At 42.5% G+C, this 128,945-nt stretch overlaps 3 long non-coding RNA genes and 1 pseudogene across 4 annotated transcripts; 2 read left to right on the plus strand and 2 right to left on the minus strand.

Moving 5' to 3' along the window:
- Positions 1 to 254: 254 nt before the first annotated feature.
- On the minus strand, positions 255 to 11,713 carry LOC309377858. The gene is made up of 4 exons (XR_014171736.1): positions 11,680 to 11,713; positions 9,821 to 9,961; positions 7,799 to 7,935; positions 255 to 771 (listed from the first exon to the last, which is right to left on the minus strand). It is a non-coding gene; the product is annotated as an uncharacterized lncRNA (long non-coding RNA).
- Positions 11,714 to 31,433: 19,720 nt separating this feature from the next.
- On the plus strand, positions 31,434 to 61,644 carry LOC309377875. The gene is made up of 3 exons (XR_014171753.1): positions 31,434 to 31,552; positions 44,147 to 44,215; positions 61,490 to 61,644. It is a non-coding gene; the product is annotated as an uncharacterized lncRNA (long non-coding RNA).
- On the minus strand, positions 57,313 to 77,809 carry LOC309377870. The gene is made up of 3 exons (XR_014171748.1): positions 77,645 to 77,809; positions 59,336 to 59,438; positions 57,313 to 57,385 (listed from the first exon to the last, which is right to left on the minus strand). It is a non-coding gene; the product is annotated as an uncharacterized lncRNA (long non-coding RNA).
- On the plus strand, positions 62,142 to 62,720 carry LOC309378077 (large ribosomal subunit protein eL20 pseudogene; annotated as a pseudogene). Its single transcript has one exon. The product of its transcript is annotated as a large ribosomal subunit protein eL20 pseudogene (transcript).
- Positions 77,810 to 128,945: the final 51,136 nt, after the last annotated feature.

Consider the following 128,945-nt stretch of genomic DNA (forward strand, 5'->3'; position numbering starts at 1 on the left):
TGGCTCTTTCCTAGTGAAACTCCCCCCTCAAGGTGACCAAGGTAGCTTTAGTCCCTAAACAGGGTTGTGCACCAGACCAAAATCACTCTAGATAATCCATTTCATTCAGGAATGTCTGGAGTTGAACAGCCAATATGACTAAGGAAAGCGAGTACGTTCTGAAGAATTCATTGCCGGATGAAGAATTAACTAATTAATCATGGTGCCATGTTCTGTCTTCAGTTAAAAATTGGGCTGCCGGCAAAAGGAATGGATTTGATCTGAAGGATCTTTATTACTCATACATGAGTGGGAAAGAATTCAGCAAGTCCTTTTGATTCCAAAAGATACAAAATGCATGCAAATCCAAGTTCTTCTGAGACACAGAAGCTTACAGTGAACATAACACAAGTGTCCTTTTTGATGAACAGATAGTACTTAACAAAGATAAAGTGTCAATTGGCATCAGTCTGTTGATTCCAGGGTGCTGTCAATCAGTTTTGTTCAAAGAGTGAGTGACACGCTGAGAGCATAAAGTGATCAATCTGAAGTCTTAGACATGATGTCATAGATCAATTTCTACGGTTGCAGCATAAATGGTTTATAATCTGCCTCTAGTGAAATATTAAGATATCGTCTGTTACCTCTCAACAGAGCTTACAACTTTTATTTCCGCCCTTTGGGCTCCAACGTTCAGAAAGTCAGCACTTCAGACTTCCATCCAGTGGTTCCAGCCAAGTATCTATTGTTGAAAGCACTTGTGAGTGAGAAGAGGCAAAAGATCAAGGACTGCTGCCAAAGGAACAATAAATAAGTGAGATAACATCCACACAAATTGTGTCTCGGAAACCAAACAAAAGAAAATACTGGGCCTTAAAAACAGGTTAAGAGAGAATGGTGCAGCACTCAGATACAAGGAAATGCCAAAGGCAGGATGACCAGCTTGGGTCCAATAATATGTGAATTATAATATAATATTATCTGGTCATGTTTACCACAATAATCCATACGGGATCATAAGGATTGGGGTGGGGGGAGGCATGAGTGTGTGGTTTGCTCATCATACAATATTCTGCATACTTGTTAGAATGCATGCACTGAATTCAACTCCTGAGTAAACACCTTTACACACACACACACACACACACACACACCATATACGACTTAATCATAAGAAAAACAAAATGAAGTGGTGAATAACATCATGATTTGATACAAGCCAGAGGCTATGTTACATGCAGAGTAGACCTACTGAAATTAATGCACCCAAGTTGCAGTGTGATCCTAACTACAGTTCCAGCACCCGTTTCTTCTAACATAAGCATTTTGTACATGGTTTTGCCTAATGCACACATTTTGGCAAATTATCTCCTTTAACATAATACACGGTGTTTGATTTTGAAGTGCATTTGTTTGCTTTGTTGTAAGCTGCTTTGAACATGTGGTTTTTTGGGGGTGGGTGTGTGGCAAAGCAGCATACAAATCACCAGTGTATTAATTTTTGTTTGCATTCTCCCCTGCTGTATCCATTTTTTTGTGCAAAGTTTTGGATTGGATAAGTTCCTCACAAAATTGGGAGAAGTGTGAATTCCAAAGTATAGCTAGTTGCATTCTGGTTTACATATTAATTCAGGAAATGTGAGGTTTGCTGGCATCAAAATGCAACTTGAATTAGTTACTCTCCCATCCATACATGTCCTTAACTCTGGAGCCAATCCAGTAGCATTTTCTAGCATGGCAACATTGACCCACAGCAAATTGTTGGTGGGACAATGTTGTAGACCAGCTTCCGGCATGATGGTGCTGGTCATGACTGTGCATTAGCAGTGTTTACATCCCATCTAACACACTTTCTTTTTTATTTATTTGCCAGCAGAGTCTCTCGTAGGATTAGGCAATTATTTCTGATTTTCGACAGCTCTGCAAGCAGAAATTGTGCCAGCATTCTGCCCTTGCACCCCCCACAACCCCATCATTTTTCATTAAGACAATTTAATCACACACACATTTAGCATAGCTATTCTTAGCTGCCCTTTCACAGTCTTGGTGAAAAATCCATGGATGTTACGCATGAGCCAAGTATAAGTCAGCTGAACACTTTTAAATTGAAACCCATTTCCCCTGGAACACAAAGGCATTCCCCAACCCCATCCCACGTTGAAGATTATTTCCACTTTTTAACCACAGTCATTTTGGCTTAAAGGTTCTTTGGAAAAGATCCCCAGCCTTTTTATAGGGGTATCTGGGTGCTTAAAATGCCTGAAAATCAGGCCACTCATTGCCGTGGTTAAATGTGGGATGGGAAGCCAACTTTATTTTAACACTATGGTTTTAAGCAAACCTATATGGCTTTCTTTTTTGCAAGCAACCTTCCCAAAACGATTCAGCGGCTCAGATTTTGACAGAACATAACTTTGTATAAACTCTGTACGGTGTGTTTATAGGAATAATGTTGCTTGTATAAATACAATTGGCAAGGAGGATGGGAAACAGAGAATGGCCTCTTTGGTGGCCCAAGAGACCCAGAACTGACCCGAACATTAGGTTGGTCTCAAGTGGCATTGAATAGGGTGGCCCCCAAGATCCCTTGCGCTGTCATAGAGGATGCTGGGAATGGGATGAAACTTTCTGGCCATCTGTGCCAGGGGTGGGCGACCTTTCTCGGTCTGAGAGCTGCTTTCTCTGCTAGCCAGACTTCTGAGGGCCACATGCCATTTGTGGGTGCGACCAGAGGAAAAAGTGGGCAGCAGAACAAATGTGAATTTTACTTCTGTACAAGTAGGCTAGTTTCTGTGCCCTCTCACACCCTGATCTCTTCTCCAGCCAGGCAAGAAAACAGCACTATCAGAGTTCAAGGACAGATTCCAGGGAGGCATTGCAGGGGGTTAGACAAGACGACTGTTTGACCCATCTTCCAACTCAACGATACTGTTATTGTATTGACAAAACCCCAAACAGAACAAAGCTCAAGGAGGGTACAAAGCAGGTCTGGTGAAGGGTATGGGTTGGGAGAAGCCCAAGGGCCAGGTAGAAAGAGATGGAGGGCCATTTGGCCCCCTGTGCCTCAGTTTTCCCATCCTCGATGTACACATAGGAGTTCTGGAAGAGGAGGTGCATTTCGCCCTCTGTGCAATTCCAAAGTAAAAACAACTTAAAGGGCATCCATGAAAATGAGAGACATCTGGTATCCCTGTAACCGCCATGCAGCCACTATCAACAAACATGCAGCTTCCCCACACAGCAGAGGCTTTAGTTAAAATGTGGCAAGGAATATAAACAAACAGAGGATAATGGGATGGTAAAACTGTAAAAAAAAATCCACATAACTTCAGGATCAATTACTAGTGTCATCTTACTTGTTTCTGGGAGGTTGTGTGCCTCTCGGAAATGGTCCCCTCCTCCCACCTCCCCATTGTTCTTGGCACCTAGACACATCTAAATTAAAAGTAGCTGGTTGTTGTTTATCATATTGAAGATTGGGTATCCAAGTGCATTGACCATAAATCCTAATGAAACATTTTTAATGCTCAAGCCTGCATTTTCTGTATGGTTTGAATTACCCCATATTCCATTTACTAGCTTTGGAGTGTTGTGGAGGCAACAAATGCTCCATTAATGGGCCATTCAGCACAGGCTATTTATCTCCAGAATAACGTTGAGCACTTGCCTGTATGTGAACTGATGGAGTTTTCCAATGTAATATTATTAGTGAGATGGCTTATTGGTCAACACACACAGAGAGAGCTTTTCATAGCATTCATTTAATATTTAAAACATGACCAGGTAATGTTTAGCTTTTGACCATCCTGTCATGGCCCCATGAGGTCTCTCAAGAGCATCCGGGAGCTGATGGGCTAAAATGGGCTTCACCCTCCAAGCAAGGTGGAGTGCTTAAAAGCCTTTTTCATGCTGGTTAATCCCAAGTGGACCCAGTGCTAAAAGAACTTTCAAGCTCTATGCCTTGCTTGGAGTTAACCTGTGCAATTTCAACTGGTCTGCCTTCAGCCATGTAAGGATGAAAGTGTGCAAGCTAAATGCATGGGCAGGGTCTAAATACTACTATTATTATTATTGCCTTCTCTGTCAAAATGACCTCCAAATGGTTTACAAGAAAGGAAACGTATCAATAAGAGTAGGGATGCTGAAGAATTCTAACAAAAAAAGAAATGGGAGTGCAAATTGCTGATACACACCTATTCATCCCATATCCAGAACATAAATTAATTCAGCAAATGTGATTTCATTGTTGTTGATGCATTCAGTCAGCAAAAGATAATTGATTATTTCTCTCACCATCCCTTTGCAATAATGAATGGAATAATGTAATGACAATTTAATTTATGTGATTAATTATGTAAATTACTTAAGTTATGTCATTTGCCACAGTGAGACCTTCATTTTTGGTGGAAGACCAACTGCAGCAGCACTGGAACAATGCTGCATGAAATGAAAACAGGGCAATCCATTCAGATAGGCGGGGTACAAATAATAATATTATTATTAATTATAAAATGGAAAACAAGGCCTTCTTAGACATATAATGTTACAAAAAAATAGTGAAATCACAATGAAAAGCCAACAATAAAGCAATAACAATGCAGAAATATTAGAGGGTGAAAAAAAAAATGAAATCAAATGAAATATGGCCTTTGAAAGCATGGGAAAACAAAGTCTTTAGTGTGTGCTGAAAGCCCAACAATGTTGCCGCCGTCTGTGTCACTTAGCCTAGGTGATGCATTTTGTCCATGGCTGGATCTTAGCTCTGTGCTTCACATTTTTTCTAGGTTCTACGGCTTAAGAAAATTTCCTCTGGACGTCACTTCCACCTAATGTCTAATTCCCAGTAATGTCCAGGAAAATCCAAACGTATGGCAGCCCTATCACTGTTAACCATGTTTTGAAAGTGAGTTCTTAAACTCAATGCCCAGAGTGGCTGGGGCAACCCAGTCAGATGTGCAGGGTACAAATAAAATTACTACTGCTGCTGCTACTACTACTATTGGTAAGTAAAGGTAAAGGGACCCCTGACCATTAGGTCCAGTCGTGACCGACTCTGGGGTTGCGGCGCTCATCTTGCTTTATTGGCCGAGGGAGCTGGTGTACAGCTTCCGGGTCATGTGGCCAGCATGACTAAGCTGAACCAGAGCAGCGCATGGAAACGCTGTTTACCTTCCTGCCGGAGCGGTACCTATTTATCTACTTGTACTTTGACGTGCTTTCGAATTGCTAGGTGGGCAGGAGCAGGGACCGAGCAACGGGAGCTCACCCCGTCGTGGGGATTCAAACCGCCGACTTTCTGATCGGCAAGTCCTAGGCTCTGTGGTTTAACCCACAGCGCCACCCACATCCCTATACTACAATTGGTAGTTTTGTTCAAAAGGATAACAGTAGTAACATTCCGGCCTGTAGCACACTTAAATTCTAAAAGCCAAACTGGTCATTTTTCTTTTCAAATGGACTTGTAAAGTCTGAGAAACATGCAAAAATGCTCCATTTTGTATGTGTGTTTTTTTGAGGACAGCTCTAGGCTGTTTTAAAGTTTTTAAAGGAACCAAATGAAAATGGATCCATTTCTTTACAAGTGGTGGTTTAATCCTGCTGGTAATGTGGTTGTATTCCAGACGACTCTCCCAAGGGACAGGGAGGAGCCCAGCCAAATGTGTCTTGTGTTGAAAGGTTTACAAAGGAGAAACAGATCACATTCAGCAGGCTGATAAATGGCTTCATTTCCACAGCCAGAAGGAAGAACGCTAATATAAGGCTATTTGTTTGGTTTGTTTGCTTTTGAGAAGCAGAAAGACCCGTGTCCTCCCCATTACCTCTCAATTGGGGCTCCCAAGGGAAAACTATTTCCCCATCAGTTCCGAAAGGTAACACACAGACACAAAAAACATTCATCGTGAACCTCTGGATTCCATTATGGAGTTTTAAAAAAGATTTCTTTCAGTAATTATTTGATCCAAATGAAGTTAGCAGTTTGAACATGATGAAGGCCCTGATGATTTTGATGAAATGCAGGCCTATAAGAACATTAAGGCTGTGAGATTATTGCCATAATCTTAATAATGTCTTAATGACATTAAGACATCAGAGAGGCTGTGGCACCTTAAAGTCTGACAAATTTATTGCAGCATGATCTTCAATAAGCCCAAGAAAGCTCATGTGGGAACAGATTTTTCTAGGCTGCAAGATATTCCAGGACTATTGAAGTGCACTGGAAATCCCTGATTTAAATCTCAGGCCAGTGGGTAGTCTTAAACAACTGAGGATGCCCAGGGCCAGCATCTTGTTCTGGGTGGAAGACAATTGCGTTTCCTCCTAAATAGTTTCTCCAAATGATGCCTCTTTTCTATATAACCAATGGGAAGGGTTACTATGACTACATTTAGAGCTCACCTTTTCTCCAAGGAGGTTGAAATGATGCGTATGGTTCTCCCCCTCTCCCTTTTATCTTTACAACAATACAGAGAATTAGATTAGGCTGGACCATAAAGAAGGCTGATCGCCGAAGAATTGATGCTTTTGAATTATGGTGCTGGAGGAGACTCTTGAGAGTCCCATGGACTGCAAGAAGATCAAACCGATCCATTCTTAAGGAAATCAGCCCTGAGTGTTCACTGGAAGGACAGATCCTGAAGCTGAGGCTCCAATACTTTGGCCACCTCATGAGAAGAGAAGACTCCCTGGAAAAGACCCTGATGTTGGGAAAGATAGAGGGCACAAGGAGAAGGGGATGACAGAGGACAAGATGGTTGGACAGTGTTCTCGAAGCTACCGGCATGAGTTTGACTAAACTGCGGGAGGCAGTGGAAGACAGGAGTGCCTGGCGTGCTCTGGTCCATGGAGTCACGAAGAGTTGGACACGACTAAACGACTAAACAACAACAAGAAGATTAGGCTGAGAGACAGTGGTCACCCAGGTCACCCACTGAACTTCACGGCGAAATGGAGATTGAACCTGGTCTGCCAGATCTTAGTACTACACTCTAACCACAAAACTACATGGAATAGGTCAGGGGAAAGGCTGCAAATAAGGGGAGAAATTGCCCCCATTATTTAGCCCACACATAGTCCCTAAATAGCCACTAGTAATGCCTTTTGAGCCTGTTGGGTTTGACCAGTCTCAACTGTTAATTAGAAGATTTCTATCCCACTTTTCAGTTGAGTGATTCTCAAGAATAGCTTACACACACACACACACACACACAGACAGGCAGACACACACAAACCGCAAACCCACACAACCTGGCACTCCTCATCCTGTTGGCTGTTGAATAGGGCCGGAGTGTGATTTCCTTCATATCCACAGTCTCATAGTATCTAGCAATTGGAACAGAATGTTCTTTCTAGGGGTGGAGAAGCAAGATCCCTGCAGCAGATGGATGGGACCAGAGTCAGCTCCATGAAGCAAAGGGTGAGATGTACCATGTACAGAAACCAGCTGGAACAGGGCACTTAAATCTTACTTCAACACTTTGTTGATGGATGGAGCCAGAGTGTGCAAGGCAAAAGGCACAGCCCAGTGGTAGACCATTTGCTTTGCAGGTTCAATCGCAGGCACCTCCAGGTAGGTTTGGAACCCTAGAGAACCACTGGCAGTGAATGTGGGCAATATTGAGCCAGGTGAACCAATGCTCTGACTTGGCATAAGGCAATATCCTATATATTCTTACGTTCACTGTGGACAGACCAGCAGCTTCTGCTGTACTTGAGGGCAATGTGCTAACTTGGGGGGTGAAGGGCAGCTCATGTGGCACATACTGCCCTACCTACTCTGTGCTCCACAACATCTGCCTCAGGGGGCAGCATCTCACTTTACCTGATGGTAGGGCCATTCTTCGATGGGGCCATCTTTCTTTCTTTCTTTCTTTCTTTCTTTCTTTCTTTCTTTCTTTCTTTCTTTCTTTCTTTCTTTCTTTCTTTCTTGAATTGATATGCTGCCCTATACCCGCAGGTCTCAAGGTGGTTCACAGAATAAAATCAGAATATAAAACCAGACAATACATAATCAAAATAAAATCAACAACAACCCAATAACAGCCTTCCCCCAACACATCTTAAAAGGGCATAGGATGTCAGTCAAATCAACCAAAGGCCTGGTTTAAAAGGAATGTTTTTCCTGGCACCTAAAGGTGTATAATGAAGGCACCAGGAGAACTTCCCTGGGGAGAGCATTCCACAGATGGGAAGCCACTGCAGAGGAGGCCCGTTCTCATGTTACCACCCTCTGGACCTGTGGAGGAGGAGGCACATGAAGAAGTGCCTCAGAAGATGATCTCAGGGTCTGGGTAGGTTCATATGGAAAGAGGCGGTCCTTGAGGTATTGCAGTCCTGAGCCATTTCCCCTGGTCATTGTGTTCTTTCTGGGAAGCAGGGGGTTCTTATGGAAAATAGGACCAGAGTATGCTTCCCTTCAGTTTTGCAGTCCCAGAGAAATTGGCTGTCCTTTCTGGAAGGGATGGAGAGGGACGCAAATGCAACCATGATGGCTGATCTATTCCTTGATCCAAGCTAGAAATTGAAAATGCTCTGAGCTAAGCACAAATTAGTGCATCCTAGAACTTGCTGTAAGTGGAAAGGAGAGCGGTAATTCTGGAAGAAGTAACAATAGTCTGTGTATACAGTGGTACCTCTGCTTAAGAAATTAATTCATTCTGGGGAGTCCATTCTTAACCTGAAACTGTTCTTAACCTGAGGTACCACTTTAGCTAATGGAGCCTCCCACTGCTCCCGCACTGCTATCGCAGGATTTCTGTTCTCATCCTGAGGTAAAGTTCTTAACCAGAGGTACTACTTCTGGGTTAGTGGAGTATGTAACCTGAAGCGTCTGTAACCTGAAGCGTTTGTAACCCAAGGTACCACTGTAGCTGTATGCGAGGAAGAAACTCTAAAATAAAACTATGCATCTGCAAAACCTAGGCTGAATCTAGGTTCTTATTTCTAAGAGTTTTGTTGTTGTTGTTGTTGGTAACTACTTCTTCAACTGAATTGCCCCTTCTCCATGATATTCTTCCTGAGAGACATCTCCATGGATGGAGTAAGGGGTTCTTAACCTTATGTAGTTAATATTCTGCAGTGTGAGTATGCTGTATTATATTGTCCAAAGAAAATATCCCAGCCAATGAGATTTGCACTCAAATTGTAGCTTTCAACCAATGAAAAAAGTGACAATCTTTTAATTTATTAAGGATGTGTGTTTAGAAAAATAAACTCACGGGTACAATGAACTTATTAAATATTCGCTGATATTTCTCCCCTTCCCCCAAAAAATTGTTGCAAGAGGGTTGAGGTTAGAGATGAGGAATCTTCAATATTTTCCCAAACCTTGTTTATATAAAAAGCAAAAAACAAAAGCATTACAAGATGAGAGCTAATTGCAAGTACAGTTGCAATCTCATGATATGCCTGGATAGATATCATAATACTTTGAAGAGGGAGAGAAAAATTTGGATGGGAGGGAAAGTGAGAGACATGATTTGTATTATGTTGTCTTCTTTTTTCTGTTTTGTATTAGACAAGGCTCTCAATATAAATTCTTCACAGTGGAAAAATGTGTCTCATGGGGATCTATTATATTATTGCATTTCTCTCTTTTGATGAAAAAAATGGTAATGATACGAAGAGGGAAATGTCAAGAAAAATTAGTCTAAATGCTTGATGCTCTAAAGCAAAATAGGAAACACATTTAGTGACATGTCACTGCTCTTTGCCAGAGGCTTATCATACAGGTGAGCCAAAATATTGAAATATGATGGATAGCTTTTCTTTTGCACCTAAGTGTTCTGTCCTTTAGGATCTTTATCCCCCCTTCAGGTCTTGATTCAGAAAAGTCATCACAAACCTGCTTAAATCCAGATTGTTCTGAATCTATTTTGTCCCGCACTTGGGGCAGGGAATTCCTTGATGCTGGATGGCTGACCTTGGTGTGACCTTGACTTTCCCCAATGGTCCAAGAAGCAATGCTATCAGAAGGGTCACAGAACTGGTAGGGAATGAAGAAGAAAGCACAAGAATACTGAAGGTCTAAAGGGGTTGTATACCAGGGGATGGGGGTGGGCACATGCTAGAGGTGGACAAGGCTAGCAGCAAAAGTGGTTGAACCAATGACTGTAAATGGTTATTTTTGCTTCTTGTTTTGTACGATAGGCACATTGCTACACTCCCTCTCTATCTTCTATTCAGGCAAGCAAGAGGCACTAGCAGAATTCAAGGCACAATCACTCAAGGAAGATGAAAATCAGGGGTGTTTACAAGTCCCTCTGAGGTGTCATGGAGGTGGTGGGCAGACCATGAGGAGGAATCCCAGTGGGTTTGGATAGTGGTTTCTGAACTCCAATAGATGTCTGATCCTGGGGAGGGTCTCAGTAGGATAGACGGTGGTTACCTGCCCCCCAGAGAAGGCTCAGGCAAGCTTTTAGAAGTGCCTCCTGTTACCTCCCTTAGACATGCCTCCTTAGTTTCTCCAGCTATACAGTTACAAAGTAGTGCATTTCCCCCTGTATAAGACGATGCCTTTTGCTAAAAAATAAATAAAAATAAGGCAAAAATTGGGTGTCGTCTTATACATAGAGAATGAATGCAGAGGGGGAACGTGTGATTAATGACAGCAGCAAGCAGGAGATTGGCAGCGGCGATTGGGCGGGTGATTGGTGGCAAGGCCTGCTGGCGATTGGATGTGGCTGCGGCAATTGGACAGGCGACTGGCAGCTGTGGCAAGGCGAGCAGGCGATTGGCGGTTGTGGCAAGTGGGTAGGTGGGCTGCTGGTGGCGGCGGGCGGGCAGACGGCGACTGTGGCAAGGTGTGTGATCGGCAGTGGCTGTGGCAAGCGATCGGCAGTGGCAGGCAGGCGGGTGAGCGATTGGTGGAAGTGACCTCCCCCACCCCAAAAGCTAAACAACTTAATTTATTAATTTTGGGTTAAAAAAATAGGGGTCATCTTATACACGGAAAAATACAGTAATTTCTCCATTTAGGCAGCAGGGAGTATATCTGGTGGAGGGATGGCACCCATCGCACTTCTGGCAGCTAGGACAAGGAGACACCAACACGAGTACACACAAATCTCACCTAGCGAGCCCACTAGAAGGTGTGCCCATTTGCTTACCAGTCTGGGGACTCCAGCTAAATGCTGGTCCTGACCTGTCCTCCCAGTAGTATTGCTTGTTGGCTCAGTGTCATAGCTCACACTTAGCTATGCCTCTGATGCCTCATGAAACTGCTAATCCTTGCAACTTGTGTTTTCCCTGATGATGTTGATGATGATGATGGTGGTGATTTTACCCCACCCATCTGACTGGGTTTCCCCAGCAACTCTGAGTGGCTTCTATAATGAGGAGGCCCCCGGCTGAGGTAGAGAATTCATTATTATTATTATTATTATTATTATTATTATTATTATTATTAACCCACCCTTCACCCCAAGGTTCTAGGGTGGGTTACAACATTAAAACACAATTATGATTTTTCAAATTTAAAAAATGGATAAAATCATAGTGCAACACAACCTAAGAAATGGTGAGTGCAGGACACTTAAGTCTAGGAACTGAGCAATGTACAGCAAGGTTTTGAGAAGCTGTTTATTGTTCAAGCTCAGATGGAAGACTTAGTGCAATCTCACTACCAGATCTCAGTTTTGCAGAAATAAAAATCAAAAAGGTTACCATCCACCCATAGAGAGTGTGCAGACTTCCCAAACTGACCTGCAAAGCACTAGATGTCTTGAGCCAATTGTAGCTGGAACAACGGAGAATATAGATGTAGATATATATATATGATGCAGGGATTGTGAAGTCATAGGTCAGAGCAAGTGAAACTGCCAGAGCACAGAGTGACGGCTGCGCTGGCCCTACCAACCTTCTAAAACCATCTTCCCCACCAATGAATTCCTTGTTGCTCTCCCTTTTTAAATACTGCTGCTACTGCTGCTTGACAGTGAGAATGCATAAAATGCATGTGAGTGGGGAGACAATATATTCCTCTGTGAAGGTGCTTACTGTGTGTGTCAATACAAGCCCATATTTTACACTCATTTTAAATACTGTTGCTGTCCAATTGAAGTTGCCAGTTTGGTCCTGGACAAAATTGGTTCCCCCATCTCTGGCTGAACAAGAGCAACACATTGATTCATCTTTCCTTTGGGTGGCCTCATTTCACTTCACATGCAGAATATATTTTATGATTTCAGTTCACTGGTGCTTGCATGTAGTAATTGCAGGAATATTTCAGGCTAGCAAATGGAAGGAAATTGGCTGTTGTCTCTAATTTAAAGTGAAATTGACAGGAAATACCTTATTTTAGGCTTAGAGGGTGCATACACATTTTCAGAAGGGAACTCTTAAGACCTTAATGTGAGCCACATTAAATAATAACTTATGAAATTAATCAGCTGCTTCCCATATGGTCTTCAAAATATTTTCCAATAAGGTAAATATGAGCAAACGTGATTTTTTGATTGAATAGATTATTTAATGTTTTCGTACTCTCTATCTTTCCAGAAAGTAAGATGGTTATCAGAACATAAAAAGGATTTTAATTCAAAGTGACTTTGCCAGGTTCAAATAACATCACTGGGGTTTGATATTCTGTTCAGAGATGTAAGATTTAGACCTATTTCCTTGCTTCGGCTGCAGTGAACGTGGTGGTGGTCGTGACTTCAAGAGGAGTTTGCCGTTAATAAAAACGAAGGGCTGGAGGGTTTGGGTTTTATTAAAAGCATAAGCCATAATGATCAATTTGGATAAATTAAGCTTCTGTAATTACTTGCAACTGATGCACTGCGAGGACCTTGAGGGCTCTGTTTTATCAGGAGCACAAAACTCAGTTCTGAGCGCATTATGGAGCAATCTCTGCGCTTTCTCTGAGCTCTCCAGAGGGGCTACAGCTCAGTGACAAAGCAGATACTGAATCTCCAGCAACCTGCAGACAAAGAGCCCATAGAAAGCGCTGCCAGTCTGAGTAAGCCAGACTGATTAGATGGACTATGGTCTGACCCACCATAAGCCAGTTTCATATGTTCATGAGGGTTGCTAAGGCTGAACTCATCACCTTACTTTCCCGAAAGGAAGCTCCGCTGAATTCAACAAGAGTTATTTCTGAGTAGACGTGTGCTGTAATGCTGCTATTCTAACTCATGTACCTGAGAATCAGGACCATTGAATACAATGCAATTTACTCCTTAGAAACTGGTTGGATTGTTGCCTAAATCTAGTTTGCTGCCACCAAATTAGCTCCCAGTTCTCTCAGTTGTCTTCCCTTTTTATGTATGGGCTACGTCCTCTTCAGATATAACTTGCAGCCCAAGCCCATATCGCTAATATTTGGGACAACCCTGGGCTTACATTTCCTTGGACTGTACCCTTCAAAAATGTCACATGGACTCTTTGCGAGCTCATCTTTATTTGCTTCAACATTTGGGACTACAGTATATCTCCAATGAGTCACAAAACCTGTTGCATCTATGTCCGTGTCTATAATTAACTAGACCCGATTTGCTAGAACTGAGGATCTAGTTAGGGTAAAGGAAGTGACTGTCTACCAAAATATGGAGAGAGTTGTCTGCTACCTTAGGTTCAATCTAATTTGAATACCCATATTTTTCTGTATATAAGACGTCCCCTACTTTTGGGTACCCCAAATTTAGAAAATGGGCATATGCACTATCCGTGTATAAGACACCCCCTGATTTTTAACCTTCTTTTAAAGTAAAAAAAACCCTAGTCTTATACACGGAAAAGTATGGTGTGTGTGTACACACACACACACACACCGCTAAATCACAAAACATATACAACATTTAAAAGATAAAAGCTATACAACAAAACATAAAAAGTCAAAAACAAATTAAAAGCAGAAAAGCATTGAAAAGTTAAAAGCATGCATCAATAAACCATTGTTGGAAATGGACTCTTAATTGCCTGCATAGACTTGGTGGCATAAAAAAGTTTTTAGCAGGCACTTAAAAGATGAGCAGGGTATAAATAAAGTATTATTATTGTTGTTGTTGTTGTTATTAGTCCCCTAATGAATGGAGAATTCCATGTGAATAAAAGACCCCTGTAGATGAGAAAGTGGGAGGGTCAAGGCTGATGCACACAAGGGCAAATGCATACGGGGACATTGAGAGTAGGATGTGCATGTGAGTCTCTGCTATCATCCCCCATTTTAACCATGGCACATTTTGGGCATATGTCTCAATTCTCTCAATAAGTTTCCCCATGATTTTTCAAGTGGCGGGGAAACGAAGAGCAAAAACAACCAGATGAAAAATGTTGCTTGAAAATAAATATTTTGCAAAGTTCTCTCTCTTTTTTTGACAATTGAGCTTTTATGCTTGTTCCGAACATATTTATGGAGCAGAGCCACTTGGGTGCAATCCCATCAAGACACAATGAATAGCAAGGAGGAAAAGAGACGTGTTGGCAAACAAATGGTTTTATGTCTAAAAGATGGGAGAGGGGGAGTTTGAGGAATAATTCATTCAGGTGACCTTTCACTGAGTTTTAGCAGAAAAATTATATGGTTAATACCAGTGTCTGTCCATTTCTTCAATTTGTGGAAGCCAGAAGTGGTTTTGTTTAAGAAAGACAGAGCAAAAGAACAAAAGCAGAGTTTGTGCTATAAAACGACAACTTTAATATGTTCCAGGACTGACTTTCACCAGAAACACTTAAGCTGGAGACAGATTGTCCTTTTGGAGAATGGGATTTCTTAATTTATTTAAAACTATGCATTTCTGCCTGATAACGGGCCTCTAGGGCAGCTGGCAATAAGTGAAAATGAATTTGTAACAACTCTTCATAGTATTCCTTGAAATGGCTGTGGTGACTTATGAAGGCTCTAGGGGATCAACAATGGGAAATTTATTTATTTAATGATAGCAATTGTGCCCCACTTGTCAACTGAAGGGAGAAAAAGCTGTCAAACTGTCTTATAAAGAGCAATAATAAGACAGTCTATGTGAGATTCGGCATCACACCAGATGATGTTTCCTTTCCCTCCATATGAGAGAAAGGGGAATTCCCATTTTCCCAATGACTCTGGCATTGGCATCTGGCTCCAGTAACTACTTGAAATGAAAGCAACACCAGCCATTTTTTTAGGCATCATGACCACTCACCATTAAATCACAGCCAGATCCTAGTTTATAATCTGCAAGTAAACCACAGTTTCCAAGTTCAGATGTCACAGGAAACTGTGGTTTGATAAGTGAGGATCAAAACACTTGAGCCAGGTAGTGAGGGAAGAAGAAGTCCAACAACTTTGACTCATGTTATTCTCAGGCTCATAAAACCACGATTTTATCAGCCCAAGATTGTTATATATGAACTGGGCCTATTTGAAAACAAAAAGACCCTGGAGGACCACAGATGTTAAAGTATCAGTGGCACACTGAGCAATGGACAACCTTCTAGGATGGGTATAACTTTCCACTACTCATGATTATTTATTTTTATTTTATTTATTCATCAAATTTATTTACATTCTGTAAAAGCAGTCTCCCCTCCCCCGAAAAAAATCATGATACTTTAGTATCCAGCCCTGAAAACATCATTGTAAAACTGAAGCATGCATCATATCTCAAGAGAACAAAATGCAAATGTGACTCAAGTTTACCCAGGACGAGTTACTTGATATGGCAACTGTTACATGGACTGTGAGATAAGCTACTTCCATAACAAAAAAGCACCATTTTTCATATTGGCTCCAAAAGCCCCAGGAACAACGCTAAAGATTTGCAGGAAATGCAGAGTCATGAACACCAGGTGCTGTTGCTCTTCCCCAAGTGATTCTCTCAGAACAATTTGCTCTATGCAAGCAATACTACATATTCCCACTCCATCTCCAAACGACCAGGGAGAACCAAAAGAAGAGGAACCACATACTGTAATCGGATTGCTGACTCTTCTGCGACTGGCCTCCTTAATTTGACATGTAAATTTAGCTCACCAAAACTGTAAAAGTGTATGTCTTTATTGATGAGTCAAGTTCATAAATTGAGAGCAATGGGCTCTGAGAGAAATTAATCGTTTGTTGATACATTACACGTTACCTCCTGTTGCCATCACCACCAGCTTAGGAGTATAGGAAGATGCCCTACATTGAGTGTGTGTGTGTGGGGGGGGGGAACCACTGGTCCATCAAACTAAGTATTGCCAACATTGTTGGCTCTGCAGGGTTTCAGTCTTACCTGGAGATGCTGGAAATTGGACCTGGGAGCTTTTATATGCCAGGTAGATGCTCCACCACTGAGCTGTGGCCCTTCCCCACAGGCTGGAGGGATAAATGTTGCAGTTGCGGAGACTTTTCTGTTCCTGTAGTTTCCCTGTGCAAGTTGGAAGCAGGTTGTCCAGGGTTTTCAACTGAGCAAGGAGCCTAAATGTGTAGAGGAGGCTCTCTGCGCTGATGTTTGCCTCCAATTTATGAAGGAAAATGAGGATGCTGGAACTACTCTGCCCAATTCCATTCTCTATAGGAGGAGGAGGAGGAGGAGGAGGAGGAGGAGGAGGAGGAGGAGAAGAAGAAGAAGAAGAAGAAGAAGAAGAAGAAGAGGAGGAGGAGGAGGAGGAAGAAGAGGAAGAGGAAGAGGAAGAGGAAGAAGAAGAAGAAGAAGAAGAAGAAGAAGAAGAAGAAGAAGAAGAATCATCTATATGCTGCCCATCTGACTGGGTTGTTGTAGCCACCCTGGGCTAATTCCAGCAAATTAAAACATCAAGCATGCTTTTAATTGCATGGGTGTGATTAGGATGCCTCAAAAGCAGTGCAATTTAGTTTATTTGATGTTCTGACCATAAGCATCAGATACTGTATAGGGTTATCCAGACAACAGTACAGAGAGCGAAAACACAATATAAATGCACACAGTTTGTGTCTTTTAAAATAAAGATCAAAAATATATAAATAATAGACAATTTTGTCTGTTATTAACAATTGTGCCCTAGTTTTCATGTCTATGGCAAAGAACTTGCTATGTATTCTGTGATTTTAGAGTTGAAATAAAACTTTATCTGAGTTCCCTAAGTTTAAAGAGAGTACTGAACACATAAATTGGGATCTTATATCCTTATAAAAAACACAATGGAGAAGAATATGGACCAATGCTTCAACTGAGCATTTGAGATTCTGTCCACAAGGGCAGAATCTAAAATGTCAATTTAGCTGGGTTTTGGGAAGAATCTAAAATGTCAATTTAGCTGGGTTTTGGGTAAATCAAACTTCCATAATTGCCAGTGGCAAAGTATTAAACCTAACCATTGGAAATGTTTTCCTGTATTTTGGAATCTTTAATGCTGCTAAATACCTAGTGGGCTGATTAGATTTTTTTCCTCATTGGCCACTTTTTTCTAGTAGCTACAAACCTTACCTGTACATACCCTGGGCTAGCCACCTGACCAATTTGTGTTTTGATTTTGATTTTTTTGCTTATTAGGTTGATTTTTCTCCCGTTGTGCTGAATGTGCTTCCTGACATGTGTCTTCAAGGAAATTCAACTAATACAATGGACTTTTTTTTGTTTTGTTTTTTACAAAATAAAATAAAAGGAAGAACCAAACATCTAGCTCAAATTGTTGCCACCCCATGCTTCTCTTACTAATAAAGCTCCTGGCATAGCTGTATGTTCAGATCCTTTTTGTTTCTTGCCCACAGAACCCATCCACCTGGGACGAACAGGAAAGATTGGAAACATGCACAGCAGCCAGCCAGCCAGATTAAGGATCCAAGACAATTGGCAGTCGAAGTGCAGACCAGAATTTAATTTACACCATAAGTATTGGTTTGAATTATATCCCCAAAGAGTTGATTCATTACGGACAATCTCCACCAGCAGGGCCTCAAGCGGAGTGTTGTCCCCCCCCCCCCCCGCTTTTCTGTTTGGCAACTGTTTTTGACACAACAGCCCATTCAAATTTTGAAGCGAGCACATTCTAATTCTAATTTTGTTGTCACCAAAAATCAGCTCTCTCAGCCAGGCTCAGTGTAGTCACAGATGATACCTAACGTTCTTGAGGTGAGATTGACAATTCCGACAAACAGCATTTTAGATGAAAAAGGTGGTATGGGAACATATGGGATCTGCTTCCAACCCTATCCCTCTCCTTTATTTGACTCAAAGCACCAGGAAATTGTCTACAAATTACAGCTCAGTCGTTCTTCAAAGAAGCGTACAGTCAGGGCTAATTGGACCGTATCGGTGCCTGAAGAATAGAAGGAGGATATTCCACTACCAGCCTCCCTCTCTGCTTAAGAACAATGTAATACTTGACGTCTTGCTAATCTGCAGGCATGTTATTCTTGATTTCACATTCTTGTTATAAATGTAAGAAAGAGTTGGACCTCAATGGTTTAAATGACTCATGGGACTCCGTCACATCTCAGTGGCTGCAGTCTTACAAATTCTCTCGCGTTCTTCCTCTGCATTACAACAGGACATGACACAAGTCCATTTGAGCTTCCCATCATAATTGGTGCATTTCTTACCTCATTCCTATTAAGGATCCCTCGGTCTCTAGGAGGGATTATGTTATGTAGAATGGCCGCAGCTTTATTCAGCACATGTAAAGGATCATCTGATCTTCTGTGCTCTGCCTCAGTCACCGAGATCCTCTGATGGGGAACTTCAGCCAGTGTGGTGTAGTAGTTAAGAGCGACAGACTCGTAATCTGGGGAACCGGGTTCGCATCTCCGCTCCTCCACATGCAGCTGCTGGGTGACCTTGGGCTAGTCACACTTCTCTGAAGTCTCTCAGCCCCACTAACCTCACAGAGTGTTTGTTGTGGGGTAGGAAAGGAAAGGAGATTGTTAGCTGCTTTGAGACTCCTTAGGGTAGTGATAAAGTGAGATATCAAATCCAAACTCTTCTACTCTTCTTCTTCTTCTATTGGTCCTCCTTGTCCCTGAGGTTCAGTTGACCTTTAGTGTGGCAGAACTTGCCCATTGTAGCTCCCTACCAGTAGCAGTTCAGCAAGAATTGCATCTGCCTTCTTTTAGATGACTTCTGAAAAATACTGTTCAGACAGGCCTTTGCAATATGATTTCCCCCCCATTTTTAAAGATCCAGCATTTGCTGACATTTTTACTGATGCTTTTACAGAGCTTGTTATAATCTTATATGTGTATACTGCCTTGTTATACTTTTATGAAAGTGCAAGTGATAAATTCTTAAATTAGTAAATAATTTAAATTTAAATGTTGATCTTTGCAAGATAATAAAACAGTGGTACCTCGGGTTACAAAAACCTCAGGTTACAAACACTTCGGGTTACAGACTCCACTAACCTGGAAATAGTACCTCGCATTGATAAGTTTACCTCAGGATGAGAACAGAAATCAGGCGCCCAGCGGCACAGCAGCAACAGGAGGCCCCATTAGCTAAAGTGGTACCTCATCTTAAGAACGGTTTCGGGTTAAGAACAGACCTCCGGAACGAATTAAGTTCATAACCAGAGGTACCACTGTAATAATAATAATAATAATAATAATAATAATAATAATAATAATAATAATTAATAATAATAGTATTCTGTTGTCCCTGTTACTCTTCATACTCAATCATTCATGCGAGGGTTTTCCAACTGCCCCACCCTTTGGAAGCCTTATAAGGAGCTACTGAAGGAGAGAGACTGTGAGCAACATCTCAGGAGGGTGTTTCTTGGACTAAAGTGAAACAGTGACACTCCTTTGTTATTTTTGCTATTGGATGCTGTATGGGGTTTGTGTAATCTTGTTATATTTATAGTATTGAAATGTGGTTTTTTGTATGTCATTATATTTGCTATAGTTTTGCTTTGCCTATTATGCAATTGTTTTTGTACTCTTTGTTTGAAATGCATTCCTCTTTTTTCTGTAAGCTGTTTTGAGCATGATTGTGTGTGTGTGTGTGTGTGTGTGTGTGTGTGTGTGTAAAAGCGGCATACAAATGAAAGGAATGAATGAATGAAATGAATTTTGTGGTGGTGATTATTTTAATAAATGCAACCTTTTAAAAATTCTGTAGGGGTCCCCAATCACACAATGAGCCGGCCCTCTCTGCAGCTCACCCAGATGGCGGTCACTGTTGTTCCTTTTAACAGATAGGAAGTGAGAGATATGAACTTGTCCAAGGCGATGTAGTGATTCCACGAGACTGACATTTCTACTCACTGGAACAAATTTCTATAAATGGTTTGCTCAAACTACGAGGTTTCCATTGCTCCCGTTGGGAGAATATGGATCTCATTCATATGTGTGTGTGTGTGTGTGTGTGTGTGTGTAGGGTTGTATATATTTCATGGCAGTCAGCCTAAATTCTTTGCTCAGTTCCATCCCTATCTGTTCTAATTACATCCTTTGGACCACCAGAAACTATTCTTCTTCCTCTTTGTTTCTTAAAACAGTTCAAATACTCCCCCCAAATTTGTCATTATTTAGCCTTGCTATGCACATTTCCTCCCTTTCATCTTTCTGCATAAGTCAGGGGAGCCCATGGAGCCACCATAGAGATGCAAGCATTGATGAATAAATCCCATAGTGAGTGTGATTGATATGGCAAGATTGTGGTGGCTCAGAAGAAGCTGCCAAAAGGAGACGAGAAATATTAAAGGGGTATTTGCTTACATTTTGCTCCCCTCTCTACCATCCAATTACGCTTCCCAGTTGTAGTTGTTTACGTTTTGGAAATGTTGACTGGAGCTGTGCACAGAATGAAAGGGAAAGCCAGCTCCAATATTGCAAGCATTTAGATGCTTTTGCAACACATGTGAGACAAATAATAAAAAAGCAAGTTAAAATACAGCTATTCCACAGGAAATGCTTTCTGCTAGTGAATGTGCTGGCCATGGTTTTCTTAGGGATAAGCAACTTTCTCCCATTCCATTGCATGATTGTTCCATTTTTCTGCCCTGCAGCCTGCTAGAGGTGGTGCCTCTGCTGGAAGAATCATGTCCAGGTTATTGACATACATTTCATTGTGCACATATATAAGACATTAGTGATAATAGAGGAGTTTAATTACAGAAAGGAATAATGATGGTTAATTGTGAGTTGATTCAACAAATCTCTGATGCTGGCAGACATCTCTGTCCATCTGATTAGGGTGAGGGACATTTGTGCCTCATCTAGAGTGTCCTACTTCTATCCCCTGAAAGCCAAATACCCAAAAGCGATTACTAAGAGCACAATGACAACATCCAGCATACACATCTCTGTGCTTAAACCTTCCTTTGTTTGGTGTTATGGAAAAAATTGCAGCAACACTGAGAGAGGGAGGGAAGATGAACAAATTGCGATCGGCATTCTCAGTGTTTCCAGAAAATTCAAAACATCAGCTCCTTAGCCTAGAGGCTGAAAATAAACGTTCCCTGTCAGCACAATCTTCCAGTTGGCATAATCTCCATTGACTTTAATGGGTCTTGTGCTAGCTAATGGAACCGCATGATGAACCATTGCCAGCTTATTTAATTGATCTGATCCTCTTTAATCTGGGTGAGCATTAAATTTACATTTTTCACAGAGCCGTTTGAAGTGTATGTGGGCATGCTTGCATTTGATCCTTCACAGGAGAGAAGAAGCCCGTTGCTTTTTTTAAAATTGCAGCTCATCAGAGCTGCCTCTCTTCTTTCTCCTTTTTGCTGGAAAAACAAAGGGCTCTGCACTTGTACAATGTGCACATTGTAGAAGGAGTCAGGATGCACATGGAAGACGTTTGTGTGAATGGCTGTACAAGTGGTGACTATAAAAGTCAACAATGGACTGAGCTAAAATAAAATATGGGGTCCAAACTGTGAGTACTGCTGGCATGGGCTGAATGTTCCTATGTGTGATCCTGTGTGGTGTTCTCAAGACATGGACATCTGTTTAACATCTTACTGTCAACATCAAGCTACATGTTATGTGGAAGCTCTGTGATTGGAACTGTCCATATTTTCTTTCTTTCTTAAAAACAATTGGAGGGGGTTTGGTGCTGTGATTAAGTGGTTCTAATCCTTTCCTCTCATACCAGTTTCCCCATGCAACTCATGCCCACCCCCTTGTTATTATGTGTAGAGAGGAAAACACCTGGTTCACAGGCAGGTCTGGGATTGGCTGGGGACCAGGAAGCTGATATAGTAGTCCTATGCTGCACAGCAGGTGTTGCATACCTGGCCAATTTTCCATTGCTTTCTTTCCTTTTAGCTTGACAGAAAGCTACAACCCCCTCTGTTAATTGGAAGAATTTTGTCCCTTGCTTAGTTCCATGGTCAACAAAAAATGATTTGCCTAAAACCTTAGTTTGCCTGCACAAATGTTAGGTAAAGGTAAAGGGACCCCTGGCCATTAGGTCCAGTCGTAGAAGACTCTGGGGTTGCAGTGCTCATCTCGCTTTATTGGCCAAGGGAACCGGCATACAGCTTCTGGGTCATATGGCCAACTTGACTAAGCCGCTTTTGGCAAACCAGAGCAGCACATGGAAATGCCGTTTACCTTCCCGCCAGAACGGTACCTATTTAACTATTTGCACTTTGACGTGCTTTCGAACTGCTAAGTTGACAGGAGCTGGGACAGAGCAACAGGAGCTCACCCCATCATGGGGATTCGAACCGCCGACCTTCTGATCGGCAAGTTCAGTAGCCTGTCCTCTTCCACAAATTGTAATTTGTGGCACATCAGCAGCTTGAAGGGCCAGGCTGGGACTACCTGATATTTCAGCATTGTTGAAACTCAATTTTGGGTAACAGGTGTCTACTTTACAGAAGATAGTCCTCTATCCAAAGGACTCTTGTCTTTGAAGGGCTGGCTGGTCCACATCCAGCTAAAGGGGCTGAAGAAGGGAGAGCAGGAGCCAGGTGTCACTAACAGGTTGCCCTCCAGATTTTATTGGATTCCAACTCCTATCAACCTCAGCTAGCATGGCCAATGATAGAGGATTATGGGATCTGTAGTCCTATGACATCTGGAGGTCACCATAATGATTAGCTCAGTATTAAGCAGGTTGGTTAGGATTGTGACGTCCTGAAGTACAAGGCATAACTGCAGTGGTTTTGGGGAGGAACACACAAAATGGCCTGTGGTAGCCTTTTAAAAACTTTTACAGTTACCACTTCCCCCATAGCTTATCCTTATTTTCATTCTTTTGTCATTTTCTTCCTCATATACTTTCCATGTCTGTCCCTCAGCCTTTCCTTCTTAACCACCCTTTATTTTGTCTTTTATGTCTCAGTTAAAAGAAAAGAACACTCTGTTAACTCACCCTTTCTTCAAATGATAGACCGACAATAGGTGTGTGGAAGTGGTTGATTTCTATGTTTCAACAGCAACACTGTCTGCCTTTTGCTTCGACAGCCTTGTGGAGCCTTGTCTCATTTCTAGGCTGCAATCCTATGTGCTAGCGAGTAAACATGCTTAGATGCACATCTGCTGAAACTCTCTGATCCCCTTCGGTGATCCTGCTGCACAATTTGTTGCCATCATTATACATGTGTGTACTCAGATTTTCCATTTGACTTAACAAAACGTTAATCCTGTTTGTTGATACTGGTGAATTAAATTTCATGGTGTTGTCTTAAGCCCAGTTTCTTCATCTTTTTTGAATTGTTCTCTTAGTTTATGACATCTTTGCAGCCATAACCTGACTGTTTTTGATTTTGGTCTTCTTATTCCCAATGCCTGATTTCAATTGCGTAGTATAGGGAAAAGGTGTATGAGTAATAAAGTGGTTCTGTTAAAAGTTTTAGGGGTGCTGGAATGCGTTTCCTTTAGAAAGCATGTGACAACTTTGTTGTATCCAGGCACAGTGAATTAGCTATACACTGCCCCCTTAGACATTCAGTTCCAGCTTCTAAGTGCCCTTCTTAGGAGCCAGTGTGGTGTAGTGGTTAAGAGCAGTAGTCTCGTAATCTGGGGAACTGGGTTCGCATCCCCACTCCTCCACATGCAGCTGCTGGGTGACCTTGGGCCAGTCACACTTCTCTGAAGTCTCTCAGCCCCACTCACCTCACAGAGTGTTTGTTGTGGGGGAGGAAGGGAAAGGAGAATGTTAGCCACTTTGAGACTCCTTCGGGTAGTGATAAAGCGGGATATCAAATCCAAACTCTTCTTCTTCTTCTTTTTCTTACCCCTTGAACTAACCCTTCCAAAGCATACAGTTGAGTCCTATAGATTCCCAGCTGTATAGGGAGGTGACCCAAGACAAATTAGATTAGAACTCAGCTGTTGTGATACCACCAATATCAACTGAAGAGTTACATCTCCATCACAGAAACTGATTCCAACAAATTCAGGACAAGAGGTGTGCATTGCGCCGACATCTTAGTCATCAAGAAATAGGGGCATCTGTCAATTTTGGGTTCACTCAGTTTTTCATGTTTCCAGTCTTAAATTTGGTTCTCCACATTTCCACATGAGTTTGCATATATTTTTTTAAAACAAAAACATGTCCTCATGAAAGCCACCAGCATTTTAGTTCAAATTTCTGCTCGTATATCAATTTTTGATGCAACTTCCCAATATTTGGATCAATAATGCATTTTTGTATGTTCTTTCCACCTAAACAGAAGTTTTTGTGCATATTTTACCCAGTGCGCGCGCGCTCTCTCTCTCTCTCTCTCTCTCTCTCTCTCTCTCTCTCTCTCTCTCTCTCTCTCTGGTAAACATTGCTTTGCTGGGAAACTGCATTGCAAAATTTGGAAAAGTGTGAATTTTGAAAGACACCTGCATTTCAGTTCCCATATTGTTTCAGGAGTGTAAATTAAGCATGTGTGCCTTTAAATGTGAACTAAACCAAATCCCCCCCATCCCCATTGTGAATAAAATTAAAAGGGTTTTGTAGCATTAATTCATAACAAGGATAATTTTTCTACAATTACCTGTTTATATCCTTTTGCTGACTTGGCAAGAATGACATATTGGGGAAAAGTTATTGAAATTATAAATTACACATTAGCATATAAAAACCTTTTCATTAGGGAATTTGATGTGGGTCACAATGCATGATCAGAAATAAATTCCAGTCATTTCTCGCTTGTAATGCAGAACTCATTATTTGTCTTTGGCTATGATAGGGTTTCCACATCTGCAGTGCTCAAATACACAGTGCCAAAACTTGCTGCAATGCCTCATTTGAGTAGCCTTACTGACTTTAGTGAAATGATTCTTATGTGCACAGTGGATATGTTTTGGCTTAAAGGCAGTGTGAAAACCAATATCTAGGCCCATATCTGGGCTTTGGACCATTCGTATGTTGCTGGTTAAAGGTGTTCAGTTTTCGTTTCCAAACAGAGTTGTCCATCTAACTTGGAATAATGTTAGCTGAAATAATTTTACCTTGAGTATGGAAAGATAACAAGTAGATCTAAAAAATTAAAACAAGCTTTCTTATACTATGATTGCTTTAGAATTTTAAAGAACACATTATAGCACAGCGATGGAGGACTTCCAAACATGCCATGTCCCTTATCAAATTGGATTCCGGGTAGCTAAAACAAATTATTAACCCACTAAATCTCAAGAAGTAGGGCTGCCATATTTTCTCAGACATTACCGGGATTTCAAAGGTGGAATTGATGTCCGGGGGGCGGGAATTTCCAAAAGGTGGCACTTTGTCCTGGATCTTAGGCAAGTCAAAAAATTGCCTTCCTAAGGAAAGCTCAATAATTTTGGCGGTTTCCTAAAAAAAGCTCAACAACCACTTTGGGGGCATCCTGGTTTTTACTTTTTGAAATACAAGAAACCCATTAAAGTTCAAGATGGAACATGGCAACCTCAGCATACTCTCCAATATATTGGAAGGTACAATTGAGATACACACTCCACACTATCTCCCCCCACTACCTGCCACCTTACATTCGCTGGCTGTCTCTCTGCCTCCTCCTCTGCTGCTGCTGCTGCCACCACTGTGAAACCTCACAGTGCAGCAAGGCCTCAGGGTCCTCCTCCATCGCCGCAGTGGGCTAAAGCCTGCTCTGCTGCAAGAGGTCTGCAGGGTCAGAAAAAGGTGCTACTTTCAAGAAGCATTGAATCCCAGCTGGAAAAGAAGAATTGGAGAACACTGAGAGTGCACTCAGGATTCTTCCTCTGCAAGTTACGGGTTCAAAGTTGAGTCACCTGGTGTCACCTGACACCAGGTGATTGAGAGGTGGATGGTTCCACCCACCTGTGAAAGTGGTCCACAGAGTAGTGGGGTGATTTCTGGAGCTTGCTGACAGATCCAGCCTCCACTTCTGCAGTAAGGTCTCGCTAGACAGTGTGAAAACTAAAAGTGAAAGAGGTCTTTCCATCACCCGCCCCCAAAGGGACTGACAGACATAGTGAAATTCAATTTAGGATGTTGGCTTTGATTTTCAAACCCCAATTAAACATAATCCTCCAAAAACCCAAATAAATAATGCCATTTGATTGTACCACTGGCATTCTCTGGACTGGCTGGGTTGTACAATTGCTTTCTTCTTACTGAAGAGAAAATTGACCAAAGATGTAAATGTGGTTGCTTGTGCTTAACTAGCTATTTCCAGTCCTATACATGGCTTTTTTCTTCCAGAAACCAAACTAACATATGAATGAAGCCGCTTGGATAGTTGCCTAGCTTTCGTCTGAAGTACCAATTAAGAATTGGCTCGGGCAGGAAGTGTAGGGCCTAGCCATGTCCATATTAAGTTGGTCTGCCATCCTAGAGCAACTTACAAGTCTTTCCGCACAGTCAAAGGACGTCTGGAGGGAAGAAATGAATTTAGGGCTGTGGTTTTGGTTATTGGAGGAGCGCAATTATAAACAATCTTAAGCAATTGATTGAGGTCTGCATCTGATGTAACATTTTCCACACTTAAAAAACGCAGCGGAGTCTTAGCTTTGTACATCCAGTTCGCATCCCCATTGCCACAAGTACACAGAAACAAATGGCAGGCGATCAAAAGTGTTAGAGGGAAAATCACACACAAACAAGACATCTAAAGAGGGACAGCTTGTTGTACGCTCGTGCAAAAACAAAAGTGTCTGACAGATTGTTGAGCAAGTTGACGGAGGACATATTAGAGAGAAGGCGGGTTGCAATCATAGCTGGAAGCAAGAGCTACAGCAGGGGTGGCTAAGCCGTGGACCTCCAGATGTTGTTGGAACACTGCTCCCATCATTCCTGGCTATTGTCCAGGCAGGCAGGGAGTTAAGAGTCCAAAAATATCTGGGGGGCACTGCTGACATGGACTAGTTGGGCACAGAGGAATGGTGGGAGGAACCAGCTGGGGAACCACCAAGGAAGAAGGCTCAAAGTGGAGTGGGAGTGGCAGTGAAGAAGAAGAAGAGTTTGGATTTGATATCCCTAAGGCGTCGCAAAGCGGCTAACAATCTCCTTTCCCTTCCTCCCCCACAACAAACACTCTGTGAGGTGAGTGAGGCTGAGAGACTTCAGAGAAGTGTGACTAGCCCAAAGTCACACAGCAGCTGCATGTGGAGGAGCGGGGACGCGAACCTGGTTCACCAGATTACGAGTCTACTGCTCTTAACCACTATACCACACTGGCTCTGTGGGACAATGATGAATGTTCACAGGGAGAAGAGGGAGAAGACTGGAAAGAGGAGGTATCGGGAGATAAAGGGCAACAGGGCTTCGTGAGCTGGGAGAATTTGTGACAGAGAGAAGTTCTGAATCAGAGGCAGGAGCAAAAGCAGAGGTGGAAGGAGGTCAAGAGTCAGAGATGAGAAGAGTCTGGTAATGTGTCTCCCTCTCCTTGATGTGACAAGCTCCACGCCCTGCTTGTCTACCAGAACCAGATGAGGCATGAAGTGGGAGGTGCAAATGCAGACACATAGGCACATTCTCCAATTTCTTGGAGGGGGGAACCCTGGAGAGGAGGGGACTTAGGCAGCTGTGTGAAGGCGGGGACCTTCAGTCTCAGCAACTGATCCATAGAAGCAAGACCTACAAGGAAAGAGTTCCTGTGCTCATCAGGCCTGACGCTCCATCGATCTGTGCAGATCCTGTTCTAGCTAATAAAAACTCCAATGTGCATGGTGTTACTGCTGGCTTGCTCCTGTCAACACCTTAGCTACCCCTGATTTACAGGACATATCACACTGAAGATGGAGGTACCATTTGTTTCAAAAAGAGCCAATAAACTAAAATCTTAAAAGAAGCCAGTTTACCTGCGGACTCACTGTGGCTAGGAATTCAATGCCCCAAAACTTCTTCGTACTAAAGATTAATGATTGTACTCCTAAACCAAACACTGATGATGTTTTTGAGTTGCAGAACAATATCACAGAAATAATTGAGGTGGCTGGAGTTGCAAAGGACATTTCATTTCATCTTAAATGATGCCCAGCATAAATGTAAGCGTTGTTGAACTGTTTAGAAATAGTAACTGTCTGCTCACAACATCCAGGATAGCCATATTTTATTTGAAGAAGGGTGACATTGTGTAAAATAATAATAATTAGAATGTTAGTTTAAGGTAAGGCTGAGTGAAAATGGCATTCTAAAACTGGTCTCAACATTACATAACACTGGGTTAAAACTTTCTTGCTTTAAAATCCTGGGGATTTTAAAGATCTTACATTTCTATTTAGTCTGCTTTTTGGGCTTTGAAGCTGTTGTCTCTTGTTTTAATGTTTTTATGATGGATTCTGTTTTACATCTATCATATGTTGTTGATATTGTTGTTATTTGTTGTTGAATGTCATCCTATCCATTTGGATGAAAAGCAATTTTGGATTTTTAAAGAAAATAAATAGAATGTCTTTGGCAAAAACTATTATAATTATTTGCCATTAAAAAACAACAACACACATTCTTTGAAGAAGGACAAAATTCTCGAAAATGAATCAGTTGAAAGGAAGTGGAAAGGCATAGTTGGTGGAACTCTTAGTTTCTGGAGATTAAAACCAACACCACAAATAAAAATAAAATATCCATTACACCTATGCAGGTTATTGCTGGGGCTGGGTGATGATTACTTGAAAACTCATAGTGTTGAAAAGACATCTAGGGTTGAACACACCTGTTGAAATTAATAGCCATAAATATTAGCTCCATTGTTTTTAATGGGTCTACTCTGCATTGGACTAACTTTGGACAGAAGCCCTACTAAAATTCAAATGACTACGCTTCCCCTACACCCCAGAGGCCAGAGAATATGCTTTAATGTAATAATAATAAGGGCTGGACTACTTAAGGTTATTTCATAGGATAGAAAACAGACAGAAGAAAAGCATTAAGAGCTCACCCTGCTCCCTTTTTGATATGGTTCCCCTCAGCAATGAGGCTACTGCTCTCTTGCCGTCATGTTCATAAAAGCTCTCCCCTTTCTTTGCTAGCACGTCCTTGGCTACGAAACACAGAAAATGTTTGGCTCCCCTGCTTCTTAATGGAGAACAAGGAACTAGAACAGGCTTTCTGTGTTTGCTTGGAATACATTTCCAGCGCTCTGCCCTGTGGCTGACCTTTAAGCCTGCAGTCTTCATATGCATCACTCTCCTTCTGGCAAATGTCTTGGTAAGAAAGGATGGTCAGGTGGCTTGCTGGCTGAAGCCGACATTATTAATTGAACACATAGAGAGAAGTGAAATGAGTTTTCATGGTGATGTCATTACACCTTTGCCCTGTAATCAATCTGTGCAGCTTCTTCCCCTCCCCTGGGCATGCTGAGCTCCACACAGTGTTCTTCTTCCATGAGCAAAAGATCTGACTAGACTACCGAAAGGTTATCAGCAGCTAGTGGAGATGCAATCCTTAACTGATTTGGAAGCAGTTGTGATGACCGGCTCTGAGGATGGGATTACGTTGCATCCCTAAGAAATGCAGTGCACTCTTCCTCAAGCAAGGGAGCCCCACGTCTAACATGTAGAGTTTATTTCCAGCTATCAAAGGAAATAGTCCTTATTCCTTCTGGTTAACTTTCAGGATTCTCAGTCATTCAAACTTGAACCATTTTGAATGCTCTCATTCATTTTACAATTTGGCCACTGTTCTGTGTCTCTAAACTATTAGAGGTGGTGAGTTGCTGTGAAAGATGACAAGGTCTCTTGGCTAGATTAGATTGGTGATTACACTTTATGACTTCACTTAGCTGAGTCGAGGCCTCACAGCAGCTCAGCCACACACAAAATCTAATAAAAATATTTGTGTATATATAACTGCTACCCAGCAATATTATATGCCCCTTTCAGGCATAGCAGTTGTAGTGCTATAACAGCTATTTCTTTACAGCCCCCCCCCCCGCATGCCTCCATATGATGTCATTGTCAATCTGTCACTATCCTGGAATATTGCACTCATCCAGCCACACAAGCACATTTCTATACAGTGGTACCTCGGGTTACAGACGCTTCAGGTTACAGACACTTCAGGTTACAGACTCCACTAACCCAGAAATAGTACCCTGGGTTAAGAACTTTGCTTCAGGATGAGAACAGAAATCGCACAGCAGCGGTAACAGAAGGCCCCATCAGCTAAAGTGGTATCTCAGGTTAAGAACAGATTCATGTTAAGAATGGACTTCTGGAACGAACTAAGTTCTTTCTGTTCTGGCTTCTGAGATTCAGAATATTTTTTTCTTGTTTTCCTCCTCCAAAAACTAGGTGCATCTTATGGTCTGGCGCCTCTTATAGAGTGAAAAATACGGTATATGAACCAAAAGTGTGTATTATAAATGTGTAAGTAAATAAAACAATGTTCATAACACAAACATTTGATTGGAGGAACAAGGGAATGGAAGGGGTGTGGCTATCTACAGAACTTTTTTTAGTCCAACCACATCCTATATTTGGCATGTATGGGAAAAAGCTCACCCACCCTCCAAAGGAATGCACAAAAGGCCAGTGACATGCAACTGAGTGCTATGAACAGTCCATTACAATATCTCCTCCCAAAGCATCAGAACAAACAGCAGTTATGTGCTATAAACAGTGTGCCTGGAAAGGCCCTCAGTCAAGAAGGTTTTTTTTGGATTTTTAGCTCTCATAATTGACCAAGGAAATATATTCACATGTCTTGTCCTGAAACACCTCCAAAATCAGATTGGCATGTGACTGGGCCTGATTCTATTTCAAAAGGCAATATATTAGTCCCCAGATAATTCCGCAGACACTCTGCAGGCTCCAATAGTATTAAATAAAAACACAAAAACACAAAACAGAAATTGGACCTAGGAAGCGGTTCTAGGAACTGGCATGGCAGAAGAGTTGGCCATGTGCCCATAACGGAAGCGGTTCCATAATGAGTGGCCACTTCTACATTATTATAAGAAGGATCTGAGAAAAGCCAAGAGATGGGCTGGATAAGACATCCATGCAATTATCATCTCTGGTACTTGGAGTTTACCCCAGAATAATCAGGCCTGTCTAGTAGAGATGGGTGCCTACAACCAAATCCTTGACTGTGGAACGTTGGCTCAGTACTGCAGCTTAATGAGCAACTGAACACTCCAATATGCTGCCAGAAACCAGAAAAAATGACTAATTCCAGCAGTGTGAATGATTTTCCATTTGAGCCTTGGCTCAGTGCACATACCCTCCCCTCTGAGACAGACCCTCTGCATTCTGCAGAACCATTCCCACCCTCAAGTCCTCATTCTGTTGTGCATAACCTTCCAGGGGCTGCATCCCAGGGACAGGTGGTGCCAGAGAGAAAAGTGGGTGAGTCAATGGATGTGTCTTACTATTTATGGGGTCCTTTTAAGGCTTATTTTCCAAGTTCAGGGTGTGTGTGTGTACAGGAGGGATGGAACTGCCTGCCATGTGAATCAACGTTCAGTTTCAGTAAGCCATGATTATCAATATAGGCCCATGCCTAGGCTGAAGGCTAGATGAGCAGAAAGGATCTTGGCTTGAAGGCACAGATAATTCTTCCTATCATACCGGCTTTGAGATAAACACAGAAATAAACGCAGCAATATCTTCCTTTGAAGCTGGGTGTCTGGGTGGTTAACAGTTCTCTGACAGCAACAGCAAAGGGGGCCCTGGACAAGCAAATTTTGTTTCTTCCTATTCTAATTAACAACAAAATAAAAAGGAAAAGAGAATTTAATTATGTGATATATTTGAGCCTGTGCTGGAAAATAATAATATTTTTTTTGTTTAGTTGGGAATTAAATACCTTCTGGTTTATATTTTTGAGTGCCCTTAGGTGTTACTTGTTTCTTGTTCAGATGTTTTTGGGCTACAATACCTTCCCTGAGGTCTCCCACTTCACTTGGCATTTTGGGCATCTAATGACACTTTTCAGTACTATTAAAAGGGCTTTAATTAACATCTGGCCTTTGGGAATTAATAAATCAATAAACCACCTGAGTCAATTCAATCTGCAAAGCCCTAAAAAGCTTGGAAGCCAAATACCTGTAAGAGCACCTTGTTCCATATGTCTCTGAGATCATTTGGTGAGGTTCTCCTAGTGATGCTGTCAATGGACACTACTTAGTTGATTGTGACATAAGACATGGTCTTCCCTACAGTGGCACCCCAATTATAGAACTCCCTCCCTTTGGATATACAATTGGATATACAAACAGTACTGTGTTTTGGCATCTTTTAAAGACACGTTCATTCATTCAAGCCTTTAGTTGGGACATTAGGGTGTATCTGTTTGTATATTTTTGAGATTGGCCAGAGCTGAATACTTTATTGAAATTAATATGAATCTAATTTTATAATGTTTTATGGCATGGATGGTACTTTCAGTCTGAGGACCGGATTCAAACCTGTCTGAACTTCAAGGTCTGCTTTCAAATGAGGAGCACAGCTAGAGGCAAAAAGCAAAAGAGGGTGTGACCAATTTTCAACTAGTTTATATATTTTACATACATTTCTCTTATTTCACATTTCCTTTTGGAGAATTAGATGTAAATTCTGCAAAATGTACCTAAGATGCATAACATTCACATAAAATCTGCAAAATTTACAGTCTAACCATAGGAAAGCCACAGTTAATGCAGAAAGTGACTAGGTTGATAGATGACATCAAAGATTGACAGATGACATCAAATAATGTTGGAGGCTCCTCACAACTGCTTTAATATATTTTTTAAATGTTTTATTGCTGGTTTCATGTTTCACATGGTTATATTTGAATGAAGGGCAGTTTAGAAACATAACAGCAACAACCCATGAATTAAATGACTGCAAAATGGGCTAACACATCCCATTCCTTGAATCACACCTATAGAATCAGTGGGGCCTGGAAAAGAAAGTTCAACACAAACTAGACAACTGATCACCCCTCCTAGCCTTGGAAGTACACTGAGGCTAAAGGCAGGTGGTGGTGGAGAGAGAGCAAGTAACTCATTTATTTCTTCCTCCGCCCCCAGAAGGGCTAAGAGATGGGCATCTCATAGCTAATCCCAGTTATAAAATTTCAATGTTCCAGATGAACGAATTTAACCATTTCCTTCGGTCCAAAGATTGTAAAGGAGAAACTCCGAATGTCTGAAATGTGCCCTTCCCTCCTATGAAGTTACATAAGCTGTCGTGAGCAGAAAATACTTGAAAGCCAGAATAGAAGCTGAAAGCGGGAAAACATTTTGCAGCGAAGAATATACATTTATTTATTTTCAATCGGTGGTTTTAGGCCCATCTGTGGGCTTGACGCAAATTAATCTCAGTGGTCTACGTTTGGTCCCATTAGGGAGACTTTTACATCCCCAAACTCGAATACCCGATTTTGCAGAATTTGACACTTATCTGCTGCCTTGATGCCAAAGGAAAACAAACCTCTTAGGTGCATGGAAATTAAATCATCTCCTACCCCAGAGATGGTCATCTTCCCAGGTCAGGGTTATGTTAAGAACAAATGAGCAGGCTTGTGTTTCATTGCTTGGACCATAACTCTTACTACCCACACAACATATTGTACAGTATTTAATTATTATTATTATTATTATTATTATTATTATTAAGAATGACAAAGGGTTATATCTGCACACACAACTTTCCTTTAAAGTAATAATGCCACACACAGTGCTCCGTTTAGCAAACCATTAGCTAGAGAAATGTGTTGGATCTGAACATGGGTTGGTTTTGTTGTTGTCATTGTTTAAGATGCGCATCCCTTCAGAGGCCTTCGCCAAAACATACGGTTTGCATTCATTGTCATGAACGAACATTAGGAAAATGGTTTTGAACTTCCCAAACATAGCCAGTGAGGACAGTGAAACAGAGAGACACTGTGAATGAAAAGAAAAGGCTATCTGTCAGAGACTGGACTAAGGGAGAACGGAGGACGGATGGTTTTGATAGCAAGCTGATGTTTTGCAAAAGTTCACAATGTTTAAGAAGCCTGAAGGCACCAGAGGAAGAAAAAAATAGATTAAAAATAAAAAAGGAGGAAGGAAGCCACAGCTACATCACCAGGGCCACCATGAACATTTCCGGGCCTGTAAGAATTTGCAAGTTTTGCACAGCTCCCCTTAATTGGTTTAATCAGAATTTGTGTTTGATATTTTTGTATATTAATACCATACATATGAGAGCTCTGTGTTCAATGTTTGTTTTGCTCTTGGATAGCCCAATACAATCCAGTTGTAGAAACAGTGTGACAGTTAGACACACACACTTATTGGGATTCATAAGAGCTGAAACACTGGAGCAAGTAATCTCTCTATTGTGCTGTGCTCAGATAGCTGCTACATCCAATCAGAATTAGTGGTGGCAGGCTGACGCCATGTCTGGGCGTTTATCCTACCCTGCCTCTTCCAAATGGGTAAAGAGTGTCTGCCTTCCCAAATCTAAATCCACGAGTAATGAAATACTTGTGTACACACACACAAATATATGCATATACACCAAACTGGAAATCTGGTGGAAGGGTTTGTGAGAGGTCATTGAAGATCCAGTCATCTGTTGTTGTTTTTAGCACCCCAGATGACTGTTGCTCCTGGTACTGAAAAGAACAAGAAAAGTCTTCACATTTCTGTTGCAGGTGGGAATCAGTAGAAGTGTGGAGTACATAACATCTGAAGGGCACCAGCTTATGGAAGCCTGATGTACATCACCTCATAAAGAGGAGGCAAGGATTTCTATAATGAGCTAGCAGCTCCTGGTCTACTCTCTATGAGCCCAAATCTGATAGCACCAATTTCATTTTGCAAAAATAGTCCAACTCAGCTTTGTATTAGTACTTGCTTTTCAACACATTTTGGTTGTTAGAGTATGATAACTTTCAAGCCAAAAGGGACATAAATACTCCATTTCATTTCTGAGTTTCAAATGTATTTATACAAACAGATACATTTGTCTCTGTGCATGTGGTATATAAATTTTATGAAATAAATAATAAATAAAATGGGCAACATCACAATGTAACCCCACGGAATAGAGTTCAGGTTACTGTGTCTTAATATGGATATTGTAGAGCTGGGGAAGTTTCTGAAAAAAGGTAACTGGGTGATCAGAGGAACGCCATGAGGAATGATTGCAAAGGTCCATGACTCAACTCAGTGGCAAAGCACCCAGCATCTCCAAGTACGCCTGAGAGGGTACCTTCTTTGAAATCCTGGAGAGCCCCTCAGTGTAGACAAACCTGAGCCAGGTGGACCAATGATCTGACTTGGAATAAAGCAGCTTCCTATATTCCTAAGGTTGCCACATAACATGTCGTGGAGGAAGTGGACACAAAGAGAAGTTTTTCTACCTCTATTTCTATAAGGTCACGCAATGAAGAGTGCAGTTGTGCTCAGTTCCAACCTGTAGGCTTCTTTTAGGCATCTTGTTGGCCACTGTAAGAACAGAATGTTGGACTAGAGGAGTCTTTAGTTTGAATCATTAGGGTTCTCCTTATGTTCTTAAAATCCAGAAGGCCCTAGAGCAAACTCTCCTTTACATCAAAGGCAACCAGGATGACTGTGCTGCTGTCATTGGAATTAAGGTTTACACTAGGCTAGCTAAGAAAAATATCAAGCTTGATTTTATTATTTAGTTATGTCTTTCTTCCTGCCTGTTTGCTTCTTGATTAGACTGAAGACCTAATAAAAATTCTTACTAATCAAGCTTTGTCTATTTTTCTACAAGGACCTGAATCTAAATACAAAGTTCTCTTTAGTTACCTCTGAGATTTACAGTTGAAAAGTTTGATGGACATTTACTGCCTAAGTAAATGCCCAACTAAATGCCAAAAAATACTTCCGCTCATTCAGCACAATCATATTATAATTCACTACATGTCATACTGTAATTCACTAGCAGAGCATTGTCACAGGAACACAGGAAGTTCATTATACCAAGTATACCACTGGTCCATCTACACCAGTGGTGCATTAGCTACACTAAATAGCAGTGGCATCCCAGGATTTCAGGAGTTTTTCCGAGTCATAATAGGAAATGTGAAGGATTGAAAGGATGCAAGCAAAACATGTCAGTCACTGAGCTATGATCCATTCTAACTGGGGCAGGGCTGGCTCAAGACATTTTGTTGCCTGAAGCAGAAAAATTGCCTCCTCCCAGTTCCATTCCCAGTATGAAAGCTCAGCAGACCATTGAATCTTCATCCTCCACTGCACCCTGAGGACAGTGGCTTACACACACACAGCATTCCCTTCAATAGTTGCTGCCTGAGGCACCTGCCTCACTCTGCCTCATGGTAAGGCCAGTTCTGAAATGAGGGCTTATTCACATTACCTCTTAAGCAAGGACTGGGGAACCTTCTTCATCTTGATGTCCACATTACCTCCTTGCTTAGGTTTCGCCAGTGGGGCTCATTAGTTGAATCCCTCCCAACAGACCTAACTTGACATGTTAATTTATTTCAGTGAGTATCCTCTAAAATTGAATACCACCCATTTTCGCAGTTCAAGGGCACATTCCAGCCAGGCAAAAGCACCCAAGGAGAGAGTGGCCAGTGGGAGGGGGCATAGCCTGGAGACAGTCCCAAGGGCCAAATAGATAGGAGGGGGGCTGCATCGTCCCCTTGGGCCTGAGGTTCCCTGCCTCCTTCCTAAACCATGGTTTGTTTTCATCTCAAGTCAGCTGCTCAAAAGAATGAACATGTTAGATTAAAAAAAGAGAGAGCTTAGCTTAGTCTAGCATTATTTCTCCCTCAAAGACTGGCCAGCTGTGTGGCTCACAAGAGGAGCAATAATTGTCGGAGGAGCAATCATTATAGAGGTATAATAAAAGTTTAGGAAACCTATAATTTACTTCTAGGTAGATACTCATGATTGCTATAAAAATGGCTACATCAACCCAATGGGTACATCCCTTTTCAGCCTCACCCGATTTCATCTTCAAAAATACTTTCTTGGCCATAATTAATTGATAGCTTTGAATGGACAAGCAGGTCTTGGATTAACACCCCCCCAACCCCCTATACTCACTATGATTCAAAGACAGTTATAAATGAACACTTGCAATCACCACAGATCATGTTTTACCAGGAATGTCAACTTCGACATCATTCATATTTACTAACCAAATTCTTGTTTGAAAGACACGGGACTCTTCCAGATGACCCATTTATTGAGCATTCAGCTTGATTTGTTTGCAGGGAGGTAATAAAGCAATGAACATTCATCCTAATTTTCTTGATGGGTGATTACGCATCTTTGTGTTAAACATTCATTCATTCCACGCTTTTCAATGCAAAAGGTCAGTTTCTTTTTTAAAAGGAGGATTTGTTCCACTAGGCTGACAGAGCGCTTTAATCCATTTTAATTGCGCAAGCTGAAATCTCCCTGCATGCTTGAATTCGTCCTGCAAAAGACTGGCAGTCTAGAGGTGCTCATGGATGTACTCTGTCTAATCAACACTGTATACGCCTGTGAATACCTGAGTAAAAAAACAAAACAACCTCAACTAACTCATGAGAAGCGGCTGTAAGTGATGCTAGGTTGGTTCCAACAGCTGAAGAAGCAAGCCAACGTTCATTTTTTTAATTAAAAAGCATGTACATCTCGAATCTGACACATTAAAACATCTTGAAAACATTACGTTCATATATTATACCATGTCTTTGTTATTCCAGAACTCAATAAAGAGCATCCACTTTGCCTCAAAGACATTTGTTCTCTGTCATCCTTCCTTTACCCACACATAATTAGTCAGTTTATCCATTGCAGTATATTCATATTTTCCCACCAATTTCCAGCACGATGCATGAAGAACCTTGCATAGTGCTATGGGAAGGGTCTTGCATGTGGAAGGTCCCAGGTTCACCTTCCGGTGTCTTCAGGTAGGGCTGGGATAGAACACTGCCTGAAGCCCCAGGGAGCCACTAGCCAGTCAGTGTAGACAATGCTCAGTTCAACAACAACAACAACAACAACAACCATTTTTTGCTGCTGCTGCTGTCTTCTTCTTCTTCTTCTTCTTCCTCCTCCTCCTCTTCATCTTCATCTTCCTCCCCCTCTTCCTCTTCTTCCTCTTCTCCTTCTCTCCCAGAACGTAGGGGCCATAGAGATAGAGAAGAGGGTGAGGAAGTTGTACTGCCCAATTAAAAGACTTTGTGCTCGTAGAAGGATACTGTCCAATAGGACCCATTTTAGATTCAAAGCAATGGTATAGTTCCTTTTTGAGAGAATAACAGCCCAAACCCTTGTTGCTACTGGAGATGACTGCTTCCAAACACCAGAGGGGCCGTCACATACAGTAGAAGGCGGAGGCCCAGAGGCAAAGACTAGATCCAATGGGCTTATGTTATACTAGAGTAGATGTTGGTGGAACTTCAGGATAAACCTATTAGCAGTTAGAGCAACCCAATGATTGAAGCCATTACTAACTAAGAGAGTGGTGGGTTCTTCATTTCTGGCTGCAGGGAACAGATAGCCAGATTCTCTAGCACCACATTTACTGCACTGAGTGGCAAATTGGACTAGATAACCTAGAATGCTCAACGGCTTTATAACCAGTGCATGTGATTCCTGTAGAAGACTCGCTTTTCCGATGTAGAGGGTTCTGCAGTCACCTGTTGTATTCTGCTATTGCAGCATTCAGTTTAAAACGCCATACACCTCTTCTCTCCGTGTGCTGCTTTGGAATACTTGCCCTTGGCAAAGGATACTTAATTGAACACAAATGGGAAAAAATAGAAATTAACATTTTCCTATTCTGTAGGCTGAGGTAATGAGGGGAAATGTGAAATTCACGAAAATTCAATTTCCTGGGGGAAGCAAGCAACATCTGCATTAGCAAGAAATATGGCTTCATTAATTACTTTGGCTAGCCGTGGTCTTTTCAAGAAGGGTGCTTCCAAATGGGGGTTTATTGTGGGATTGGTGCTCCTCATGCCTGCAAGCTTTTTGCAGCATCCGCAGAATGCTATTGACATCAAAATGCCAGCATGTATCCCCTGCCCTGAATTTAATCAGGATTTATCCTTCATGCAGGAAATCTGTCCTCAGCTGTGCTATTCACTGAAGGCAGTATCATACCAGTTTCAACAGTCATGGCCCACAATTAATCATGGGAACTGTAGTATGCTAAGGCTTCTGAGAGTTGTTAGGAAAGTACTATCTCCCTGTTAGGAAAGTACTATTACAAAGCTGCAATTCTCATATTGGTTTCACAATCAATCTCTCTTCCCCAGGAACTCTAGCCCTTTTGGGGAAACACTTTTGGGGAAAGAACTCTCAGCATACTTAACAAATTTCCAGGAGTCTTTGTGGGAAGCCATGGCTGTTGAAAATGGTATGATATGGTTTAAATGTATACTTCAGATGGGCCCTCTGATAAGGTGTGGGGTGGGGTGTGGGAACCGTATTGCCGATGTCCCATTTGTGATATCTGAATTACCTGTTTGTGATACCAAGCCCCCACACGTCTTACTTTGACATGGCTGTGCTTCCCTGTGCCTCTTTCAGAGCATTCTCTGAGCGAGCAGTACCCTGAGATTTTGGATGTGACTTATCTCTGGCTGCAGCCAATTGCAAGAGCGCACTTGAAAAGCTGTGCGAACACTCACAAGATGATGGGTCAAGTGCCATACATTGTGGACTTTTGATCCGAGTGTCAACTTTGGGTTTGACAGCTAATATGCTGCATTCCACGAGGATTCTTTGCAGATGTTGCTGTGGTGTTTATGACATAATATCTCTTCCCACCGCAGTCAGATAACTGAAAGTGACCATCAATAAAGAAGGAAAGGAAAGCACTCGCATGTGTTATTTCATGGGGGAAGTAAGTCAAGCATCACATGTGCGAGAAACTTGGCCAAATAACACACATTAAACCTGACTGTGTCTCGGTGTTTCCCCAGGAGGCTTCGTGTACAGATGTTACTAGGGCATTTACAATATGCGCGCACACACAAAAATTATCCCTTCTCTGTGAACTAAATCGAAGTTGGGCCATGGAGACCCCGGCTCAAGATCTCTGTGGCACAGGTTCCTCGAGCAATTTTTATAAACACTTCCTAAACGCTTTATGAGCTATGAAAACAGTTGGGAGAAACTGTGCAGCCACATAAAGGTCACATGCTAAGTATGTTGCTGGAAAACAACCGGGAAGGATTGGGGAACTGGAGTTCACAATGACAAATGTTGCGGGCCTAAGGCAACATTTCCTGCTGTAGTTCTTAACATCTGTGTTATACTCTGCAATACTCCTATACACACACACACACACACACACACACACACACACACACTCATGCAGAGCTGTGGAGTACGCATTTCAGTCACCAAACACGTGTCTTAATTCGCATTCTTTAAATTCAGGGCTATAAATCATAAAGCTTGGGAAGAAAAAGAACCTGGATCACTGGGGTCTGAATTTCCACCCCCACCCCTTCTGTTTCTGGTCTAGATTACAGACATGTTGTTGCTAAAAACAATTCTTTTCTTTTCTTCTTTTCTTTCTTCCCCCCCTTTTCCTTTTTTTTAAAAAAACCATTTGCTGAATTAGCTGATTTATGTCTTGCAATTTCCGTAAATGCCATCAGATATAATTCTCTCAAATGGCTGGGGTTTTGCTGCCTTGTTTTGCATTGCACTCAAGGGCTCCTTGAAGCAGACATCAGAGAGCGAAGACGTGGCCTAACAGTCTGTAGTGCGTCCCATGCAAAATGTGCTGCCTGAGATCAAATGTTAACTGAAGTGATAGAGTTAATTACAGTGCCGAAAGAACCCAATCCTGCAAGGTGTTGAGCTTTGCCAGTGAGGTGCTGAGTGTTTGGGTTCTCACTGAGGTTTGTGGGAGATGAAAGTGCTTAGCACCTTGATGTGGAATTGTATTGAATCTAGATTTGCAACCCACTTCCAGAAAGCTGTGTTACCATGTTGTTGCAAAACAGATTCTTAGTTTCGGCATCATCCTGATGAAAGCATATGGGGGAAACCTCACGGGGGAAACCCTTTACCTCTGCTGTTGTTCAAAACCACAGTTTTCCTCTCAGTGATTCTTAACCCCCACTTTACTCAAACTTCTGCCGTTGTTTAAAACAGTCACTCATTTTCCTTTCAGTGTTCCTCCCTTCTCACTATACTCAAACGTCTCCCTCTTCCATTGCTCAGCTGCCTCATGTGAGAGCAATAATGGATGTTGAGCCCTCAAATATTCCATAGTATTTCACTCAAAGCTCTGCCATTGGTTAAAACCACCATCTCCCTCTCAGTTCCCTTTATCCCTGATTTACTCAAATTTCCACCATTGTTTTAAACCACTGCTCCCCCCCCCTTAGTGCTTTTCCCATCTTGCTCCTATGCCATGGCTACTGCTGTTTTCACATTTGCTCCCCTCCCACACAATGAAAATCAAGGATTGTGATATGGCACTACAAATACTTCAATGGTGGCTGTGTGATGACATTCTTACATTTTTATTATATAGAGAGAAAATATAAAATTGACCTGTGGGGATCTGTTAACATAGCTGGCTCTGTGGGAGCCAGAATGCTGAACCTAAAGATGTCATTGTCACATTCCAGAGAACTTCTGTAGATAACCTGCCTGAGTCAGACCCCTTGAAAGATTTGCCTATGCTTATTAAGCTGTTTTAACACCTCTCAAAATTCCCCCAAAGGAAGCACCCTTGCATTGATTGTAAACTCCTTGGGACAGAGATCTGTCGTTTTCTTTTAACTTTTTCTTGATATAGCAGCAAAAGGAGAGAAAGAAAAGGAGGTGCAAGAGCACAGTAGATAACTACATGGGTCCCAGGTTTGCAAATAATTCTAATTTGACTTGCATTGTATTGTCTGTTGATTCTGAGAATGGTGCAACTCACCCTGAATGATCTTTCTCTGAAAATTCAATTGTGATGCTCCCTCCCCAAAGTACCCATCTGGATAAAGTCTAAGATACTGAAGCATCTATCAGCTTTCTTCAGACATCAATAATGATGCAAAGGGAACAGGAGAGAGTTATACATATAGATGTATTGTTTGGAAGCTATTACACAGGAAGTGTCAAATCCAGGCAAGACTGGTTTCCTCCAAGCGTTCAATATCGAAGCCATGCCAAGAAATGTGGTTATATGATACACCTGTCCAAAAAAGCAGCCCTCTCTGCACAGCTGCAGCATCACTAGCCACCAAGACGGCTTTTGATGGTATCAAGTGGGAATAGGCTTCATGTGTGCAAATGGATTCAATTGGACTTGCTTTTCATTGATTCAGCTACGATTCCACACACAAATCCATCTGTCAGCAAACAATGAGAGATAGTTGATAAATGCTGCTTGGAGGGGCAGCGGTTGCCTGCTGTATCGTGATGCTGTATTTATCTTGGCCTTTGTGAACATAACTCAGGCGATTTGAAAAGCAGCAAATGTAACAGAGATGGAGACAAATGCAATGGGATTTCAGAGATCTGAGTGAGCTCTTTTTGAAAAGCCACAGGCTTCGTCCCAGTACTCTCAATGTTGTCTGGAATATTTCTTTGTCATCTTAATGGGAGGGAACACACTTAGCCAAGGGGATTTGGTCACTAACCTATCTTCGATAGGCACTTGAGGGTTGCCAGGTTCAAATCCACTTGGTAGCTCTGGTCTCTAGCCTGGAAGCACAATCCCATCAGCAGGTTTGGGGGGAGAATTGAGGTTTCATTTGCATTTTCATTCATGCTTCTTGAAACAATGTGCAAGCCAAAAGGCAGCTATACTTCAGCACAGATACTTCTCTGATTTTTGTGATGCCATTCTCCAGCCAAAAATAAAATAAAATCTGTGTTAAGTGGCATAGAGACAGGGATGTAAAAAGGTAAAAAGGTAAGGTAAAGGTACCCCTGCCCGTACGGGCCAGTCTTGCCAGGCTCTAGGGTTGTGCGCTCATCTCACTCTATAGGCCGGGAGCCAGCACTGTCCGCAGACACTTCCGGGTCACGTGGCCAGCGTGACAAGCTGCATCTGGCGAGCCAGCACAGCACACGGAACGCCGTTTACCTTCCCGCTGGTAAGCGGTCCCTATTTATCTACTTGCACCCGGGGGTGCTTTCGAACTGCTAGGTTGGCAGGCACTGGGACCGAACGACGGGAGCGTACCCCACCACGGGGATTCGAACCGCCGACCATGCGATCGGCAAGTCCTAGGCACTGAGGTTTTACCCACAGTGCCACCCACGTCCCATGTAAAAAGGTATCATTTCCCATTTACACTTGTATTCCTCACATGCAGCACTGTTTCTGTTCCTCTGAAGTTTGCCTTCTGTCAAAAACCATATTGTTTCTCTCACTGTCTGCTGAATTGAAATTACATAAATTATGTTGCCCACCCCCTTTGCATTGCAAAGGAAACACAATGCAAATAGGGGAAACCATGCAAATCAATTGCATATTGTTTGTGGACTGCAAGCAACAACAACACTGAATGCTGATTATAGCCATCGATTGATTTCTGTTCTGGACATGGGATGAATAAACAAACATTGGCAATTTCTGCACCAATTTCCATTTCCATTGCAATTCTTTGATGTCCATTTATAGAGGCTTCGTGATACAAATATAGCCATAATCAGTAGTAGCCATTGATGGAAAAAATATAGCTCCTGAGAAGAGAGCCAAGGTTCAATGAATTACTTAAATGTGAGTGTTCCTTAAGTTACTGTTCTGTGTTACCACTTTGCAGCTTGGCTTTGTGAGAACTGCAAGTTGTATCACTTAGGTAATGATTGCCCATGTTTATTAATCCTTTTACGAGGTTCCCTTTGCCCAGAATAGTCCCCCACCCCATACAAATATATCCATGGGTCTCCTTTTTAGCATGTGTCCCAGGCTTGGTTTATTTTGTGGGTTGCACAGTTAGCAATACCTCTAATAAATTTTGACGGAGAGTTTCCGTTGTTGTTTTTCACATGGTGCCATTGCCTTTGGAAGTATTTTTGGAGAAGAGGAGCAAGGAAACATGTTTGGGTGAGATCCTACTGCATAGCAAACCACCTTCTGGCAAGTGTTAAAATTAATTTCTCTAGAGTTAGATGAAATTAATAACATTTGTTTGCCTTTGCCTCTATCTATAAACATTTCTGCTGTTTGAATACCCTTTCTGCTGGAAAGTGACATGCATATGGATGATTTATGAGGAATCAAATTGTTTCGTAAGGGTAAAAGGAAAAACAAAGTAGATTGTTTCACAGTTCAGCATTCCTTGAAACTTAAATTTCAGGCTTGGTGTTACTTCCATTAAAGTTGGCAGGAGTTTTGCCATCGGCTTCAGTGGAGTGGAGCAAATGTTCTTGAAGTCCTGGCCAGATGGTGAAAATAGTTGTGGGCCTGGATTCAAAGGACTGTGTGGGGAGTCCCATATATGCAATAGGGATGCTGAGGCCCCCTGACCACAATGCTCCCAAACCTGAAAAGCTTGTCTTGAAACACAAGGGATTTTCAAGAACAGCGTCCAACACGGTGCAAAGAGCTGCGGTTGGACAACAGCCTCCAGGGAAGCTTTCGTACACATGTGGAAGCATTTGTGCATGGCTATGGGGCTGTTTGGATCCTGGCCTGATGCTCTTCATTTATACCTTGGAGTCAAGAGGCTTTCTGTTTGTGTTAGTTTCTTTTCCGTCAAGAGGTGCAAAGTGTGGAGAGAAAGGGGGAGACGATCGCAGCTCCAATTCCCGTCCATATGCAAAAAGTTACTTGTTCTTCTAACTCACTCCTCATCCCGATGGCAACTGAAAATCTATACCTGATCCCCATCCCTGATCCACAGTCCAGAGCTTTCATTCACAGCTAAATCATTCAGATAAATGGAGAAAGTATCTTGCCCATCTGGATATTCAAAGGAATGCTTGCATAGATTTGACTTCACTGTAATGAATAAGGTGCTATTTGCATTCAGGGAAACTTTTGCTGCATCCAGACAGAATGCTAAACCATGGCTTAGTGCAAGAAGAATAAGTCATAGTGAATCCTGGGCTGGCACAGCTGTGAAAAGGGGATTGAAAGCTTTCCATTCTGATATATATTAACTGAAGTTTAGTGGGTCATCTGAACCCTTAACTGCGGTTAATCTTAATTATGGTGAGTAGAAACAAGGCAACTTAATAAATTGTCATTTGCATATCTTCACTAAGCAAAGCTACAGTATAGTTTGATAGGGTTGCCATATGTCCAGATTTTCCAATGACGAAATTAGCATCTGGGAGGAATTTTGGGAAATCAGCAAAATGTCCAGATTTTTACTTGAAATATGGCAACCCTAAGTTTGGAAGCATTCTGAACTGTCCCATGTCCACTCTGTGCCATTCCAATGTTATTTGTTATTTGGGTTCAAGTCTTATTTGTTAAATCTGAAGTTCTGTTTCGCCCACATTGACTCTAGTGCTGGAACTAAAAACAGTGATGTCTTTCCCTTGCTTTTCATGTAAGTGAATGAAATGTGCAGGCAGAAGTGCCCCTCCAGAGTGGATTCAACCTTCTTATTACAGTTTATCAAGATTCACATGGGACGGGGGAAGTGCTGTGATCTAAACCACAGAGCCTAGGGCTTGCTGATCAGAAGGTCGGCGGTTTGAATCCCCGTGACGGGGTGAGCTCCCGTTGCTCGGTCCCTGCTCCTGCCAACCTGTTCAAAAGGACATCAAAGTGCAAGTAGATAAATAGGTACCGCTCCAGCGGGAAGGTAAACGACGTTACCATGCGCTGCTCTGGTTTCACCAGAAGCAGCTTATTCATGCTGACCACATGACCCGGAAGCTGTCTGTGGACAAACGCCGGCTCCCTCGGCCAGTAAAGTGAGATGAGTGGCGCAACCCCAGAGTCATCCACGACTGGACCCAACTGTCAGGGGTCAGGGGTCAAGATTCACATTGTTAGGGTGGGTTGTTGTTCCGTTTTTAGAAGCATAATAATAACATATAATTCAGTATGACCTCCTAGCATCAGTTTGTGTTTGAGAAGTCGATACCTCCCATGGCTGGAAAAAAACAACATGGTTGCTAGCCCTCCTAGCCCAGTATTCTGTTCTCCCAGTGGCCAGCCAGATGCCTAGAAGTCCACAAGCCCAGAAGAGCATTCTCCATGTCCCTGCACTTTCTTGCAACTGGCATTCTGAAGCACACTATCTCCAGCACCCAAAACATTAATTTGCACAGCCATGGATTTTAGGAGGATCAAAAATGCAATAAAGTCCCAGTTTGATCATGAAGTCATCTCTGAAGGAGGAAGAAAACCACACATCTGGTGACAACAATGACTTCAGAGTCATGTGAGAGACTCCAAATATAGGGGGGAGGAGGGAAATGGCATTCTGCATAGAGTAATAACTGGAATTGGCTCGCACATTTTTCATTTCCATGCATTTGTTATTTGTTGTTGATGCATGCAATGAGGGAAAGTTCCTTTGGAGCTCTCTGCAGTAGTGAGCTGTCTTTCTGGGTGACACAATTTTCCTTTTACACAGAGCAGGAGGACAGACCCACACCTTTCAAAATGAGGCATCCCTCCCAGTTTTTTTTCCGGCCCTGGAATAGCAAGGGATCTGTTCTTCACCCCATATGTTGTGTCAGCCTGGAGTTTATTCAAAGGCCACCAAGCCTGTGGGAGGATCTAATATCTTGAATGAATTTGGACCATCTCCTAAGTACGTTTCATTCTCTGAATGAACAGGGCTGGTTATATAATCCTCAAATACTCTTCTAAAGCAATAGAGTTAGGGTTGGGTTTTTTTGGTAAGCTGGGATGCAGATGCAATTTTTTAAAAAATCAGGAAATTCGGGGATTAGTTATCACAACTTGAAAACAGAAGAATTTACCCCAGTTGCTGGAAACCACAGGAGGGGAGAATGCTGTTCCTTATGAACTTTCCATAGACATTTTTGGCCACTGTGGGACCAGAATGCTGGACTGTGTGGGCTATGTGCCTTGTCAGGGGACTGCCATCGAAAAGGGGAGGCACAAGAATAGAGGGAGCCTCCAACGTTGCTGAGAAGTAGCTCTTCGTCAGGCAGTGGAGAGAGCCACGCCTCCAGTGAAGCAGAAGAGGAAAGGAGGGACGAGGCGAGGGAAAGGCTCACAGATGCTACTGTGATCCCAAGTGCCTCACTTAGCCAGGCTGGTCAGGAAACTGACATGCCGCTTCCGTCGCCCAGTTTTCACAGAGGGGTGAAATGTAAGGAGGGGAGGCGGAGATTTGGGGTGGCCAAGTTCTTATGTTGGGGGAAAACCCGGAAGGGGGCACTCCCGGAATCTGCAAGTGACTGAGACAGACATGAACTTTGGGTTTCTGCACTGTACATAGTTTGCACTAAATAAAACCTGTAAAAGACAGGTCAGAGTCCTGGCAACCACCCACAAACCTGACAGCCCTGATCCAACAGGCTCTTCTTATGTAGTTCTGAACAGTTAGCAGTCCTTCTCCCCCTCCTCCACTTTGCTTGTAGAGCCCTGCTCAGCTATTAGTTTTAGATCAGCAGAACTGGCTCTGCTAAAGGGGCCACATAATACCTGTTCCACATTTGTAAGAACTTAATCGCATAGTATGGCAGCACCAGCACTTGGAAACTCTCTGCCTATTGAGATCAAGCAGGTGCCTTCACTGTACTTTTTTTTGTTTTTTTGGCACCTGAGAAAAACATTCTTGTTTAGATAAGACAACCTGATGCTTAAATAGTCAAGGTAAGTTGTATGTTTTGTACTGCTGTGATTTTTTCTCTCTTTTTTGGTTTTATCTTTTGGTAAACAGCTTTGAGGGTTTTCTCCCCTTTATACAGCCAAGCGGCGTATAAATTTTATGAAATAAATAAAATAACTATGCATATAGGAATGCTTCCTTAAAGAAACATGAGCTTTGAGAGAAGTTATAATGGTTTCATCCTCACTGTGCAGCTGGAGGACACCAACAGAAATCATTGGATCAGAATATAATTATACATATTTTGTGCTACTCTGAATTTTGTGGTACAGTTTTCAGTTCAAAAAATGTCCTAAAATGTGTTAATGTGTATTTTTAGGATCAAATGTGATTGGAAATGTGTATATTAAAATAAAATACATGTATATTAAGATAAAATACTTGTTCAACTATGCAATATATGATAAAATAAATACATTTCAATCAATTTTTAAAATCTCAGATTAATCTGGAAACAGGATTATGAGGCTGAGGATGGATGAAGTAGTCTTAATTTGTGAGTGGGCATATGTGAAATAGACTGATCCATACATCCCTAGTTGAAAGATCCCAGTGGAGTAAATCTAATACGGTTCCAGCATCATACTCTGTATGGCAATGCTAATTGAAGTTAAACAGGTAACGCTTTAGAAAGAATTGAGATTCAAATGTATTAGATAATTTTTTTTATTTTTAAAAATAAAGAACCTTAATAGTATCTCATGAGTGTAAATGAAGTTTAAAGCACACTTGCTGAGGCGATTCCCAAAATAAACACTCGAAAACGATGAAAGATGTCCTGAATCTGGTAAAATATTGCGCAATCTCTATAAGAATCCCCAATGAGTGGAAATTCTGTCATCCCTGCTGCTGCTAAAGTCTTTTAAAATAATGGAAAAGAAGGATTTATCGGTGGGTGACTGCTTTGTGGATTTGGTTCTGGAATATAAGCAGTTGGCTGAGATCAATGATGGAAATCTACGAGCATTCGTGGTACAGATGTTCCAGGTACAGACTGATCGCATTGTGATTTTTCGTTGCCTACCTTTGAGACTGTCCATAGTCAGAGTGAGTCCATTAAAAGCTATATCCATCACTGCAAACACTCAAGGGTAAGTCTGAATAAAACGGCAGGAAGGAAATGCTTCAGATTAACATTTTGGCGGAATGCCTCACGAAGAAGGCATTAGCTGAAATATTAGTCTATAGGATTTCCTTCCTCTAGTTGTTCTCAATACGCCAAGGACCCATTGCTAAAAGAGTTGGGATATGTTGGTTTAGGATCACTGGGTTTTGGGCAGAAGAGTGTGATCGCCTGGGCATTTGTTGCTGTGGAGCAAAATACAACAAAGCCAATTCTGATAAATCGTTCTTGAACTTTAATGTGATAAATCACACAGTGTTTTAACGTGCATCACTGTCTACAAGATATAACAACAACAACAGCAACAACAACAACAATGAGTAACAACAGCAGCAGCAACAACAATGAGCTGATGAGTAACTTCAAGGCCCCTTCTTTTCCTTCTTATGGTTTCTTTGTCTAGGCTGGACATGGACCAGGCAGTCCTTCAAAGAGAGGAGGGCCCCATGTAAAGTCTATGTGCTCTGTGTGTGCATTAGATGATGTCTGCAGCTTTAAATCAGGATGAATGAGATTAATTCTAATTCAGGAGCTCCAGCTGAACTAGGCCAGGGACCGGACATGAGAAGCTGGTATTTATGTAATGAACTTATGAAATTATTTCATACAAGAAGTCTGAAAACATTGACCCTGGAGTAAGCACACCAGCTTCAGAGGACAAAATGGTTTCAGGAACGCTTCTGATGCATGTGATTTCTATAATAAGAAAAATACTTTCAGAATTCCAGTTTGTATTATATGAAGCACTCATAGCATTTGTGCGCCATAAAATGTGAGCTATATCATGCGAAGGATGACATCCAACAATAACAAACCAAAGATCCTCATTCCAGGATTGTGGTTCCATGAATGCCTAAATATATCTGCTGACATTAAGGATTTTCTACACTTCTACCCCACAGACAGCACACGTTATCGGAGGAAAACCATATTTAAGAACTCCTTAATCCTACAGGCTAGGGGATGTATCCAATATTGATAGACACATTGAAATTAATGGACATGACCAATTTAGGTCCATTCATTTCAAAGGGTCTGCGCTGAGTAAAACTTAGTTGAATTTATTGGTATCCGTCTGTCTTGAGAGAAAATGGAGCGCACCTCTTGGGATGAAGTTAAAGCACTGCATTAGCATCACTGAAGTAACCTCCCTGGGGTGCAAGCCTGGCTGGTGTGTATGGAGGTCCTGGGTTGCCCAGACGACAAGACCCTCCTCTTGGCCTCACTGATGTGGTCCAAAGAAAAGCAGAACATTATGATTGACATCAGCTTGGCTGCAGTAATTGCCGTAAGGGGGCATACAAGGCACCATCCAACAATCTTAGGGATTCCACTCCAGATTTGTGTAGGATTTACTCCTTTTTCTTCTCTTGAAGATATCCCAGAAAGCAGTAGAAGTTTAGGATCAGTGTTTTTCTAGATGGGCTACCTTCCCAGGTTGATGAGCCCCATCTGCCCGTCACTTCCCTCTACATGACATACAGAAACTTCCTTCTTGACTGTTGGATCGGCTGCTGGTCTTGGCTGCTCAATGTACCAGAGCTTGCAGAAGTTGTTGGGCTCCATACAGCATGGCCAATGGTCAGGGGTGGAGGGCCAGCAATATCTAGAGCAGCCTTTCTCAACCTGTGGGTCCCCAGATGTTGTTGAACTACAACTCCCATCACCCCTAGCTAGCAAGGCCAGAGCTCAGGGATGATGGGAGTTGTAGTCCAACAACATCTGGGGACCCACAGGTTGAGCACCACTGATCTAGAGGGTCATAGGTTCCCATCTCTGCTGTGGTATTCAGCAAGATCTGCATGCTGTGAAAGCAATTTTTAACAGACTTCATCAGGCAAACAGCATACAGTAGTAAATTGTATTAGACAACCTATGAACTTTCATATTTGAAACACACATATTTGAAATTTGCCACAAGAGATGTCAACTATAGGCATTTCAAACATTTTAATTCTTCAACCTTAACTGAAATAACTCATATTTTTCAGGTACACATTTCACATTCACATTCAAATTGTAAATTTGAATTCAAAATTCCTCATCCAAAGTTTAGATTTTGAAATTGGGGGCAGGGGTTAACTGAAATGTCACATATTTGTGATTATTTATGTTGTCTCTGTCAACACCATTGTGTGATCAGCTTATTACTACCAACAGATTCAGCAAAACCATGTTTTGCTTGGGGAAGAAAATGAGGTCATAAGCGTACATAACTTATGAAATAGTGCGAATGCTGTTTTTAGGTTCTTTACCGTTTAAATGATCAGCTTAAATAAATGGGAACAAGTACCCTATTGCTTTTGAAACATTGTCTGCTTGTTCTGAAGATGTCGGAAAACAAGCACAGGGCGCCTGTTTGTTTAAAGTTAGCCAGCATTGCGGATTGACAGATGTGATGCCTGCATCCGCTTGCAGCTGGGATGGATTCCTCACAAGTGTAGAAATATCAGATGAGGATAATCTTTCAGTGAACTATTAATTATTTGGTTAGTTTCCAGTATCTTGAACTGCAACAGCTCATTTTGTTCTGAACTCACTTAATTTATTCTTGCCAGGATGCACTTAGGTGATGTATTCGCTAGTTTGATACATTCTGGGTAACATTAGCACTTCCTTAAAATGTGTTAACAGGTGCACAGGTGAAAAGTTGAACAGCTTAAAGGGCTCAAGTGGTGTAAGGAAAGGCAACGGATATTTTAGGTGTGCTCCAGGAAAATGTTTACATGCTGCTTCTGAGCTGTACAAATCTCTGAGTGCTGCAGATGCTTGCTCTTTGGACAAAGAAGGGCAGCGAAAGGTCGGTTTGCTGCTGCCGTTGGGTGTTTCTCTCCATCTTTCGTCTCCTTCAGAGCTGGCCAACTTTATGGATCTGTCTTCTGAATTTTTCCACATTGTTTGCCCCTGAATCCCACTTTGTATTTCAAGGTTATGCAATGGGAACGAAAATTCACATGAAGGCTTATTGCTTTAGTATACATTTAATGAAAGTTAGTGGTGCTGTCTTTGCTTGATGTTTCACCTGCGAAGAGGCCTTCTCTTTCCCTTAGCATTATGGACACATTTCTTTCTCGATAGGGTGATTTCCTAAAGGTCTTATGCTGCTGTTGTTTGACACATTCACTAAAGCGATATTTTTGACTAAGCGGCACCAGCAGATGCTTCTCATTTGCTCCCGCTGTAGAGAGGCATGCAGATTGCCCCAACGCAAATGCCAGAACAGTTCAAATCTGGAAAGTTACTGCTTTTCTGTCAGAGGCAGACTGACCAAGAGAAGACTTCCTGAACTTCAAGAAAAGTTTGTCAGGAACAGGCTGTCTGACCCATGAAAGCCTGAGGCAAATGCCATCTTTGATTTCATATCCGAAACAACTTTACAACCTTGTAGCAGAGTCCAAGAACAGTATATTTTCTCAAGCCGCTTTCTGTCACTTCCCTGATCCTTCTGCAACAAGTGTAATAGGAAATACGCCTTTCCCCCCAGCCCTACCACCCCAATATCAGCAACGCACGCACTTGCCTAGCCAGGCAAATTCAAAGTGACATCTTATTTTTCATTTTTATTGTTTGCATGTGGTAGTCTCATTCTGAAGCTTAGAATGCATCCTTTCTGAAGTCGCAGAGGTATCCCATCTGAGGCGATCTTTTATTACCATTAATACTTCTCTGCCCACAATACTTGAGTCTCGGGACAGTTCCGTAATATATTAATTAATGGTGCGCTAGGATGTGACATTTCTGGCGTACATCACCGGTTCACTACACTCCCTAATTTTGTGTAAATCTTGGTGTTTTATAACTGCAGAGAATTAAATCTGCTATCAAAACAGACTTCCCTTTATCCTGAGAGTGTCATAAAATTTTAAGGCCTTTATTATTTAGTGCGCTATATATGTCAGGAACAATTTTCTGGGTTTTTTTCTTTCATTACCCTTGAGCAACCCCCCCACCTCAAACTTTGCAGGATGCATGTAGCCCTCTGAGAGATCTCTACATTGCCCAAATAAACTTATGTGGTATCACAAATTGTTCTAGAAAGCCCCCCCCCCTTTTTGGCATGCTAGATATAATATATTTTTGCATGCGATTCTGGTAGGTGATTGGCTAGTTAATAGTCGGAGTTCTTTTTTTCTCCTATAATATTCTATTAACGTACACATCTAATTTCACCACAGTAATTTTCACAGACGTTATCCAGTTTCTCTTTTCTGCTGTTCTGGCCAGCTGGGAATGCCTTTCTGTTTCGTTCCATTATTTTACTCAACTTACTGTAATAATGTATGAAGGCAAAATATGCAGAGAAGACAAGCTTCTGCTGTGGTTTGAGTGGACAAAATGTCTACTCAGATGAATAATCCATTACCATAGCTGCTGTTTTCCTAGTTTCAAGCATAGCTATAGTTCAGAAAAGATCATTTGGGACCAAAGAAGAGAATCCTGTTGCATTGGACCACAAACATATCCCCACTGTGACCAATCAAGGTGCCCATGGGAATCCAACTGGCAGGACATGAGTGTACTAGCTCTCTTTCACTGTTTTTCCCTGGAAACTGGTGTTTTGAGATATGCCTCCTATGATATTGGAGGCACTATGCAGCTATCTGGATGTATAGGGAGGGGTAGTACCTATCAGGTGCAGGTTGGCATGAAGAGGCAGAGGCAGTTGTCAGTGAAGTTAACTCTTTATTCAAGGAAATGGCATACAAATCAGCAACACTTCCCAGTCGGTCTTGACCCTATAGAGCTGTTGCCAGGACTGAAGGTCCCAGCCTTCTATCCTTTCTCAGGCTCCTGGATGTTTCCCAAGCAGTCTCAAACTACATCTGCACACCTCTGGTCTCTGGTCAGGGTGGTGTAGTGGTTAAGAGCAGTAGACTCATAATCTGGTGAACCGGGTTCACATCTCTGCTCCTCCACATGCAGCTGCTGGGTGACCTTGGGCTAGTCACACTTCTCTGAGGTCTCTCAGCCCCACTCACCTCACAGAGTGTTTGTTGTGGGGGAGGAAGGGAAAGGAGAATGTTAGCCGCTTTGAGACTCCTTAGGGGGATATCAAATCCAAACTCCTCCTCCTCCTCCTCCTCCTCCTCCTCCTCCTCCTCCTCCTCCTCCTCCTCCTCTTCTTCTTCTTCTTCTTCTTCTTCTTCTTCTTCTTCTTCTTCTTCTCTTGTCATTATCCTGCACGTTCTTGGAGACCAGGGGGAGCAGCAGGAGAGGGAGACTTCCAGGATTCTTCAGCAGCCTCTTGACCTGACACCCGCCCCCCCTCTGCTTCAGCCTCAGGGTCTGAACAGCTCTCTGTCACTGGCTCTCCCTCCTCACTAAACCCTGTTGCCCTTTCAGCATCCAGCCGCTTCTCCCAATCTGCTCCACCTCTCCTCAGTCAGAACCAATTCCCTGGCTCTGAGCCTTCCTCCTCTGGGGTTTGTGGGTTCCCTGGGTAGCGTTTCCCACCACTCCTCGTCGTCCAGCCAGTCCCTGACAGTAACTCTCGTGTGGAACATGTTGTGCTCCTTCTGGGGTAGTTTGTCCACCTCTGGTCCCCACCCTGCACTCAGCTCTCACCTGTGGATTCCAGAAGCCATCAGGATGTGACAGCAGACACACCTTGGGAAAGGGTTTCAACTGGTCGGCTAAACCAGGTGAGGGCATCTGATGGGTCTTAGACCCTCAGTGAGTTAGGGACTTCCCCTGCAAGTGAAGACAGACTCTGGCACATTGAGCAGACAAGATGAGGCTTGTCAACCTGGGAAGGTAGTACAACTTGGAGAAGGAAAACTGTGGTCCTAAAATTCTGCTGCCTTGTAAGATATCTTCAGAAGAAGAAAAAGCTATGGATTAAACCCTACCCAAAACCAGAGTAGAGTCCCTAAGATTGTTAGATGGTAATCCCTGCAGCCAAGCTGGTGTCAATCATATTGCACTGATTTCCTTTGGACCACATTAGCGAGGCAAAGAGGGGGCTTTTGTTGTCTTGCCAGCCCAGGACCTCCATACACATTGCCTAGGCATGCACTCTGGGGAAATCTCTTCACTAACACAGCGATTTGACTCCATTGTCTCTCTGGACAGAAAGGTGCCAAGAACAATGGAGCTGTCATAGCTAGTAGCCATTGATAACCTTATCTTCTGTGAATTTAACTGATCCCCTTTGAAAGCTAATCAAGTTGGTGACCATGACTTCATCTTGTGGCAGCAAATGCCATATCAGCTGTGTGAATCTCACACCAGTCAACCTTTTCCAGCTGTACAATTTTGTTTTTTGAGATAGATTCAGGCAGTGCTTTTCCATATTGAGTTTTCTTGAAATAGGGTGGGAGATACCAGGACCAATTCTTGTTTTCTTATATTTTCTTGGTAAATCCACAGTCCCCCTCAAGTCCCTCTTCTGCTTTTTTTTTAAAAGAAGCAGAAGCAGAAGCAGTGTGTGCACTCATCTTCAGAGTTACCATTAATCAGATTACTTCCTCAACCTTCGTATCTAAAGGTTATGCCTCTGAGAGTGGGTGGGCAGATGAGTCTATTGAATATGTCTGTGGACTGAATTTAAACTCAACTAATATATCCAAAATCACAAAATATCATAGAAGTGTACTGATCCAGTGGACCATATTCCATGCATTGAAAACAACTATTCAAAAAGTATTGTTGCATGTGAGAAATGCATAGATGTTAAGATAAATATAACTTCATTTCATAGTTATTGGCCAGCTATCAAGACTGCATCATTATCTGCTTTCAGCACTTTAACTTTATGAAGGCAGGAATCCAATGTTTACAGGGGAGGAGTTGTCTCTTGGGATCGAAGGGGCTAATATTCTTGGCCATTTAATGCATTTCAATGCTTATGGTCACATGCAAAGCACTAACCCTGAGCGATTTATGGTATGTAAAGCCAAAATAAGGGTTATCAGCTTCCTTTTAACTAACCAATTGATTGAGCAAAGCAGAAAATTACCAAAGCTTCATCATTAGTGCTTATTGAAGGGAAATAAATTGTAAGTTTCTTTGGCTACCTCTACTAACCCCCTTTGAACTTTAACTACCCGAACCAGCCCTTACACTGTATGTGAATAACAAGACTTCTGACAATTTCTCTCCCCTACCTCCAAACAAAGTATGTTTTTACATGAGGTTTTAGTAAGGCAAGAAGTTAAATAGTTTGTGAGAAAATAAAGATTTCAGTTCTTTCTTAAAGATTTCAGTTCTTTCTTGCTTTTGCAGCTCTTCAACTCCTCAACTCTTCATATCTCTGCCTCCATAACTTCTCTTCTCTTCAACTAGCTACCCTATTTTCCAACTCAACTATGGGCTGTGTTCAGTGCTGTGCCAGCACTGTTCCTCTGATATAGCTGGACTTCTTTCCCCCCTCTCTCTATGCAACCCAAAATCTACTTTGCAGGATCCCTCAAACAGAAGGTTATCCAGCTTATCTACAGAAATCTGGCTGCACATTTTTTTTTAAATCTACTAATTAGTAGTCATAATTAGTGTTGGGTGTCAGGTCTCCATGCCAGAATACCTGTGTTGTTTCAGAACACACTATGGTATGTTTAGAATATTTCCTGGTACTCTCTAGCCCCATCTATTGGGAATATTTCATAGCTTTGATCTAACTTGGACGCATTCCAGGTTCCGGCTTTTAATATGTGAAAGGAAGGCTCTAGGATACATAATGTTTTTTAAAAGCCCTGCAATGGGACTGACACTATGGTACTTTTAAAAGGTGGAATTAAAATTATGTGGACACATGAGAAGTTCTCTTTTAATATTAACCATGTAGCATTACTCTCCAAATTCTGAAATCTACAATCAGTTTCGGCTCACAATATTACATGAATTCAAAAAATCTGTGTCCTCCCCCTTAATGCTTCATTAGATTTTAGGTCTTCTATTTTTCCTTTTGGACGGCATGAGAGAACTGCTAACCTCACTGTGGAAGTAAACCAATGCTTATTTCTACAGTTCATAGTTTTGTCTTCTATAGAACACTACTCTCTATTTCAGTGGATAAGCATAAATCTGTGTGGGCAGATTTGGAGGGTTGGATTCAAAGAATGATGAGTAGAAGGAAACTAGCCAGGGCACTATTCTGCAAATGCTTGCATAAGATCTTTCACTAGGGTTTACACATTCATTCATATCGTTATAGGCCACCTCAATCTCAGCTGAGAAGTAGCAGCAAGAGATTCCTGGGGTCTTGGCACCTAACCAGAGTTGTGTTTCCAATGGAAAATCAAGGCACAGTGGAGACTGGTGTCTTTAAGAAATACGGTTTATTTTACACCTTCCATGGAGAGGGTGCAGAACACCACACCCCAAGTCTCTCTCTCATGGTTCCTCTCATAGCTTCAGCAATCTTGGTCAAAAACAACAACCAGTCATGACCCCCGGTCTCTTGGTGCAACCTCACCCAGCCAACACGCATAGAATTCTGCCTGCTTCCTGCACCAAAAATCCTTGCTCCCAAAATCTGTTGTAAAAGGACACTCTCTTTCCCTGAGGTGACACCATGCTCCCCTGTTGCCCTGACAACGTCCCTCTGTGCCTGACAGAGCCTATTGCCTGGTTGATGACTTCCACCGAGGGACTAACGGCTGGCCATCGGCACCATTGTTTCTTCAATGTCTCACCATCACCGTGAGGAAGTCAGCCCTTCCTAAACTCAGGAATTTATGATTTTGCTCAAATTCTGACCCTTCACTGAATGTAGAGATTATGGAAAGACCTGGCACCAGGAACTGATCACTGCAAATCCATAACAAGAAAATGGTGGTGGCCCTCTTGGCCTTTTTGTATGGCCCTTGAAACTTTCCTCAAACCATACCTCTCAATGGCCTTGCTCCATGCCCTGAGTGTTTTTGCCTGGTTGGGATTTCTCTTTGTACTCTGATAATGCCCCTTGCTTGCTTGGCGTAGGATAGAGAGGGTTGTGTGAGTATGGGTAGAAAAATGTTTTTCTTATGCAGTGCTATAGTGCTAAGTGTAAAATAGCCCTTCTGCAGACGGAAGACACATTTTTGTTTGTGAAAAGTACATCTTTCGATCCAACCCAAAATACTTAATCAATCTTGGTCTGCAGTGAATGGACACAGAACTAGTTGTAATTATCACCATCATTGTTCTACAATGAGCACATGGCAGTTGATTATTGCTGGTGTCGGCTGGAGAAGAAATTGAAACATTACTGAGAAAAGCCCATGTATATAAATGCTCTTTCATGCTCTTGCAAGCGTCTTTGTTGAGCCTATTATCTATTCTGGGCAGCATTTCAGAAGATCTGATGTAAACCTTCTAAAGGTATAGGCAGCCATTTATTTTAAAAAAATAATTAAGGACAGATATTTCAACAAATTTTAGGCCAGTTTTGGGGGGAAGTGATTGGGAAGGTATCTGTTTTGCTTCCCTTCAGAGTTCTTGGACCATTCCTAAATACGGCAGAGTTGGCTTGCCTCTTTGCTTAAGAACTTCTAGCCAACCCTACACAAAACAAAATAATTGCTGCATCCAAAGAGTTCAAAGGGATGTAGTTCAACCAAGTTGTAAGCTGCATAAAGGGCTAAAGCCCTCTTACCTACCAACAGGGTACCAATCTGGATAGGGGGCCTCCCATGGCAGCTGTTTCCTTTTGAAAGGCATTCACACAGTTACCTAATTATGACAATCACTACATTGTGTGAATTGTGTCTTGGCTAGATTTCTTTGGGTTCAGTCATTCTTTCTGAGGGTGCAGAGCTACACAGGCTTCGTGAATGGAAGGGGAGGATTTGCTGGAGGAATAAGAGCTAGGTGGTCTCAGTTCCTTATCAAATCTAGTGGAATCCTAAATTTTGCACGCATGCAGAAATTGCACCCATGTATCTAAGCACTGTAACCAGAGCTTAGTGTGCAATGCTCAACAGGCAACAAGGAAAAACATGTTGAGAAGAAACATTATAAACAGCATGGAAGAGTTCTGGGGAAGGCATAGCCTTTGGCTATGTATCACCAGTAGGGATATGGCTTGTTCTGGCACCACAATTGTAGCAGCACATTGACAAAAATTGGGAACCAGTGGAGTGCTGGAAGACATCCACTTGGATGGAGCAGATTAGAGTTTTGAATTACTTCAGTTGATGTGGACATTCCCAGTCTTCCTATAAGGCTATTTGATTTTTTTTAAGGTGCCTGTCTTCTTCACTTAATATCCAAGTGAAGAGAAAATCACATGATCCCTCTAAACACAACACACCATTGTTTTTCTAGTGATGCTTAAGAAGTTTGAACAGGCAGGCACAGCTTGATGAGCAAAGGTCCCACACACTCTTACCCACAAACATTCTTGCTTTGATGTCAATGGCATTACTCATGGGCAAACCATTCGCTGAAGAATGTGAACTCTTCTCAATCAGCAAGGGGGCCTTTGCTTTATCCTAAGTGAAAGGTAGGAGAGAGCAGCAATAATTATGGATCCGACAGATCACAAACATATATATATGTTTTCATTATTTGCAGATGGTGAAAGTTTTTTGAGTTGGTGCACAAGTTGGTAACAAATAATGGGATCCTGGTAATTGAACAGTCCTGTGTCTATCTATTGCTTATGAACAGAGAACATCCTCTGAACCAGGGGTTACCAACCTTTATGATCCAGTGGGCACATTTGGAATTTTGAGACAGTGCTGTGCATAGGGATGTGGGAAGAATTTGACTGAGCTCACATTTAAAGGTGGACCAGAGCACATCAGGCACTTCTGTCTTCCACTGCCTCCCGCAGTTTGGTCAAACACATGCTGGTAGCTTCGAGAACACTGTCCAACCATCTCGTCCTCTGTCGTCCCCTTCTCCTTGTGCCCTCCATCTTTCCCAACATCAGGGTCTTTTCCAGGGAGTCTTCTCTTCTCATGAGGTGGCCAAAGTATTGGAGCCTCAGCTTCAGGATCTGTCCTTCCAGTGAGCACTCGGGGCTGATTTCCTTCAGAATGCATAGGTTTGATCTTCTTGCAGTCCATGGGACTCTCAAGAGTCTCCTCCAGCACCATAATTCAAAAGCATCAATTCTTCGGCAATCAGCCTTCTTTCTTTAAAGGTATTTAAATAATTTAAAGGTAAAATTTATATTTAAAGGTAAAATTATGCAATTCACAGTTCCTAAAACAACACACAAACCGGAACACATCCATACTTCAAAATTCACAGATCTCCAGATTTTGCAATGCAGATCAATGAGCATGTGCAAAAATGCATTTGCTTGGGTAAAAATGAAAAGAACATTTAAAAATGTGTTGTATCAGGGAAAGTTGCTATGCAAAAATGTATACCTTGGGGAAAATTGCATACAAACATGAATATATTAGAAGAAATTTGAACTAAAATGCTGATGAATTTTCACGAGGACTTCTTTTTAAAAACAAACAAACTAACTAATGTGGAAATATGGAAAACTGAACTGAATATTGGCCCCCCCAACTGAGAGAAACAAACATTGGAAGACTCATCCAAACCTAGCTATGGGTGACCTTTATAACATAGCTGCTGTGGGAGGTGTGGCAAGTAAGGATGGGTGTCCAATCCTGGAATCCACTGAAAGGTGGACCTGTCTGAGGAAGCATATTCAATGTAGGAGATGCTCAGCCAGTGCAGACAAGACCAGAAGAGACACCACATGAGATACTGGCAGGCCCACCATGTTGGCCGGCACCCTGTGACACCATCTCTATTTCATACTCAGTGAAGCCTGGCCATCCTACTCTTCCTCTATGGGACTCAAGAGGAAGGCTTTAAAAACATTCCTGTTCACCCAGGGATTTGACATCTGAAATATATTGTTTCCAGCAACCCTGAATTTATTTTAGTTGTGAGGGTATGTGGCTGTTTTTAAATATTATTGCTGTTTTTAATGGGTTGTTTTTTTAAAATAAAAATTCTGTTCTGTGAGGGGAAGAGGGATCTGCTAACAACTCTTAAGGAAGCACAGTTCCCAGGATGCATTGGGGGAAGCCATGACAGTTAAAGTGCATGGTGCATCTGGTGTAGATGTGACGACATATAAGGATGGTCCAAACAACCTCATTGTCACCCCAAACATTCTACCTCATTCAGTTCATTTTGAATCTGCACCATCTAAAAGAACAAAAGAACTAATTATATATAAGCTTTCTTTCTTTCTTTCTTTCTTTCTTTCTTTCTTTCTTTCTTTCTTTCTTTCTTTCTTTCTTTTTTCTTCCTTCCTTCCTTCTTTTCTTTTCTTTTCTTTTCTTTTCTTTTCTTTTCTTTTCTTTACAAGAAAAGCCATTAGGAGTCAAAGCTTCAAACTTTATCCAATTTACCATGTATCTGGAGGCTTAACCAAACCTATTATTGCATGAAAGAATGGAGAAAATTGAGAACAGGGGGCTTTGTAGATTGTTAACAAAACATGACCCATGTACACACAATTTACAGATTGCCAAATGCCAGTAAGAATTCTTTTTGTGTTTTTTAGTGTCTAATTAACTGTGTCAGGAGTTCAAAAACAATTAGGAATTCAAAAGGACAAGGGGAGAAAGGAAAAAGAGGGCATTGCCTAATTCCTCAGTACATAAATATTTCCATGTTATGCTGCAGGACTTCATCAAACTTAAAAGAGAACCATCAAGGTAGTTTTCACAATGTTTTAAAATCTTTCCCATTCCAAAGCTCTCTTGCTGTGTCTAATCAGCCTCCGCAAGCTTGATGTCGAAACCTGTTTCCTTCTGACATTTTAAATGGTATGCTTGATTTTCCATGCCATTACAATGCATTTGGTGTGAAACCCCTGTAGACTCATAGCAGTGAAGCCTCTGGCATCAATTGGCTGAGCTGCTGTGAGGCCACAGAATGTTCACAAGCAGTACAAGTGCTCAAAGAACAAAGCAGTCAACAATCAAATGTTGACAATTCAGCTTCCGGTAGAAAGGGAGACTTTCTGTTGGTCTCCTTCACATGGACCCTAAGGACGCGTGAGCTGTGTGGAAAAGGCTAAGGACTGGAAAACTGGCTAAGAGGTGATGCCACCAATAGAGGATCTAAATAGCAGAAGCCCTAGAGAAGAAGGTGCCTGAAAGAAAGGGTCATAATAAGCAGAGGGGTGCCTTTTCTGGGTGGCAGCGGAGAGGCAGCACCATGAACGCGTCGGGCACCCTGAGGGAGTACAAAGTTGTTGGGAGATGCCTCCCCACTCCTAAGTGCCCAACAGCACTTCTCTATTGTATGCACATCTAATCATGTTGTTGCAAAGTCCCGTTTCTGGTACTTTGTCTCTCAGCTGAAGAAGATGAAGAAATCTTCTGGGGAAATTGTGTACTGTGGACAGGTTTTTGAGAAGTCTCCGTTGAAGGTGAAAAATTTCGGTATCTGGCTGCGCTATGATTCTCGTAGTGGAACTCATAACATGTACAGGGAGTACAGGGATTTGACAACTGCTGGAGCTGTTACACAGTGCTATCGCGATATGGGAACCCGTCACAGAGCTTGTGCTCACTCAATTCAGATCATGAAGGTTGAAGAGATCGCTGCTAGCAAGTGCCGCAGACCAGCTGTCAAGCAGTTCCATGATTCCAAAATCAAGTTCCCTCTGCCACATAGAGTTCCGCATCGTCAACATAAGCCACGCTTCACCACCAAGAGACCATACACGTTCTTCTAAATGCAGACTTGGTTCATTTGCTCTGAGTTTAAATAAAGTTCTTTTTGAACTGCTAAATAATAATAATTAATAATAATAATAATAATAGGGGTGAGTTAATGAGTTACAGGTAATGTGCACTAATAAGATTACAGAAATAGGAATGACATGATCCAGCATATTCACACTAAATAGCCAGCATTCTAAAGACTTTGCTGCATATTACATTAAGCTGAAATATCTTAACCTAAGTGAATTTTCTGAAAACCCAAACACTTTGAAAGGAGAACCTGGTGTCTAGAGGCTTAGCAAATCTAAAATGGGCCTCATACCTAGAATTCACTTGCTGGGTTATGAGTTTCAGGCCACAATTCTGAACATACATTTACTAAAGATAAATTAAAGCAAACATGCATATCCCTGCACTGTTAAAAAGTCCTCACTCAATTGCCTTGGAAGGAAAACAGCACTGGCAAACTCTTTTGCCTAGCATTGGATAATGTGATATTGGGAGACAGTGAGTTGTCTGCTGCCTGTATCCCCCACTAGCCTCTGTGCCTGTTGGATGCATATGTGATAGCTCATGGATCACCCAGCACCATAAACCTGAAGATGTACCAACAATCTGACTCACTGTACGGCAGCATCCTATGTCCCTCAGAGGAAGGCCTCTGCTGTGAAAACTCTGCACCATGTTCCAGACACTGCAGGATGGAGGATGTTTCACGGGGCAATGTCCAACAGTCTCTTCTGCATATTGTCCATCACATTTGTTCCAGCTCTAATTCATAGCTGCATGGGATTATTTGCCAGGTGGGATTGTAGTGCAGCATTGTGAAAAATTAAGATTGTGGCATGCCTAAGATTTCACCTAAAAATGCGGTAAGGGGAAAAAATATCGGAAGCAGCAAGAGTTTCATTTTTTGCTGCTTTTGTTTTTCCAAATGAAGAAGACAGAGCAGTTCAAACAGCTGCTGTTAAGCTATTCCATTTCCTTTCCGTATACATTTCTGCAAAATCACAAATCATCTCTGCTGGGAGGATTTAAATTGCCACTTAATGTCTTTATTGAAGCTGGATAATATGGTATCTTGCCTTTCTTTGGCAGCCGTGCAGTACCCAACATGACATCAGATTAAAGAACTGGAAGTGGCTCGCAGAGCATTGCTTCCGCTCTGGATAAAATCACTCTTTCTGCAATATTCATCAAGGACTCCATCTACATCCCATTTTGGATTACAAAGGGGTCCTGCTTTTACTAATGACTAAGCCCAAATACCCAGTGGCCACGATAGGATCGCACCTGGGCCAAAGGTTCAACATTTACATTTTCTTAGGAAGTATAGATCATTTTTCATGAAATGTTTTTTTTAGACCCTGTTTGCATCAACATATGAAAAATTTGAACCCTGTGATCAGGATGCCATGCAGTGGATGTGCAGCTTCAATTATGGAATAGATTTGATGTAAAATGTCAGATGTGTTAATTCCAGATTTGGCTCATGGGCTTCAGGATACAATCTAAATTGATGGCTTATGCACAGCTTTTTTAATGGGGAAAAATCATCTGTGAGGTTTGGGGGGAATTTCATCCTAGACTGCTGAGACCAGCTAAAGTTAGTTGTGTGACTAAGGGAAAATTATGCAAGTGAAATGTGTGGGGGAAATCAACAAAAGTGCCTCCCCAGTGCCACAAAATATTACAGTGTTTTATAATGTTCCTATCTAGGATGCTCAAATAACTTGTTATTTTCAGATTCCGATACTGAATTACCTTATCTGTACCTCCCTCGTGAACAGATGAGAATGTAGTTTGGATTTTGCACATCTACCAAATATCTGCCATGTTTATCATTTTGGGGAGGGAAGAAAGAAGGGGAAAATGGATTTGTGATTGAAATAGGCCCTTCTTGAAGAGGCTTTTCAAGGAGGAGGAAGTGGAGGATGAATCCTGCTATCAAGGGTTAGTTATACAAGTTTCTCTGAGACATGTAGTTAGATTTTAAGAACCTGGTTAGAAGTACATGATTCTGAAATTCCATAAGATCCAAGATACATAATTCTTCAATATTCCTCTATTTAGTTTTCCGCAAAAATGTGGTGACTGATTAGGCCTACAACTCAATGAAGTAAATCAAAGACAAACGAGTTCTATACAGCATTATTAAGCCTCATGCCAGGACTTATTAGAGTCAATTAAATTTTCCTCCTTTAATGTATTCTGACTACCTTTGGACAAGCCAGAGCATTTGATGAAAGTATAATTACAGCCTTTGATAACTGTAGTTGATGTTTCAATACTTTCTGGAAGTTGTCCAATTCCTTGCTCAGCCAAATGGAGAACTCTTGCCACTGAGAACTTTCCAACAAATGAGAAAAGAATAGGCTTAACTTCATTATAAGTTGCTTGAGAAGTTTCTCTCATGAAACAGGATGTTATGTTTTCTTTCAAGAAAACAGGTATGGGTCATATGACTAAAGGACCAAACATCTTAGGCTTAATCCACTCCAGTCAAGTCACGTTCTATAGACTGATACAAAGTAGTGACTCTGCCTAACACTGGCAGTTTGTTGACTAAGCATACGTTAGACCAGCGAACTATCTAAACAACTAGCAACTACCAATAAAACTTTGGCCATTTAAAAAAAATATAAAGCTAGACTATGCATGTTCCTCTGAAAACAAGCAAGAAATATCAGTTATAGACCTGTGCATATGCAATGTAGAAGGATGTGAGAAAAATTGCCATCTCTGTCCATTATTCAGTGCACACTCAAGCACATAGCATGCAACACCATTAAGTTGGACAATGTCACTGATACAATACAGGCAAGCCACTGGAATTTGATGACACTTGGTCTTCTATCCAAGTATGCTGAAAGCACTGGTTGAAACCTTAGCCCTGTAAAAACCAACCTGAGTTGAAAGAATGTACATTCCTGCAGATATTGAGAACTATTTTGATCTTGTTTCAATAAAGCATACCAAGAGCAACCCAATAATCCCTCCCTCCCCAACACATTTTAAAAGGTCATTGGATGTCAATCTGCCCAAGGCCTGATTGAAGAGGAATGTATTTGCCTGGTGCCTATAGGTGTATCATGAAGGTGCCAGGTGAACCTCCCTAGGGAGAACATTCCAGACAGGGAGTCACTGCAGAGAAGACCTGTTCTTGTGTTGCCACCCTCCGGACCTCTCGTGGAGGAGGCATATGAAGAAGGGCCTCAGAAGCTGATCTCAGGGTCCAGGTAGGTTCATATGGAGAGAGGTGGCCCTTGAGGTCTGCCTTATATCTTTGGTCCTTTTAGCTTAGTCTTCTCTGTGCTTACTGACAGTGGCTTCCCAGAGATTTAAGCAGAGAGTCTTTCCCAGTCCTATCTGGAGATGCTGGGGTTTGTACCTGTCTTGGATCCTTTTCATGTTAAGTATGTGCATTGCGTATTAAGTCCCAGAAACCTCCCCCCTAAATAAATTCACACATGACTCAAATTTTAGTTTTGGTTTTTGGCAGAATTTAGGCCACAACTTTATTGATTACAGAAAGTGACTGGTTGCATAGGCTCTGGTTCGACTAGCTCCCTGCCATCCAGGTAGTGCTGACCTAGGGCACCAGCATAGGTCAGCCTAGGGTGAACACTTAGATAAGCGGAAAGCCGGGCACGGGCTAACTCCGCCACCCAAATGTCCCCCTGGACTCAGGCACGGGCACAACCCCCTCAAACCATCGAGTCCCTGGATTCCTTTAATGGAATACCCTTCACATAGGGATGGCAAGAGCATTCTCCCATCCCCATCACCTGAACCAGAGCCTATCCACAACCTTACAAGGCAAGGCCCAAATGGCAACAGCCAATCATCCAAGTGGGGAAAATTCCTGCTGTGCCCCTGTCCCAATGACAGATGACAAACAACGGCATAGCAAGGTCAAGCTCAAAGCCCTAAAAGTAGGGAGTGGTGGGTGTGTTTTCCAAATGCACGTGCCGAAAGAGGAAGCTCTGGGTCACCTGCATGGGCATAAATAGGTCCCTCGAACCGTTTAGACTGCATCCCATTGGCCAGATTGTATCCAGCTTCAAGGGACCTACCAACCGGGTGTTGTGGCTGACCAATCATACCCACCCACAACACAGGGTGTCAGTTCTCCAGGTCTCACCGCAATACATGCCCTCTTTAAGGGAGGACCCGATCTACCATATTGCTACAGAGCTTCCCAGTGAACGGTTCCTTCTTCGGGTGGGTGGAAAGGGAATGATGACTGTGTCTTGTTTGCATGCTTGGGACCTGAGCATTGAATGTGAACATCTGGCTTAGTGTACCTCCCTCTGTCCTCCCTATTTGTGGCATACTATAAATCAAGTTAATGTGGGTTCACTCTTCTTCGGTACAGGAGTTTAGGCCAGATTATCCTCAGGTCCTTTTTCAGACCTAGAATGCTATGATTTAAATGGTCCTTTCTCCCCATCCCACACCTTTTGATGGACACAGATATTAAGAGTTTGACAAAGCACTTTGAAATGAAATGAAAATCTCTTGTGGCACATATGCAATTCCCTTCAGCAGACCTTCCTTGGCTGCAGCTGCAATCATATGCTTAACCTCAGGGGTTGAAAGGTTCGGCAGCACTGGAGAAAGTTCACCTCTATTCACACAGGGGATTTCAAAGACATTTCTTGGCAGCCTGCCACCCCCAGGTGACCAACACTGAAACGTAGCAGATCTGTGTGCTTATGCAAATATTCCCAGCTTCGCTATTGGTATATATTTCTGGACTGAACTTAACTTACTCTATTTAAGCCTTTTCTGATTTCACATAACTCACGGAAAGTGGAACTTTTCTTCATTCAAATAAGAATACAGAAACACAGAAGATGTTTTCTCATTTGCTGTTGCTAGAAATTGGACTGCTCCTATGTACTCATTCATCTTCTTGAGAAATACTTCAAAACATACAAATCCCTGTCTGAAACTATTTCATTTATCTGTTATTAAGTACCGGTAAATTTATATCCCATTGTTCCTCTTGAAGGAGCCCATGGAACCAAACAAATCCACTTTTTTCTAAAATAGTTTAAAAATTACTGCTGTAGTTAAAAAGAGCTTCAGTTAAAAACTTTATTTCATCCGGTGATCTCAGGGCTACCAGGAGCCCTTGAACTGTGGTAAAGCTTCTTGCTTGCTTGAATACAGGATAAAGAAGAGTGTGCAAGTCTGTAGTGCCAGCCTACCGTGCAAAGGTAAAAATTCATATATGTTGTTTGCCTCTGGCCTTGCCCACCTCTAGCATGTGTCCCCCAAAAAGGTTACACAGAAGGAAATGTGTCTCTCAGGGCTAAGAAAGGGACTGCAGTTTATTAAGTGTGCTGAGAGCTGTTATGAGAAGCTTATTGCTTTCCCAGAGCTAAAATCCCCAGAATTATTTAACAACCAGTCCCTCTTCCCAGAGAACTCTGGGAATTGTAGCTCTGTAATGGGGACGGGGGTCTCCTAACAATTCTCAGCACCCTTCACAAATGTGGGTGGTGCTGTGGTCTAAACCACAGAGACTAGGGCTTGCTGATCAGAAGGTTGGCGGTTCGAATCCCCATGACGGGGTGAGCTCCTGTTGCTTGGTCCCTGCTCCTGCCAACCTAGCAGTTCAAAAGCACATCAAAGTGAAGTAGATAAATAGGTACCGCTCCGGCGGGAAGGTAAACGGAGTTTCCATGTGCTGCTCTGGTTTGCCAGAAGTGGCTTAGTCATGCTGGCCACATGACCCGGAAGCTGTCTGCAGACAAACGCTGGCTTCCTCGGCCAGTAAAGCGAGATGATGGCCGCAACCCCAGAGTTGTCTGCGACTGGACCTAACAGTCAGGGGTCCCTTTACCTTTACCTAATGGGAACGGGGGTCTCCTAACAACTTTCAGCACCCTTCACAAACTACAGTTCCCAAGATCCTTTAGTGGAAGCCATGACTGCACAAAGTAGTATGATACTGCTTTAATGTATAGTGCAGATGGGACCAGAGCCTACACTGGTTACTGATCATTTTCTTTGGACTCAGTCTGTCTTTGTCAGGCTAAGCAAAACAAAAAGAGAGAGGCTGTGATGACCTCACAGAAATTGGAGTTGTTAACCTTAAATTAAGTGCTAATGTACAGGGATCCCTTATTGTATTTCTTGATTGCTGACATGAGCGAACTGCAGAGAGCGACAGCAGACCCCGTCCCCTGAGCAAGGACAATGCCCATCTTACTCACAACTTGGCAAGAAAAAGGGATGTTTAAATGGCTGGAAGGAGTGCAATATGTTTCCTTCGGTTTCATTTACAGTTGGCTGCGTGCGGTCTTAGGACTGCATGCCGCAGTTATGTGGTCAGTGATACTCTGCGTTTCCACCGCAACAGACCCCATGAATCTATCCAGGTACTCTGTCTCTGACGTGGAGGGTGAGTCTGCTCAGCCTTGCTCTGTTTGCTTTCTGCAGCATTTCAGACATGAAATGCCCTTGCTGTCAGTAAGAGATCAAGCTCGTTACACACAGTGCTTGCAGTGATTCTCCCTCTTTGTTACTGGAGAATTATTTACATAAAAAAATTATGTTTCACATGGGCTACAGCTTTGGGACATTGGAAAAATCTTTCAGTATCACTCGGAACATGAAACCAAACCATCTGTTATGAAGCTTCAGATCATTCAGCCTAATGAATTATCTATGGAGTCTAACCATCCCCAGTTAATTAAAATGATCACTTTTAACTAAAAATCCATTCTCCCCTTCCTAGCCATGAATGAGTGAATGAATGAACGAATCTTTAATTGCATCAGCTACCAGCCACAGCAATAAAACAAAATGCAGTATGCAGAAGGATAAAGGTAAAAAGTTAATTATATAAAATACATTTTGGGGGTTTGGATCAATAGTCAAAAAATGGATCTAATTCTATTTGCCCCGGTTAAAAACCTTGCAACTTTTGCTGTCACCTGTTCATCTTGATCTGCCAAGAAAAAGGACACTGTTAACAGTGGTTGGGAGACCCAGAATGGACGATAAATGATAAATGGTTAAATGATAACCATTTAAATTAGTCTATTTGTAACCATTTGTGACCACAGTTTAGAATAAACTGTTGGCTACATTAGACACCCAGCACTGTTAATCAATAGATGTTTCCATTGCTCCTGTGAATTGAGACGCAGGGATAAATTTGCATATGCCTCTGGTTCCCAAACTTTGCCTCCCCCCCCAAAAAAAACGACTTGAAAGTTTTTCTGGGTATTAGTGGACCATTTAAATATTATTATTATTTTTTTAAAAAAATAATCTGGCTCTTGTAACTATTGTAATGCCCTGTGCTTGATGCTGTATGATTTTCAGATGAATTTTTTATTGCTTCTGTTATTGCTTCTGTTGTATTTTATTGTATTGCGATTTGAATTCCATAAAATTCAGATTGAAAGTGTTCTTCACAAACACACTGCTTATGGACCACGGGTGGTCTGCAGACCACAGTGCTGGACACACACACACACACACACACACACCGGCATATGTTATATTATTTTTATGTTTGTGCTCTTTCTGTGAATTTACACAGAGGGATAAAATAAATAGCATAGCAGAAAATATAATTAGTCAAGCAATCAATCATTCTTAAGCTTCATTATGAATTTTCCACTTCATATATTTATGGAAACCATCATCTGTTTCTTCGAATGTGTTCATCATTCATGTTTATTAGCCAAATAGCCAGTGAAGCTGAGTTTCGGAATGTTTTTGCGTGTGCGAAATGTTTACTTCAAACCATTTGCTCCTTGTTACTTGTGTTTTGACCAACACTATTGTTCCTGGTCCTTTGGAGGGTGATTGGCATATTTTAAACAGAAGACTAATGAATAGGAAATACTTCTTGCATTAATGTTTAGGCAAATAGTTTCGATAATATTCCTGAACCATAAGGAGTAGATGTTTCATGCATAGCTAGAAAGTTTTCTAAATACTTACTAAGGCCACAGCCCTGTTTCTAATTACACATTGTTATTTCAATGGACTAAATAATGGACAACAGAACTTCAGCCTAAGAACTGAGATGCCACCAGAGTCCAAAATGAAGCAGAATGCAACAATATGTTTGTGGTTCCCTTCATGGTGACCTTCTCCAGAAAAGACCCAGGGCATTTCCAGAAACCAGTATGTTTCACCTTGATACTGGAGATCCAGGCCCTGCTGACTTCAGTATTCTTAATTAAATTTGTATACATACTGCCCTGTATCCCAGGATGGTTCACAATAGGGCTGGGAGATATATTGATATATCGCCCAAAACTGTTTCATGATAGCAGTTTCATCATTTTTGACTCGGCAATATATCACGAATCACAATGTGTTTTTTGTGTGCTATGCAAAAAAAGCATGATGTGGGGAAAACGGTGAAACCAGCCAATGCCTCTACACAGCTCCATCCTTATTTCAGACACCGTGCTATACCAGCATATTACAATGTTTAGCTGGTTATGTATCACAGTGTTGAAAACCAGATGCTGCCCAGCCCTAGTTCACAACCAGTGGCGTAGCGTGGGGGTGTAGGGGGGGCGGCCGCACCGGGCGCAACATCTGGGGGGGGCGCTCGCACTTGCAGCTCTCTGCCCCTACCTGGCTCACTCACTCTCTCTCACTGCAGTGCTGGCTGTGCGAATCCGATCCGAGCCGCCAGGTCGCCGCCCACTGTGGAGAGGGTAGGTGCCAGGCGTGCGGTGCGGAGAGAGAGCGAGGGACTATCTGGGGGAGGGACAGTGCAGCGGTTGCCCAGCACAGCGCTGAGCGAGGGAGAGAACCACACCAGACCAGACCAGGCAGCAGCAAGAAGAAGCTGGCAGCGGCGGCAGGTTAGGGGTTATACTCAGGACTAAGTTGATTTGCATAGTTATAATCCAGGAAGGAATTTTACAAGATTGCATTAGCTAGCGGCTTTGGGATGTTTCCAGCTTTATTTGTAGAATGATATAGGCTGCTTTTGTGTGTGTGATTCATACATCCATGCATTTATTTTGTTTAATTATTTACAAAAAGATAAAAGCAAGGAAATCAAGGGGGGGGGAATACAGTACTTTAAAATATACATTTGCAGCACCTAGATAGCTTAAGCACCTGAGGTATTTCCATAAAGTTCCTCTAGCCCACAAACTCCACAGGCAGGTTGACCTAAATTCTTTCTGGGTTGACAACCATACTTGTCTTGAGTTCTAGGAAGATGTTCTGGCCCCCATACTGGGCAGCATATATGGAAGTGCTTGTTTCTGTAATAGTAATTTATTATTTGTACCCCGCCCATCTGGCTGGGTTTTCCCAGCCACTCTGGGTGGCTTCCAACAAAGATTTAAAATACATTAAAATGTCACAAATTAAAAACTTCCCTGAACAGGGCTGCCTTCAGATGTCTTCTAAATGTCAGGTAGTTGTTTTTCTCTTTGACATCTGGTGGGAGGGCGCCACTACTGAGAATGCCCTTTGCCTGGTTCCCTGTAGCTTAGCTTCTCGCAGTGAGGGAACCACCAGAAGGCCCTTGGCGCTGGACCTCAGTGTCCAGGCAGAACAATGGGGGTGGAGATGCTCCTTCAGGTATACTGGGCTGAGACCGTTAAGGGCTATAAAGGTCAACACCAACACTTTGAATTGTGTTTGGCCAGACAACTATGAAGGTGGGCACATCTTCTTGAATTAGCTATTCCAAAGTGAACTGGTGTGGTATAATGGGTGGAGTGTTAGATTTTTGCCAGGGAGACTTGGGTTCATATCCACACTGAGCCATGAAGGCCACTGGGTGACCATGGGAAAAATAACCTACACTATCCCACAAGGTTGCTGAAAACAAAATAAGCTCCACATAAGCCACCCTGAGCTCCTTCAAGAAAGGGTAGTTTAACAATGGGATAAACAAAGGAGAAGATGTCCTCATCCCTCAACTTCTCTTTAAGCTCTTGTGAATTTAACAATTTTGTACACTCCAAATACTGCAAGCTTTCTCTCTCTCTCATAATCCAGAATAATTACTGGTTTTAGTAAGAGGATGGCTTGATTAAGTGCATTTTGAGACATGTTTATTCCTTCTGCTCCTTTTCATGTTTTATACATTATGGATGCTTGTGGTATTGTTTCCCTGTGATGTTCTGTTGAAAGAATACCGTGGAATCTAGCTGTGTGCCATCAATTTCATTTTCTCCCCAGACAGGCATGGTGTCTGACAAACAATTCTGGTTTGGGTGAGATGAATCTCAGAGTGTCTTGGATTTCTCCTGTTGCATGCACAGGTGGCCGACACATTTGATGAAAAGTGTCCAGCCACAAGGCTGGGTACAATTAAGAACCTCAGAAAGCCATGGGGTCTCACGCTGTAGATCAAGTCACCTACCAGAGTGCTCGCCAAGCTGAGTGCTGATATGTGCTAACCACAATACCAAAGGTAATCCTTGACAACCACAGTGGTTATTATACCTTGTTCACGTTTGTGGGCATGGAGCAGAGTTAAACTCCCTCTATGTGGCCTGTTGAAATCAAGGCCCTCTGTGGAGTCTTTTGTGTTTTCTTAGGGTTGCAAGAATTTACCACCCAAAGAGATGAAGGAAGATATTCCTGGATTCTTCAGTTTGAGGAACAATGCAGAGATGTGTGGCTTCATGGCAAAACAAAACTCAATTAAAAGGTGTGGCTTAGGAAACTATGGTTGGGAGTAAGGTAAGGTAAAGGACCCCTGGACGGTTAAGTCCAATCAAAGGCGACTATGGGGTTGCGGCGCTCATCTTGCTTTCAGGCCAAGGGAGCTGGCATTTGTCCACAGACAGCTTTCCAGATCATGTGGCCAGCATGACTAAACTGCTTCTGGCACAACAGAACACCATGACGGAAGCCAGAGCGCACGGAAACACCGTTTACCTTCCCACCACAGTGGGAATAAGTAAGACCCTTTGAACACAGTGGGATTTACTTCTGAGCAGGCCTTCACCGTATTGCACTGTCATATGGCTATTTAATATTTTCCAGTAGAGGAAACCACAGAAACAAAGGCAAAAAAAATGACCCCTGTTTCCTCCAATGCAATTTCCAAAACCAGGGTAATTATATTTTCTGAGTCATTTGCCTTTATTGTTCCTTAAAAACTCATCACCTCATCCGGCCTAGAACCACCACTTTTCTGCCGCCCAGAGAAGAACAAGGAATTAAGTTATGTCTGTGGATTTGCAGCCATGTTGGAGGGCCTCTTATTACAGCTGGAAGCCTATTGTCATTGTGTGGATTCATCACAGCTGTTTGTGGTGCAGAACAACCCTCCATTCAAATTTCATCCTTGAATGCTTGCCCCTTGCAAATCCAATGCACTATGATGTGTAGCTAGATGCTCCCTAAACCTTTTTTTCCATGCTTTATTTGACTGTGAGCCTGTGGGCAGGGACCTGTCTGCTTTATTCATCTATACTATTTAATTAGTAAATGCTTGAGGTGCTATTAATATATGGTGAAAAGCTCCTAGATACCCCTTTGTGAATGTTACAACGAATACATTTTCCTAGGTTCACCTATGGATGAGGGTGAAATTTTGTTTGGTCCACATTTTTATGTGAATCTGCCTACTGCACACCTCCCAAAATGATATGTTAATGAAAACACCATTTATTTTGAAATTCACCCTTCTCTGAATTTTCTGATGCAGTTCTCCAACCATATAATGTATACAAAATGCATGCGTTATCAGAAAAGGAGCACAAAAATGCATATGATATTAGTGAAAATAACATCAGAATTGTTTTACATTTGGGGAAATTGCTTGCAGAAATTGCTTGCAGTTTTTGAACATTTTTGGGGGGAAGCTGAAAATCCGATGAGGTTTCCACTATTGTTTCCAGCGCGCCTGCGCAATCGGAAGCCATACCTTGGTTTCTGAATGTTTCGGAAATTGAAAGGACTTCCAGAACGCATTCTGTTCGAAAACCAAGGTACTACTGTATTGGCTTCTTACTTTTTATCCTTTTTAGTTTATTATATTCTTAGTATTTAAGGTTTTCAATGTCCTACTCAAAAAAGAGCTACTGAAATTATTACGCACAGTAACTTATGTTCACTAATGTGAATGTATATATATATATATATGCTTTCGTAGATTTTCACGGGTACAGGAATGCAGGTTTTGGTGTCCTCGGGTGTCTTCCCGTGTAAAAGTTGGGGTGTCTAGGCGACGTTTCGACGAGGTCTCATTCGTCATCTTCAGGCTGGTGCTTTCGGCTTCTTGTTACTGGAACAGAGCATTGGAGGCTATACACCACACCCCCTCAACAGTATTTATAGGAACTCAAACACTGAGATCCTGCTCTGTTCCAGTAACAAGATTTTGCAGATTCCAAATTGCTCTTTAACATGGAACATCACCACAAGAGAATAATCATGGAAGCCATCGAGATAGAGAAACACCCTCACAACATGAACAAGCGTGACGACACATCCCGCTTGCCAGACATCTGGAAATTAGCCCTCCCCACAAAAACTGACACCAGATCCAGAGGCACACAGAACGCCATCACCAATCAACCACACCAGACCCAAACCCAGACCCTCTCCACAGATAAATTACAGACACCATCCAGTAGCCAAACCATGGTGGCACCTCCGGATGCTGCACCCCCCTGCAATCCCTACACAGATCTGGCTGACACAGGCCACAAAACCACAGCTCGCCCCTATACACGAAGCCAAGCCAGAGCACAACTAAGTGCAGTACAGCCATCTTCTCAGAAAAACTCTTCACAAAGTTCAAGAGGTCAAGACACAAAGACTTTAGCAACTAATCCACACCTAATGACCCACCTAAGTGGTACTCAGGATATCACTCAAGAAATCACTCAAGATATCCCTCAAGTAATTAAGGAACAAAAGAAGAAAAGGCACACTAGCCTGGGAACTTCCTCTCTGCCCAGAACATTGGAGGCTATACACCACACCCCCTCAACAGTATTTATAGGAACTCAAACTCTGAGATCCTGCTCTGTTCCAGTAACAAGAAGCCGAAAGCACCAGCCTGAAGATGACGAGTGAGACCTCGTCGAAACGTCGCCTAGACACCCCAACTTTTACACGGGAAGACACCCGAGGACACCAAAACCTGCATATATATATATATATATATATATATATATATATATATATGATTTGATATTTAAATGATTAGCTTTTAAGATCCAAATACTTTGCTTTATCCCTTTATGGATGCTATTAATATGTTTTGTAATATATTTACAATTTATTAAAGAGGTCTTAGCAACTAATCCACACCTAATGACCCACCTAAGTGGTACTCAGGATATCACTCAAGAAATCACTCAAGATATCCCTCAAGTAATTAAGGAACAAAAGAAGAAAAGGCACACTAGCCTGGGAACTTCCTCTCTGCCCAGAACATTGGAGGCTATACACCACACCCCCTCAACAGTATTTATAGGAACTCAAACACTGAGATCCTGCTCTGTTCCAGTAACAAGAAGCCGAAAGCACCAGCCTGAAGATGACGAGTGAGACCTCGTCGAAACGTCGCCTAGACACCCCAACTTTTACACGGGAAGACACCCGAGGACACCAAAACCTGCATTCCTGTACCCGTGAAAATCTACGAAAGCATATATATATATATATATATATATATATATATATATATATATATATATATATCATTAGCAGTACAGCCCTATGAGTGTTTCCTCATATCATCCCTGACCATTGACCATGCTGGTTGGGGCTAATGGAAGCTGGAGTCATCTGGAGGACCACTGGTTAGCCACTCTGATCTTGAGTTTCTACATAAAAATACGTCTAGAGTTAAAAACAAGCTGAATAACCTATTTTAATTAATTTATTATATTTTTACCTCCACTCCACACCATAGAACTCACAGGCTCCCAAAGCCATGAACAGCATATTAACAGAAAAGAAACAATATAAGTACAATAAATAAATCAAAACAATATAAAACAATGCAATCATCAGATACCCACAAATAATATTTGCGAGCTGTATTCATGCAATTACCACCCACCCACACCTCCCTGCCATTTCACCTGCCTCTTGGACGCCATATTAACTCAAAACTCCCTCACCACTGGCTGCTCCAAACTCTCACCTAGGAGCAAGCCCATCTAAAACCACATGGGGCTGTGCCCTCGCCCTCATCACATTCTGAAGAGGTAGCTCAAAGGTCAGACACTCCTTTAGTGTCGTCACACTGAGGCTAGATGCTGCACTTCTTTCTCAACTTGTATCACTTCAAGCCCAATACTCTTCAGCAAACACCACAGAAACAACCAGCTGAGAGTCACTGAGGGATAATATATCAAATGATGTATGTCAACAAGATGTGAATCAGCCTTATAGCCCAGTCCTTGATCCAGAATTATGTTTGCAGACCTACGCTATACTGCCACGTGTACCGGAATCTTTGGAAGTGGTTGAGTGCTTTCATTTGACTAGTGGAGAGAGGACAGGGAGGTTGCGCAATGCAAACACTCTAGCAGGAGCTCCAGATTGACTTCACCAGTGCATTGGAACTGCACCAACCTCTCTGCCACCTCGCTCTTCTCCCTCCTGATAAGCAACAGTGACCCACCTGCTGGGAAGCTAGCCCCACTCAGCTAGCCACGTCTGATGGTGCACATGCTAAAGACCCAGAAATGCTTTTCCTCAGCAAAGCTCATGCATCGTGTGTCTTCAGGTCATAGCCCTTGGACCAGCAGTCAAGATGGAAGTATCTTGAGATACTTTATAAAGACTTTTAAAGCCTTTGTCATACCATTTTAGTGACCCAACCAACTCTATGATACAGATATTTTGGACAAATATTTGCTCAGCTTAGTCTGAGGACAATGCAACAGCAAAAGTACCCCCACTCCCCAAAAGAAACACCTATCCTCATAGGGGAAAAACCCACACCCTTGGCATTCCTTTAAATGCATTTAGAAAAAGAGAAAAGAAAATGAACTCACACTTTGACTAGGTTTAGGCAAACTTTCTGTTTAAAGGCCCCAGACTGCATGTCCATTATATGCATCCAACTCTTTATTATGTTCTGCTGCTGTAACAGGAAAAACACAACACAACATGTCAAGAGAAGCTAAGCCTTTCTCCCTCCGTGTAAACACTTTCACACTATCCTGTTACATTTCTACGAGAATGTTATTACACGAATATCAATGATTTCCTTTTTGTTTCCTAAGGTAAACACACAGCTGCCTTAGCAATTTTAAGCGCTCTTGGGAGTTATTGTGATGAGTCCTCCTGGAAAAAAGAAAAGCAGAAGACCAGCATCTCAGCTGTTGGAAATTTGCATCCTTAATACTGATGTCAACAGAACAAACCTGATATACACCAGCTAAGGTCCTGGACCAAGTTTCTTAACATGTAATGAACTTGTTTAATTTGTAGAGCCATTTTTAGAAAACTATCTCAGATGGCCTTATGACTTGCCTCTCTACAATTTTCAAACAAAGTGCTATTGTAGAACACCTTCCCAAGTGAATATTCTTGCATCAGTTTTTCAAAAGGTAGGCAGGCAGAAAACACCTGAGGATGTGCATCTTTGCAATGCTGGTTCAGTACAAAGCTTGCTCATTAGGAGTCCACATGAAGCATTTATGTAGTGAAAAGCTTCTAGTGACTGTATGAACTAATATGGCCTGCACTCTCGGGGGGGGGGGGGAGCCCATTCCAGCCTGCTTCCTTGTCCTGGGCTGCTACTTCTTGAAGCCAGACATTTCTAAAGAGCGCAGAGCTTATGGGCCAACAAGCATACAGTACTGAAAAAGAGCTAGAAAGGTGCCGCTTGTGTGTGACCATACCCACTTATCAGAACTAAGAGCTATTACAGTCACTCAGAGGCTTCCAGCCACATGGAGGATGTAACTATTTAGGGCTCCTGTGTCAATTGGGTTTTAGAGTTATGCCTGAAACTCGTGTTTCAGAAAGCTTCTAAGACTTTCTTTTTGAATCCATATATCTCAAATTTGTCATTGACTTTTATGGCATATGCATCCTGAGCTACTTCCCCACAAGTATTTTTAAAACGCAGTTAGGGAAATATAATGGCAGATGCAGCCCTGAATAGCTCCATTGATTCCAATGGGATTTCTCCAGAAAAAGTGGTTTGAAGACAGTGGTCCAAGATCCATCATTTCTAATGCAACTTCCCTGCTACCAAGTACAGACAAAAATGTTAATGATTTGTGCAGAAAACGTCAAACTGGTGTGATAGATAGCTGGGACTCCTAGTGTTCTATCTTCGGCAACTTTGACAATGGAGGAAAAGAAAGTTACTGTGCATAGTTTTCAGGTGTGAAATTTTATTTAGCTATTTTACAAAGTTCTCTGACACCTCCTGAGATTCAGAAGCTTGACATCTGTTTTGGTTCCTCGATGGAGTGTTGATTTAGCAGACTAACAAAAGATTAAAAAGGGGAGGGCGAACACATTCTGAAGAATACGTTGGTTACTGGAATTGTAGACACACTTGCTTGTGGGAGCAGGAAATATGATGATATGATTTCCAGACAAATAGGGTCATCAACCACAGGTGAGGGTTGGGCTTTGGGAAACGAGGCTGGACTTTTGAGACTGTGCAGAATCTTCTGCTTGCATGTGCACTACAGGGGGGAAATTGCTCTTCTCTGGACAGGTTCCTTAACAGATGTGCCTTAGTACATCATCTGCACTACTGAGAAACCAAAATACATCTGGCGATTTAAACATCTTTATATAGTTGCATGATTTATTCAGAAAGTATGGCTGAAGCTGTAGAAAGCTGAAGAATTCCATGTAAATAACTCGACAAGAATCTCAACAGAGATAATAATCCATGAAACTGAAAATTAGACAAAAGTGCTGTTGTTTGCTACAGAAATATTTTAAGGTCATTACATATAACGCAGCCTCCTATTTACATTCTGCTATTTTGGTATTTCCCTTACAGTCAAGGGATTTGAATAAACCTGCAGTCTCTGTGGGTTATAGTTATGTACTGTTTTATACATACTAGAGAACTATAAGCCTGCAGGCTGAGATAACTGCACAATAAACATATATTTTATGAAATAATACCTTTAACATATGTTAGTTGAGAGAGAGAGAAAAATCTATTTTTCCATGTAGATTTTAACCTAAGCCGCTACCCATATAAATGTTGTAGGCTTCCATTAAGAAAATGGCTTTTCACAGGGGTGAGATGGAGGGTTCAGGTTGCCCCCACTTTTGTACCAACTGTGATTGTTGTTGTTGTTTAGTCGTTCAGTCATGTCCGACTCTTTGTGACCCCATGGACAGAGCACGCCAGGCACTCCTGTCTTCCACTGCCTCCCGCAGTTTGATCAAGCTCATGTTGGTAGCTTTGAGAACACTCTCCAGCCATCTCGTCCTCTGTCGTCCCCTTCTCCTTGTGCCCTCCATCTTTCCCAACATCAGGGTCTTTTCCAGGGAGTCTTCTCTTCTCATGAGGTGGCCAAAATATTGGAGCCTCAGCTTCACGATCTGTCCTTCCAGTGAACACTCAGGGCTAATTTCCTTCAGAATGGATAGGTGTGATGTTCTTGAAGTCCATGGGACTCTCAAGAGTCTCCTCCAGCACCATCATCCAAAAGCATAAATTCTTCAGCAATCAGCCTTCTTTATGGTCCAGCTCTCACTTCCATACATCACTACTGGGAAAACCATAGCTTTAACTATACGGATCTTTGTCAGCAAGGTGATGTCTCTGCTTTTTAAGATGCTGTCTAGGTTTGTCATTGCTTTTCTCCCAAGAAGCAGGCATCTTTTAATTTCGTGACTACGGTCACCATCTGCAGTGATCATGGAACCCAAGAAAGTAAAATCTCTCACTGCCTCCATTTCTTCCCCTTCTATTTGCCAGGAGGTGATGGGACCAGTGGCCGTGAACTTAGTTTTTTTGATGTTGAACTTCAGACCATATTTTGTACTCTCCTCTTTCACCATCATTAAAAAGTTATTTAATTCCTCTTCACTTTCTGCCATCAAGGTTGTGTCATCTGCATATCTGAGGTTGTTGATATTTCTTCTGGCGATCTTAATTCCGGCTTGGAATTCATCCAGTCCAGTCTTTTGCATGATGAATTCTGCGTATAAGTTAAATAAGCAGGGAGACAATACACAGCCTTGTTGTACTTCTTTCCCAATTTTGAACCAATCAGTTGTTCCATATCCAGTTCTAACTGTAGCTTCTTGTCCCACATAGAGATTTCTCAGGAGACAGATGAGGTGAGCAGGCACTCCCATTTTTTAAAAGATCTTGCCATAGTTTGCTGTGGTCGACACAGTCAAAGGCTTTTGCATAGTGTGCACTGGCTACCTATTTATTTCTGAACACAATTCAAAGTGCAGCCTTTGACCTACAATGACTTACCTGAAGGATCACTTTATCTGCCTTTAAAAATTTGAAATAAAACATATATATCTATAAGCTGTTCTAGAAGCCTTTTTGGCTGAAAAGTGAAGAAAAAAGGTTTAAAAATAAAATAGAACAGTAAAGCAAGAAAAAACATCGCTCCTATTGTGGCCTTGCTGAACTTATCTGAGGATGATAAATAGTATCTTAAGGCAAAGGAAACAGATTACTCATCTTCTTTTTGTAGCAAGAATGACAATAGCTAAGTAATGGTGGGGGTGTGGATTCATGAATCTGGAAAATTGGTGGATTAAATAAAGCAAATTGCTGTTGTGGAATGACTATTTCACAGACTTCAAGTTCAAACAAAAATGGACAAGCTTTTGGCAGGCTGGCGTTCATCTATTGATTTTATAAAGAGACAGCAATCTGGTAGATCGGTTCCAACTATATTAAAAGTCGCTTGGCCATTTTAAAGGGAAAACTGGATCAACTAGAAGAGGGTTAGATGAATGAAGAAACTTGAAATGTGGCTCTAATTAAGGGAGTCATTTGTTTTGATTATAGGTTATCAAAAACAATGAACACTGTAAATGAAAAATGAATTATATATCACAGTAGATCAAATACTATGTTAAATAGAAGATTATTGGTCCTACTTGTAGAATATATTGTGTTTTAATGTAACCTGAATCCTGAAATACTTAGATTTAGATTTACTTATGTAATATTTTTCAGATAATACAACACAGCACAATCCTACCCAATTATTGGGATCTTTTACAGAGGCCCCCTCTATGGCAGCAGCAAGTGGGTAAGAAGATGCCTGTCAGCTGGCTAGTGAGTTGAAGCATGTGAGCCTGCAGGTGGTGTATTTGAGGGAGGTACACAATCCACCCCCATCCTTATCTGTCTGACGTGAGCCCTGCTTGTCACCTAACAGATACTTGAAGGGACACAGCAAGCAGAAGGATATTGATAAGCTAGAATGGGTGCAGAAACGGGTGACCAAGATGATCAAGGGTCTGGAAACTAAGCCTTATGAGGAAGTTGGGTATGTTTAGCCTGGGAAAGTGAAGATGGAGAGGAGATATGACAACCATCTTCAAATATCTAAAAGGCATGGAAGATGGAGCAAGCTTGTTTTCTTCTACTCTAGAAGGTAGGACCCCTACCAATGGATTCAAGTTACAAGAAAGGAGATTTCAATGAAACATCAGAAAGAACTTTCTGACAGTGAGATCTGTTTGATGGTGGAACGGTCTCCCTCAGAAGGCTGTGGACTCTCTTTAAGCAGAGGTCGGATGGCCATCTGTCATGGATGCTTTAGTTCAGGCTTCCTCAAACTCGGCCCTCCAGATGTTTGGAGACTACAATTCCTATCATCCCTGACCACTGGTCCTGCTAGCTAGGGATCATGGGAGTTGTAGCCAAAAACATCTGGAGGGCCGAGTTTGAGGAAGCCTGCTTTAGTTGATATTCCTACATTGCAAGGGGTTGAACTAGATGACCCTTAAGGTCCTTTTCAACTCTACAGTTCTATGCGTTCATAATCAGTATCACACCACTTTAAACAGCAATGGCTCTCCTCAGAGAATACTGTAGTCTGTAGTCTGTTAATTGTTGGGATACCCTAGGTCCCCCCACAAAGCTGCAATTCCCAGAGTTCATTGGGAAGAGGGATTGACTGTTAAGCCCGTTTCAGAACTGCAGGTCTATGAGGGGAATGGGGGTGTCCTAACAACTTTCAGAACCCTTAACAAACTATAATTCCCAATATGGTTTAACAGCTGACCTCTCTTTCCAGGGAAGTCTGGGAATTGCTGCTCTGTGAATGAAATGGGGGTTTTGAAATATACTTGGAGTCCTGTAGTGATTTCTTGCTCTTTATTGCAGCTTGTAAAACTGTCATTGAATTGCCTCCCAAACCTCAGGCTTTTATATACATTATTTACACAATGAGTCCTGTCTGATTGGCTGATTCTGCTTCCCTCCTGGAGCCTGATTGGTCTTTCCCTGCAGGCCAATCAGTTCAGTTGTTGCATTCTACGATCCTACCAGCCTAATAGGCTGATTAACTTCTTCCTGGAGCCTGATTGGTCTTCTCCTGCAAGCCAATCAGTTGTTGCATTCTAGGATCCTACTTGCCTATTGTTCTAGGATCCAAGGTTAGTACATAACAGGTTTCCTAATAACTCTCAGCATCAAAGTTCAGTTTCTAGCATTCTTCAGGGTGGAGCCAGGATCATTTAAAGTCGAATGGTGCCGCCTTAAATGTATAACACAGGTGGGGCCTAACTTAGGCCCATAGTTCAGAGGGTTTTACTCTGGATACAACACAGAGAATAGGATTGGACTGACAGTCAAAACGTCTTTCAGTCTTGTTGATGGGACAACACTCTCCAGCTGAGAACTGCAGTCTAGTGGAGGAAATACAGAGCTGGACTTGGGAGGAATGAGCAAATGAGTGCTATTGCACCCTGGCATGTGCTGCCTGAGCAGTTGTCTCATTCTGCCAATTGGTAGGGCTGGCCTCAGCCACACAGTAGAGCTACTCAACCAAGGCATGTTTCACTTTGGTTTTAATAAGCCTGATACCTTCCTGCAGAAATGCAGGGCTTTACTTTACTTTTAATTTTGATGCCTTTCAAAAAGGAGTGATGAACAGCGTATTTGTTGATCTTAACTCACTTTAGGCAGTTCATTTATTTAATTTTGTAATAACCTGCTCGTGCCCTTGACGTTTCCAACTGTGGGGACATTATCAATGACTAGTTAGGATGAAAGGAAATACTTCACCTCAGCTGTGGAGGATCCAGCATCTGTTACATTTTAGCTGTTATCTTTGGCCAGAGACCTATAACTGATCTCACAACGGAGACAGGAACCATATGCATTAGAAACATATTAACCCTCACCTAGCCATCCTGGTGAATATACTATAATGGTGACCCACACATAATGGATCCCCAACCACCATCCCGTGCATCGCAACTGTATATTCCTGGTGTGTGTGTGTGGGTGTGGGTGTGGGTGAGAGAGACAGAGTTCAGCTTGTCCATCCTGAGTCTTTTTTATTTAAAAAGTAACACTCTGAGCAGCTGTAGTTGTGTATTTTAAACTTGAATAAAATCGTAGCACCATTACAGCTGCAGGAATAAAATGGGGCTTGGTTAGACCTGACAGTGAATGTGTCTACTTGTGGGAAAGTGCCTTTTTGTTGTAGAAGGTGATAATATGTATTAAAGTAAAAATAATAAAACGAACATCTGTAACCATGGACATGCCAACCCACCAGCCCTGACAATAAAATGTAATAACAATAAAAAGATAAGGAAGAAAGGATGGGGCATTATTACCCATTATTAAATTCTCAGTCTTTGAGTATAGTTTTTTAATACATGCCTTAGTCTGTCTCAAGTGATTTTTATGAATTTTACTGCCAAGCCTTATTTAGTAGTAGTAACAGTAGTTAAATTCCTCTTCCTTTCTGTTTGTGGCTTTGTCATGCAGACACCTTAGTCTATCCCAGGTAATTTTATTTACTTTATTGCCAAACTGTCTTATTGTGTTGCTGTTAATATCATCATCATCATCACCATCACCATGCACTTTGTGTATGTATTTGACTTTTTCACATGGACTCCTTAGTCCAGTGTTTCCCAAACTTGGGTCTTCAGCTGTTTTTGGACCACATTTCCCATCATTCCTGACTGGCCTTGCTAGTTAGGGATGATGGGAGTTGTAGCCCCCAAACAGCTGGAGACCCAAGTTTGGAAAACCCTTCCTTAGTCTATCCCAGGTGATTTTTATTTATTTTGTTGGCTAGTCATGGTCTGCCTTATTGAGTCATTATTGTTGTCTGATCATGAGCCACGTATGCACTGCTGGCAAAAAAAACAAAAAAACCACATGGCACTCCCAAGACCAGAGTGCCCAAGTGTGTGGAGAAAATATGGATGTGGCATTAGCACTGGCTTTCTGAGTTCACCTCGCCCCAAGCTCAAAAAACACATTCAGTATTGCAAGCAGTGATTATATGCAGCAGCAGCAGCAGCAGGTTGGATCCTGCACCAGAAGTGGGACTAAACGGCTGAGCATATCCTAGGATCCCTTTGAGCTCAGAGTGGATCCTTGCCTGTATTCCTGGAAGAAGTTGATAAGGGGAAAGTTGTCGGAGTGCTACACCAGCAGCCTATGTCTGCACTGGCGGCACCAGTACTTTTGCTTGGGGAAGAAAATAGCCATGGAAGTCAAGCAGAAATGATGAGAGGTGTGCAAGGCAGAGAAAGACTAAGAAGTCTCCGCACACTCTCAAACTCTGCCCCACCAGCACCACCTAAAAGCTGAAGCAGATTCAAATTAGGAAAATGCCTATGGAGAATTTGGAGTGGAGGACGTTTGGCTCCAAGAGAAGAAAATTTCCAGTGATGACATCAGTCTACTTCCTGTATCAAAACATATTGCTAGAGTACCATCTAGGGATACCTGCCTAATGCGATTGAATTGGTCTCCAGAACCAAAACAGCAGCTTTTAAACCTCCCCCAAATCAATTTTAAAGGTTTCTAGCACACACAAAAATCCTGAACCTTTTTGTCTGAAATTTGGTGGCATCTGTCTCATGCCTGTTATTTTCAAACCAATTGTTTACAAAACACTAGGGGAGATTAAGTGATTCACTTTTGTCTCCTCTCCAGTACTGGAAAGATTGAAATTATGGGGAAATAACTGCATCCCTCCTCCTGGAATTTGTCAGAATTCACCTTCAGATTTAATCCAAACCTGCCCCCAAAGTTTCTTTAAAATTTTATATCAAAATGTAAAATCTAGCAGGAAAACCCCCACACTGATCTGCCTATAATTTGGCAGGTTTCATACACTCTGTAAGGGCCACACATTTCATTCACTTCTGTCAAAAGAAAAGAGGGAGTGGGAGGAGGAGAAATGAACCCTCTTTCTTCCTGAAATTGACCTGGACCCGGATCCTGAGTCTAACCAAGAAGCCTCTGAACGACTTCAGATGAAGCTGAGCTGTTTCCCAAGCACCAATGCAGTCCAAACCAAATATTGTGATTGGTACACATCCCTAGAACTGGTGGTCACTTCATAAAAGCTTGATTTGGCTTGTCAGGGAAACAAACAAAAATTAAATATACCCCAAACGAAATGTTATTATTTTTTGAAATGCAAATCAAAGGAGCAATACAAAAATGGCTGTGCTAACAGTAAATTGTAGAAGAATGTGTTTGTATGCATGTGTTTTAATAAAAGGATGCGAAACTTCAGCCTAGAAAGTGTTTTATGTGCAGTGAAAACTGAAATTAAAACTTGCTACATTTTCTGTTATGTGATATTATATTGAATTATATGACACTTCCCCTTATCCCACTGCACATGTTGGCTTAGTTCTAAACTCTTTACTCACACAACTATGATTTGCAAGGTGGATGACATTGTCTTGGCAGTACAGAGTCCTTCTTAGATAGGAGAGCCCATGAGAAAAAGAACCAAAAGCAAGGATTAGTGAGGAGTGATCTTGCCTGCCTTTAGCCATCAATACTCGGCATTCCAAAACTAGTTCTACCCCATTAACAATCCTTTTGGCACTGAAATTTAAGGCTCAGAGACTCCTTTTGCATTGACTCTTTGTGGTCTCACATATGTTTAAATGGTTGTTATCAGAAAAGAAATACGCTGCACATTGAAACTGCTAAATTATTTCTGTTGGATGAGTTAATTGTCAAAATGTTAATTTGTCAGATGGATATGGTGAAGTCTTCCGCAGCTTGGGAGTCCCAGTTGCTATGCATATCACTGCTTTGCCCGTTGATCAGCACAAACACCAAAGCCCTTCAGGTAATTATCTGGAATTTCATCATCAGGGGGTTAAAAGGCATTTGTTATGAAGAGAGAAACTGATATTTAAATATCTACTTCCTCTAACCCATCAGAGTCCAGATATCCTTCTATTAAAACTCTGAATTCCTAAATTAGAATTACAGTGGTACCTCGGGTTACAGACGCTTTAGGATACATACACTTCAGGTTACAGACTCTGCTAACCCAGAAATATTACCTCGGGTTAAGAACTTTGCTTCAGGATGAGAACAGAAATCGTGCAGCGGCGGTGCAGTAGCAGGAGGAGGCCCCATTAGCTAAAGTGGTGCTTCAGGTTAAGAACAGTTTCAGACCTCCAGAACGAATTAAGTTCTTAACCCGAGGATGCACTGTAAATGTAAAACAATGAGAAGCGAAAGCTTTCATGTTCAAGTTCTGCACCAAAGAGCTGCTATGGAGTTGCTACAGCATGGAATGTCAACAATTATCTGATCAGCAATAAGTTTCTTTAAAGGAACCCCCAACAATGATGATGGGAAAAGACCCTCCAGCACACCTCAGGTCAGCAAGCTAATTTAGGTTGCACAGTGCAGGCCGCATAGCGAGCAGAGCTTTGCACCCCATTGCCTTAGTGCTACCACCCTTAGCCGAATCTGCCACGCAAGGCAGCGACCTCACTCTGCCCAATGGTAGGGCCAGCCTTGGTCCATTGAGTTCAGTATTGTCTACTGTCAGGGAGCGGTCTGAACAGAATGGGAAGGGTATCTGCAGTCAGATCTCCGAAGGCGTGGGGAGGGGGAGAGAGAGACTCATCCCCGCCCTTCTCCCCAGCAGTTTCAGTAGGAGAGAGAGAGGAGAATACTACACAGCCTCCGCAGGAGTTACCAAGCTATGAGATAGTGGAAGGAGAGAGGGGAGGGAGAGAACAGCCAGCAGAGACATCCCTAGAGAGCCTGGGCCACCCTTCCTCCCCTCAGGCTCATAGGTCTCTCCATATTAGACAACAGTGAGTGTGGAGAGGCGGAACTTCCTGTTGGTGCCCAGGATGTTGCTGGGGTGGAAGGGGAAGGGGTCCGAGTAGCCAACACCTCTCTTTGCGGAGAGATATGGATTCTTGCTTTGCAACCAGATGACTGAATAAAAACAACTATAAAATACAAACTGGTTGTGATTCTCGCCTATGAAGTTACCAGGGGAGGACAGGACACTCCACGCATGACACCTACACTGACAGGCAGCAGCTGTCCAGGGTTTCAGACAAGGGATATTTGTAGCTCTACCTGGAAATTCCAGGGACTGAACCAAGGACCCTTTGGAAGGAAAGCAGTTGTTCTGCCGCTGACCACAGCCCTTTCTTTAAATGCGGCATCAATTCAATGAGGTTTTCAACCTCTGAAAGCGATAAATATAATAAGAGAGAAAGCAAATGTACTAATCGCTCCAAAACCACCTAGTGTGGGTTTTCTATGCATAAGTAATCATGTCACAACTTTTTTCAAAGTTAGGTATTTTTCAATTTTACAGAGCTAAAACACCTGTGTGTTCATGTGGGATTTAAAAAAAAAATAATCTAGTTGCTTAACTTTACTATTCCTAAATCACCATGCGGTGGGGGGAGGAGGGAAGAGTCACAGCTGCTATTCAAGGTGCAAGACAGTAATATTGTTTAGTTTTGGCTTCAGAGCAATGAAAATTTGGCAGCTTCAGAGTTCGGAATGGGAGGAGATGGGTGTGTGAGAGAGCCAGGGCTTGGCATGAAGATTTCATCACTGGGCTAAGAAAATATCAGGCAGAATGGGGTCTTCTGTATGCAAATTAGACTGCAGAAATTTATAAAGCTGATTAAGGTGTGCATTAAAAAGTGCAAACCCGAGCCTCTCAGTTTTGACATACTGATTTTGCACCTAATCCTAACACTGTGGTGGCAGCAGAGCCGTCTTTCCAATTGGGTTTAGTGGCGCATTGCACCAGGGCGCTGGCCTCTCAGGGGCGCCCCAGCGAGTGGGGGAGTTGCGCAGCTTTGCTGGCAGCCTCCCCTTTCCCTGCACGCCCGCCAGCTGTGCCCCGTCAACCATATGACTGGCGGGCATGCAGCTTGCCTCCAAAGCCTCTGTGGGAGGAGAGTGTTCCCTGCAGAGGCTTAGGATGGAAGCTGTGCCCTGCCAACTATATGGCTGGCGGCAGCAGGAGCAGGAGCAGCAGCTAGGTGCTTGGTTGTGGGTGCGCACGCTCTCTCGTCCATCTGTTGGTGCCCGCAGGAGCCTCTGTGCGCTCGCCATGGTGGACAGCATCTACCAGACCCTCTCACCGGGCCAGTATGCCAATGGCCACGCAGCACAGGTCTGGCAGCTCTACATTGGCAACACGCAGAGCCGCACTGCCAAGTACAAGAACTGGTTGGTGTGCTGCTGCATGCCCAGTGCTGCAACATGGTGCTCGACGTGGCCTGCAGCATCGGGTGAGTCACACGGCAGGAGGAGGACACAGTGCTGGGTGCTAGGTCATGACCCAGCTTGAAGGCCTGGGCTCCCTTCTCCCTAGGGGAGTTTGTGTCTCAGGGCACTCTAATCCGGATCCACGCATGTGGCAGCTGATCAGGACCTCCCCCCTTCATTGAAAGCACATGGCTCAACACCCCACACCACAATCCCCGAACTACAATTCCCAGCTCCCTCTAACAATCCACCACTTCTCAGGATTCTTTGAAGGCGTGCGCTTCAAACGCGCCAGGTGTGATTTAAATGAAAGGAAAGGGCCCCCGTCGCTTTGTTGTGGGAGAGGCTCCCCCCATTAGGAACATGACACGTGTGTGTGCAGCTTCCTTCCCAAGCCTCTGCAGGAGGAGAGCGATCCTCATAGAGGCTTAGGAAAAGGTTGACAACTCTGGGAAATAGGGGGGGGGGGGCGCTGCAGCAATCTTTGTACCACGGCGCCAGATATGCTTAAGACGGCCCTGGGTGGCAGGAAGTTCTCCTTGCTTGCCAGTAGGTGGCAACATCCACAGAGCTCCACTTTATTATCTTCATTCACCCCTTCTAAACGCTGCAGTCATTTGACTAAGGGCCCCAAAGAAATTGCCATTTAGAAATAGTGTGCATTGGCTAAATGTGTTTGATGGGAGCCTAGAGGTCCCTGGTTCAGATCTCATGGCAGCCACAAGCTTGCTTTGTCACTTTATGTCACTGGGGAACAAGTTGCAGTCTGAGGGGTGCATTATTCCCTTTGGAGCAATATTTCGAGACCAAATGCCAGTCAGTTGCAGAAGAAGAAGAGTTTGGATTTGATATCCCACTTTATCACTACCCGAAGGAGTCTCAAAGCAGCTAACATTCTCCTTTCCCTTCCTCCCCCACAACAAACACTCTGTGAGGTGAGCGAGGCTGCGAGACTTCAGAGAAGTGTGACTAGCCCAAGGTCACCCAGCAGCTGCATGTAGAGGAGTGGAGACGCGAACCCGGTTCCCCAGATTACGAGACTACCGCTCTTAACCACTACACCACAGTGGCTCTCCAGTGTGCAGGCATGGTGACACTCTTGAGTTTAAGGATACAGAGAAACAGTACACAAATAAAGTGACTATGACCCATGAGGCAAGGTGAGGCAACCATCTCAGGTGGCAGGATCCACAGAGGTAGCAGATCCTATTGTAGATCTTTATGCTCAGCTTCTCGCTATAATGTACATCTTCACTCACCCCCTTCTTCCCTGCTGGGGAAGGGGGGCACCGTTTTGTGGTTCATTTCAGCATACCCTCCAAGCACCTCTATTTTCCAGGGACAGTCCTGGGATTACAAAAGCCATCCTGGCTTCCGATTCAATCCAGGAATCCTATTTTCCCTGCCAGTGCCGCCACCAAGGAGGATGAGCAGTGGCAGCGGCAGTGGGCAGTGGCAAGGGAGCATCCCTTTGCCTCTCCGTGGCCACAACTGTCAGCTTCCTCCCTTGAACAGCTTGTAGCAGCTGCTGGAGTGCAAGTGAGGAGCAAGAGAGACTGCTGTCACCAAGGTCCAGCTGGCAGAGGGCAGGGCCACCCTGGGCAGGAAGAAAGGAGGAATGGAACCCAAGAAGTTTTGATTATTATTTTTTTCTGCATCCACATCTACTCTTGCCCCCTTGTATAATTTATTTATTGGTGCATGTTTTTCTTTTTGCAAATCTACCAAACAATAAAACAAAACAAAAATTTACTGAGCCAACCGAAAGAAAAATGTGTATAATTTGAGGAGAAAGAAATTTATTTATTCCCCAGCCACTCTGAGCAGCTTCCAACAAAATATAAACAATACAAATAAACATCAAACATTAAAAGCTTCCCTAAACAGGGCTGCCTCCAGATGTCTTCTGAAAGTCATATAGTTGTTTATTTCCTTGACATCTGATGGGAGGGTGTTCCATGGGGCAGGTGCCACTACCAAAAAGGCCCTCTGCCTGGTTCCCTGTAACCTCACAGTGAGGGAACTGCCAGAAGGCCCTCGGCGCTGGACCCCAGTGTCTGGGCTGAACGATGGGGGTGGAAACGCTCCTTCAGGTATACTGAGCCTAACAGAATTAACCCTTCGGTTATAGACTGAATGATCTCTGCTGCTGCACTCCCAACACTGGGCAGCCTGGTGATTGGAAATAATTGGTTTCACGTTCTTGAGTCAGATCGTGAAGGCTGGCACTCATCTTTGGGAATGTTCGCATCTGGTGTTAGCAGCTCTTCTGGCCCTGATTCATGGAGCAAGTAGGTGGCTGGATTCTCCATGATCGATGCCAAGAAAAGGGAGAAACAAAGGAGAAACAGTTTCATCTGTATTGTAAACCTCACGGGTGGCAGACTCTCCAGCCAGAATGTGTGAATGAAAGGAAGGATGGAGGGGAAGGAAGGGGGTCCATCCGCACCGTTTTTACAATCGATGTCTATTATTCAAAATAAGGGAGGCAGTTTTATAAGGCCTGCGAGTGCAGATTTCCTAGCCTGCTTCTTCTAAAATTACCAAGAATGCAAAAAAGGAAAATAAAATAAAACCCCAATAGTTTGACCTCTTAAATCACAAATTGGATAGGTTTACTACTAAAGTGCATTGTAAATATGTTTCCCATTATTTAGCTCATTTAGCATGTTCAGCAGTGAGCATTCGGATGTTTTGCGTCTTATTATTATTATTATTATTTCATAGCAGGCATTTGATGATTTTCCAAGCCATGGGGATATTTAAAAGACCTGAACGCAACTGGCACAATGCTAATAGGTCATTGTAAGCCATCTGGATGCAGACAAAGAAAGATGAAAGATGTAATAGACTCAGATCAGGCTGCTTATATTGGAGCCCTGGATACTAAGATACTTAACATACTCAGCATTATGTTTAAAGTAAAAAAAAAGCTGAATAGCTCTTACATATTTGTTCAAGCCTTATGGAAATAGCCTTTCTGGTATTGTTTTTGAGTGCAGCCCTCACTCTAATTAAGTAGGGATAAATCTTATGGACAGTACCCAATGAAGTACCTTTTCTAGGGATTTCTACCTGCACAAGGGAACTTCCCCTTCCTCTCCTCTCCCCATGTGCCCCTGTGTCCTCCCTGTTCAAGAGGGCTGGAGGAAACCCCAGAACAAATTTTGGGGTGAGCACGGGGTGAGTAGCAGAAGAGAAGTTCAATTGCACAATCAAAAGCTAGAGGAACTACTTATTTGGATACCACCTTACCAAATTTTATGGAGCAAGACTGTAGTCTTTGCCCAAATTCACAGAGAAGTCCTTATACGTGTGTGTGTGTGTGTGTGTGTGTGTGTGTGTGTGTGTGTGTATGCATATGTGCAGCAGTGTGGTGCAGAGTGATCTACTATGACATGGGAGACCAGTGTTCAGATCCCTGCTCAAGCAAGAAGCTCACTAGGTTACCTTATGTACCTCAGGTAGGCGAACCTACCTCACAGGGTTGCTGTGAGGATAAAATGGGGAGAGGGAGAACCATGTCCACCAGCTAGAGCTCCTTGGAACAGAGGCAGAATGTAAATTTAATAAATGAATAAATAACAGTAAGAGAATAGAGTCATGCCTTCCATATTGTAATACATCCAAACAGTGGTACCTCGGATTACATACGCTTCAGATTACATGCGCTTCAGGTTACAGACTCGGCTAACCCAGAAATAGTACCTCAGGTTAAGAACTTTGCTTCAGGATGAGAACAGAAATCGTGCTCCAGTGGCGCGGCAGCAGTGGGAGGCCCCATTAGCTAAAGTGGTGTTTCAGGTTAAGAACAGTTTCAGGTTAAGAATGACCTCCGGAACGAATTAAGTACTTAACCCGAGGTACCACTGTACTTTACACAGTCACAATTTTCTTGTTATACCATTAACATAATATAATGCATTTTTGCATGTTGTTCTGACTAATCTATGCATTTTTATGTACACTTTCCCCACACGAATGCTTTTTTTAACACTTTATTTGCTTGGAGAATGGCATCATAAAATTCAGAAAAGTGAGGATTGCAAAGCATAGCTGTGTTCTGGTTTGTGTATTTCAGGAAGCCTGAATTAGGTAGATTCGTGTTTTTAACTAAATCCCACCCCCATCCCTAGTCAGTACAGCAGGCAGATGATGGGATCAGAGGGAGAATCCAATGGGAGAAGCTGTCGCTGCCCCCCCCTTCACTACATCCAAAGTTTCACACCTTCTCTAGGATGTAGCCTGATTCACATCTGGACAATATTTGGAGGACGTGAGATCACCTGGGAGCTCCATGTATGCCACTCTGGAGTCCTCAGAGAAAGGCAGGAATGTACCTAACAAACAAGGAAATGTGTGTAGCTGAAATCTGTAGCAAAGTGATGTCTCATTGCACGGCGTAAGAAGAAGAGAATGAATTTCTGTGACCAACTTGTCCAAGAGGTCTACGTTTAGCACTTATTGGAAACCATATACCGTATTTTTTGCTCTATGAGACGCACCAGACCACAAGACGCACCTAGTTTTTGGAGGAGGAAAACAAGAAAAAATATATTCTGAATCTCAGAAGCCAGAACAGCAAGAGGGATCACTGCGCAGTGAAAGCAGCAATTCCTCTTGCTGTTCTGGCTTCTGGGATAGCTGTGCAGCCTGCATTTGCTCCATAAGACGCACACACATCCCCCCTTACTTTTTAGGAGGGAAAAAGTGAGTCGTATAGAGCAAAAAATACGGTATTTAATGGCACAACACAAAATAGTTATAATGCCTTCTGCCTGCATTGGATTGCATCCCAAGACTCATGTAACACTGAAGTATAGGAAGCTGACTTATACAGAGTGAGACCACTGGTCCATCTACCCCAGTACTGTTTGCACTGACTGGCAGTGCCTCTCCAAAATTTCAGATGGAGTTTTTTCCTCTGGCCTACCTGGAGATGCCAGGGATCAAAACTAGGACCTTCTGCACGCAGAACAGATGCTCTTCCACTGAGCTATGGCCCTTCCATGTGTTTTAGCAAGGGACTATGGGAATACTGTAATGCTAGATTCTACCGCTTTGGTTAAATAAGAATTACTTTCATTTGCTTTTATTCTTGATAACTAGAGTGGGCCTATTTCCAGATTTTCCAGTGGATTTATTCCTTTGCATTTTAATGTACATCAGACTTCCTTTGCACTGTACTTTTTACATATTTTAAGCTTGGAAAAAAATGTACTGGAACAATAAGGATAATGGAGCAAGGAGAAAGGAGTCCCAAAAGCTGCATTAAGGGAATATGCATGACTTTCGATGCAAAAGCCAGTGACTGCAATCCTGCTCCATTAATATCCACAGATTTTGCCACTGATTCCTAGACGTGCAGGATTGCACCCAGAATAAACTAGCTTAGCACAACCTGAATACCACATAAACCTTGCATTTAAATCGTCTTAGTCCCCCCTGGTTTAATCGCAACAGTACTGCCTTTTGTCCTTTGCAGATGCCAGACCCGGGTCTCAAACGGAAACAGAATGAAAAGCCCTTTCACTAATGATCCATGGATGTTTCAGCAGCTTACAAACTAATAGAGCATCATTGGCCAGCTGTATCCATACCTAAATGGCGCATATGGTGCGCAAGTTCATGCACTCTCCCAATTAGGCCCTGTGTCTTAAAACTGCAAACCTGTTTAACAGTTAGCCTGGGAGTAGCTCTGTGAATACAGTAAAATGACACTTATGCTGAAAGTGGACGATAGACTTCGCAAAAGGGTGAATTTATTGATCTGTGCTTCTAACTGGACACAAACTGGAAAAATTCCATTAAACCCAGGAATCATATTAGCCTTCAAATGGCACAAGTGGCATTCTCCATTCTTTTTGTTCGGATAGAGAAACATTATATAGTTGTGATTGACCCCCCCCCCCTCACACGACTCTCCCTCATACACCAAGATGCTGTGGACTAGTAGATGATGCACAAGGATCATATAACTCAGAGGATATCAACATGGTGCCCTCCGGAGTCCAGCTCCCATTAGTCCTAGTCCAGCACAACCTTTAGTGAAGGATGTTGGGAGTTGTAGTCCAGCAGACACCATATTAGCTACCCCTAGTATAACTGCTGCCACAAAAAAGAGAGGTGTCCATGCTGAGAGAACCAGCAAACCATCTTTAACTCTGGCCAAAACCATGTCAAATGATTAGGGACATACTAAATATTCCCTAATGTCAGTATATAATATTTGCTTTGAAATTAGCCCATTGTCTACAGCCAAACTAGCTGCTGGGAAAGGTAGTTGCATAACTTTAACTCTCTTGTTGTTTCAGTGGTGTTTGGCACCCCTTTCTTCCCCAGGCTTCTTTACTGAACTTCTCCTCCTTCACTGTCTACGGACCCAATTTGTCCTTACCACTGTTTAATCTGTAGTGATTTGTTCAAATCTATTGTACTAGGAGTTGCGACATCATTTGTTGTTGTTGTTGTTGTTGTTGTTGTTACATTTATATACCACCCTTCATCTGAAAATGACGGGGCAGTTTACAACATAAAAAACACAAAATCAAGAATACATAACGTAATAATATGTAAAGGTAAAGGTACCCCTGATCATTAGGTCCAGTCGTGGGCGACTCTGGGGTTGTGCACTCATCTCGATCTATAGGCCGAGGGAGCCGGCGTTTGTCCGCAGACAGCTTCTGGGTCATGTGGCCTTCATGACTAAGTCGCTTCTGGTGAACCAGAGCAGCACACGGAAACACTGTTTACCTTCCCACCAGAGCGGTACCTATTTATCTACTTGCACTTTGACATGCTTTCGAACTGTTAGGTGGGCAGGAGCTGGGACCGAGCAATGGGAGCTCACCCTGTCACAGGGATTCGAACAACCAACCTTCCGATTGGCAAGCCCTAGGCTCTGTGGTTTACACCACAGCGCCACCCACATCCCGGGTTCCACCCGGAAAATGACATCGGTCACCATTGGAGATTAAATGCCAATGAGGGCAAATGAGGGAAAGGACAGAGACAGCAAATAAGAATAATAATTGTGCTGAGATCGAGCAACAGGCAGGAGAACAAGTTGGGGCCAAGCAGCATTGAAACAACACAGTTTTCCAATGAATGTGAAAAATCAGACAATGCTTCAATAATCTGACTGTAAAAAAATTGCTGTGGAAAAGTGTTTCCTCAAAAGCTGAAGTAATATCTCAAAGCTTGCCATATTTACCAGAGGGTGGAGAAGGTGGATGGAGAGAGCTGACATGTTGAGCTTGTAAACAGGGGAAATTATTTTACTCGAAAAGCAAATCATTTTTAATTCTCATCCCACCCAACCCCCCACAAAATTTTTTAAAGGTTTCTAGTATATAAGGCCCTGGACCTATCTGTTAGTAATTTGGTAGGTTCCTACCTAGGGGCACATCTCTCACTCTGCAGTTTTCAGACTACTTCTCCACAAAGCAGCAAGAGAGATTAAGTGATTCCTTTCTTACACACTGTAAGTCCAGTCAAAGGCTCATCTCACTTCAGGCTGAGGGAACCGGCATTTGTCCACAGACAGCTTTCCGGGTCATGTGGTCAGCAGGACTAAACCACTTCTGGCACAACGGAACACCGTGACGGAAACCAGAGCGCACGGAAATACCATTTACCTTTCCGCCACAGTGGTACCTATTTATCTACTTGCACTGGCGTGCTTTCAAAATTCTAGGTTGGCAGGAGCTGGGACAGAGCAACAGGAGCTTGTCACCATCGTGCAGATTCGAACCAATGACCTTCCATTCAGTGGTTTAGACCACAATGCCACCCACTCTCTAGTGGTTTAGATCACAGTGCCACCCGCTCTCTTTTAGCTTAAATAGACCCCAGGCCAAATCAGGCAGTCCATGAAGTGCCTTGGACTAAGGAGCATTATTTTCCAAAGCATTAAATTGGGCTCTTGAATCATGTAGTGAGTGCATTCTCTCACCTCACTTATTTCAAGCACACTTGGTATCTTTCATCCTCCTGCTTGGGAAATGGGTGGGTTACGGTTGTCCTGAGGAGGTTAAAGAATGTTCCACTGCGTAGCAGCAAACAGGATTTGATGTTCATTACTCCACTCTGATTCTGACATCGGAGGTGCAAAGGGATTTTAGCAAGTGTGAAATGTCTTAAATTCCTTAAGCCTCACACCGTTCAAGAGCTACCAATATTAACTAAAAGAGCAACGGTGTGAAATTACTTTTGGTCACTTATAATCTATCCAGACTCTAATGCTGTGTTTAAAATTAAGCCCTGATTGCAAAGGATAAGAAATGTTCTCCTCTAATTTCTCATCTGGGGAGATATAAAGTGACTTACGGTTAACCAGAGGAAATGAAAGAGGGATGAGACCTACAGTTAGAAGTCCAGGTGGTTCTACTGCTTTCTTATTTTTCTTCACTTTTAGATTTTTTCCATCCCTCTCTTCCTTTTGTGTGTGTGTGTGTGATTTTTTAAAAAACCCGCTTGTGATATTGTGAAGGGAAGAATGTAACCCTTCCATTTTATTTCTCCACATATAAAGGCAAACGTGTTTCATTAAAACAAGATTCCAAACGTGTTTCATTAAAATAAGATTGCTGAAAAATGCTCTGCTGATGACTAGATCCTCAGCGGCAGATTAATGGAATGTATGCAGTTCTTTACAAACAGATAAAATGTTATCTGCAATTCTTAACCTATATTGCAGCAGCAGTATGCAGGATGGCTGTCCTTTAAAGTTCTCTTGGTTACACATATGGGTTAATATAGTTACTGGGGGTTATTGTTCTAAGGGGAATTTGCCTGTGAAATGAAAGACATGAAAAGATAATGATAACTCTAAATTATGCAAGTCTGTTTAACAGAAATATGTGGTGAAACACAGCCAATGGGACATTTCTAAACTGTGGGTACAGTGTTATAAAATATGTGAGAGTTGCCCAGACACTGCAGAGCTGATGGGAAACATGTGCCTGTACCACCAGCCCAAAGACCAAGGGTCCCTGAGAGTCCTGCCTCCAAGGAAGAACATTGTGGCAAGGAGAAGTATATGCAGGTGCCAGGTGCCAGGTGGCAGACGAACTGACCCTCACAACAGGTTGCCAGGAACGGATAAGACAAGGAAAAGTCCTTACCATCTGCTTTTATTCAATATTTACAGAAAGAGGCTTGAGAATGCAACCTCTTGGAATAATAGCATTGTCCTGAGTAAATCTCTGTCCCCTCTTTTCTCCTACTTCCTCATTCATCACCTTCTTCCGTATGGGTGGTGCTGAGGACCCTTTGCTCCTGAGCCCTTTGCTCTACTACTTTCACGGCTCGCCAGGTTCTGGGAGGGGGTGGGTCTGGAATGCTTTCTAGACACAGTGTCTGTCAGCTGTTGCTCTCCTGGTGCTTCCTCTCCCATTAATTCCCAGCTTTCCCCATCATCTGCCTCTGAGCTGTGACCTCCCTCAACCCCCTGTTGCAATTCTGAACAGTCTTCTTCTCTGGAAGGGTCAAGCTTGGGAGGCGGTCTCCACCATTCCTCCTCTGCCCAGTCCCTGACAGCAGGATACTTGGGCTCAAGTACCTGCAGCAGCATCTTCTCTGATACCAAGTAACTTGATCCATAAGATTCTGGTGTCTATGTGCTCTGCTCATGGTCTCTGTGGGGATTCCTGGTGAGAGGGTAGTTAGAAGAGCATTCTCCATAGCAGAGCCTCAATTTTGGAATGATTGCGCCCTGGAGTTTGATCTGCATTCTTCATTGCTGGGATTTTGACACCGACTGAAGGTGCTTTTGTTCACCCAGGTCTTTTCAGTTTGATAATGTAAAGGTAAAGGGACCCCTGACCATTAGGTTCAGTCGTGGCCGACTCTGGGGTTGCAGTGCTCATCTCGCTTTACTGGCCGAGGGAGCTGGCGTACAGTTCCGGGTCATGGGGCCAACATGAGTAAGCCGCTTCTGGAGAACCAGAGCAGCACACGGAAACACCATTTACCTTCCCGCTGGAGCGGTACCTATTTATCTACTTGCACTTTGATGTGCTTTCGAACTGCTAGGTTGGCAGGAGCAGGGACCAAGCAACGGGAGCTCACCCCATCACGGGGATTCGAACCGCCAACCTTCTGATCGGCAAGCCATAGGCTCTGTGGTTGAACCCACAGCACCACCTGCATCCTGATAATGTAATGTTATCATTAATAGCATTTTCTGGATTGGGTGGGTTTTTTTAATGATTAATATTTTAATCAGCGTTTTAGTGACTTATTTAGGGATGCATTTTGTTGGCTTATCTTGTGGTATACGTGGTTTGGGGCTCTGAGGAGAAAGGCTGACTTATAAACATAATAAAATAAGTAAGAACATAAGCCTTTTGGATCAGGCCAACATCCTGTTCTCACAGTGGTCAACCAGATGACTGTGGGACCTGAACACAAGAGCCCTCTCCCCTCCTGTGGTTTCTTGTTGCCTCTCACTGTGGAGACAGAACATAGACATCAAAAGAAGAAGAGAAGAGTTTGGATTTGATATCCCACCTTTCACTCCCCTTCAGGAGTCTCAAAGCGGCTAACATTCTCCTTTCCCTCCCCCCCCCCCACAACACACACTCTGTGAGGTGAGTGGGGCTGAGAGACTTCAGAGAAGTGTGACTGGCCCAAGGTCACCCAGCGGCTGCATGTGGAGGAGCGGAGACGCGAACCCGGTTCCCCAGATTACGAGACTACCGCTCTTAACCACTACACCACACTGGCTCCTAATCTCCTTATTTCCCAAGAATTGGGCCAATCCTCTTTTAAAGCCATCCACGTTAGTGACCATCACTGCTTCCTGGGAGAGCGAGGTCCATGGTTGACCTATGAGCTGTGTGGAGAAGAACTTTCTTTTATCTTTCCTGAATCTTCCAGCATTCAGCTTCCTTGGATAGTCTTGAGTTCTAGCATCTCACCACTCTCCCCTGCCATGCATCATTTTATAAACTTCTGTCATGTCAGCTCTTGCTCACCTGTTCTCTAAACTAAAAAATCCCAAATGCTGCAACCATATCTGTCAACTTTCCCCTTTTCTTGCGAGGAATCCTATTTGGAATAAAGGAATTCCCCTTAAAAAAAGGGAAACATTGACAACTATGGCTGCAACCATTCTCCATAGAGAACCATCCTTGCCCTATCTATAGGGTTGAGAAAAAGCAGCAGGAGGGTAGATAATATCTCCCCCCCCTCCTTTCTCTGCCAAAAAATGAACACTTCATTCCAACAGTCAGTTGCCCTGGGGCTGTGGAGCAGAGGAGAAACACATGCTGCCCCCTTCCATGTGGCACACACAAACACATACAGATTTAATGACCATTTTAAACAAACACATAGGCTTGCAAATGTCTAATATATTTCCCCCTCCTTTGAGATGTCAAACTTCACTCCCCCACCCCTTTTTGGGAAAAAACAAAAGTGTGTGTTTTGAATGCAGTGCCAAAGAGTCTTGGTGCTCAAACATACAAGTCCACTTGTGTATATGGGACTGATAACGTGGAATAAGATACAATGCCATCTTAAGCAACTTGCACAATGGACAAGAAAGGATTCTGCCACTTCAGCTTCAAGATCCCTGCCTCCATCTGACGCTTTCGACCGTCCATAGTAATGATGCTCACTCAGCAAGGAAAATCTTCCTGTAATCCTTTTACCAGCCAGTGCTTTGCGAGTGATGACAGCTGCCTGCTCTTTCCGGGTTACTAATGGCCTCGAATACAGAACAGGCTTTCGGAGCATTCCAGTCCCAATGATACATACATAAGAGTATCCCTGCCAGACAGTTTCTGCATCGATAGGTGTCTCAGGTATCTTGCAAGTGTCTCAGGAGGCATGCAGGAATTCGGAGATGGAAAGATCCTTCTTTAAGCAAGGTGAAGTCCTGACAATCTGTGCCCTTTAGGAAACAACCAGAATATATCTGTTTACTTTGAAAAAGAAACCAGCCACCTTCTGTAGTTGCTGGCCTGCAGTGGCTATCCTTGTCCTCTCACTGCCTTAGTGTTCTCGCAACCTCTGCACCTTCTCTTCTTTTCCTTTCTCTTTTCTTTTTCCTTTATTTTTTTTTTTAAAATATTTTGTTTTACATTTAAATCAAAGAAAAATGAACATCGCATTTCCAAAACAGGAGCTGTGCTTTTGATGTACTGTATGTTGTAAGGTGTTCTCGTAAGGAGTCTTATATACAGTGGTACCTTGGGTTACATATGCTTCAGGTTACATATGCTTCAGGTTACAGACTCCGCTAACCCAGAAATAGTGCTTCTGGTTAAGAACTTTGCTTCAGGATAAGAATAGAAATTGTGCTCCAGCGGTGTGGTGGCAGCAGGAGGCCCCATTAGCTAAAGTGGTGCTTCAGGTTAAGAACAGTTTCAGGTTAAGAATGGACCTCCGGAACGAATTAAGTACAGTGGTACCTCAGGTTACATATGCTTCAGGTTACATACGCTTCAGGTTACAGACCCCACTGACCCAGAAATAGTACCTCGGGTTAAGAACTTTGCTTCAGGATGAGAACAGAAATCGTGCTTCGGTGGCGCAGTGACAGCGGGAGGCCCCATTAGCTAAAGTGGTGCTTCAGGTTAAGAACATTTTCAGGTTAAGAACGGACCTCCAGAACGAATTAAGCACTTAACCTGAGGTACCACTGTACTTAACCCGAGGTACCACTGTATGTCCATATATTTCCTCTACACAGAAACCCTTAAACGCCACCCAACCTCTGTTTGTTTCTGGGCATCCCAAACACTCCAGACTCCAATCAGTATAGTCTCTGGTACCTTTAGCAACACCTTTTGTAGATAGAATCAGCCAGGGCTCCGTCCTCCCAAGCTAGATGGAAATTGGTGGCAAAGCTGAGGGTACATCTTGCAGAAATCGCATCAGTGTCCGTGTGTGTCTGTGTAAAAGTCTTTCAGAGGGATATCAAATGCATGGGTGTCTGCTGGTGAAATACTGAGGGGGGCAGACACAACCCCATGTGCCCTGCAGCTCCCTCCATGTAGTCTCTGGATGGGCCTGTGTGAAGCCCCTTCCACTGTAACAGTCTCAGTGTGCAAAGCTGTTTCTTTTCTTATTAGTGCTTCATATCAGGCACAAAGGGCTTAAAGGGCTTAAATTTATCTGAGGAACCAGCTCACTTGTCCAAAAGCGCTTCCTCTAATTTGTGATGTGTGGGGTCTGAATGCTGTGTACAGTAGCACTTTCAGCTATTTTTATTTCTCATACTCCAGTTATAAGACCTGGCACCGGACACAAATGAAAAGGCTGGATTTGGATTAGCTCTAGAACAAATAAAACCCAGATTCTTCTGAAAATAAGCCTTAAATTTCCAGGTCAACTGAGACATCAAATGAAGCAGGCTGGAGCCTACAAAATCTTTTGGCGCAATGTGCTTCATGGTCTTTAAAGTGCCACAAGTGTCTCAAATATTGATCCGGTCCTTAGGGCTGAACCAAATGTGACTCTGTGTGTGTGTGTGTGTGTGTGTGTGTGTGTGTGTGTGTGTGTGTGCAGGCTCCCAGGATTATCCTTAAGACCTTAGCAAGCAGGAAAGGGGAGGATTAACCCTTTCCTTTCCCATCCATGCCTCCTTTGTGGTTGTGATGAAATCACTATATGAGGAAAGGCCCTAGCTCCATAGTGGAACACCTGCTTTGTAATCAGAAGGTCCAAGGTTCAGTCCCTGGCATTTCTATAAAGGGCTGGGAATGCCCTCTGTTTGGGAACCTACAGAGCTGCTGCCAGTCAGTGTAGAGAATACTGACCTAGACAAACCAATGGTGCAACTCAGCTTTCTATGTGTCCTGCACCTGCTATTCACGTTTTGTTTTGTTTTTAAAGGATGCTAGTGTAAGTTATAGGTTATGGCTGTGTGAACACTCATTTACTTAGCATCCAATGTGCTTCCACTCCTGGTTTGGGAAGTGTCATACATACAACATTACCCACAAGTTCCATTGTGTCCCATGTAGAGGTGTTTAGGATTGCAGGCTTGGCCTTCTAATGTCAAGGCTTAGGGGAATTACGATTCCTCCCCCGGTGGCAGCCAAAAGGCAGATAACCGAAAGAGTTCTTACCACGTGATTTATTCAGTATTCACACAGAGAGACAAAAGAACACTGTCTTTTAAATAATGGTGCTGCTCCAACTGAGCTCCTCCCCCTCCCTTCTTAGCAACAGCCCATCCCCTTACTTTGGCCTCCAGGGGCTAATTTTCTCAGAGTCCTTCGCTCTTCCACTTTCAATGCACGCTGAGTTCTGGGAGAAGGGGGGGTCAGAAATGCTCTCCAGTGATAATGTGTCAGCTGGCTGCCCTGTCTCTGTCTCCCCCTTCTCTTCTCCCAACACCCTCCTAACTCTTCTGTTCACCTGTCTCTGAGCCATGACCTTCCTCAAACCACTGCTGTAATTCAATACTGCCTTCCTCTTCTCTGGGAAGTTCAGGAGGAGGGGAGGCAGTCTCCACCATTCCACCTCAGTCTCGTCCCTCTCAGTCCAGTCCCTGACATATAATCACATCACCTGGTAGAGTTGATGCATCACTTAGCGGATCTGGATAGGAAGCTGCATCCCTGCTTGCATTAGAAGTCGCATCCCTCCAGTTCAGTGTGATCTTCGTGAGCATCATGGTGCACATGCAAACCCAGACGTCCACCTGCACCTTTCTTGCACATGCAGAAAGCTGTGTCACACACCTTTTCTGGAAATATACGAGACTTGGTTGTAGTTTCTTTTGTTGTTGTTGTTCCAAAAAATAATAATCAATAGAATAACACGTTAGATGTTGCACGCAAGGCCCAAGAGGTCTTTTCGCATAATTGCATAAGGAGATGAAACCCCCACACCTGTTTCTGCTCGCTGCGGAAGTGGCATCAAGTACAAGGGATTGCAAGCGAGCTCTGGAAAAAAGTAAATGGTCAAAAATCACCAAACATGCTGAAAAGTGGAAATATTGAATTTCCACAGGTGGCTTTTAAAACTGAATGTTTCCCGTTTGGTTTTGTTTTTAAATGCCATGAATGAAAAGATGTCCTGCAGCCAGACTTCAGTAAAACAACCTTGTGTTGGGGCAAAGGTAGTTGATGGAAGTTCTACCTCTGTCAACGAAACAGAATCCAGGCGAAGCTTTGTTGACATTAATATTCGTTGATTTGCTCATTCTTGTGGGTAAGAGCTAATAATGGATTTCCACATATTCAAGGAATGCATTTGGATTTTGAAGACAAACTCTTCAGCAATTCCCTTTATAGCCAAATAGCACATTAATGCAGAGAGTAATAGTGTAATCAAATCCTGCTATGAGACAAAGGAAAGTCATTTTTCTTTCCTTTCCTTTTTTTTAACCGTAGGAATTTAGCAGCCTCCAGTAATCACACTGATATACTCTAGACTCATACTTACTCCCAGAGAGAGAAGTCAAGGGAATAAGAACAGATGCAAGGCTGGGTATCAGTCTCATGTGAAATTAAAAACAACATTGACAGTTTCGAGTGGGGAAGGTTTAAATTCAGAAAGTGTTGGAAGATCTAGTTGAAGATTAGTATTAAACCTCATGTGGGGGAAAGGGAGGTGAAGTCTTTTCCATAAATCATCCAGATACTTAATTTGATATCAAACATGAACCTTAACATGTGTCATATAATCTGGCTTAATACACCCGGGGCTTATTAAAATGGTGTGAGCCAAAGAGTACAGTTATTTAGACAAGTTTGAACAACTCCAATGCAAGGCAGAAAATCTACCTTAATTTGAAATCGTCTTGGAATTGTCTTATGTAAGGAAAAAGAGGGAGGGAAAGAAAATGTTTACCAGTTCTGCTGCTATGAATTTTGATCCAAAAAGCAACAATCTCGAGACCAGCAAGATTATTCTAAGAAAAGGTCATGAAATAAGCTTTCAGAGGTAAAAAATGTTTTGCGGTTGCCCTGCATGTCAGTTTTGGAGAGAGAATAAATGAGGGCTGAGACCCATCCATGCCACCATTTGGTAAAACATTTCAGTGGTAAATTCTGAAATATAGGAGTTCATTCTCTTCTGAAAGTGCTCTGGGGCTGAAGTGATCCTGAAGGATAGTTTCTTGAAATGATATCACTCCAATGGAGTCACTCTAGACTAGACCAATGTACTGGTGTTGTCCCAGATCTAATTTAAAGTATATTCATGGCAAAATTACAATTAAATGGTGAACAGGGGTGAAGTTTGGCATGGAATGTTACAAAACTATTCTATTTGCCCAGCATCCACTTAGTGGGTATTTACTGCTATGATATTCCAAATTGGTTTGCTGGAAACCTTGAAAAATCCTTGAAAAATACACCAGGGCTGCCTCCCTCCACCTAGTGCCCTCCAGATGTTGCTCTTGTCAACATATACACCTGAAGGTGCGTCTCTACCCCCATCGTTCAGCCCAGACTCTGAGGTCCAGTTCTGAGGGCCTTTTGGCAGTTCCTTCACTACAAGAAGTGAAGTTACAGGGAACTAGCAGAGGGCATTCCCAGTAGTGGCACTCACCCAGTGGAACACCCTCCCATCAGATGTCAAAGACATGAACAATTACCGGTATATGACTTCCAGAAGACATCTGAATGCAGACCTGTATAGGGTAGTTTTTAATGTCTGATGTTTCTCATATATATATATATATATATATATATATATATATATATATATATATCCTGTTTCTCATATATATATATATATATATATATATATATATAAGACTTTAGCAACTAATCCACACCTAATGACCCACCTAAGTGGTACTCAGGATATCACTCAAGAAATCACTCAAGATATCCCTCAAGTAATTAAGGAACAAAAGAAGAAAAGGCACACTAGCCTGGGAACTTCCTCTCTGCCCAGAACATTGGAGGCTATACACCACACCCCCTCAACAGTATTTATAGGAACTCAAACACTGAGATCCTGCTCTGTTCCAGTAACAAGAAGCCGAAAGCACCAGCCTGAAGATGACGAGTGAGACCTCGTCGAAACGTCGCCTAGACACCCCAACTTTTACACGGGAAGACACCCGAGGACACCAAAACCTGCATATATATATATATATATATATATATATATATATATATATATATATATATATGCTTTCGTAGATTTTCACGGGTACAGGAATGCAGGTTTTGGTGTCCTCGGGTGTCTTCCCGAGAGTTCCAGTGGCAAGGGGCCGAAGGCACCGGCCTGAAGATGACGAGTGAGACCTCGTCGAAACGTCGCCTAGACACCCCAACTTTTACACGGGAAGACACCCGAGGACACCAAAACCTGCATATATATATATATATATATATCCTGTTGGAAGCCACCCAGAGTGGCTGGGGCAACCCAATCAGATATGCGGGTTAAAAGTAAATTATTATTATTATTATTATTACTTTGTAGTCCAAGCCTTTGCAAGTGCTTGAATCCAGCAAATTACCGTACTGTGCTTTGAAACGCTGCCCTGAGTTACCAGCTGCTTTTATCTTTTGTGGTTTGTGTGTTGAATACGTATTTTTAAACGGGCTGTATATTGCCTTGGAGCTGGTGTAGGAGGCGGCATAGTAGTGTTAACATAATAAAATAAGACATTATTGCTAATTAGTCCTAAGCTGATCAAGATGCAATGAAGAACCTTGTGGGGCAATTATGTCTTGTTTGAAGAGAACAAGTGGAATTTTGAATCATATTAAACAGTCACCAAACAGCGGTAAGGCAATCAAGTTTAATCACATTTCCAGAAACTCATACAGACGTTCCTTTTCCTTTTGGGAAGCCAAATTCAGTCACAATTGCATTCTTCTCCATATAATTCTTTCAAACCTCTTTGCATCAATGGATACTGGCAGCTCTACAGTTTCGGCATTGCACCCTCCCAAATGATAACAGCAGACATTCAACAAGTTTTGTAATGACCAGTGATGACAGATGTAGATGCATCTCAGGTGCATATGGAGAGGGCAAAGTAAAGAATGAAGATGTCTTATAAGGTCTATTATAACTACAAAGAAATGTAGAAACCAGAACCAAATATGAGTTTTATTTCCACGGGGGGGGGGGGTTCATTATCTCCATGAATGCTAATTAAGCAATATACCTTTTAAGTATTGGTTGACATTACATGTATTCCAGGAGAAAATCCGCTAGATATGAACCGTGATTCCTAGTTGTGTCCTGTTGTCCTGTTGTTCAAGCCATTTTTAATTTTTCCCGTATATAGTGAATGTATTTTGCATTATGACATAATGCGTTTATGTTGCTATGGAAGCACACAGAAATGTTGTCCTAGTTGTCCTAGGAAACACACAGAAACAGTTTCTGATAATGGCTGTCACACTGTAGCTCAATCCAGACGTTTTCATTCTTTGTTCTTCTAAAAGCCAGGATGTCGTACTGAACCTTGAGCTACAGTACTGAAGTCTTAGTGCAGACCACACACAGCTTAATCATGAGGAAGTTGGGTGCAATGTTTCCATGAATCCAGTGACTGCAAGCCTACCTTTGTCCCATCCTCTATAATCACCTGAGGGGATCATTGGAAGACCAGAATTTCATGGCTGGCTTCTTGCTTTGAGCATGGAAGAAGGTTATACTCATGGTGTATTCATATTTTCCCTTGCTTCCCACCCAGTTGTTGTTGTTGGTCTTCTTGGCTTGGATATGCATGCTGTCCCAGTGTTGGGAAGTTTCAACGTGCTATAGCGTTGCTTTGTGCATGAGCAAGGAGAACAGCTTTTGTCCAGCTTTTGTGGCTCTTCTGGGCGTGGTACCTAATTCCTGGCTGAAGCTTTCCGTGGACTCGGCATTGGGAGTCAATAGCACAAAGCCCAGCACATCTGCATTTTCTGGCATGGGATGGTTGACTTCATTACTGGTAGTTTGCTACATCCATTTGGGGAGAACAGGGAATCTGCTCATTAGGGGAGGAAATCCAGTGAAGTGATTGTGCCAAATTGAATCATCCAATTAACTGCGCAAGATTTAACAGTCTCAGTGGTACCAGTTCATTTTCATACTAGACAGCAATTAAGGATTGCCATTATTATTACTATTATTTACCTTCCCTTCACTGGAAAGTCCCAGGGTGGGTTACAGCAATATAAAACACAGCATTAAAACATTTTAAAACAAACTACGCTCGCAACTAGAGTGGGTCCTAAAAATATATAACTCAGGTGTCCAAGCCCAGGTTAAAGAGGTGTGTCTTCAGTATATGATGAAAGCAGTACAATGAAGGGGCCAGACACACCTTTGTGGGGAGGGAATTCCATAATGTAGTGGCTTCTACAGAAAATGCTCACCCAAACTTCTGAGGATGAATGGAATACTATGTGAAGGAATACTATGAATGGAATACTATGTGAAGGAATACTATACCTGAAGGAGCATCTCCACCCCCATTGTTCTGCCCGGACGCTGAGATCCAGCACCGAGGGCCTTCTGGTGGTTCCTTCATTGCAAGAAGCAAAGCTACAGGGAACCAGGCAGAGGGCCTTCTCGGTAGTGGTGCCCGCCCTGTGAACGCCCTCCCATTAGATGTCAAAGCGATAAACAACTACCTGACATTCAGAAGACATCTTAAGGCAGCCCTGTTCAGGGAAGTTTTTAATGTGTGATTTTACTGTATTTTGGGTTTCTGTGGAAGCCGCTCAGAGTGGCTGGGGAAACCCAGCCAGATGGGCGGGGTACAAATAATAAATTATTATTATTATTATTATTATTATTATTATTATTATTATTTGCTCCCTCGGGTGTATGGATCAGCCTACCAAATTCAATGAAGCAAAAAGTCGGGATACACATGCATTTGTTCATGCTGCAGAACATATTTATTTCCACAACACATTTTTCTCCACTTGTTTCGACTGCAACTTTTAAAAATCCGAAAGTTAATAAAGAACATTTAAAAAAACAGTTAACAGAATTAAGCATAAAAACATTTGCATTTTTTAAAGCCATAAAAGGAGTGTAAAGCAAACAAATTAAGCAAAATTACTGCTTTACCCACTATCTCCAAAGCTCCAAAACTGAACTTACTTAATTCCCACTTGAATACATGAACTAACTGCAGCCATCTTGCTATAAAGAATGCATAGAAAGCGTATGTGGCAAAAATAATATACTAACATCCAAGGTATCATTATAATTTATTACATGTGTAATAAATTATACTTGCAGGTCTTAGGGCAGTTCACAACAAAAAGTTACAATATACAAAGCACAAAATAAAAATAATAAAAACTTAATCAAAAATAATCAAAACAATTAACAATACTAATGTATACACACCACTAAGCAATACACTCCCCAACAAAAGGCCCTAAACAGTACTCCAGCCCGCAAATACAAATACAAGAATCCGAATTAACATGTAACATTTAACAGCAATTTAAAACAACCCCACCCTCTGAATAAAACAGCTGGCAATGCCCCACAGCAACTGCAGATGGTCCCCTTGGTGGGGGAGATGGCAGTCTCCAGGAAAACTGTTTTGCAAAACTGTGTATGCTGGGCAAAATTGCAAGTAAAATGTGCATATTAGGAGAACTGAAATGCTGGTGTGTTCTCACGAGGACTTTTTTTTATTATTAAAAAATTGCAAACTAATGTGGACATGTGAATGGAAATGGGTGGATTGGCCCATCCCTAGCCAGCAGTAGGCTCTTCTTCCTTTTTCCTTTTCCAGAGGTTGCAATTGATGGAAGGCCAGAGCCATAGAAAGCAGAGAAGCTCAGATCATCTCAGGTAAGCTTACATTCCAAGGCAGGGCGCCGCCGAGTAGCTATTTCAGACAAAGAGAAATGCTCCAAACTTCCTTACATGAAGCTTCTTGATGGATGTGCAGTGATTTCAGATGTTTTTGATTACTTGTTCAATAAATGCCAGCTCCGTAGTAAATTCCTTCACAAGGGAAAGATTGTTTCCACTGCCTTCAGTGAAAAAATCACTAAGCCTTTTTATGCTCGGTGCCCTGCCGTTTTAAAGTTTGGTTAGTTTTTACTGCTGATTGCTTTTGAATTTTTCATAAACACATATAACTGGAACTGAGGGGCAAAGAGACAGCCCCTATTGCGCATGCAAGTATTCAGGCTGCAAAAATGGGTGGGTTGTTTCAGCTGGTTTCAGGGGTGGCAGCAAAACTCATCAGTGAGTTTTAGCCACTATTATTGTTTCAAAGAAAAATGCCCAGCATGATATTTACATTATGACATAACGCTGCTCCAAAGAGCATTATTTGGGGAGGGAGGAATGTTGTCCCTCAATGGCAGGTGCCATTAATATTTTGCTTACCTGAAGTTATAACTCTGTGTGTGGTATCTGATTCAAATTGTTTTTAAAATGAGAAATCTCACACAAGGCAATGGATGTCTTTACAAACTACGAAGCAATACGAAAGAAAGAAAGAAAGAAAGAAAGAAAGAAAGAAAGAAAGAAAGAAAGAAAGAAAGAAAGAAAGAAAGAAAGAAAGAAAGAAAGAAAGACTCGCCCCACCTAAGAGAACACAACTTTCAGTATGAACAAGGTTTGAAGGCAAACTCTACAGATTAACCATCTAGTCCCCTAGACAAAAAGTTGAGAGTAGAGACAAAACCTTGTGCTAATGCATGGAGAGACCGGTCTTCCTTTCATAGAATAAGTCAGTAACTAAGGATGCAACTGCAGCAACCACAGACTAATGTAAAACACAGGATTGGCTGCAGTTTAGCACACTTTTAACTAATGGGCAAATGTGTCATTGTCCCCTATTTATGTACTTATGGTTTTCTTTACTTATACACAGGGTTTGTACTTGGGTGGAAGACAAAACCTGGGTTTGTGCTGGAGGAGAAACAGCCAATTCCCTTTTTCTATAGTGAGGTATTGCTGTTCACAAAAGCTCGTTCCTAAAATTCATTTAGGAAATCAAGACGAGGCAACAGAAACTGCTTGGTCACAGCTCAGCGGTAGAGAATCTGCCTTGCATGCAGAAGATCCCAGGGTCAGTTCTCAGCAACTCCAGGTAGGCTAGGAGAGACTCCCTACCTGAAACCCTGGAGAGCAGCTGCCAGTCAGTGTAGGCAACACTGCGTGAGATGGACCATTGGTGTGACTAGGTATATGGCAGCTTTCTCCATTCCTAACTTTCTGAAAAGCAATATGCTCAAATTGTGCATTTTAATATATTTCTTTAGAATAATGTAATGGTAATTGCTTACACGAAACAAAATGGGTGCCCCCTAGTGGCCATATACTAGCTCTAAATCCTTGTAACATTTAATCAAAGATCAACAATTGGCCGGTGGAATATAAAAATCACTCAATAAACTGCCAAGTAACAATGTTTCACACAGGATGATGTTTCAAATGTATTTCACACACAAACACACACCCAGTCTCCCCCACTATACTGTCTGCTTTTGGCTTTGATTGTTATGTCTTTATTATCCGACACACAGCTAAATCATTGCCTTCCTGTTGTGTTGTTTATTTTTATCACTTCCACCCCATACAAACTGTGTGTGTGTGTGAGTGTGTGTGTGAGTGAGTGAGTGAGAGAGAGAGAGAGGGAGGGAGGGAGGGAGAGAGAGGTGTTCATGGTTTCTTTCTCTGATATGCATGATTAAACAATGCTCCTACAACCCGTTACCTTATAGCATTTGTTTTCCTTTTACAACAGAAGTGTAGAATCTGTGGCCCTCCACAGATCTTGAACTCCAGCCCCCATCAGCCCCAGTCAGCGTGACACTGGATGATGGGAGCTGGAGTCCAGCCACACTTGCAGAGCCACAGGTTTTGCAGATTGCTAGAGGGTGAAAAGGAGAAAAACCACGTGAGACACCAGACCTTCTTGTACAATTCTTTGTCAGAGCAGCCATGGGAGAGAGTGAAAATGGGAATTATCAAACCATATTTTCCATATTCAGATCATTTCCCCACACTGCTGTTTGTCCCTCTCTAGTCTGAATCAAATTATCTCAGCTTCTTTTGAAAGAAATTGAAATAGACATGGGGTCCAATTATGAATCCTTGTCTCGTTTGACTTTAGTTGTCAGGGAGTCAAAAATCCATGCCAAGACTAACGGGTTTTTCTTTCATGTCAGGATAAGTGATTATATACATAAAGGATGACTGTGTTGTTGTTGTTTTTTCTGATAAATGAAGATGTCAGTTCTGCAGAGAAACATAAGGCAGCTTCAGACATTTTTACCTGCACCAAAGATCCTGGACTATAACTGCCTCCACTATGTTCATGATGTGATTTGTGAGAGGGGCACTTTATGTGGAAAGCATGTGTCCTCCTTTTCTTCCCACTTTTTAGATGAGAAGAAAGTTAAACAATTCAGTATCTGCATGGAGTGTCCTTGTCACAGTCACACATCTTTGTCACAAGCATGGAAGGAGAGGGATCAATGGGAAGAGGATGGTGGGTCATAGTGTGTGTGTGTGTGTGTGTGTGTGTGTGTATACAAAATAGTCTGCAAGTGGAGTACAATTGGGGGAGGCAATTAAAGTTCCGGCATACAAAAGATGAACAGGTTAAATCTGTAATGATACACTGGTACCGGTACTGTGTGTGCTTGAGTAGCCCCAGAATAAAAGCACTGACTGTACCCATTGCATTATTGGAATACATTATTGGAGCTGCGTTTTCAGTTGGAATAAATGAGCAATGCTGCTTAACTTCTGCTAATGCTCAAATTACTGAACAAATAGAACAACAATAAGAGAATGCATTTGTGTAGAGGGAAGTGTGTCTCTAAGTGGCCAGAAAGGATGTGCACTCAATAACAAACATCTCTAAAAGAAGATTTCCATTTCTTAAAAGCATTTGATGGTGAGACGTGCAGCCCGAAAGTGGAGTTTCTGTGCATTTCATCACAAGGAAGACAAATTTCGTTGACGGAAAGACAAACATCTTTGAGTGAGTCCTTTAAAATGAAAGAACATATGTTATGATTTGTACATATATGGCAATCCTGCGTGACAGACGGCCTGAGAATGTGAAAGGAGCTTTTGGGAAGGTCTGCTGCCGAGAGAACATTAAACAAACACTTAGACCAAGACAACGATATCTCAAGTCTGCTACTGACAGGATGAGAAGCCTGAAGTTTTCACTGCCTGTCTTCATTCCTTTCACAAGCTCGGGTCTTCTGCGATCCTCCCTAGAAAGAGGGAGTTAGAGATGCAAGTGTTAGGTCTCTCTCGAGAGAAGAAACTTGAGATAATCTGAAATGAAGAAGAGATGGACTCCGGTGAATTCGCAGTGATGAGTTGAAGGCACAGTGCACCTACAGATGAGTTTAACAGTTGAGCTCCTCAGGAGTGCAAGCAACTTATTTATGGCAATGCAGCTGGAGGCTAGAAAACCTAGGGATTTAGTAGGCTTTAGTAATGGAAGTTTGCACTGACAAAAAGTTGGCCAGCAATTATCTTACAGGTAATTCAGACTGTCACAAGACTGACTTATTGGACTGGAAATGGCCAAAGCTATTAATTGTAAAGGAAACTCAAGGTATGGTTAAAAGCTTGACAACACAGGTCTACTATTTGACCAGTTTGGGGCTTTGCCACCCAAAAGCTATTTTGTGGTCACTTTAACATCTCTCAAGGCCCTCTGTGGTTAAGTTGCCCCACAATGAGTCAATGGATCCCATTCTGCTTTCCTCAAGTCACCCGCCAGCAATAAGCTATTAGCTTAACCTCGTAACTGAAATTAATATAGAATAAGGAGAAGCAAGACACTGGGGGAGTTATTATCTGTCTTCCAGATGCGGAGGGTGGGGAAAATATGGGAGGAACTGTGCTTTTTAAATAAAAAATAATTAAAAAATCATATTCCGATGGCCACAATCCAGGACCTGACTAATGACTTTGAAATGCTGCGGACAGAAGTTAAACAGGCATCTCGATCTGGATGCGCAAGGGAGCTCTTGATCAAGGACTGGAGAGGGCCAAAAGCAAGGGAAGCTCTGCAATTTGAAGTCCTGCCAGAAGCATAAAACCCCACCAGGTCTGTGCCTGTTGCAGGTACTAACAAAGGGAAAGTAGCCCTATGAGAGTAGGAGGTACAGTTCGAGGACAGAGAAATCAAGAAACAAGGAGACTGAGAAGGTACCAAATGGCCTTGTATAGATCAACAGGATGCTTTAGCTGTGGTGTCAAATTCTTTGCACCACAAAGCTTCATTCTTGATCAAACCTGTCTAAGAAGGATATAGAGATACCTATTTTCTTGACTCAAGAAAATCACCATTTTATAGTTCAAATCGGGAAAAATAAATACAGTAAATGGACAAAAGTACAAAGATTCACAAAAATTTTAGGGGTATGTGTACCCCTACATACCCCCAGAAAAAAGCACTGGATACATGTTAAGTTTCCTCCCAGCACAATGACAGAAGGAGGTCATATCATATGGAGAGAATCTAAAATGGCTCCCCCTGAGAACTTGTGCTTAGCATTGGGTGTTTAAGAACTCCTGGCTCAGTTGAGTAAGGTAGAAAGTGGTAGGAAGTTGGGAAGGAAAATATAAGTGGAGGAATATGAGATTAAACATATTGAAAGTTGGGATTAAAGGTGACTCTTGATTCTGAAAAAGTTTAAGGCCACTGCACTACACCCTATAGCCTGATCCTGTTTTATACAAATTAATTATTGGGCATTGTAAAATGTCTCTCCATTCATATTATATTGCACAAAATCATTTGGATGTATTAATAATTAATCTGATGCAAAAGGTTGTTATTAGAGATGTTCTACAAATTGGCATGTCCAGGTCATTTGTCCTCTGTTTTGATCACTCAAATGCTTAGCCAAAACACAATTGCTTAGCACAACCAGCCATGGTATTGAGAAAATCGTATGTTACCTGTTCATTTTCATCATAGCAACTTAGGGGGGATTTTTAATTGGGAAAAGGGTGGAGCTGGAAAGCAAAAAATCTGATCACTAATCTCATGGTTTTATTTTTTATTTTTTGCATCCTTAGATAATGCAATAAAAACTAATTGTAAACTAATTGTTAAAATACTTTAAAAAAAAGAAAATTAAAGCCTTCTGTGGAATCTTCTGCTGCAAACTACTATTAAGAATTGTTATCATGCAAAAAAAAAAAAAAACACATTCATTGGGGAAGTGTTATAAAAATTACAAACAGTTGTTTTGTTTTGTTTTTGCAGAAAATGGCATAATCAGAGAGTTAAATTTCCCTGTCTGTCTAAGAATGTGCAGGTGTGCAGTTTCTAATCGGCATTGCAACTGGCTCATTGTTCCCCACAATGCAAAGTCAACAGGTCTGTAAAACAGAATGTCTCAGCTTATTCATCACATCTCCTTGTGGACTGTGTTGTAGGGGTCATAAATGAAATCATTCTGCTCTACCGAGTGATAAATGTTCTGTTCATGAGAGCCTGCTTTTCAACTCTGATAAGCCTGGGAGGCTAGGAGTCCTTTTTTCCATTTGCAGGTTGACCCACAATTCCTTGAAGGTTTCTTCATACTGGGGAGCCAGTTTCCCCATAGCAGTACTTTCAAATTTCTATGGGGCTCATCCTGTCTCCATGTCTGCCTGTTTCTCTCTCTCTCTCTCTGATCTTCTCAACCCAAAATCTGGTATCACAAATCCAGAGAAAGTTAGGAGTCCTTAAACCTTATTGGAATCAGTTGCACAAGTTGTGACTCATTTATGTCTCATTCATTTCAATAGGACTTCAGGAGAACTTTATTATTAGTATTATTTCAGCCAATATGTGTGTTCTTCTTGAGCCCCCACCCACCCACCCATTTTTGACCTCCTCACCCCATCCAATAAAATAAAAGTCTGCCATTTGGACCAAAGTTGACTTGTGTGGGAAACTTTATTTTTTCTGGCAGTATGGCTTGGGCCATTGAGCATCATACACGCTGAATATTTTACCATCACATCATCAAATTAAGTTCTAGTCTCTTTGACTGAGGCTGGATTCAAACCAGGATGATTTGAGTGAAAAGCCACCCATTCTCTTTATAAAGCACTCCATTACTTTTCCATTTCTTAATGGATGGTCGCAATGTGGTCTGGGCTGCTTCTTCGCAAGCATTGAACTTGCTCTGTCTGCAGCTGGCAGGTCAAGATTGCACCTGTCTTCACCCTTCGACAACTGACAGCAGTTTAATTCACAAGCTCTTGGTCTTCATTCAACAGGGCGAGTGGTGGATTGCTCACATTTTCCAGACAATGGCTTGAAAGTGATATTCCAAACCATATTTAGCATATGACTATCATGCATCATTTCTTTTGAAATATGGGGACTGGAAGTCCCATCTACAGCATATCCACCTTCCTTGCCGGGTCCGGCAAATGCAATTTAAATCATGGCAGCACTTTAGGAGCATTTTAGAATCCCAGCTATATTAAATGCATCTGGTGTCATGTGGTGGGAATGGAGGCTGCTAAGAACTGGGCAAGCATTCAGCTTGATCCTCAAAGCTCTCAACTGGTGCCAGGACTTTTAAACTGAGCCAGGGTGGTATACGGCACATGACCACAAATTGCACCTTTGGGACAGTGCAATCTGCAGCTGTGGCCAACAGCAGCTTGTGAGTTTTCCTGAAGGTTTGGCAGACTGACTAAACCTGTGAGAAGGTTGAAATCCACAATGGATAACTGCATAGACTCACCTTTGAATTGCTCGGTCATATTCTGAAAAGCATCTTTGTCCGTTTGTCATGCTTATTTTCCAGTATATTGTACCATCTTGTCCTCTAGATGGCAAGCATTCACCAGGTGGTCCATTTTGACCAAGAAATGAAGGGAGACCATTGCCATCTTCATACAATTTGATAAATGCTGGTTGTGTGGAAGCACAGCACACCCACTGTCCTGTCCACTGTTTTCTATGCTCATTCAGCATAACTTCAGAAAGCAGTTCGTAGAATCTGCCCACGCAGCTGATAAATCCTGAAAAGGGTATGTTCTCTAACCAAGAGAAAACATCACATGAGAGTAGAATTTGTCTGCATGTAGGAGGTGAGAGAAAGGTTGAAGGCTGCAATCTCACCCCCTACCTCTAAGGGCACTCTTGGTAATCTGTGAAGAGTCTGTTGTATCTCTGTCAGGAGTTTGGCCTACACTCGAGTAGGACCCTGGCAGAGACACATGCCCCTACTGGCATGTTCCCTCTCACCTGGTCGATCATTCAGGAGCTTCATAAGCTTTCTTCAGCCCAAACATCACAGCGACCGATGCCAACCGACACCAGCACACTTAGGGATCTGTAGAGTTTGCACACCTTGCGTGACAGACCTCAGCGACTCAGCATTTTGGCTAATCTACTCTACAGTCATACCTCGGGTTAAATATGCTTCAGGTTGAGAGTTTTCGGGTTGCACTCCACGGCGACCAAGAAGTAACAGAATGCATTACTTCTGAGTTTTGCCTCTCGCGCATGCGCAGATGCTCAAAATGACATCACCAGCGAATAGGGACCCACGCACGTGCAGACGCAGGTTGCATTCGCTTCAGGATGCGAATGGGGCTCTGGAATGGATCCTGTTCACATCCAGAGGTACCACTGTATTTACATATAAACACACATGGAGCATCTTAACATGACTCCCTCTCTAGCATCAGACAGCAAAGAGAAAAAGAACAAAGGACAATAGCCCCACTTCACGGAACACAGTAACACAAACATTCTGTCTCTGTCACTTCCCACTCTGTGAAGTCAAAACATATACCATCATGTGATAGACAACAATCCTATGACTGTAGTCATGGAGCAGGAATTCTAACAGGAATGCCCCTGGATGCTCCAATGAATTGCAGCTGATAGGAACATAAGGAACAGGATCATAAGGAACATATTGCATTAGACCTCCTGTCCTCCTTCTCCCCTCCTTCTGTATGCATCCCCCCCCCATATGCTCTGGAGAGTGGGAGAACCCCCAAAGTAGATTTGGGGAGGGGTGCATGCAGGGAGGAGAGGGAGGGGACATTCTGTGGCATAAGCAGACATCATCCCCTGAGTGTAATGATTTCGTTGGCTTCAAACATTGGACCTTTTTTTTTTTTTTTTTTTGCCTAGGAGTTCCCTGACAGTAGCTCTCTATGGTCTTTCCCCATTTTGATACCTTTGAACTTGATATGCCAAGGACTGAAACTGTGCATGTTCTCTGTCCCTGAGCTGTGGCCTCGCTCTGGGACTGCTCATCTCTGTTTAATACACTTCAGGCAGGGTCAATAGAAGACATCAAGGGTGCCCTTCCAACTGCTGGGTAACACGAGGATTACTGGTCTGCCTTTGCTGTAGGTACATTCATTCTGTGTGTTCTCTCCCCCTAACTATAGAAGGTGTGAAGGATACAGATGCTAAACAACTTGTTCATACCTGTGGGCACATCTGAAATTTTTTTAGGGAGTGCCATGGGTTCGACCCCTTCTAGCCACCTCTAGCAGAATAAGTCCAAACCTGGAAAAGTACATACAGCTGAAAGAGGAAGTGGGAAAGTGTCACTCTTCTAATTTCCTCCTTCAGCTCTGTGTACAGTTCAAGGGAGAAGAAAGCAGCAGCCCACACCATCTCATGGCCAAGAAGATCAGAGGTTTTGTGGGCACCAGAGGAAGACCTCCAGGGCTCCATTTTGACAATCCCTGTGCTAAGCTGTCAGGTACAGCACCCCTGCTCTGCAGTCACAGTCCCCAAGGTAATTGCAGATGAATTCTTCCCTGTGGAGAGCAGCGTGGATGATTCAGTTGTGGCTGATAGAACAACCTCTCCATGGAAGGAGCAGAAATATGGAAGAAGCAAGCCTATAGACTAGCTGACTGCAGCTTGTAAACATTAACAACACATCGCACATTGCTACCAGGGGTGATGCCAGATTCAAAAGGGGAGAGAGGGAGAGAGATATTCAGCACAGAGCAGCAATTTGAACACTGAAGTGCTATATAAATGATAAGCATTATTATGATGGATGTGGTCAATTTCTTTCCCTTCCTGCAGTAGTCTCTTGCATGTGTTCTAGGAGGGATCTGTGCACAGAAGCCTATTTCCGGGCACTGATCTCTTCTCTCTGGACCAGGGCCAATGCGTTTAGGCCTGGGAATGTTAGAAGTTTAGGCCAAACTGTCTGTATTCAGTAATCCAAGAATGCATCTAGCAAACACTGCTCTCTCCCCCCCTTTTTTTGTTTCAGTGACTTTGATTCAGCTCTTGCAGGTTTCTTGGTCAGACAGATTGGGTTGCAGTCCTGCCGTGGCCAGGAGTGTCTCATGAAACCATAAACCAGAAAAGGGAACCTGAACTGGGACTGAGAAAATGTTGATTAGATTTGAAGTGCTGGATGGATGCCTCTTATTTGTGTTGCTTTCCTGACATGTACAATTATGATGATGACATTTGAATTGTCCAGTCCAAGAGTTCAGAAAACACAAGGTTAGCTATATATGAACTTAGATTTCAAGCCACTGCGAAGAAGAATGCAAGATTATTCTTTTTTCAAATGACTCCAAGTCAGCTTCCATTTTGTACAGGGGAGATACAAAAGATCACGTTGCACATGGTTGCCTTTGCTCTGACTGAAACTCTTGCCCTGAGTTCCTCTTTGCACTCTGGGCTTCCCTTAATTTAGCCCAATGCAAATTTCTAGGTCACAACCTCAGGAAAAATGATAGGAAGTGTTAGATGTAGTGCTGGACTTGAGAAATGATAGGATCAGATAAACTAATGGGGAGAGAGGTTCTGGAGGTTGCCAGAAAACCAATAACACAAGTTTCTGGCTTTCAGTTTTGGCCACAAACTCCACAGTATCTTTTCAGATCTTTGTCTAACTGACAGATATCCTGTGATTTTTGCAGCCAGCTGTTCACATAGTACTAGCGGCAACTTGAAGTTACCTCTTAATGTGTTTTTATTTGACTTCTGTTAAGTTATTCTACCCATTGCTTAAAGGTGATGAACCAGATGAACCATAGCACTATCTATTGGTGCAGTGGTAAAACTAAAGCTATATGTGACATGAACTATGTAAATATAATTGTTAGAAGTAATGAGAAGTTCCCCTTGATGCCTTGGTGCCAATAGAAGCTTCCCTTGAGATAGAAGTAGCTGGTCCAGAGAGGAGATTGTTGTCAGGACTGTAGCAGAGAGAGAAAGAGTTAAACTCCCCCTTGCTATCCCCCATGCTATCGAAGCTGCCTGGGTTTCCTCATGGCTGTTATTAACAAAAAAATGCAATAACATCATGTCTCGTTTGGAGCTAAAACAAAAGCCCCAGAGTTTATCTGCGTATTGGTCAATGTGTTGATCTATTTGCAGAATCAGTGACTTTCACCAGTGAGCTCCCAGCAGTTGATAAACTCAGCTGTTTAATCAAGGTGCTTGAGCACAACCTTTTGCACAAGAGATGGGATACTTAGAGCTGATTCTTAGTTTTGGTGCTGCCCTGGGTACCTTGGTGTTAGCCAAGGAGAATGCATAAATTGTGAAGAATACATCTAGGTATCCATACATGGAGTGGGTGTGCAGCAGGAATGTGTAGCCAATCACAGCTGCCAATACATGAGGAAGGAATGGAGCCATGCTAAGCAGCCACACCTTTGATGTCACTAGCCTCAACCCCTGGCATCTGCACACACAGCTGCACACAGTGCAAACATCTGCAGGCAGATGGAGGCTTGCATGTGATCTGGAACCCCAGTTGCTCAGGGATTCAAATTGTGTGGAAGCCTCTGTAAACGTGAAAGCTCTCTCCCTGCTGATGTGTTGACTGAATGAATAAACATTGGGGGATGTGGCTAGTCAGCACAATGACATTAGAGGTGCATGTTTCCAAGCACAATTCAAAGTGTTGGTGCTGACTTATAGAGCCCTAAATGGCCTCGGCCCAGTATACCTGAAGGAGCATCTCCACCTCCATAGTTTAGCCTGGACACTGAGGTCCACCTCTGTGAGCCTTCTGGCAGTTCCCTCACTGCGAGAAGTGAGGTTGCAGGGAACCAGACAGAGGGCCTTCTCAGCAGTGGTGCCGTCCCTGTGGAACGCCCTCCCATCAGATGTCAAAGAAATAAACAACTCTCTGACTTTCATAAGACATCTGAAGGCAACCCTGTTTTGGGAAGATTTTAACATCTTATTATGTTTTGATATGTTTGGAAGCCACCCAGAGTGGCTGGGGAAACCCAGCCAGATGGGCGGGGTATAAATAATAAAAATGTTGTTGTTGTTGTTATTCTTATACATGGCACAATGCGTGAGTAAATCACCTGTGTAGGACTAAATCAGGGAAGAGAAACCTGTAGTCTTCTAGATGTTGCAACACTCCCAACTCCCAGTAGCCCAAGCCATCATAGTCCGTGGTCAGGGATTATGGCAGTTCTTGTCCAGAAACATCTGGAGGGCCACAGGTTCTCCGTCCCTGGCCTCAGCCATTTCATATGAATCCTTCTAAGATTCATCTTCAGTTTGGAAATTTTTATCTTTCTATCCGACTGGAAATACTATGAAGAGACAGAGTTCCCTGAGCTGTTTTGGCACACCTACAGCTTTGGCTCGAACTGGAAAGTCCAGAGGTGCAGTGAAATGAAAACAATGTGGTAAAGAATATATCATAACTGTCAGTGCTAGGCATTCAATGGCCCATCAATACTTCATGGTAGCAGCAGGACAGGATGAAAGCTTCCCTAGTTTGTTCTGTAAAACAACAGGTCCATTTCTGAAGAGAAACCACTGATCATTAATGCATGCATGCATACCGACAGAAAAATACATATGTTTCAGCAATTTATAGAAAATGAAGCTTTAGGGGATCGGGAGACAATGTTCATTGGGACCATGACGCAGGGGGCAGGGCTTCCCTTTGGGTGCTATTTAAGAAATTAAACACATACATACACATGGAATATAATCACACAGTTCACATATCATCTGGAACAGTGATGGGGAACCTGTGGCCTTCTGGGTATTAACTCCCACCAGTACTAGCTAACATGGCCTATAGTCAGGGATGATGGAAGTTGCAATCAAGTGAATTGTCCCTCTGGCCTTTTGTGAAGAAGTCTGGAGCTGCTCTCAGAGCCTCTCTGAGACCCTTTGGTAAGCTGGACTTTGTTTTGCAAGTCTTAGCCCATCAAGGTTTCTGTACACCCATGTTCAGCCCACATCTTCAGAGCCTGCATAAGCTGGGCGACAGGAGCACCTTCTCTGATCTTCCCATCACAGGACCGCAGGAACAGCAACACACCATTCCCAAGGAATAGGTCCTGGTGCTGTGGACTCACATCTGCTGATATGAGCACCCAAATGCAGCAGAGTAAATGGAAGCAAAGCTGTGGAGGTTTTGTGGCATACCTAATTTATTTCTCCTAACTAAACAAATAAAAGAACATAACAAACATGTACGAGAGAAGCAGCTCTCATACAGCCATCCTGTCTCTAGACAGATCAAAGGAAAAGTCTTGCATTACTAGAGATGGAAGTCTCGAAGAGTAGCTTCTGCCCCATCCTTTCTCATAAAATGAAAGTAAAACAACATGATCAGGTGATCCTTGCAATGGGAAGGATGAAAATACTGACACAAGGATGGGGCATGAAGCTTAATGGCACTTGTACATTTGGGTCCAATCAATGGGGAAATGAGCTTTGAAGCTGACTGTACCAGGTATGGGGGTTGATTGCTAAAGTCATTGTAGGCTAAAAGGAAGATCTCTCCCTATAAGAGATGGAGATGTCCTTTAACAATATTCACTTAACCAGTCCAGGCTCAGATGCTTATTGTTTTTTGAAAAATTGTGGATGTGAGAAAGTTATGTTGATATGATTAAGTCCAGAGCGCTTGAGCTTCTGGCACCATGGGATCTGTTTTGATATTCAGATAAATGATACAGTGGTACCTCGGGTTAAGAACTTAATTCATTCCGGAGGTCCGTTCTTAACCTGAAACTGTTCTTAACCTGAGGTACCACTTTAGCCAATGGGGCCTCCCGCCGCCGCTGCACTGCAGCCGCGCAATTTCTGTTCTCACCCTGAAGCAAAGTTCTTAACCTGAGGTACTATTTCTGGGTTAGCAGAGTCTATAAACTGAAGCGTCTGTAACCTGAAGCGCCTGTAACCTAGCTGTCAACTTTTCCCTTTTTTTGAGAGGAATCCTATTCGGAATAAGGGAATTTCCCTTTAAAAAAGGAAAACTTTGACAGTTATGGTCTGTAACCCGAGGTACCACTGTAGATAGAAATTAAGGGTGTGCATCAGATATCAGAATCCAAAATCAGAAGTCAAAGAGGGACACTTGGGAATGAATCAGTGCTAGTTCAAGCCAAAGCAGGATCTTTCTGAAGTGCCCTGAACTGAATCATTGAACACTTCATCAATTCAGTCAACTTCTGAGACTGGAACTGTGTGTGTGTGTGTGTGTGTGTGTGTGAAGGGGATGCAGGATGATATCTATCCTTCTGAAACATTGCAGATTTCTTACCTAGGGGCACCTCTCTGATGTGTGCTTTTTTTGTACATATTGCACACAAAACAATATGTTTTAGTCTTTAGTCTTCTTTTAAAAATCACCTCAAAACTGTAAATGCTGCCATTGCAGGAAAATCACTGTGACTATCCTTCTGAAATATAGCAGAATTCATTCCCATGTAAGAGGTCTGCAAATGTAATCCAATTTGGTCCGTTTTTTTGTTTTAAAGACAAATTAAAGTTGGCTTTTTTTAAAAAAAAAAGTTTGGATTTAGCAAGCTTCATCCACCCTAGAGAAGCTAAAATGCCTGCATCCCCCCACCCCAAATTTCATCCAATCTTGTCAAACAGTGAAAAAATAGCCGTTTAAAAAATTCCCCATGATGGTGAATGCGGAGTCATGCAATTGGAATTTTCTGAATTGTGATTTGGATTTGGATCTGAACCAAATCACTCATCTTCTGAACTGGCCTGAACCAAATCAAGCTGTTTTTCAAAGCACCAAATTGGGTTCCAAACCAAATCCTGTGGTTTGTTATAAATCTTTTAAAAAGGGGAACTATCCATCAGAACAGTTCATGCCCTCCTTCTCCTGACAATAAAAATTTAAAGCTGAGCTGTGGTATTTTATATTGTGCTGCAAGCCAGTGTAAATTCACATGTTGCTATTATGATGCTGCAAAAATATAGCAATAAAATTGCCTTCTCTGGCTGTTCCAGCAACTACCCATTTTCTCTGGCAACATCCGTGTTTCGTAACACTTTTAAGATCAATAGGAAATATGAAGAGCTGTCCAGAAAAGAGTAGATGAACTTTTAAAAACTACTGTTTATTTTCCTGTTGCCTGCTATTACTTTTTCTGTCATCTTTTTTTATCTATGTGGGTCCTCCTCTATTTACTTAAAAAGTAGCCTCTCTGATTCAAGATCATATTCTCTTTAAGGAGAAACTGTATGCAACAGTCAATTCTCCACAACTAATAGTGGGTTTGTATTTGGTGACACAAACATTTATTTCTAGGAGGGCATTGCAAGTAATTACACTCATGCAAGAGTCACAAACTCTAACTAACTGAAACTTCCAGAACAGGGGGAATAAGCTCTAATTTATCAATATGAGAATATGCACTCTTCCCATGCTCAGAGGAATTTTTTATCACATACTCCAGGAGTCAGTACTGGAAACAAATTCCACATTTTATCCCTGGGTAGCATAGCTGTCAGCTTTTCCCTTTTTAAAAGGGAAATTCCCTTATTCCAAATAGGATTCCTCGCAAGAAAAGGGAAAAGTTGACAGCTATCCGGGTAGCCCTGACACAAAGGAAGCCATGGTGGTGGCAATGCTCAACCCCACCACAGTTTGGTTTGGTTTTCTTTCTTTTTGTTCTTAGGAAGTCTCTCTCTCTCTCTCTCTCTCTCTCTCTCTCTCTCTCTCTCTCTCTCTCTCTCTGTGTGTGTGTGTGTGTGTGTGCATGTGAGTCCCTTGGTTTGTATCTTAAAGGAAATGATCACTGAATAGCACCTTTCTCCTGCGTGAAGGCCCAACTGCATGCAACATGTAATATCTCCTGCTGTTTATACTTTAAAAATAGCTATGCAACAGGGATGGGATGCAAAGGCTGAATTGGTAAAAGTCTGTGTTGCCAGAGATTTGTTTATTCCCCGCCCCCCGTTTTCATATTTTCCCAATCAGCCCCCACTGTCCTGCCAGTGTGGTGTAGTGGTTAAGAGCGGTAGTCTCGTAATCTGGGGAACCGGGTTTGCGTCTCCGCTCCTCCACATGCAGCTGCTGGGTGACCTTGGGCTAGTCACACTTCTCTGAAGTCTCTCAGCCTCACTCACCTCACAGAGTGTTTGTTGTGGGGGAGGAAGGGAAAGGAGAATGTTAGCCGCTTTGAGACTCCTTAAAGAGAGTGAAAGGCGGGATATCAAATCCAAACTCCTCCTCCTCTTCTTCTTCTTCTTCTTCTTCTTCTTCTTCTTCTTCTTCTTCTTCTTCTGCTAAGATTCTGTATTTCCTCCTCATTTCATTTATAGTTAGGTCACGAGTTTCTATGCCAGCTGGTTTAACCCGAGAATGAAGGCTGGTGGAACCTCTGTTGTTGTTGATAGCCATGTTCCTTTTGGGGTTAATCTGTCAGGACCATAGATGGCCACCACTCTTATCTACTTTTTCAAGCAGATATGAGGGCTTGGCCACTAGCCAGGCACACAAAAGATTCCACCTGTACTTCATACCCCTGTGATTTCTGCTCCCCCACCCCACAACAATGCCCTGAGCCTCGAATCATGTTATGTATTAAAGTTCTCACCCTGGCCACCAGGGGTATCGTGTATATAGTTTTCACTCAGGTCCACATCAGTTAATTTAGGCAGGAAACCCTGGGTTGTTGTTGTTACAATGTTGACAGCCGGCTGCTTATAAAAGCAGGCCGGCTGAGCTGTTTGCTGTTCAGTTCAATTGCAGCTTATTTATAAAGAACCACTTGGAGAAATCTCTGTGTCGTCAGCTATGTCCACCCACTATTTAATAAATCATATATCACACAAGAAATTACTCCTGGGTTTCAAAAGCGGTTAGGTGGTTAAGGAGAAGAAGGAACAGCTGTAGAAACTGGGGTTGCCATATTTCAAACAGAAGCAAAATAAACAAACACGGCGTGTCAGCAGATGCGGTAATTTTGCAACCTGTCCCTCAGGCAGCCAGTGCTGCTGACCCCTCTGCCATCGAAGAAGAAGAGTTTGGATTTGATATCCTGTTTTATCACTACCCTAAGGAGTCTCAAAGCAGCTTACAATCTCCTTTCCCTTCCTCCCCAACAACAAACACTCTGAGAGGTGAGTGAGGCTGTGAGTCTTCAGAGAAGTGTGACTAGCCCAAGGTCACCCAGCAACTGCATGTGGAGGAGTGGGGACGCAAACCCGGTTCACCAGATTACGAGTCCACCGCTCTTAACCACCACACCACACTGGCTCTCACCTTGCCCCCATATCTGCCTCTGGGGACACCATGTGGTTTGCTGCATACATGCGTCATGGTCAAACCCAGTGGTGGCTAGCAACAGGAGTGTGACTGTGTGAGGGTGAGATACCACCAGCAAGGGAGTCAGGTTTAAAGCTACATTTCCTGCTTTTATCAAATTTCCTGCTTGGCCCTTCATCTGTATTGCTTCTTGGATTCCGTTCCCTGATTGCAGTCGAAAGTGGTAGGATGTTGGGTTCCTCAGACTAAATGTTGAGAAGTACTGGTAGCTTTTTATAGCAGGAATAGAGAATGTGTGGCCCCTCAGATATCATTGGGCATTAGCCATGCTGACTGAGGCTGGTGGGAGCAGGCCATAATTTCTTCAACCCTTTATAGAAAATGCAGTGGCTACTCACTCCAAGGAACAAAGGACAACTGCAAGTTCGTGGCTGTTTCAGAAGTCATTTGGTATTAAATGTTAGCAATTTCCTATTATCATCTTTACCTCCGATTGTTTCAAAGATATGTGCCAGCACGGCGTCTAAAAATACATATCAATTTCATGTCAATTTCGTGCCATTTTCTTAGCCTTCTCCAGAGGTCAAGCCACAGGAAATGGATACACAGCATTCCAAGGTGATAAAAGCAACAGAATGGGGCTGTGTGGTCCAATCCTTTTCATGCTTAGCCAAAGTTGTTCTTATTTGAATTATTTGGAACTTACACCACAATAAGTAAGCACAGAATTGCAGCCTTACAGTGCAATGCTGCTCATGTCTACTCAGAATTAACCCCACTGAATTCATTGAGGCTTATTCCCAACTAAGTGTTTATAGGTTTGTAGCCTAAGCCACAGTTTTAGAACTGATTTTGCAATGTTGTTCTTAAGTTTAGTCCTGTTGACCATAGCAGGACCTCAGAGTAAATATGTATATAATCTGGTTGTAATGTAGATTATAGAGAGCAAGATGGGTTGCTTCAGCAGTTTGGGGGTCAGTTCATACAGAGCAAGAATCAGAAATCCCCACACATATATCATCAGGTTTTACATATTTATATAGTGTTATGTGCTCATGTAGTAATTAATATGACTATCACATTTGATGATTTACATATGGCAGTTGTGAAATGTCCTACACAGAACTGACTTTTCACATAAGATTTTCATAATGTGTGGGGCAATTATTGTTCACAAAGCACTTAGTGTTCGGACAGAAAATATATTAACCACTTGAGGGCTAACAGTCTGTTGTAATGATTAAAGGAACCCAAGGCTTCTGTTTTCTCTGCAATAAGGTTGTGAGTTCAAATCTTCAAGTCAAAATATTTTCTTTTTAAATGTGTTTTATAGGTTGCATTTCAGGACCAGAACCAAGATATTGGGGAGGGGATGTTGCTCTCTTCTAAATCTTCCTTGCAATTGATATAATTTGAACTGCTTAAAAAACTGTGACAAAATTTGAATTCCACCTCCCACCCCCCCAGCCACTGAGCTGAAAATGAGCAGAGACATATTGCTGGAAACATATTTATTTATGAAAATATTTATATTTTCAGCCAACATGGCTCACAAAAGCCAGTTAAAACAACATACAATTGGTAAAGCGATTAAAACAAAGAACCCAGATGAAAACCAACAACCAGATGTTAAGATTGCAGAAGCCGAGAAAGAAACAAAGCACACTGAATGAGTCAACACAGCAAAATGCCAGTAAATAATGAGTCGGTTGGGCTTCTTGCAGAGCATAATTCCGCAGTCTGGGTGCCAAAACTGAAAAGGTCCTGTCCCACTTTCCAGCCATCTGAGAAATGGCAATAGGACAAAGCCTCAGATAATGATTGTATTTTTTGACACGTGGGAGAAGGCAATTCTTCCAGGTTGCCCACTCCCAGAGTTTATGACTTTATATAGCTAGGGACTCAATTCACTGAATCGTCATTGGAAATGCCAGTGCAATTTGAATGGTGTCAGTTACACCCTCTGAAAAACAGGCCCCAGACAAAACGTATCTGCATTTAGTTTTATAAATTTGATGAATATTGTTTGCACAGTCTATTGCTCACCATACAGCTGTCTTGTAATATTTCCCTTTGTCTCATCTTCATCAAATTAGTTACTGTAGAAATCAGTCCGTGTTGGGGATGATCTTCCCAAACCAAATAGTATATGTTTTGGATTTTGGATTTTTTTTTTAAAGTTAAACACAGCTTTTATGAAACTTGGGGGTTCAGTTTGAGGGA

This window comes from Podarcis melisellensis, assembly GCF_964234715.1.
Source record: "Podarcis melisellensis genome assembly, chromosome: 9".
NCBI lineage: Eukaryota > Metazoa > Chordata > Lepidosauria > Squamata > Lacertidae > Podarcis > Podarcis melisellensis.